The 121,780-nt window shown below is 33.4% G+C and overlaps 5 protein-coding genes and 1 long non-coding RNA gene across 7 annotated transcripts in view; 2 read left to right on the top strand and 4 right to left on the bottom strand.

The window, feature by feature from the left end:
- Positions 1 to 2,773: 2,773 nt before the first annotated feature.
- Positions 2,774 to 6,201, bottom strand: LOC133181507 (uncharacterized). The gene is made up of 2 exons (XM_061315997.1): positions 6,087 to 6,201; positions 2,774 to 5,390 (listed from the first exon to the last, which is right to left on the bottom strand). Exons 1-2 carry the CDS (start codon positions 6,149 to 6,151, stop codon positions 2,789 to 2,791), a joined length of 2,667 nt encoding a protein of 888 aa, XP_061171981.1. The 5' UTR covers positions 6,152 to 6,201; the 3' UTR covers positions 2,774 to 2,788.
- Positions 6,202 to 36,016: 29,815 nt separating this feature from the next.
- LOC133183982 (uncharacterized) lies at positions 36,017 to 39,456 on the bottom strand. The gene is made up of 2 exons (XM_061318854.1): positions 39,342 to 39,456; positions 36,017 to 38,657 (listed from the first exon to the last, which is right to left on the bottom strand). The coding sequence occupies exons 1-2, from the start codon at positions 39,404 to 39,406 to the stop codon at positions 36,038 to 36,040; spliced, it is 2,685 nt and encodes an 894-aa protein (XP_061174838.1). The 5' UTR covers positions 39,407 to 39,456; the 3' UTR covers positions 36,017 to 36,037.
- Positions 39,457 to 42,504: 3,048 nt separating this feature from the next.
- Positions 42,505 to 77,474, top strand: LOC133181681 (uncharacterized WD repeat-containing protein alr3466-like). Of its 2 annotated transcripts, XM_061316239.1 has the most exons (22): positions 42,505 to 42,768; positions 45,944 to 46,034; positions 47,063 to 47,150; positions 48,785 to 48,881; positions 48,976 to 49,084; positions 49,206 to 49,274; positions 49,717 to 49,785; positions 54,284 to 54,467; positions 55,774 to 55,867; positions 57,737 to 57,835; positions 59,622 to 59,712; positions 59,947 to 60,154; positions 61,174 to 61,270; positions 63,281 to 63,420; positions 63,758 to 63,805; positions 65,451 to 65,576; positions 72,586 to 72,638; positions 72,960 to 73,061; positions 73,516 to 73,702; positions 74,803 to 74,918; positions 76,555 to 76,648; positions 76,861 to 77,474. In XM_061316239.1, exons 1-22 carry the CDS (start codon positions 42,666 to 42,668, stop codon positions 77,092 to 77,094), a joined length of 2,499 nt encoding a protein of 832 aa, XP_061172223.1. In that variant the 5' UTR covers positions 42,505 to 42,665; the 3' UTR covers positions 77,095 to 77,474. The 2 variants fall into 2 exon arrangements, with proteins under 2 accessions (XP_061172223.1, XP_061172224.1); XM_061316240.1 differs by lacking the exon at positions 63,758 to 63,805 and having other exon boundaries at positions 76,861 to 77,473.
- Positions 77,475 to 85,555: 8,081 nt separating this feature from the next.
- Positions 85,556 to 114,096, top strand: LOC133181682 (solute carrier family 12 member 2-like). Its single transcript, XM_061316241.1, has 23 exons — positions 85,556 to 86,073; positions 89,770 to 89,892; positions 93,398 to 93,569; positions 93,817 to 93,956; positions 96,337 to 96,447; positions 96,873 to 96,984; positions 97,194 to 97,321; positions 98,593 to 98,925; positions 99,110 to 99,217; positions 99,812 to 99,935; positions 100,174 to 100,275; positions 100,554 to 100,709; positions 100,991 to 101,090; positions 101,975 to 102,086; positions 103,974 to 104,117; positions 104,331 to 104,443; positions 105,500 to 105,624; positions 109,559 to 109,777; positions 110,089 to 110,203; positions 112,222 to 112,308; positions 112,893 to 113,010; positions 113,088 to 113,155; positions 113,673 to 114,096. The coding sequence occupies exons 1-23, from the start codon at positions 85,582 to 85,584 to the stop codon at positions 113,806 to 113,808; spliced, it is 3,438 nt and encodes a 1,145-aa protein (XP_061172225.1). The 5' UTR covers positions 85,556 to 85,581; the 3' UTR covers positions 113,809 to 114,096.
- On the bottom strand, positions 88,985 to 91,286 carry LOC133181683 (uncharacterized). Its single transcript, XR_009720491.1, has 3 exons — positions 90,987 to 91,286; positions 90,354 to 90,434; positions 88,985 to 89,160 (listed from the first exon to the last, which is right to left on the bottom strand). It is a non-coding gene; the product is annotated as an uncharacterized LOC133181683 (long non-coding RNA).
- Positions 114,097 to 119,178: 5,082 nt separating the features above from the next.
- LOC133181680 (neuronal acetylcholine receptor subunit alpha-10-like) overlaps positions 119,179 to 121,780 on the bottom strand; it is an 18,298-nt gene continuing 15,696 nt past the window's right edge. The window contains exons 7-8 of the mRNA XM_061316238.1: positions 119,806 to 119,987; positions 119,179 to 119,506 (exon numbers count right to left, since the gene is read on the bottom strand). Of these exons, the coding sequence (XP_061172222.1) occupies positions 119,219 to 119,506; positions 119,806 to 119,987 (470 nt within the window). The 3' untranslated portion in view covers positions 119,179 to 119,218. The remainder of the gene's footprint in view (positions 119,507 to 119,805; positions 119,988 to 121,780) is intronic.

The following is a 121,780-nucleotide window of genomic DNA, read 5'->3' as shown; positions in this document are numbered from 1 at the left end:
TACAGTAGTGCTTTTCAGAATGTTTAAATGCTAGTGTACTGAAAATAGTATCAACTGATTTTATGTTGTGAATTTTAAAGGCTTTCATACTAAACCTTTCTCAAATTATCAATTTGCCCTGTAAAGCAGTACTGCAATTATCATGAAAGGGCTAATTAGATTTTTGTGAAGTCATGCAGACATCTTTTTTTTTATGTCAAGTAATACTCATGTCAGTCTCAGGGATGCAACTCCCATTTTTCTTAAAACATGTTCTTAGAGTACTTTACTGTGCTTAATATTTGAGAAATGATGGGGGAAAATCACTGGAGGGTCTTTTTTTCCCTCCACTTTATGCAGCAAACACAAAATTATGTAGGGAAATTGGGTAGTGTTATATTTTGAAAGATGTGCAAAAATACAATTTATTTTCTTTCTTTCTTTAGAAAGCATCTTCAATTTTTAATCATTAAAAAACAACATATTAATGAACAAAATTTTAAACTGGTTATTTTACTAAGTTGTATAGTTTTTCATTTGTTTTATATGTTTACAAAACATACCAATAGCACCAGAAAATTAAAAATTTTAGGAATATATGTATATTGCCATTTTTTCTTTAAATATATTTATATTAAAATTTAATAAATGGAATTTCAGTATCGGGAGGAACTTTAATATCAGTTACATTGCATTGGCCATCAGAAGTACAATTGAAAATTCAGATCCTTATGTACATTTTTTTTCAATTTTCTACGAAGTCCATTTCTTCTGTTAGTTCATAAATTGGCATTAATTTTCTATGATATACAGAAGCTCCATGTTCAAGCTTTCATGTATGTTCAATTGCACTCAATTTCATTGTTTGTATTTCATGTAAGACAGAGACAAGTCAAAATCACGTATACTGAGTTTTTGCAAGAATTGTTATAAGTCGCATAAAGAAGAAATATATTAAAAGATGGTTCATTCTAGATATGCATACGTAATATTGAATTCAATGGATATTGCCACTGTTTTTGTTGTCTTTTTTTTTTTTAGAAAAGATTTGATTTAACTGATAAATCAGAGGGGTTTTTTTTTTCGCTGAGTGTTAATCCGAGTGATTTGAATGATTTTAATTTTAAATAAAAGACAATTTCTTCCCTCTTCTGAACCTTTTCTTTTAGGTCACAGGAGCTGAAAGCTCAAGTGAGCTTTTCTGATCACCTGTTGTCTGGCGTCCTTCTGTAAACTTTTTACATTTTCTACTTCTTCTTGAGAACCAATATTAACCAAAGTTGGCAAAAAAAAACATCTATAAGTTAAGGATGGATTCTTCCCTTATTGTATTTAAAAATTCATGAAACACACAATCAAGAAGACAAGATCTCAAAGTATCATATCAGTTGAAATTGGCTGTCTTATTTTTGTAACAAGATCAGGTCAAAAATTCATGGTTCGCCAACTTGTATTTAAGGGGTAATGACCCTCTGCTCGAAATTTAACAAAAAAAATTAACTCTAAACATTAGTTTCCATCAACAACTATAGCAATAGTTTCAAAAGGAAAACGGTACGATGTATGAAGCGGTGCTTATTATTTCAGCATTGCATTTTATGTTTGACCATGATATGGAGAAAATTTGACACAGGGAATAGGAGATATTGGAAAAGTAAAAGGTTTGATGAAATAATTGTATTGAGAAGCTCTGAAGTTCATTTGAACTATACAAAGTGGGAGCAGAGCAAACACGTGAGGCCATGGAGGAGTAAGCATCCCCACTCGACCAGTCACACGGAAAAATCTCTAGACAATTCAGTGCAAAAATAAATGCATTACAATTTGTATGAAAAACGCCAGTCAGCATTCATCTTAGATTGTATTTGCTAACATTGTCATTGTATCGACCAGAGAATTTGTAAAATGTTGACTATAGGAGACTGTATATCCTTGTATCGTCAACTTATTTGTCAATAGTTTGCCTCCTTTTAGAAATAATTCGTATGTAGATTAATTTTGACCTTGGAGTTTGACCCAGTTTTAGAAAATATTAACCTTGATGTTAGCTTTTGAACGGTTGGTGCTTGGGCTTTTATATTTACCAGGTATATCCATTGACACAAATCCTTTCTTTGGGTAACAACATGTTTGATCTCGAGAACTTGGAGTTTGACTTGCATTTGAGAAACTTTAACCTTCGCCTTAAGCTGCCATACGGGGGCAAACACATCTTGAAAAAAAAAATGATGTGGATGCTTTTTCAAAAGTAGGTCAAACGCCAGGTAAAGGTCAAAATTGTTGGTATCCAAAGGAGGGTCATGTCACAAGGAATATACCTGTGAAGTATGAAAGCTCTAGTGATAACTGTTGAAAAGTTATGGGCAAGATTAAATTTTTTTTAAAGTGGGTCAAACTCTAAGGTCAAGGTAAAAAATATTTAAACCCATGAAAAGGTCTGTTCACGATGAATACACGTGTGAAGTTCTGATAATTTACAAGTGCCTCTCCTGGTGTTAGTTAATGATTAATATAAACTAAATTATAAAGTGTGTATATCATATAATTACTGTGTGAATAGTACATGCTACAATGTATAAAAACAACATTTTCAGAGGTAAATGTAGTTGAAATCAAAACCATTTAGACACGCTATTAATGCAAAATGGTTAGAACAAGATCTGTGATAATTCTTTTATTCTCTGATTATGATCATTATACATTTTCAATCCATTGTAAAAAAAAAATTACTACAAATGACGCCTTTCGAGTTGGGACTTACCTAAAACTGATGAGCAATATAAAACCCATTCAGAAGAATAGAAAACTGCTAATCAAGATTCTTATCTTTTATAAATTTGACTAGTTCTGACACGGTATGTAAACAGTGCTCCCTGATGATTAGCATTCGGTGTATCAGACTAGGAACATAATCATTGACGTCACTCTGAAATTCGGTGTAAATTTGTGACGCCAAATCATCCATGTTCTCAGTAAAGGAGTTCAAGAGTTTCTGTGACCGACCGTTCTCGTGAACTGCTGAGACGGCAGTATATTCGGCAAGATGGCGAATCTCAAGGTAGAGCTTAATCATATCTTGTAGAAAACCATGGACTTTGGACAAAAGGCTGTTCTCTTTTGACTTGTATCCTGCCAATAAGCCTGCAATTTTTAATGACGATTTCAGTCCAAGAGTTCGAATTTTGAGACACACAGAATGAGTTTTACTTCTCATAAGTAATGTTCTCGAGTGTGCTCTTCCTACACGTTGATTTACAGCAACTTGAATGAGTTTCGGTTCCTTTTTCATTTTCATTGGAAGGAGTAGATCTGCAGCAATGTATTTTTTAGTTGTACGATGAAGGTCTCCATGTTTCTCACGATGACAAAGGTCACTAACTTGGTGATTTACTCTAAAAATTCCACGACATCCCCAACAGAAGCAAATGCCACAAACACATACCACTGAGAAACACCCACCCTGTTTCTCAATAAATTGATTGCAATTCGGACAATTTTTTCCCCGCACCTGGAGCTCGGTGGATGAAATATCATCAATACTGAATTCTATATCAATTCCTTTTCCTCTCAAAAAATTCCAATATTCTTGGGATGTTTCACATGTAGCAGGCCAGTGAGGAAACTTGAAGCAACTGGAACAAAATTCGGTTCCACATTCGCATGTGGTATTGGTGTGATTAATATTAGTTAAAGATGCTGAGATGACACGACCACATTTTTCGTTTGGACAGTATTTGCACTGACTCCGTGCTAAATTTTCCTTCTGCCGTATCAAGTATTTCCGAACATCGGTAATGTTCAAAACTTGTAAAATAAGTGTGAAGTCCACTTCTTTTTCACAATCAAATTCGGGGCACAGAAGCTTGGAAAAATTTTGTTGCTTTAGATGTTCTCTCCAGCAACTTCTACAAAACCAATGGCCGCAGCACTCCATCGCGATTCCTGGTCTGTTCTCGTTCAAGCAGATGTAACATATTTCTGGTGGAAAAGACTTGCATCCCACATCCAAGTGTTTATTTACTTCATATCTTTCTATGGTACTCAATACAGCTTCAGTAAAAGCATCTTCTTCAGTTAAAGTGGACGCTCCTTGGAGCAAACACGAATTTAAAGCATTATATGCCGTCTCACTTTCTCCTTTTAGGTAGACTTTAGGCCTTGCAAATTGTTCTTCCGTATAAAACTTGATTTGAGATACAGCCTGGCTAATTACAGATTCCAATGACCCAGCATAGTAATCAAAAAGGGTTTCTAACTCTATAGTTTCTGAGTCAATATTAACATTCATGTATACATCGAATATCTCTTCTCCGTCCAAGGAAGCTTTGTAAACATCATGAGTGAAAATCAGGATTGTAGTTATGTCCATCAAGAATGCCTTGTACATCATTCGGATGTGCTGTTTCATCATAGATTTTACCTCATCTGTTATGTTTATGATGAAAGAACGAGGAAATGTCTTACATTCCATATACATTTTACCAGATCTGAATTTCAAGAATTCGGGTCTTGTCTCTGCGTTGGGCAAAACCACTTTCTTGGGAACCATTATTTGTTGCGGTTGTCTAGAATATAAAGAATCTATTCCGATTGTTTTATTACACGTCGGTTCTGATGTGGGATTAGGTTCGTCGACATACACAAGTTTGCCTTTTTTGTTTCTCTCATCTTCGCTGTGTTTATAGTCCATTTTCTTAGTCGACTTCTCAAAGATCTGTTTGGTTTTTTGTGCTGATTTGAGAACATCAGCTGCTGTAAAGAAACTCGGGGGTCGCTGATACTCGGCTTGAAAGAGGTCATCATCGTAACCATCAATCTCCTCGTCCTCTTCCCAAATATCATCTTCGTAGCTATCTACCACGTCAAACTTTAACTGCATACGATGTCTCCGTTTTCCTTTCTGTTTCTTTGTACTGAGTTGTACATCGGTATCGTGAAGCGGTCTGATGTATTTTTGGTTGTGAGTGAGAGAGCTTGTGATCGGAGTTGGTAGGAAAATTTCAACATTTATTTCGGGTTCCAAACATTCATTGACTGCCTTATCTTCTGTTACTTCCTCTTTTTCCTTACTAGGCAACTGGGGTTCTTTCTTCACACTTGAAACATTGAAATACCGCTTTTTAGATGGTACAGCTTTTCTGGTTGGTCCTTTAGAAGCATAAAATCCCAGGCAGTTGGCTGTTTTTCTTAGTTTGTGTTTTTCGGTGAGTTGAACTTTAGGCCCTTCCTCGCTGAATCCCCCGAGGAGTATGTGTTCCTTGAGGACTGTAGGCAGGACCCAGCGACCTTTTTTACTGAGGGAGTAGGCCACGTCGTCAGTGGCAATGCCAAAGTCCTGTAGAAGGCGAAGATTAGTGGAATTCTTAACTTTTCTTACAAGACAGGACTGTTTTCTATACGTCTTGGTATATCTGGAAGAAGACGGAAAAATAATTATAGTTACTATTCATTTGGATAATTTTATATATGTACATGTATCAAAACTTATCAATAAATAGTTTGAATTTCCCAATTCCCAGTCGCTCATTAACATTAAATCACAAGCCGTTTACTAATGGCCTGTACTTTGTAAATGAATGGTTCAAAAAAATGTAAAGGATATTGAAAATTTCCTCAACACCCACCCCCCCCCCCCAAAAAAAAGAACTATCAAAGTTTCCTTGCATTTGAATGCACATTCAGTTCTCTAGCTGCGAAGTGTTTTATTTGGACATACACCCTCCCCCCCCCCCCCTCCAGAAAAAGCCCACTTGCATTTCAAGTCTTATATAACTTGGTATGTATTAAGTAATTTAATACATTTTCTTGATATACAAAATACTTTCTGTGTGCTTACTCGAATCTTTAATGAAAACGTAAAGAATATCTAAAATGGAGATTCCACCATTTGCTGCAATAATTTAAGCAGTGCCAAGTCTTTTACAAAACTCTATATCTAAGCTTATGTAAATTTTGAAAATTTACACCTGTATGTTACTTTTTATAAACATTTATTCTCTCAATTTCTGTATTTTTTTAAAAATATTTTTTCATATTTTTTTTTTGTTTTACTTTATCTAGGCCCTACTTTATTTGATCTACCAGTCTACATCATTAACAAAACTTACTTGCTGTGTGACGCACGCAGGGTATTCCCTGAGTGAACTCCACACTTTGTTGTTTTATGCACCATTTTGAAAGAAGTCAGTTGTATATAGTGTTTTACTTCTTTGTTGATGTTGCTTATGTCGGTGATTCCGCCTGTGTTAGAAAAAAGAATTGTTGTTCTGTCCGTTTAAATAGTTTTCATTTACATTGCCGGTCTGTGGTGCAATCTTTGTGTTTAAACGTCACGGTTTAAAATTAGATTATTAGAGCGAGCCTGTGCGCTTTCGGGTAGCCTCTGTCATGTACATATAAGATGGTACGAAAATGCCCTATATATACATAAATACATACATACATACACACACACACACACCCTCTCTCACACACACCCTCACACACACACACACACCCTCACACACACACACACACACACACACACACATATATATATATATATATATATATATATATATATATATATATATATATATATATATATATATATATATATATATATATATATATATATATATAATAGTGATAGTTTTATGTTGTTTTAATTATCATGATATTCATATGTATAATTTATTAATTATACATTTATGAATATGCCACAACTGATTTTAAACTCTGAAGTGCATGTATTAATCTGTGTGACAATCATTATTGACAAAGACAAATAATTTAAAATCAAATATTAATAATATTCAATAAAATAATTTATCAAATAAAATAATTAAATAAATTAAATAAAACAAACTAATTGAAATAAAATAAACAATCAGCTAAAACTTTAGATCCACCCCTTGTTTTATCCCTACTCCTGTAATAAGCTACCTGAGTAGAATTCAACTTTCTTTAATCCTATTGGTCAAAACTTTTACCTCCAAATTCCTGACCTGAGACAAAGACACTTTTTCAGCTGACCGTTCATGGCTATACATGACTGTACTTTATGACCATTTTATAATTCAATGAAAATAGACTGACTGTTTGAAAGAAACTGTACATAGTCAACATTTATTTATTAATACTCTGACATCAAAAGAAGGAGTCAGCTCTATTCCACAAATAGGACTGCAATACTTTTATGATGATTGAATATGGAATAAATACATAATCGAACCCGCAGGTGTTTTTATTACATCATAAACCCCTGTCATATATATATATATATATATATATATATATATATATATATATATATATATATATATATATATATATATATATATATATATATATATATATATACATTAATAAATTTTGCAAATAAACTCCGAAACGGGTGCACCAGAGTTCTTACTTACTCCTCTAACAATACACTAGATGAAATATATGGAGATAACGAACAGTATTCAAGATCAAAAGTCCATTAAACAATACAAAATAGGAGCAGAGCAAACACGGACCTCTAAAAATCAGAGGTGGGATCAGGTGCCATGGAGGAGTGAGCATCCCCTGCCGACCGGTCACACCCGCCCTTTGCTCCTTGTCATGATCGGGAAATAACGGAAAATCCGTCGACAATTCAGTGTGTAAATAATGGCCTAACAATTAGTATGAAAAACGTCAGTCAGCATTTGACTCAATGATAAATTGTATTTGCTGACAAGGTCATTGTATCGACCATAGAACTTACGAAATGATGACTTTAAACGAGACAGCTGATATTCTTGTTTCATCAACTTGTTTGTCAATAATTTACCTCGTTTTAGAAATTGTTCATACGTAGAGCATGCTCTTGCGTATTGAATCAACTGTGAGATATATACCCCGTATGCAGGTGATGAAGGTATACAAGCTGATGTCCGTAAACTATATTTAGATTTTACTCGCATAGTAAGTATCGTACATTAAATTAAAAGTCTACTTTCATTTTCTATAAACAGCCATGAAATAGCTAAAACCTGAGTACGGTGGCGTTTCCACTTGGCGGATCTAAGTTACTGGCAATTTTTAATGAAACTGACAACAAGCAATCGTATATTTATTACAGAAAACGTCATCACTGAATTATTCAATCAAAACTCGATTTAAATTATATAAAAGAAATAAGTTGTGATAACCGATTAAAAAGGGAAATGTGCAAAATATTTTCGTCATTCACCGATCTTTATATTGACGGAAGCTTCTAGAACATCATATAGCATCGAGCCCGATTAAGAAAAAAACGAGGCGATTATAGCTACATGACCATAAAAAAAACTTTTGTGTAAATAGTCATAATTGAAATAATGGTAAATCACTGATAACACTATAAGTTGTGAATATGATTATATATCGAAAGACTATTACATATACATGTTTGTAGTAGGTTTTCCTAATAAATTAATCGGTAAAATTTGTATATATTCCTTACTGAGAGCATCGTGGCAACGATCCCGAAGTACAATTTGTACTTCGTAATAAACTTGCTTACATGAAAAGAGAAAATTAATGAATAAGGTATTTTTCAAATACAATTAAAGATGTAATATTTTGCGCTTTAATCAATGCACAGTTAATTTCTGAATACAATCTTTTAAAGGTGCAATAATGTAGCCCTCTCCTTTGGGGGGGGGGGGGGGGGGGAGGGCAGAGAGAGAGAGGGGCCAGAAAATATCAGATCAAAAAAAAAAATCGGAGAGGGCTGCATTATTGCAGCTTAGTCTTTTGTATCAAATACTCAGCCTATTCATAGGGCGTTAAAAGCTAATTTTTACACAGGTACTTGGTTCTTGGTTTATAAATATGTATGTACCTTATTGATAGGTAAAAAAATAAGTACATTTTTACATATCAATAAGGTACAAACATATCTATAAACCAAGACCCAAGTACCTGTGAATTTTTACATCCCCCCTCATATCAATTTATTATTAAAATGTGCATATTCGTTGCTTTTATCCTTGACGGAAATGAAATAAGACTATCTGAAGTACAATATCCATAACATAGTATAACAGGTTTCACAATAAACGTCAATTAATGAAATTGCTATTTTTCAAGTTTAAAAAAAAAAATAATAACAAACACAAAAAACGGGGGTTAGGGGTTGGGGGGGGGGGATAGGTAAATCTACTTCATGCGGGATTTGAACAAAGTATAGACCATTCGCGCTGAGACGTTTCGCCCCAAGACGACTCGCGCCGAAGATCAATTAATCAATTATGCGGTAATTATCACTTGTTAACAGCAATTATTAACTTCTTAATAACTTTTGTACTGTGTTATATTAATCCAATCCATTGCCTGTATGGGGGAAATATTAATAGATGATGCATACGAAAATACACTTGTAGAGAATAAAAACTGAGAATTTATCGCTATATCATGCTATACCCCCCCCCCCGGCCCGCCCATAACCACACTAAAATTTAAAAAAAAATTGTCAGACCTGATTTTTTTTTTTATGAATTCCTGCATCCTCCAAGCCAGGGGTCCTGAGTCAACACGTTGCCGTTGGACCAGCGGCAACATGTTGACTCGGGACCCCTGGTTTGCGAGGATGAAATTCCTGTTACTTAAAAAAAAAAGAAAAAAAAAGATATTTCTAAATGACCTGATATTTTTTTTTTATGATGTGAGAAAACAGCAACTCGTGATTATTTTAATGACACGATGATTTAAAAAAAATATCTATTTTGATGTATCAGGCATAGAAATGTCACTTATGAAATTAGTTATATGAAAAGATTTTTTTGAGAAGTATATTTTTGATAAGTACTTATCATGCTTATGTAGCATTACTCAAAATCGCAAAGAAAATTGGAGTCAGTGTGCATCCTAGCTATTGAGCAACGGTAAAATGGACTTGACACCCGTCTCATACTTTAATTCTCCTCTTTATCTTGACATGATGAAGAATCTCCAAATTATAGTTATTACACCTTAATTATGATTGCTGAATAAATATAATTATATCTGCACATGGATAATTATACATTTAATTATGATATAAGCCTATTTTCAACAACTTTTAAAACATAAAAAGTTTTTTAGTAACCTTAGAACGTTTTTTAACATAGTCAATATTAACCTTATATATAAATATTTATCTTAAAACATCGTAATATATCGTTGTAGACAGTGTAGATTAACTTGGGCGCGAAACGTCAATTGGGGCGAAACGTCCCGTTACCCAAGTTCACACGGAGTCCACGTGCTTGTCCTGTCAATCAAAATCATTCGACACTGTGCAGGTGTGAGAGTCTCGTCACACCGAAGACGAAGTGCTAGTTTTTCCAACAAGTTTTAACATTTTTTTTTAATCATTTCTAGATTTGATTCTTACATTTCTAAAATAAAAAATAAATAAATAAATAAAATACATTGGGCATTAACACTTGAATTTGAAACATACTCTCTGCCACCGCCGACACATGTATATTTTGAACAACTATTGTTTAATTACTTTTTTTAGATGCAAGTTTGTGTTGAGACTGATATTTTTGTGCTACAACACACACTAACTTCTTTTTAAATGTTAATTGAAATATACTGGAAATACTGACTAAGTAACCGATTTAGGAAAAAAAGAGGGGGTGTTCTTAATCATATCGAATGGCAAACATAAAGTTACGGTGAAGGAAGAATTTTTTTCTCTATAACTATAGACTTTATATATTATAGTAGAGAAAATTCTGTAGTGTATTACATATCAAATAAATATTTTTTTAACCACACTATCAATTTAAATGATTCCAAAGATATTTAATTAACAAGATATCTGCAGTACTATGCATAATTTTCAGAACTAGTTCTATCATGTATTTTTGTAGTAATTGAAAAAAAGTGTTAGAAATAAGTATTTTTGTAATTTTGCTGCAGTTTGTAAATTAATTGACTTTGATAATTTTCTCTCCATTAACGTTTTGTCGTCTTAAATATAACAAAATGTTGCAGTGCTTCAAGTATCTATATATTGCCCGTATTTATATTTAATTTTTTTAGCATCATTCTACGTAGGTACATACTTATAACAACATTTATTTTCCAGAGTAAAATAATAAATAACCTTACAGCTAAGTTAGAATAATAAAAAAATAATAAGTTAGAATATTGTGGATAATTTTCCCTATACCATAAAGATTCTTTAAACACGATATGGTAATTATTAAATTAAAAAACCTGTTAATCAATTCTTACTTACAAAAAGATAAGTGCTTTCACTTCGGAGTTCCGAATGACACTGAAGACTGAACGATAAGTGAACGGTGAACGCAAAGTGAACGAACGGAGAGCGAATGGCGAACGCAAAACTGTGAACGGAGAGCGAACAGTGAACGAACGGTGAGCGAACGGAAAAATGGGGAAGTAGAACGTTTCAGGGAATGTAGAAGTGATGGTTTGTATAATTTATCAGAAGAGCAATTCAAGGCTTTTGGGCGTCCTGTTGTATTATTTTTATATAGCATTTAACACTTCTCAGGACAGGATAATATAGTTCAAAATTTGCAATATGGGTCAGAAACTCATAAAACAGGCTTAGTGAATATATTATACTAGACTCTATTTTAATGTATAATATTTTTAAAATTTTCAAATAGTTCATTTATAAAATATTTTCCAACAAGTAAAAGTTATGTTCAGACAAGTAAATTTCACAGTCACTTGTTTGAGTGTTTGACTTCATAAATATGAATTTTCAAACTTCAGGGCATGTTTCCATGGTTATCATGACCCTAGCAAACCAAACAATTTTCAGAAAAACAGCCAAGTCAAATTTTTAACACTAAATTCTAAGAATATTTTTCAGTATCTTGTCAATCGTCAGATCACATCTGAGGAAGAATGCACCCTTCTGTGTTTGTTGACGGATTACCTGGCTGGAGAATGTGTTGACCTTGGACTTCTAAAACCCCAGCAACAAGTACAACACGCAGACACACGTCTTACTAGAAGAAGTAGCCAATGCATGGAATAATGTTCTACAACAACCTCGTGTTTTCAAAGGTTTGCAAGTTTAAAAAGAATTGCTTGTTGTTCCCTGCTTTCTCTGAAAGTGGGGGATATTAATTTAGGTCTGTCTGTCCATTTGTCTGTATTTCTATCTGATATCTCAGAAAGTTTTTGAGCTTTTGCAATGAAATATTATACCATAACTCCCTATGGCCCCGCCCGCCCCTCTCAAAGTGTCCCACCCTGTTTATCAAGTCAATTGGAAATTTGTTGGCATCGATCATGTTCAAAGTTTTAGAGTTACTCCCAGTTTGTATTAAAAGTCGTGTGACACTATTTTTAGCACAGGAGCATGTGGAGAGTTATTACATGTAATACAGGTTGTTGGCTGACTTTATTTTGTAATTACATCTATTAGAACTGTTTAGTAAAGGTTGTGTAAAATTTTGACAATATCGATCGTGTCAAGAACAAAATATACATTTGGATCTAAATTTGCTCTTGAGTACATCTTGACCTATGATTTTAACAAGAGGAATATAAAATAAATTATTTAAAAATTTGAAATAAGAAATGTTTTATATTCCAAATATATAAAAAAAGATAAAATAAGCTGATTTTTTCTAGGGCTGGGACGATACAACTTTTTCTATATCGATACGTATCACAATATTTGAGCCACGATACGATATGTATCACGATATATTGGATTGGTTATAAGATGTGTTTTTGTATTGAAATGAACGAAACATTTCTTCACAAATAAGAAAAATTTATTCAAAGAAGTTGAAAATCTGTTGCAAAACAAAGTCATTTTACCTAAGTGGTATTGATTATTATGTATTTTATATTCATATTTAGCATTTTTATTTTATTTTTTTAGGTCACCTGAGTCACTCAGGTGACCTATTGCTATCCGTTTTTGTCCGTCGTCGTGCGTTAACTTTTGAACATTTTCATCTTCTTCTCTAGAACCGCTCAACCAATTTCAACCAATTTTGGCATATAGCTTCTTTGGGTGAAGGGGAACATAAATTGTGAATTTCATGGTCCCTGCCCCCCTGGGACCCCAGGGGTGGGGCTAAAACCACCAAAATTGATGCAATCTTTAAAAATCTTCTTCTTTACTCCTGGACATCAAGCAGTCAAACTGTTGGCATGATTGTAATAAGCATTGGGCCCTCTACCTAAATTGTGAAATTCATGGCCCCAGGTCAGGGGTTCTGGTGCTAGGGCGGGGCTCTATTGATTATATAGTGAAAATGCATTAATTCTTTGAAAATCTTCTTCTCTGCTCCTGGGTATTATTTAAACAAACTAAGTGCATGGTTATGCCAAGCATTGATGCCTTTTCCAAAATTGTGAAATTCATGGCCCCTGGGTCAGGGGTTCTGGTGTTGGGGGGGGGGGGGGCTCTATTGATTATATAGTGAAAATGCATTAATTCTTTGAAAATCTTCTTCTCTGCTCCTGGATATTATTTAACAAACTAAGTGCATGGTTATGACAAGCAATGATGCCTTTTCCAAAACTGTGAAATTCATGGCCCCTGGGTCAGGGGTTCTGGTGTTAGGGCGAGGCTCTATTGATTATATAGTGAAAATGCATTAATTCTTTGAAAATCTTCTTCTCTGCTCCTGGATTTTATATAAACAAACTAAGTGCATGGTTATGACAAGCAATGATGCCTTTTCCAAAATCGTGAAATTCATGGCCTATGGGTCAGGGGGTTCTGGTGTGTGTGGGGGGGGGGAGGGGGGGGGGCTCTATTGATTATATAGTGAAAATGCATTAATTCTTTGAAAATCTTCTTTTCTGCTCCTGGTTATAAAGTAAACTGTGTAGTTATTATGAACAAGAGTGCCTCTTCATGAATCATGGCCTCTAAGTCAGGTGTTCTGGTGTAAGGGTAGGACTCTATTGATTATATAGTGAAAATGCATTAATTCTGTTAAATAATCCTCTCTGCTCCTTAGTGTTGAGCAGATAAATAAAGTGCATAGTTATGATGAACAATTGTGCTTCTTACAAAATTTTAAAACTTGTGGTCTTCAGGTTTTGGTGTTTCTCAGTTGGGGGGGGGGGGCTATATTTATTAATAAAATGAAAATCTGTTAATTCTTTGAAAATCTTCAACTAAATGCATAGTTATGGTGATGAGGGTACCTCTACCAAATTTATGAATTTCATGACCCTGGGACATGGGTTTTAGTGTTAGGGTAGGGGTGTGTTGAATCTGTAATGAAAATGCTATTTCTTTGAAAATCTTCTCTGCTCCTTGGTATATTAAAGGCAAATAGAATTAAAGTTTTAATAAGCAAGGATATTTTTACCAGATTTTTGAACATCAGGACCATTTTGTCAAATTTTCTGGTCCTAGTCAGGGCTCTATTAATTTGTATTCAGCTGAGAGAAGTTATTCCCTTGGCTATTTACTTTTGATAATTAATCACTGTAAATAATATATTTGAAAGTTAAAAGAATGAGAGAATTATGCAAAAAAAAAAAATATTGAATAATACAAAAAGTACTTTCATAGTTTTAATGATCAGATAGACTTGTAAATAATAAATAGATAAAAAATGAGACAGAAATAACTTATTAAATGTTCTTCAAAGACCAAGAGAGGCCAATGTGAGAGGTCACAATGTGGGGTTAAAAGTAGTACAGAGGAACTATTAGTTTGTTAATAGTCTGCATGGTGATAGTGCTAAATGGGGGATAAATTAGAATTTAATGTATGAGTTGTTACTGAATACTAGACTAATTATTTTGTTGATCCTGATCATCCTATTTTTCTTGCTTTTGGGCAACAAAGCTTCATCTGTCAGTTTATTTTATACTCTATGGATCTTCTGAATTGTTGTATTATACTCAGGTGACCGTTAAGGCCCTTGGGCCTTTTGTTAATCCAAAATGTTTAGTAAACAAAGAAAAACATAAGTAAGAAATTTTTTTTGCAATATTTCGATATTTCTTCCTACGTATCGATGTGCGTATCATCCTCACATTGAATCAATATTATCGATATTTCGATACATTGTTCCAGCCTTAATTTTTTCATCAACATACTTTTTTTTCTTGAAATGAATTTGATAATTCCACTAGAATTACGCATGTGTAGGGGGACATTTTCAACCATTTCAAAATAAAAGACAAATACACCGTGTCGCGATGATACCTTGTACACAGAATATCTTCATGCACTACTTTATTTCTTCTCATATTTTGAACGTAACGTCTGTCAGTCTCAATACACCGGGTACATTGTTATAAAATGGGCCATTGTTTATGCAAACTATTTTATCTTTCTTGTCTACTGATAGAAAATTTACATATTTATCAATTAAGTGATCCCAGATTCAACAGAAAAGCACGTGTGTTTAGAAATTAACAAATCTGTGGGATGCTTCCTGTGTCTGTCATGGTAAGTGGGCGTTACGTTCTATTTTAAGAATGGAGCTCGGAGATGTTTCTTCGTATACATTTGACTTAAAGGTTATGAATATTTAAATTTTCTACAGTGTTCTAAACAAATATGTTTACAATTCGATAAGAAAAGCTACCTAGAGAGCCCGAGAAGCCACGAACGTTTGTCTGTCAAGTGTTACGTTACACAAAGTATGGTATGTTCATAAAAATATAAGTTGTCTTCATCCTAGATTTTAAACATGTATCAAATATTGTCAACTAGTGGGTGTAATGTGGATTTTTTTTTATATTATGAACTTGCACTCTTCATCACGACATAAACACTTAAAATTTGACATATCTTACATAACGTACTGATTGACAGACATTGCCTGAATACTATCGTAAAGGTGACGGACAAAACGAATGTCTGTTCATGTTACGTGAATCAAACGGGTGCACTCAGATTTATATGTTCAGTGAATTAAACCAAAAAGTATTTTTTATTTAAGAACATTAATGTATCATAAGGCAGAATTTGTCTTTATAACTTAAACGATACAATTTTGTAGTTGTTTTCTTGCAGTTTTTAAAACGAGTCTGTTAGGGTTACGTGCATCGGTACATGTTACGATATAGGTTTCATCTATATGAAATAATTTATTTTTTTAAATTTCATTAGTGTTTTCATAAATAATGATATCTTGTATTTTATAATTTCCAAGAATAAAAGATAAGCTTTGAATGATAAATTTTATTGGCTTGTTTCAAGAGTGAATTTAGTGCCATTTACAATGTGAAAATTTTGTATAAGAAGATTGTTATGTAGATGTTTACAGTAAGTGAGTAATAGAAAATAAAAAAATAAAATCCTCCTGTCTGCCCCAATTTTAAGCAACATTAGAACTAAAATCTAACTTTAAATTTATGTGGCCTTAAGGCCAAAAGCTGAAAAATCAACCTTTTTTTCTTTCTCCATCTGCATTTGTTTCCACTAATCCATCTCTTCTAATAACAAATTCATCCATTCCTTTCTAATAAATGTTACTCCTGGAAGTCCGAACATTCAGAATAAGATGACTTACTTTCTGAAGTGTAACAATACATTGTACTTTCAGCATACTCATTGTTCGAATCATAGAGCCGACTTCATTTGTCACACATCTCAGGGGAAAAAAAGTTGAATAATTTGAAATTCAATGTTTAAAAAAAACAAAACAATCATTGAAATCATTTTACAAAATAACAACAGATTTTAAATATGTGAATGACCATTTGTTTAAGAAGTACAAACAATTGAAGAACATCCAGATTTGCTAAAAAGTATCTGTATTTTAACACTCAGTATTCCTGCCATTTCTCTAAAACAGGCAAATTCCTCGCCAGTTGTTTAAACCAGAGAGATTGGCGCATGCTGGCAAACCTCCAATGGTCAAGCAGCGCATTTGGCGTATGCTGGTTTGACAAATGAAGTCTTACCTTACAATTGTCACTAGCATAAATATGTTATGCCCCTAAAATGACTTGAGATTTATCGCTTTCTTGACTTTAGGTAGTAAGGTAGATAATCATGAGGTGATCACAATACTAAGTATTGTCTGTTTTCAAGAAATTTAAATTTAAAAAAATTGGAATGCATAATTCAGGGATCGACATTAACGGTTGTCCGATTGCCCGGGGCAAGTAAATTCTCTGTTCGGGCATGTGAAACTGCAAGTGTACTTGTCCGATCGGACGAGTGAATATTTTCGATAGAAATATTTTTTTAATCTTGCATTAGTTTATAAACAAAACAATAACACTTGATTTCCGCAAAGAACTTGACATTGTAATGTTTTTGCATTCGGAATTCCTCGGTAGATTTTATTCAGAAATCCATTATTCTGTTTTCTTTCGTGATACCGTTATTGAAAAGAAATAAATAATTTATTTACATTCTTTATGAAACTAGAATAGTTTATTTATTCACTCATGGAATATAAAGGATTCCAGTTATTCTCGGCACATAATGTATCCTGATCAGGACGTGTATGTTTCAAAACATGGCTGTTTTCAATTAGCGTGGCCTCAGTTTTCCGACGAAAAAAAGCAAAATTCACAAAAAATCCTAAGAAAATAATTTTAAAAAATATGAATTTTATTTTAAACAAAATAGATATTGCTGCATGACAGTGTGTGTTTACAGGATAAAAGACAGGAAAGTGGTATACATGTACATGTATTTACAAATGTAGGATCACCGAAACATCAACATTATTAAAAAGTACTTTGTCACTCTTTATTTACAATAATAAATTTAATCACCGGTATTTTCTTCTTTCTAAATTTTGGGCAACCAAGTTTGCAATCGGACAAGTCAAAATTTGAGTTCACTTGGCCGAAGGACAAGTGAATTTGAAAGTTAATGTCTATCCCTGTAATTGTGCTTTTAAGTTCTGTTAAGTAATAACAGGAAGTAGATCTAACATGAATGATTATATGGAGGATATGCAAAAATTGCTGTAAATTCTTTATTCTTCTTTTTTGTAGCATTAAGAGGGCCATGAATTCATGTCATCCAAGAAATGAAAAAAAACTTCCAAATTCAGTTTGATTTGTTTTCTTCAAACATGAAACCAAATCTCCTTGTTGAAAAAGCTATTTCTAAAACCACAAAAATTAGTGATTTTACAGTTGAACCTTGTGAAAATAAAATGCAATTGTCATGCAAACAAAGTAATATATATGAAGTATTAGTGATTAACATTAAAATATTTTCATGAAAACATAGTTAGCAGTTTGGACTTATTTAAATCTAGGTCAAGTGTTGAACCATTCTTTTCAGATAACAAGCTGCTGAAGTCTTTACTGTCCAACTTGAAGAAAAGCCTGTCCTCTTTCATTGTGTTTGGTTTTGACCACTACTTTTCAAAGACACTAGACATTGTCACTAAACATGAACTAAATCAATCAATTGTTCAATTCTTCACCTATCCTATGGTACCAAAGAACTTCTCCATCCCAGAATACAAGGTAAAAAGGATTCTGTCAGCTGGTAAGGTACCAAGACAGGACCTATATTGTTCATATCAGGACACTGCGGGTAAACTAGTATCACAGAGCCATAAGAAACCAAGATGGGACAGTTCAGACATAGAATGGGTGCCTTCAGATGATGACCTGGACACGTCCTCCTCTATCTCTGAATTTGATGGAAAGGATTTAGATCCTTTAAGTGATGTAGACTCTCCACTCAATTCTGATTCAGAGGAATTAATTTCTCATAATAAAGAACCATTTAAAGATGTATCCAATTTCAGCAGCTCAGTCAAACCTGATGAAAAAGGCAAGAAAACCCAGAGGGGTTGTTTGGAGAATTTGAAAGACCAAGGAGAAAAGTTTGCTGTTGAGCAGAAGGAGAATCTTATTGGCTGGAAAGATCACCACCATTATGAATTTGGATACCCGTCACCTCTCAAAGATATAAAAGCACTTCAAAATTGCCAAAACCTATCTAATAGCAAACAGTCAATTAACTCTACAGGAGATACCTATTCTGATTACTCAGATTATTCTCTCTCTCCCATAATCAGGAAAAGATGTAAAGACAGTCCTCCAAGAATCGGAACAGGTGAAGTACGAGAAAGTAAAAAGAAAGTGAAAACAGCACAGAGAGATCTGTATGCTGATGACTCAGATCAATCACTTTCTCCCATTGTCAAAAAAAGATATAAAGACAGCCTTCCAAGTTGTAGAAATGATGATTTTAGAGGAAAAGACAACAGGTTGAAAACAGCACAGAAAGATCTGTATTTCAGTGAATTAGGTTATTCACTTTCCCCCATTGCCAAGAAAAGGTATGAAGGCAGCCCTTCAAGGTGTAGAAAAGAGGATGTCAGAGATGAGAAAGAGAAAAGAAAACAAAGAGATGACAATGTTGGTGTAAAGGACAAGAAAGGGAAAACATTAAAAGAACCAAAAGAAAAGTTGAGTTTAAGTTATGACAGTGAGCTGAAAAGAAAGGAGGTTTGTCAGAGATGGACAGACACGTCTGGCAGAGAGGAAGAAAGCAAGAGTACAAAGAAAACTTGGGGATACCTTTATGATGATGAATACTTACTCTCTCAACCCACAAAACCCAATGAAAGAAAAAACGGGGTTCCTTTAAAGCTGAAGAAATTATCTGGTGGCTCACATTATAAGAACATAGATATGGAGAGACAACAGTCAAGAAAATGGATGATAAAGGCTTTTTCTGATGATTCAGATTCTTCTCTGCCAGATCAAGATGATGATCAGAATGTACCATGCAGCCTTAAGCAATGTTGGGAAGATTCTCTGAGTACTGATCAAGTCCTATTTCAACAGACTGAGGAAGATGATTATTATGCCAGACGAGTTGGATTTAGGTCTTTTTATGACACTGCAAGTGATGTAGAAAGTCTCTGCTCCTCAGAATACAGTGATGGTGAGGCATCTGTGAATCATTTTATTTCATGTAGTGAAGAAGGTGGAGTTTCTGAGAAAAGCAAAAAAGACAGGTTTGTTATGTGCAAAGAACAGAAACATGATGTAGGGAACAAACGAGAAGACAGATCTACTCCTGGGAAAATATTCAGAAAATGTCATGAAAGCAAAGAAAAACTTAGTGGTGGCTCTGAATTCCTGTATGATGATATGAGTTATGTCTCTCAAACAACCAAGCAGAAAAAACGTAAAGATTATAAAGATCATGTCTGTGGAAATCCAGCAAAGAGATTAAAGCACATTTCTTCTCCAAAAAGGATGGACCTAGAAAATGAATTGATTAAGAAAAGTATGTATGAAGAAAGCTTTCATCATGCTGCTCCGTACAGAACTCCAGAAATCACCAAGCTTAACAACAGAGATACAGGGAGAGAGATTCTTCCATCCAGCCCACAAAATCCTGGGAAGACACCATCAAAGTCTAGGAACCAAGACATTCGCAATTTTTTTAAAGGTTGTTGTTAATATTTAAGTCCATTATCTGAATATTGTGATTTTTGTCCTAGTCAGCAATGGATGTGCCAACTTTGTTGATTTTATTACATTTCAAATTTTCATTATCTTTTATCGCAGAAAATGCAGATTATACAGTTCTCTCAGTTTTAGAAATTGTGCCTCTAAAACACATATTGGTATGGAAATGTGTTAATTAGTTAATTAGTGGCAAGATTTACAGTTTTATGCTATTAATGCTGTTAAATGAAGTGTTGATCAATTTTGAAAAAGACCAGTGTACATGTTAAACATAATAATTTTGAATATGATAAAGGTACAGGATGCTTTTTTTCTTAATTACATGTAATAATTTTTGAAAAACTAAGCAATTTACAGTGAAATACAAAGATGTTGCATAAAAGCAAGTTGGTTAAATTGGGGTCACAATAGGGGTACAAAGGTTAAGGTACATGTAGATTTATATAAACATCCTTAAAATTAACAATCCTATTCTTAAATTAATAGGGGCATTAATATTTATGCTGTTTTAAATTTGTTGATGGCATTAACCTCTGGTCAAGGTTAGGGCCACAATAAGGGGCCTCATTGCATACTGAATCGCCCTTGAAGTCAAAGCATTGTGACTCGGATAACCATTGCTATCCATGGTCCATTTGGTTTTGTTTTTGTTTTTTGTATGTTTAATTTTACTCTAAACTCATTGATATTGAGAGATGCATGTTTCATGGAGTGTTGAGTTTTAGTTTTGATAAGTTTTATTAGTTGAGGCACATAAGAGGCTATTTTGTAGAAGTAGTTTTAGTAGTACTAAGTAGTGCATGCATCATAACAGTAGTAGTAGTGGTAATGCATCCATCAGTAGTGCTTTTGAGAATGTTTTAGTGCAAGTATTACTGTAGATTCCTTATTTTACGCGAGTACTTAATATCGCGAAATGGCCCAAGGGCGTCAATTCGCGAGAAAAATAATTCGCGAATGGGTGATTTATCTAGAGATTTAACCTACATTAAAGCACCATCAAAATAAAAGCGTGTAATTTTATTTCGCGAGTGGTGCTTCTAACGTAATTACGCGATTATTTATTCCTCGCGTATATTTAGGAATCTACAGTATTCTGAAGGGAAGAAAATCACCTTACATAAGAAATCCTTTATTTTGTTTCTATATTTAATTTTAGGGAAAAAATATTAAGGTCAAGATCTAGATTTTTTTTCTTTATAAAAAGTGCCTATAGATTTTTGATACACTAAATATGAATTATTTAAATAAACAGTATTAAAGAAGAAAGTTTTTGGTCATAAAAATTGTGCATGGGTATTTTTAGGGTGAAGAATGTCGTGTAAATAAGGGTGTTTTTTTTTATTTCCCCATAATCAAACATTCGGGAACATATAATTTTTGGTCTGTCTGTCAATATGTCTGCAAAAACTATAACCTTCCCCATAATTTTTTAAATGGTTGCTGCTAGGGCTTTCATATTTCACATGTGTATTCCTTATGACAAGACCGTTCTTTGGGTATCAACATTTTTTACCTTTTGACCTTGACATTTGAGTTTGACGTACTTTGAAAAACTTCAGACCTGTTCACTCTTACGATTTCGCCGTATTTTGTACGGATTTTCAGTCGAAAATACGTCTTACGTTTTGCTATAACGAAAATACGGAAATTCGTTCATATGAATTTTAGCAATTAGTTTTCGTTATCTGTCTCAGTTTGACGCTTTTTAATCGCTAAAGAAGAGAAAATTTTCAAACAAATGACAGAAATCACTCAAAAGAGAGCAGTGTATGATGTTTTGCTTTGTTATTAAACCATGTTTTGGTAATCAGAAATATAGTTGTTTTCTAGTAATATACGTACAGTCGATGAAAAGTGAAATCTTACGGGCAAATGCCAAATCTCACTGACAAATCTAATGAAAAATACTGAGAGACAACAATTTGGGTAAACAGGTCTGAAACTTTAACCTTGGCCCATATCTTTTGGCTGCTAGGACTTTCATATATCAGTGTATCAACATTTTTGAACGCTTGACCTTGCAGTTTGAACTACATCTGAAAAACTTTAACCTTGGCCTTGAACTGCCATACGGGGGCATCAGTGTTTCACAAACACATTTTGTTTTGTTCTGTTTTGTAGTTGGTAGTAGTAGCAGTAGTGCATGCACTGTTACAGTAGTGCTTTTCAGAATGTTTAAATGCTAGTGTACTGAAAATAGTATCAACTGATTTTATTATGTCAATTTTAAAGGCTTTCATACTAAACCTTTCTCAAACTATCAATTTGCCCTGTAAAGCAGTACTGCAATTATCATGAAAGGGCTAATTATACCCCCCGCAAACGAAGTTTAGGGGGGGTATATTGGAATCAGCTTGTCCGACTGTCTGTCTGTCCGTCTGTCTGTAGACGAGATTTTGTCCGGACCATTTCTTGGAAACGGTTGCAAGGATTTGTCTGAAAATTTGTTCACTTATTCTTCGCCATATGAAGGTGTGCACCTGGTATTTTCATCATGATTGGATAATTTTTTTGCATTTTACGGGTGTTTTTTTTTTCATTTTTATTATGTGGTTTTGTCCTGATCTGTTCCCAGAGACTATTGCATAGATTTGTATGAAAATATGTACATTTATTATTTACCATATGAAGATGTGCACCTGGTATTTTCAACATTATTTGATAATTTTTCTGCATTTTACAGGTGTTTTTTTTTTTTCATTTTTATTGACTTAGTCATTTTGGGTTCATGTCTAAGGTTTGAGACATAGAATCTAGAACATCTGTACAAAAATGTGAACTACAGCTTAAAACTACTCATTGGAACTAAAAAATAAAAATCACAAAGTATTAAAAAGAGTTTTTACATTACACAGCAGATAGTGTAAATCCATTTGTCCCTTGGGAGTAATGAGTGGACATGCATCCAGTTAAAGATTAACTAATGAGTTCAGTGTGGGAAGCTGTTAGGGCATCTCTGATCAAGCAGTTCTTATCTTTATCTCCTGGGAATTGGGCAGAAAGAAATAAAGATTTCTGTTGTCTAAGTCTCTAAATTGTAATTTATGTCTGTCAAAATACTTAGTTACTGGAACCAGCCTTTTATTTTTAAAATGAGTTTGATATAAAGGTATTAAGATCAATTTGATTTTGTATAATTAATTATGATATTTTTTTTTCAACAATCAATTTGCAGAGTGTCATTTCTCACAAAGATGACAGATAGTTGCAAACTATTTTTTCAGTGTAATTAAAAACACTGTAATTACTAGCACTGATGTTTTATTAGGCTGCACCTTAGTTTCATTCATTAAAAAAAATATAATAATGAGTAATTAAATTTTCACTCTAAATGTTTAAGCACATTGTGAACACCTTTCACATCTAGAAAACATTAGTGATTTGGTACCTTCTCTGAAAAACCCAGCGGGGGTATTTGTCCCTTTTGGACAGTTCTAGTTAGATTTTTGTGAAGTCATGCAGACATCTTTTTTTATGTCAAGTAATACTCATGTCGGTCTCAGGGATGCAACTCCCATTTTTCTTAAAAACATGTTCTTAGAGTACTTTACTGTGCTTAATATTTGAGAAATGATGGGGGAAAATCACTGGAGGGTCTTTTATTCCCTCCACTTTATGCAGCAAACACAAAATTATGTAGGGAAATTGGGTAGTGTTATATTTTGAAAGATTTACAAAAATACAATTTATTTTCTTTCTTTCTTTAGAAAGCATCTTCAATTTTTAATCATTAAAAAACAACATATTAATGAACAAAATTTTAAACTGGTTATTTTACTAAGTTGTATAGGTTTTCATTTGTTTTATATGTTTACAAAACATACCAATAGCACCAGAAAATTCAAAATTTAAAATTTTTGGAATATATGTATATTGCCATTTTTTCTTTAAATATATTTATATTAAAATTTAATAAATGGAATGTCAGTATCGGGAGGAACTTTAATATCAGTTACATTGCATTGGCCATCAGAAGTACAATTGAAAATTCAGATCCTTAAGTACATTTTTTTCCAATTTTCTACGAAGTCCATTTCTTCTGTTAGTTCATAAATTGGCATTAATTTTCTATGATATACAGAAGCTCCATGTTCAAGCTTTCATGTATGTTCAATTGCACTCAATTTCATTGTTTGTATTTCATGTAAGATAGAGATAAGTCAAAATCACGTATACTGAGTTTTTGCAAGAATTGTTATAAGTCGCATAAAGAAGAAATATATTAAAAGATGGTTCATTCTAGATTTACATACGTAATATTGAATTCAATGGATATTGCCAATGTTTTTGTTGTCTTTTTTTTTAAAGAAAAGATTTGATTTAACTGATAAATTAGAGGTTTTTTTTTTTCGCTGAGTGTTAATCCGAGTGATTTGAATGATTTTAATTTTAAATAAAAGACAATTTCTTCCCTCTTCTGAACCTTTTCTTTTAGGTCACAGGAGCTGAAAGCTCAAGTGAGCTTTTCTGATCACCTGTTGTATGGCGTCCTTCTGTAAACTTTTTACATTTTCTACTTCTTCTTGAGAACCAATATTAACCAAAGTTGGCAAAAAAACCATCTGTAAGTTAAGGATGGATTCTTCCCTTATCTAATTAATAGCCATTCTCTGTAAGCATTTAAACTCTTATATAGAGAGTGTTGCACGCTATGTCTTAGATTTTTATGAAACTTGGCACACATTTCTATATTGATGTATGAAACTAAAATTCATAATAAAATGGTTGCTATGGTCAATTGTTACCATGGCAACCAACATACATTTTTCATGGCCTAAAAAATGCTAAATTTTGATGAAAAATGACCATTTTTGACAAATTAAAAGTCTTTAATACAACAAGATATTTTCATGAGTTCATCTTTTTACCAAAATACACCATTTCTGTAGTTCTTTAGATAATTTCTAGTATTTGAGTAACTTTACCTAATAGAAAAAATTTCGCCCTTTTTAGGCAGGATTTTTCTGGGAAAATATTGTAGATTTTAGGCTCTTTTGAAAAGCCTGGTATAAAATTTTGCGGACATTTGGGAAAAAATAAATACATTGATTTGAAAGTCCATATATAGTTCTAATATAAACTGCAGAGAAACACTTGGTATTCATATTTTGTTTTCATGTTACCATGGTTACAAACTTAAGCTTTTTTTAAAGAATTCCAGACAAGGGCAATAGGTATCTACAATCAGTTTCCATATCAATACCTGAGTATTTTAAAATGGATTAAAAACAAATTTAGTTATGCCGTACACAATAGCAAAAACAAAGAGAAAAATCAATTTTTATGACCAAAGGTCAAGGTCAAAATAGCTCAATTTAGATGGAAATTTAAGGAAACTAAGCACATTTTTTTCTGTGTCCTAACTAATACTTTTGTTTTAAACAGCATGAATAAACAAAATTACAGTTCTGGTGGACAATAACTACATGTGGCATCACATGAATTGGTAAATACGGACAGAAGATCAAAGTTCAAGGTCACAATGGTATATAAAAATTGCCTTTTTGTCCCCCGCTTTCACTGAAAGTGGGGGATATTGATTTTGCATAAAAAATCCCTGTGGCCTAGGGAAGACTCCCATTGATTTTAAGGTCAAAGGTCAAGGTCATAAATACATAAATTCTGGTTAAACACTTTATTTCTGTGTGATATCTCGAGAAGCCTTCAAGCTTTTGCATCGAAATTTTAAAGCACAACTTCCTATGAACTAAAAGGACCCCTATTGATTTTTAGGTCCAAAGGTCAATGTCAAAAATTTATACATTCTGTTTGTGTGTAAAACTTTCATTTCCGAGTGATCTCTCAAAAAGATTTTCAGCTTTTGCAATGAAATTTTATATCATAACTCCCTATGGTCCCGCCCGCTCCTCTTAAAATGTCCCGTACCCCCACCCCTCTAGATCCATACATGCTCTTCTTTTTTCCTTAAGTAGGGGACACAGGTTCCCTGAATTAGCTTGTTAGTATAGCATTTATACTTGGATATTGTGAAAGCGTATCCTGTTTTATACACAATTTATTTTACTGAAACTGCATGGTAAATAAATTACATTCTCCACCTTTAGTTTGATGCATAATGTGAAAATGCTATGAGAATGTTTTTTTAAGGTCATTTATTGATAAAAATGTAGCCAAGTCAAAATATTGAAAGCCTATACACTTACCATATTGAGTGACTTGTACGTAGAGAATTGTGCTATGCATGTAAAAACACTCTTTTGTTGTTTTTGTAGACTAAGTCCTTGTTCTAAAATGCACATTTTTGACTCTATTCAACAGCTCGCACTTTTCCAGTGACAGTCAAATTATGTTTTCCTGTGACTTTATTCAGAGAAATTGACAGAAAAAGCCTAAATCCATTTTACTTTGAAATATTATTCTTAAAAACTTGAAAATTTAGAAACATTGATGATAAATATTTCAACCCAAATATGCATGGGTTTACACCTAATAGATCTGCTATTTCCCAAAATTTAATCAATAATTATCTGTTGTAAAAATCTGCTGGACCTGTTCGGATAATCAGTTTTTGTGCTTTCTTGAATTTATGTCGGTTGCTAAATTTGAGTTGGTTGGTAAGCCTGATGGAATCGTACACCTTATGGTGTGTAATGTAAACATAATTTCTAAAATTTAGTCCTTGAAAATGTTGAAAATAAATAATCTGTCCCTACCTTCTTCCTACGGTTTTCATTTTTTTAAAATGAATATAGTAAAGCAACCAATGACCAGGACTTATTCCGCCCCTTCCAGGAACCATGTAAAAGCACTTACCCACATCAACTGGTAAGAGGCATTTGTAAAAAAACAAAAAACAAAAAAAAAAAACCATGGATACCTTGTAAAACGTTAAGAAGCATTATTTATAAAAATTAAAGGAAGTGGTTCATTCATAAGTGATTTACCCCTTCCCGCCCCCATTCCGAGGTATAGATTTATTTTTTGTTTAATTTTAGATTTTTTCTTTTGGTAGAAAGGGGGGGGGGTTGTCAGAAATTTATGTTTTCATTGTTAATAAAATACAGCTAGACTGATTTAATATTAATTTTACTGCTACAAGGTTCAATCTAAATGTATCTCAGTCTAGAGATATGATAAACCGTTAACTTTAAATATGATTCAGACAATTTGTACATGTATTTCTATGCAACCCCCACCCCCACCCCCCACCCCCCCCCCCCAAAAAGTATAATTTTGACTGGTCGATAGTAATCAAACAAAACATTTTTATTATTGGCCTTAACAATTTTTTTTTTATTTCTTTTTTATTGGGTAAAGACCTTTCCCTTAAAGAAAATTCTTGCTACAGCAACATTATCAACTTACATCACATCATTCAATATAAACTTGACACACCTGTACTTTGTTGTTGCCAAGCCTTTTTTTTTATCTGACTTTCAACTTCCAGTTTTGCACGATCATGTAAATGTAGCTAGACTTTAATTACTTAGGTAAAATCAAAAGCCTACTTTTCTAACATTATAGTTCACTTTTGTTTTTTTCCACATTCGTTTTTAAAAAGAAACACTGGCTTTCCTGGCTGTTATTCATTGTAATATATCACGTACTCTGACCGAGACACTGTACCTCTTCTTACAACCAATTCAATATAATTTTGATATCTTAAGTTTATCTTTTTATCTCCATTTTGAAACTCCTAAGACCTTGAGGCTTAGGCTTCAAAATCATGAATGTGCACAGAGCTGATTTCTTGTACCATGTGGTCTTGTACATTTCCAAATTTTTCACACATAAAAATTACTCTTTTGCATCCAGGAAATAAACAAAGAGGTTAAAATTTGTATGCACATTAAATAAACAAAAAAACCCACTTGATTTTACTTGAAATCCAGGATTTATGTTGACAATGTAAACAATTTCCAGTTAGTTTTGTCCAATGATTTTTTTATCTCTCACACTAAAGAGCTCACAATTATCAAAGGGAGATAATTCAATTTTTAACTGAATGTCTGCTATTTTAATCATAGATTTCTCATATCTATAGACTGAATACCAACAATGTTTTTAAATGACTTTTAAAATCAGATGTCATACTTTTTATTTCTGTGAGTAACATGAATTGAAGTAGCCGCATTTCATTGAATAGCATTCCCAAAAATTGCATTTTTTTTTCAGAAAAAATCAACTTTAGACACCGTTTCCATGGTAACTACTCAACATTCACATGACCTAACAATATTTTTTGGAGTAGTTTATGAGGTGGTAAATTCTAGCCAAATTTGAAAAAAAATCTGTGACTATGCGTGCCACAAAAGTTTAAGTGGTTACAGAGAATGGCTATTAAAAATTCATGAAACACACAATCAAGAAGACAAGATCTCTAAGTATCATATCAGTTGAAATTGGCTGTCTTATTTTAGTAACAAGGTCAGGTCAAAAATTCATGGTTCGCTCACTTGTACTGAAGGGGTAATGACCCTCTGTTCGAAATTTAACAAAAAAATTTAACTCTAAACATTAGTTTCCATCAACAACTATAGCAATAGATTCAAAAGGAAACCAGTACGATGTATGAAGCGGTGCTTATTATTTCAGCATTGCATTTTATGTTTGACCATGATATGAAGAAAATTTGACACAGGGAATAGGAGATATTGGAAAAGTAAAAGGTTTGATGAAATAATTGTATTGAGAAGCTCTGAAGTTCATTTGAACTATACAAAGTGGGAGCAGAGCAAACACGTGAGGCCATGGAGGAGTAAACATCCCCACTCGACCAGTCACACGGAAAAATCTCTAGACAATTCAGTGCAAAAATAAATGCATTACAATTTGTATGAAAAACGCCAGTCAGCATTCACCTTAAATTGTATTTGCTAACATTGTCATTGTATCGACCAGAGAATTTGTAAAGCGTTGACTATAGGAGACTGTATATCCTTGTATCGTCAACTTATTTGTCAATAGCTTGCCTCCTTTTAGAAATAATTCGCATGTAGATTAATTTTGACCTTGGAGTTTGACCTAGTTTTAGAAAACATTAACCTTGATGTTAGCTTTTGAACGGTTGGTGCTTGGGCTTTTATATTTACCAGGTATATCCATTGACACATATCCTTTCTTTGGGTAACAACATGTTTGATCTCGAGACCTTGGAGTTTGACTTGCATTTGAGAAACTTTAACCTTCGCCTTAAGCTGCCATACGGGGGGCAAACACATCTTGTTGAAAAAAAATGATGTGGATGCTTTTTTTAAAGTAGGTCAAAAGGTCAAAATGGTATCCAAAGGAGGGTCATGTCACAAGGAATATACCTGTGAAGTATGAAAGCTCTAGTGATAACTGTTGAAAAGTTATGGGCAAGATTAATTTTTTTTTAAAGTGGGTCAAACTCTAAGGTCAAGGTAAAAAATATTTAAACCCATGAAAAGGTCTGTTCACGATGAATACACGTGTGAAGTTCTAATAATTTACAAGTGCCTCTCCTTATGTTAGTTAATGATTAATATAAACTAAATTATAAAGTGTGTATATCATATAATCACTGTGTGAATAGCACATGCTACAATGTATGTATAAAAACAACATTTTCAGAGGTAAATGTAGTTGAAATCAAAACCATTTAGACATGCTATTAATGCAAAATGGTTAGAACAAGATCTGTGATAATTCTTTTATTCTCTGATTATGATCATTATACATTTTCAATCCATTGTAAAAAAATTACTACAAATGACGCCTTTCGAGTTGGGACTTACCTAAAACTGATGAGCAATATAACACCCATTCAGAAGAATAGAAAACTGCTAATCAAGATTCTTATCTTTTATAAATTTGACTAGTTCTGACACGGTATGTAAACAGTGCTCCCTGATGATTAGCATTCGATCTATCAGACTAGGAACATAATCATTGACATCACTCTGAAATTTGGTGTAAATTTGTGACGCTAAATCATCCATGTGCTCAGTAAAGGAGTTCAAGAGTTTCTGTGACCGACCGTTCTGATGTACTGCTGAGACGGCAGTATATTCGGCAAGATGGCGAATCTCAAGGTAGAGCTTAATCATATCTTGTAGAAAACCACGGACTTTGGACAAAAGGCCGTTCTCTTTTGACTTGTATCCTGCCAATAAGCCTGCAATTTTTAATGACGATTTCAGTCCAAGAGTTCGAATTTTGAGACACACAGAATGACTTTTACTTTTCATAAGTAATGTTCTCGAGTGTGCTCTTCCTACACGTAAATTTACAGCAACTTGAATGAGTTTCGGTTCCTTTTTCATTTTCATTGGAAGGAGTAGATCTGCAGCAATGTATTTTTTAGTTGTACGATGAAGGTCTCCATGTTTCTCACGATGACAAAGATCACTAACTTGATGATTTACTCTAAAAATTCCACGACATCCCCAACAGAAGCAAATGCCACAAACACATACCACCGAGAAACACCCACCCTGTTTCTCAATAAATTGATTGTAATTCGGACAATTTTTTCCCCGCACCTGGAGCTCGGTGGATGAAATATCATCAATACTGAATTCTATATCAATTCCCTTTCCTCTCAAAAAATTCCAATATTCTTGGGATGTTTCACATGTTTCACATGTAGCAGGCCAATGAGGAAACTTGAAGCAATTGGAACAAAATTCGGTTCCACATTCGCATGTGGTATTGGTGTGATTAATATTAGTTAAAGATGCTGAGATGACACGACCACATTTTTCGTTTGGACAGTATTTGCACTGACTCCGTGCTAAATTTTCCTTCTGCCGAATCAAGTATTTCCGGACATCGATAATGTTCAAAACATCCCACATCCAAGTGTTTGTTTACTTCATATCTTTCTATGGTACTCAATACAGCTTCAGTAAAAGCATCTTCTTCAGTTAAAGTGGACGCTCCTTGGAACAAACACGAATTTAAAGCATTATATGCCGTCTCACTTTCTCCTTTTAGGTAGACTTTCGGCCTTGCGAATTGTTCTTCCGTATAAAACTTGATTTGAGATACAGCCTGGCTAATTACAGATTCCAATGACCCAGCATAGTAATCAAAAAGGGTTGCTAACTCTATAGTTTCAGAATCAATATTAACATTCATGTATACATCGAATATCTCTTCACCGTCCAAGGAAGCTTTGTAAACATCATGAGTGAAAATCAGGATTGTAGTTATGTCCATCAAGAATGCCTTGTACATCATTCGGATGTGCTGTTTCATCATAGATTTCACCTCATCCGTTATGTTTATGATGAAAGTACGTGGAAATGTCTTGCATTCCATATACATTTTACCATATATGAATTTCAGGAATTCGGGTCTTGTCTCTGCTTTGGGCAAAACCACTTTCTTGGGAACCATTATTTTTTGTTGTTATTAGTTGTCTAGAATATGAAGATTCTATTACGATTGTTTTATTACACGTCAGTTCTAATGAGGGTTTAGGTCCGTCGACATACACAAGTTTGCCTTCTTTGTTTCTCTCATCTTCGCTGTGTTTATGATCCATTTTCTTTGTCGACTTCTCAAAGTTCTGTTTGGTTATTTGTGCTGATTTGAGAACATCAGCTGCTGTAAAGAAACTCTGGGGTCGCTGATACTCGGCTTGAAAGAGATCATCGAAACCATCAATCTCCTCGTCCTCTTCCCAAATATCATCTTCGTAGCTATCTACCACGTCAAACTTTAATTGCATACGATGTCTCCGTTTTCCTTTCTGTTTCTTTGTACTGAGTTGTACATCGGTATTGTGAAGCGGTCTGATGTATTTTTGGTTGTGTGAGAGAGAGCTTGTGATCGGAGTTGGTAGGAAAATTTCAACATTTATTTCGGGTTCAGAATATTCATTGACTACCTTATCCTCTGTTAGTTCGTTTTTTTTCTTTACAGGCAAAGAGGGGTCCTCCACGCTGGAATCATTGAAGTATCTGTTTTTAGACGGTAGGGTCTTTCTGACTGGTCCCTTAGAAGCGTAAAATCCCAGGCAATTGGCTGTTTTTCGTAGTTTGTGTTTTTCAGTGAGTTGAACATTAGGCCCTTCCTCGCTGAATCCCCCGAGGAGTATGTGTTCCTTGAGGACTGTTGGTAGGACCCAGCGGCCTTATTTACTGAGGGAGTAGGCCACGTCGTCAGTGGCAATACCAAAGTCCTGCAGAAGTCGAAGGTTAGTGGAATTCTTAACTTTTCTTACAAGACATGAATGTTTTCTATACGTCTTTATGAATCTGGAAGAAGAAATTCGATTATGAATAATACATTTGTACATAAATGTGTCCAAACATAGTTTGTAATCAAATATTTTTTGAAATTCCTAAGTCAGTAAGTAAAGAGTAAAATTGCTCTTATCTAGATTAATTCCTACAAGTGTACAGTTTAAATGGATGCTAAGGAGCAAAGGAGGCACTAACATACGAGGAAAAATTTTTTAGACGTTCAAAGCAAGAATTAAACACTATATTATTTCAAATGCCAAATTGTGACAATATTTTGGATTTTTTGCTTCGTTGAAAAGAATTCAATTTCAGCAGATAGGTAGTTCTCGTTGAAAAAGACATACCCCCCCCCCCCCATAAAAAAATGACGTCGTAGAAAGTCTAGCGATACAATTTTGTGTAGCACTCGAGGAAAACTTCAGAATAAACTCTGAAAATGCAGGATGAAGCAGGAAATATGTAAAAAGTGAGGCCTGCAATAGTCATGATTTTATATTGATTTTAATCAAAAGTATTTTTCTTTCAGATGCCATTGAAAAGTATTAAATAACTCTCAATAATAAACTTGATTTAAAATATGAAACATTTAAATAAATTTACAAACAACTTCCTATAATTAAAGTCTAGAAATCTCTAGAGTTCTAAAATTACAACTTAACTTTTAACCTTGAATAAATCAAGAAGTAAACATTTTGTTTGTTTTATATTAAATGTAAAAAAAAAAAAAAAAAATACGATTTTGAAAGTGCGAGAATACATTTTTTTTTCTTTTTTGTTCTTGTTAATTCATGTGCTTGGAAAATGAGGATCAAAATGCATGCAGTGCTTTTGTTCTACTTGCCAGAAATCTGGGAACCCCGTCTGATATACTTCATGTAGTAATCCAATGCAAAATGCTTAAGAAAATAACTCAGTGTATCTATAGATCTAGTATTTGTCTGTTTTTGTGTTGTTGTTGTTTTTTTTTTTTAATTCAAACATTATATGTTACTTTTAGATACAGTGATATATGTAAACAAACTTACTTGCTGTGTGACGCACGCAAGGTATTCCCCGAGTAGACACCACATTTTCTTGTTTTGTGCACCATTCTGACAAGTTCGCTTTGTATTTTAACTTCTTGGTTTCTACTCTCTTGGTTTTGCGTGTGTCAATTGCTGTCCAGAGAGTAGCTTTTTGTATAGAAAGCTTTTTGTATAATTGCTATTTTGTTGTGCAATAACTAGGGAATTTCTAATTTTAACCTGTGACGTTTAATTTACACATGCTTTCGGATGGCCTCTGTCATGTTCATATATGTACATTTATATATAAGAGGTAAATCAAGAAGTTGTATATTCCTATATATGTTACCATTTAAAAAATATAAGCAATGCTTCTAAATAAGTATAAATTCTTAACAGTTGTTATTAATAGACTTACAATTATAAAAACTTTATTATTAATTAATTACATAAACTATTCTCCTGTAATGACTTGAACTTTTATATAAGCGTTGTGGAACGCATAGTCTCAGAATTTCTCCAAACTCTCTATGATAAAAGCCTTTGATACGGTTAACTCAAATCAGGCAGAAATTGGAAGCTCCTGCTTGTTACAAAACCCAAAAAGCAGAAAGGTATAACACTTCCATGGAATACTATACGTCACAAAAAGTCGTGAATGATAGTGGGATAATACTTTAATTATAATTCAGAAGAACAGTTACTGTACAACCAAATTCTGGGAAGTCAGAACTATTTGCCAAATATACCTGCTTAAATGAAATCGGAATTAATTTACTCTCAAGGAATTTGGGAATTTATACATTTGGTAAAGATAATTAACAAAAAGAAGCATAATACCATAATAATAAGTCTCTGAGCATTCTGGGGATAAAAAAATCAACTTTCTGAATCTAGTTATTCTTGTAGGTTTTTGTGTAAAATTTTCAGATAAATAATTAGGAAAATTTATTATGAAAACTATTTAAAACATGGTTGAGACGAAGTTGAGAAACTATTACAGACTAAAAGTGTCCGTGACATGTAAACTAGCTATATGTCCTAGTAGTTTAAAAAGCTGATCATGTTTTTTTTTTCTTAACATTATATTAGAACAAGTTTAAGTGATTGCATGCATGAATACATAATTTGCATGCATTTTTTTTTCCAGTGTACGTAAGTGATTTCTATTCGCTAATACTTCATTGTCTATAACATTTTTCCTGGGGAAATATAGCAGGTACCTATGTTGAACATTTACTTTATAAAATCAATATGTACACTTTACATGATACTTTTATAATTTTCTCTAATTCCAAAAAAATTGTCATTACTGTTCAGAGCTTCTTTAATTCTTTGTTTTCATAATATCAATTTAATTTTTAAAATTTAGATTCTACTATAATTATCTTTAATAATTAATTCAAGGATTTTCAGAGTCCTTTTAGCATCTGAAAATCTGCAAGCTCCAGATTTCGACATCGTCAAAGCTCGACAAACTAAAGGACCACTTTCCTCATATTTTGAATACAGCTCAAAAACATATGGATATCCGGATTACCCTTCAAATACATACAATATACCTAATTATGCCCCGTTTCTCTCCAAAATTTGTATCAGCATCAATTTTCTGTGTACATGTATACTGAAGTTTGAAAACATACGATTTCTGTCCGTAATTTAGAATGACCAATTGCAAGACTGCGTGATAAATGAAAACAAGCAAGATGTTTTTTTTTACGTAAGTTCTTCAATTACATGTATCAGTTCTTCAAATTGTATGAACACATATACATTTCAGAAGAGTTAAACATATGAAATACTCGTATACCTATTACTAAGGACATTTGGATGTAACCAGAGTTATGTATAAATAAAATTTAAAAAAAAAAAAAAAGCAACTTGTGCTATTTTAGTATATGCGAGTGGATGTGGTAAATTATTCATAGACACTGGACACACGGTCACTTGCACCAAATTTCCGCTTTCTTTTACTAACGACCTTCACTCCTGGCCTAGCCATTCAACTGGGTAGACGTTTAATACCAATATTTATAAATTTGCGTGTCCCAGTAAGAATTACAGTTATAAAATGAACATGTAACTATAAAGTCTAGTCTGTTTTAATACTGTCTGTCTAAGTGTGTCTATATCTATATATTGTCTTTGTTTGTGTTGTTACAATGTTTTGTGTAATTTTAATATTTCTTTAACATCTTAATTATAATATTCGAAACCTGAACCAGTCTTTGATATTTTTCTACCACTGGCTACATGCACAAAACAAATACAAAATCAAAATATGTTAGATGTACTGGCATTGAACCTGTCAAGGTGTTATTCGATTTCTGCAGGGAAAGGAGATGTGAAATAACAATTACAAAGCGATGGTTACAATTACTAAAATTTATTTTCTATTCAAAATCTGTTTTTAAATTCTCTTTTAAATATACATGTATATAATTGTTACTGATCAACTGTATAACTATTTTTATCTTTTCAATTGAATGGACCAATATTTCTTTCAATGAAAAATTAACTTAAATTCTTTTCATCAATAATTTTGACAAGTCCAGAGACAGTATGCATGCAATGCTTTTTGATATACAGCATTCGATCTATAAAACACGTCAGGTCTGCGCTGACATCCCTCTGGAATTCTACGTAAATTTGGGACGCTAATTCATCCATACGCTCAGTAACATAGTTTAAACTTTTCTGTGACCTTAAATTCTGTTGTTTTGCAAACACAGCGGTGTATTCGGCAAGATGTCGCATTTCCAGATAAAGCTTGATCATATCTCGCAGGAAATCTTTGAATTTAGATAAAATATTCGTCTCATTTGACTGGTATCTCTCCAGTAAGCCTGCAGCTTTAGCAAAGGATTTCCATCCCAGAGTCCGGATTCTTAAACACAAATAATGAGTCTTTCTTTTCATGAGTAAAGTCTTGGAGTTTGCTCTTTCTGCGCGTTGATTGACAGCAAATTGAATGAGTTCCGGTTCCGTTTTCATTTTCAGTGAAAGCAATGGATCTGTAGCGATGCGTTTTTTCGTAGTGCGGAAAAGGTCGCCGTGTTTCCACTGAGAACAGAGGTCACTTTCTTTGTGATTTACTCCGTAAATTCCACGACACCCCCAGCAGAAGTTAGTGCCACAGACACACGTCATACTGTAGCACCCGCCCTGTTTCTCTATAAATTGATGACATTTAGGACAATTCTTTCCGCGCACCTTGACCTCCGCGGATGAAAAGTCTTCAGTATTAAATTTTACATCAACTCCCTTTTCTTTCAATAAATTCCAATATTCCAGTGATATTTCACACGGGGCAGGCCAATGGGGAAATTTGAAGCAAGCAGGGCAAAACTTTGTCCCACACTCACAGATGGCGTTGTATTGTTTACTTGATGTTAAAGATGGTGAGAGGACACGACCACATTTTTCGTTCGGACAGTATTTGCACTGACTCTGTACTAAAGTTTCCTTCTGCCGAATCAGATATTTTCGAACATCGGTAATGTTCAAAACTTGTAAAATCAGTGTGAAGTCCACTTCTTTTTCACAATCAAATTCGGGGCACAGAAGCTTGGAGAAATTTTGTTGCTTTAGATGTTCTCTCCAGCAACTTCTACAAAACCAATGGCCGCAGCACTCCATCGCGATTCCTGGTCTGTTCTCGTTCATTGCCTCAAAGCAGATGTAACATATTTCTGGTGGAAGAGCTTCAAATCCCAGACCTAACTGTTCGCTGGATTCATTTCTATCTCTGTTATTCAGCACAGTTTCAGTGAAAACATCTTCTTCTGTTAGCGTGGATATGTTACTTCGGGCCGTGCCTGCATTTAAGGCATCAAATGCTATTTCGCTGTTTCCTTTGGGATAGTGCTTTAGCTTTGCAAATTGCTCTTCCGAGTAAGATTTTACTTGAGACACCGCCTGGCCAATTACAGACTCCATTGATCCAGTGTAGAAATCGAAAAGAGTTGCTAACTCTATTACTTCTGAGTCAATATTTAGATTTATGAAAACATCGAATACCTCTTCTCCGTCCGAGGAAGCTGTGTAAATATCGTAAGTAAAAATCAGGACAGTGGTCAAGTCCATGCAGAAAGCTTTATACATCATTCTTGCATTCTGTTTCATTACAGATTTCACCTCATCCGTTATGTCAATCATGAAAGTGCGAGGAAATGTTTTGCATTCCATATACCCTTTACCGTAAATAAATTTCAAAAACTCTGGCCTTGTCTCTTCCGTGGGCAAAATAACTTTTCTTGGAAGCATTACTCGCTGGGATCTAAGCTGACCAGGGTCTGGTATATTTGTTTTGTTTTCTATTGTTTCCTTGAGCTGTGATGTGGGATAAGGTTCGTCGACATACACAAGATTGCCTTTTTTGTTTCTCTCATCTTCGCTATGTTTATGGTTCATTTTCTTTGTCGACTTCTCAAAGATCTGTTTGGTTTTTTGTGCTGATTTGAGAACATCAGTTGCTGTAAAGAAACTCTGTGGTCGCTGATACTCGGGTTGAAAGAGTTCATCATCGTAACTATCAATCTCTTCTTCCTCTTTCCAAATATCATCTTCATAGCTATCTACCACGTCAAACTTTAATTGCATACGATGTCTCCGTTTTCTTTTCTGTTTCTTTGTATTGAGTTGTACATCGGTATCGTGAAGCGGTCTGATGTATTTTTGGTTGTGAGTGAGAGAGCTTGTGATCGGAGTTGGTAGGAAAATTTCAACATTTATTTCGGGTTCCAAACATTCATTGACTGCCTTATCTTCTGTTACTTCCTCTTTTTCCTTACTAGGCAACTGGGGTTCTTTCTTCACACTTGAAACATTGAAATACCGCTTTTTAGATGGTACAGCTTTTCTGGTTGGTCCTTTAGAAGCATAAAATCCCAGGCAGTTGGCTGTTTTTCGTAGTTTGTGTTTTTCGGTGAGTTGAACATTAGGCCCTTCCTCGCTGAATCCCCCGAGGAGTATGTGTTCTTTGAGGACTGTAGGCAGGACCCAGCGGCCTTTTTTACTGAGGGAATAGGCCACATCATCTGTAGCAATACCAAAGTCCTGCAGAAGTCGAAGGTTAGTGGAATTCTTAACTTTTCTTACAAGACAGGACTGCTTTCTATACGTCTTGGTGTATCTGGAAGAAGCCGGAAAAAATAATTATAGTTACTATTCATTTGGAATAATTTTATATATGTACATGTAACTATCAAAACTTTTTACCACCAAATAATTTTGAATTTCCCCTATCCCAGTCGCTAATTAACAGTATATCACAAATTAACTTCCAGTGGCCTGTACGTTGTAAATGAATGGTTAAAAAATGTAAAGGATATTGAAAATTCCCTCAATACCGGATGACCACCCCCCCCCCAAAAAAAAGAACTAGCAAAGTTACCTTGCAATTGAATGCACATTCAGTTCCCTAGCTGCGAGATGTTTTATTTGGACATATAAACCCCCCCCCTTTTCCTCAGAAAAAGCCCACTTGCATTTCAAGTCTTATATAACTTGGTATGTAATTTAATACATTTTCTTGATATACAAAGTACTTTCTATGTGTTTTCTTGAAGCTTTAATGAAAATGTAATATTTAAAATGGAGATTCCACCATTTGCTGCAATAAATCAAGCAGTGCCAAGTCTTTCACAAAACTCCTATTTCTAAGCATACATATGTATGTAAATTTTGAAAATTTACACCTGTATGTTACTTTATAAACATATTCTCTCAATTTCTGTATTTTTTTAAAAATATTTTTTCATATTGTTTTTTTTTTACTTTATCTATACTAATTTAATTGATCTACTAGTCTACTTACTTGCTGTGTGACGCACGCAGGGTATTCCCTGAGTGAACTCCACACTTTGTTGTTTTATGCACCATTTTGAAAGAAGTCAGTTGTATATAGTGTTTTACTTCTTTGTTGATGTTGCTTATGTCGATGATTCTGCCTGTGTTAGAAAAAAATTGGTGTTTTATCCGTTTAAATAGTTTTCAAATATTTACATTGCCGGTCTGTGGTGCAATCTTTGCATAAATTTAAACGTCACGGTTTAAAATTAGATTATTAGAGTGTGCGCTTTCGGGTAGCCTCTGTCATGTACATATTAAGATGGTACGGAAATGCCCTATATATGTACAGATATGTATAACAAGGATTGTGGTATATATATATATATATATATATATATATATATATATATATATATATATATATATATATATATATATATATTGAAAGAGGAAGATATGCAGGACTTCCCCCTGAATCTAGAAAGTGTTCTCAATGTAATATGCAGGAGGTTGAAGATGAACAGCATTTTTTGCTTATATGTCCAAAATATAAGAATGAAAGGTTGCTATTAATGGAAACAATTTCAAAAATCAACCCAAATTTCTCCTCTTTGACATGTACCTGCTGAAAAACTTGTATGGATTTTGAATAATGAAAATAAAGAAATTTTATGCTTATTTGGAAAATTTATTTCTGAAAATGGTAAAAGAACCAATGTATAAATACATCTGTCATCATGTACATGCATGCTTTTTCTCCAATTTCACTTTATTGTATTTTTTTCCTGAAATATATTACAATTTTAAAGGGAAAAAAAACCCATACAAATGTGTAGATACATGTATGAACATGTTGTAGCATAACATATTTGTATTGTCTTGGATCAATGACAATAATTTGGACACTTGACACTGGTATTGTCTTTGATTATGAACGCTGAATACAATGTTATATAACTGTTTATGTAACTGTTTATATAAATATTTATTTATATAAAAACAATGTATATTGTGAATTATGTTTAAATTGTGCATTTATATATGTGGAAATGCCTCTCGGGGCCCTTGATTGGTAAATAAAATATCTTTTATATATATATATATATATATATATATATATATATATATATATATATATATATATATATATATATATATATATATATATAATTTTGTGCAACCAACATTATGCACATATATTTGGGATCGAAACTTAACAGTCTTCTAGCGTCACAAAATTAATTGACACAAATCTAATTAATTTTGTCAGATTGTGTATTTTGCGCCATGGCAACAGACATTTGGTAAGGATTGTCAGAGCCAAAAGAAAATAAATAATTACCCCCCCCCCAAAGAAAAATTTATTGAAAATAAACTATATCCCGTTTTATGCGTTTGTAAATTATACATTTTGACGTTAATTTATGAATAAATTGAGAAGTTGTTAACTTTTATAAGTACGAGGACTAAGCAAAAATACCCTTGAGCTCAACTTCTGAAAAAAGATGAACTTGATCGAGCCCTTCATTTGCCCCTTTACCTACAGATCACTCAAGTTGTTTCTGTAAAATTTATTACCCATGGCCCGAGGAAGCAATTTCAGTTGGGGGTGGGGGAAGGGCACAACCAAATATTTTCAGCTGAGCTAGGAGGGGGGGGGGGGCACTACCAAAAAAAAAATTCCTTGACAAGCGAAAAAAAAAAAAACAGGGTCATTAGGCTATATTGTTCTGGAGACACAAGCATATAGTAGCTATGTTTTCTATAGCCTTATGTCTTATAAATATGTCTTATACTAAAAAATTTAAGTTTGCTTTACTAGCCAATGCCCTGAAATACTGAAAATAACACACTCATTTATTAAAAAATTCCATATATCTAGAAATGATTGTATTACATAATTATTGTGTAGCCAGTGGTAGATATCAGATAAAGACTGAGACTGGTTCAGGTTCAAATGTTTTAGTAAATATGGTAAACAAAAACCGGGACACACAAGCAAAGTAACAAATACAAATGATTGTATGATTTATGCATATCTTCACATTCTAGAGTATTGTTTAAATGTATGAACAATTGATGATTCTTATAAGTTGTGCATTGCAATTGTGTTTGCGCCAATAAACAGGCGCGGATCCAGGAATTTTTTCAAAGGGGGGGGGGGGTGGGGGTGGGGGGTCCACCCCAGTCAAAACAAATTTCCAACCCAAAAAATTTCTTGACCAAAAAAAAAAAGGAAGAAAAAAAAAATTAATTAATTCCTTTCCCTACCCAGAAAAAATCTTGATAAGCAAACAAAAAACAAAAAACAAAAAAAAAAGTAAAATCCATTTCCAAAACACCCATTTCGTGGTGGTGATGGTGGGGTCCACGTTTTCTAGGGGGGGAGTACAAGGTCGTTTTTTATTTTCTTCAGTATATACTTGTAGTAACTCTGCAAATTCCAGGTGGGTTTGGACCCCCCCCCCCTCTAGATCCGCGCATGAATAAATATTGTATTTTATTGTATAATAGCGAGCGCAGCGAGCGGCGCGAAGCGCCGCTCGCGAAGCAAGCTCAATAGACTAACGTGTAAGAACAGAGAAAATTCGGAATGAAATCTGTACATACGTCAGGCAAATTTTCTGGTGCAACATTCCCAGAATTCCTTCGCTACCAGGGTTCCATGCGAAATTCTTACAAAACATACAAAAGACCAAGGATAATTATTTATTACCGAGAGATACGTTTACTTTTCTTTCTTTGCAAAGAGCTTAAAAGAAATTAAAATAATTACATCTACTCCACAACGTTTTTCATTTATTATTGCAAAAGATCTTTAGTCTCGTTCAATCAGACGCTCGGCTGTCTCCGTAAATTCCGACGTCATGTGACGTCACAGTCTAGGCTGTGTCTCGTGCGGTTTGACGTTTGAAGAGGCGGATCAACAGTGTAAGCTGCTATAGATAGCTTTTTGATGATACAACTGCGCTCGCCCCAACGGTCACACCGTAAAACATATTAATAAAACAAGGTATCTAACTCCGAATTACATGGAGTACCTCCCTCTCCAGAATCACAGTCATTTACGCTTTCAGAGAAAATGCACTGGCAAACTGTGTGTGTTTGTTACCATTGCCTTCATGTTCTACCGAACAGAATATTGTATGGATCGAACTACTCAGGATGCACAGACCGGAAGTATTTGTTGTCAAGAAATACATTGATGGCGGCAAAACCGACATGGGATTAAGAAAAAAAATAGGCTGCGGTTCAGTGCTCCCGGAAATAACCTACGCTAATCTTAAAAATGTAGACTCTGTAATATTGTTTTGTGTTGAAATTAGTTTGTTTTAAATTAGTTTCCAAAATGGCCATGGAAAAGCATTACACGTTACGGGACACCCACACCCGTGCTATCACTGCAATCGGATACAACTCGGCAAGGAGAGAGATCTTAATAGGTTGTGAAGGTAAAGTTAAAATTCAAAGTCGCAATGTTTATAGGAAACATAACTTGTTTTATGAATGCTTATCTTGCATGTCAGGCTCCTTGTGAGATAAGCAGTAGGCCTAATTATAAAATGTATTTTCAGCAGTATTTTGAGATAAGGTTAGACTACTCTTCAAATCAAAACTGCGGCCTTATGGTTCCATAATGATTTAATAAATTCATACAGCATACATTGATTAATCATCTTTTCAGGCAGTATGTAAATTCATGTATAGTTAAACTTTGAATCTTGAATAATGATGTTATAGATCTCTGTCAAATTGAATAAACAATGAATTAGCATGTAAACTACTTGTGTAAACTACATTATTACATTTTCAACAGTGAAATACTGTAATTTACCCATTGAATAATAAGTTATATTTTCTTCTGTGAAAATATCAAAAGTGATATTTTTCACTGGGAAAATATCAAAAGCGCAGTAAAATCTCAATTTTTGTTGTATTTTCCCCTCAAGAAGAGCGTTATAAAGAAAATACCCCCTGTTAAAAGATAGCAAGAGTAAATAACCAACCTGGCACAGATTAAAATTGCCAAAGTTTCCTTATCCATTTTTACAATTTTCAATCTAACAATCATGCACCTAACTATTATATCTCACATCTGCTCAAGTATGACGTCATAACCTACATCACTGCATTAAGAAAAGACACTTTAGGCAAAAGGAAAATCAAAGAAAAAATGTGATACACTGAAAATTTAACATTTTGTATTTGAATATAAATTTATCTCACCTGCGGGACAGGGCTTTTTTTCTTCTTTTTTTTAATAAAAATTTTCATAAGTGCTTTGCACTCTTGAAAATATAAAAAAAAAATCCTGTCCACTCATGAAATAAATTCTATTTGAAAATATAAAAAAAAATCCTGTCCACTCATGAAATAAATTCTATTTGAAAATATAAAAAAAAATCCTGTCCACTCATGAAATAAATTCTATGTCTAATACAAAACATTGAATATCATCTGTCTATCTTTAACCTCTAGGTACCATGGTATTTCTGGGGGGGGGGGGTTACCATGGTATTTCTGGGGGGGGGGGGGGTTCTCTCATGTTTTTTATGTGTTTTGTTGATGCTTTTGGGGGGATTTTTCTTCTTTGTTAATTTGTTTTTTGTTTTTTGTTTTTTTTTTTTGTATTTTGTTTGTTTTCTTTGTTTTGTTTGATTGAATTGATTATTTCTAATATATGGAATGCATAACTAAATATTTGAAGCACTGATTTATTTCAATCAATATTTAGAAAACTTTTGTAAATTAACACAAAAGATTACATTTTAAAAGGAAGTCAGCATGATCTTATCAAATGTTTGTAGTAAAAGAATTTGTGCTTGAACAATACTCAAAAATGTCAAATGTTAGCTTGTCTTTTATAAGAAGTAGAATTTATCATATTTATTGTTACAAAGAAAGTGACAAGTTGTAAAGATATATGTTGAATAGTCATGTCATAAACTATTTTCTACACTAGTTAAATATAATTCAGTCATATTGATTAGGATGTTGGGAACTTGACTGGCTTTACTTTTTTTCAAAATGCTTATCAGTATACATTGTAGTATTCAGAAATGTGTATGTATACATGGAATTCTCTTTACTTTGTTAGGGTATAGTAATGTGATTGCCCTGTAAATCATCTTAATATTAAAATAACAAGTCTTTAATACAGAGATTTAAAAGTGTGCAAATAAATCTTGGACCTTTAATACGTCTTGTTCAGTTAGTGTCCAAGGTGAAACGTATTCATTGTATAGCCACAGCATCTAATGAAAGCCACCAAAGGTCACAATTCTTAAGAGGTAAACACTGGAATGAATTCAGAGTTTACTTATTCAAAATGATTCACAGAGTGCACTTACTTCATGTGTCAAGATGTCAATTACTCAATAATGAGAGAGAGCAAACAGTCCCGTGGCATTCTTTATAAAGCTCTTCACATTTTCTTTGTGCTGACATTACTGAATAACATTGACTTTTTGGATTTTTTTCTTTAGAAATTCTCTTTGCAATGATTCTAGAAAAATGACAAAATTCATATATGATATAGACCTGTATATTTTTAATGTCACTCCAACTCTTGATATGAAAGTTTTTCACCCTATAAATATTGGTAAACTTATGTCCATTGAAAAGTATTTTTTACAAAGTAAAGGTCAAGTGGACTGTAATGCTGGTATTTTTCATTATGTTTTATGACAGACAGTACACATGCTATAGAGCATAGTCTTACCTCTTGAATGTCAAAAAATTGCTGTATAATGGCACTATGAACTATTTTGAAAAGTAGGTCAAAGGTCAACTTCAAGGGTCATGAGGTCGGTAACCATGATGTTTTACAAAAGCCATAGATCTAAGCAATATATGTGCAAAATATCAAATCTATACCTTGTATAGTTCTGGAGATATAATGTGTGACAGATGGACAGATAGAAAGACCCTAGGTCAAGTGATCCCTAAGCGGCACTCTATTCTGCAGACAACACAAAAACTATGAAAATATACTGGGATTGGTATACCAAAATGGATCATGTCTCACATAAAGTTGTAGATTGACAATTGCAGTAAAGTAGACAAATCTGTTTTTAGTAACAAACCTTAGGGAATGTTGAATTAAAATACTTAAATAATTATTTCTAATGATTTTAAGTTCAAATTTACTTTAGCTTTGATGGTTGAGGAATCAAACTTCTATTTGATTGTCACACCTTATGATAAATGCCATTCTAATTCTGTTGCAGTCTTAATATCCATGGATATTTTGTTTTCTTTGCATATACTAGTATGCAAATAAATGACTGACCACTCTTAGATTTCTTTATATCTTTAATGATGCTGTGGCAGGTAACACACAGTGTTTTCCCTTAGAACTGGACACCCACCAAATTGACCACTTCAATGGATAAAAATGCCATTTTAAAATTAAAATGAATTTGTAAGGAGCACAGATATTTGTTATAAACCTTAACCCATAGCTTGTTACAATTGATCTCTAACCCTTTGAAATTCTTGTCTTTTCAGAATGTCATGCTGAATCTTGATCGTGTTTCTCGATCAAGCACTGAACACAACTCGTGTTCCTTAGAACATCACTTTAGTTTATATTTAGTATCATTTATTAATGTAACATTCTTTCAGATGGAGTGATAAAGTTTTGGGAGTCTGAGGGTGGGAAGCTAGTGATGACAGCTTATGAACACAAAGGATGGGTGACTGATTTCCTGTTCTGGTAAGACAATACAAGGAACTAGGTCCTATTAGTTATAAACCCCCTGCCCATATGCACCAGAATGCACGCAGCTACCAAATTTGTATAAATAAGATAAATTTGCACACCCTGTTAATGGGTGCATTTGAATGAGACTTCACTGTTTTCCTAGTACTCAACATCATTATATTCTATGATAAAATGTTAATTTTACTCTTTAAAAAATTGTAATACATGAAATATCATGAAACTATCCACAAGTATACCACCTGACCACATGATATATAAGCTCAAAAGTGCATTCTTTTGCTTCCCATCTGTTGAACCTGTAGTATTAGATTAATATTTAACTTTTACACAGAGTACAGAAAGATTAAAAGTAAAAGAAACTGATTTTAGTATTATGTCATTTTTAAGGATTAATGAATTTAAACCTGGATCAATACCTCAGAGTAAATTAATAGATCTAATGTGATCAAAGTTAGCATTCTAGTGTACAAGTTGGAATTTAAAATGGACTGGTCATAGTTTATTTGCTGACTTATCAGCTTATAATGAAAACATACACTAGCCTATTGTTAATTGGATTAATTTATTACTAATCTAAATGCTGTATGTTACTTTTATAGAACATGTATACATTGTTTAAACACATCTTTTAATCAGGCCCCAGGATCAGAACACAGTCTTATACTTAATTAAGTCAAATTTTCAATCACCTGTAAAATGTGTATTATTGAATAAATCTCTGAATTTACATATAACAACACTTTTATGAAGCAATATCGAAAATATTTTAGTTTTAGTCTGCTTTACTTGTACATTTTAGTTCAACGTAACGATTTTGACTTAAGCTTAAGATGTTTCATGAACCCAGGGCCTGTACTTCTGTGCATTTACACATACAACATCCTAAATTTTTTTTTTAATTTCTCATCAAAAAAAAAAAGAAAAAAAGATTTGATATAAATTCAAAGAACTTTGCAAAAATATGGAATTTTGTGAAAAATGTGAATTAGGATTGATATTACATTTTGTGAATATTTCAGGGCAAGTCCCAAATTGATGTTATCTGCTGCCAATGATGGCAACATTATAGCTTGGTCTACTGGAGGAACAGTTTATGACAGAATACCAGTATGTGTAATTATGTCATCAGTGTAATTTCTTCACCAATGTAATAACTTCATCAGTGTAATAACTTCATCAGTGTAATTGAATGGTTATTGTGTATGACAGAATGTCAGTATATGTAATTACTTCATCAGTGTAATTACTTCATTGGTTTACCAGGTAATTACTTCATCAGTATAATTACTTTATCAGTGTAATAGAATGGTTAATGTGTGTGCTAGAACACTAGTACATATAATTACTTCATCAGTGTTACTACTTCATTGGTGTAATTGCTTCATCAGTGTAATAGAACAGTTAATATATATTGTATTAGTTGTATATTAATTGAATGGAATTAGATTCTAACATATATGGTAAAAGTCCATTGTAATAAGATAGTTTAGCAAATGATGAAGAGTCAATTATGTTATTAACAGAGAATTTAGCTTATAGCAAATAGAAATTGAATCTGTTATGATGTTAGATACATGTAGCTTTGTAAAGGATAAAGAGTGAATTTTATCAACACAGGACCAGCTTTTGGCAAATAGAAATTGAAACAGTATTAGAATACTTAAAGAGGAAAAAGTGCAGAGTTGATCTAATCAATTTTATATATTTACATTTGCTGTGTTTTTCTACTAAGCCAACTGTGAAATTGTTTTGAAAGTCATTTTTGTGTATACTCACGCGTAGAAATACAGACATCGAAACTCGAGCTAAAGTGACGTCACAATGAGGCTACAGAGACGTTAATAAAAATTTGACGATATAGGGCAGCGAGAAATTCAAACACTGAGCATATTTTTGGTGCATTTAAGCATGTAAAATGTAAATATAAGGAATGTTTTTAAGTTTAGTGTGAATTATTGGTGTGTAAATCACATAGACTTGCACGTAGGCATATTTTTCATGAAGCGCTAGCGAGCTTCATGAAATATGCCTATGTGACAAGTCTGTGTGATTTACACTAGCGCGCTTCATGAAATATGCCTACGTGACAAGTCTGTGTGATTTACACACCAATAACTCATACAAAACTTAAAAACATTCCTTAATTAATTCAGAAAGGTCTTTTATTTATTACAAATTCCTGAGAGTATGACCTAGACTTTCACACAGACACATTTTATGAAGGTTATTAGCATCTCATGAAAAATGTGCCTGTTCGAGGTCCAAGTCCATACCCTCATGAACTTTACAAAAATGAAAGACATTTTTATGCATTTGAATTAATGTATACAGGCTTATTTTTCTTCATGTTATTTTCACCCTTTTACACGTGCAAGCAATTTTGCCCCGTTTTAAATTTGCCCAGTCACAGTCCTGTTAAAGAAATTATACTGTGTTCTTTGAATTTGCCCCGTTTTAAGTTTGCCCACCTGTTAATTACCGGTAGGCGAAAGGGGCCAAAATAAAACTTTGAATTTGCCCCGTTTTAAGTTTGCCCACCTGTTAATTACCGGTAGGCGAAAGGGGCCAAAATAAAACGGGGGCGAAAATTTCCCTGTATACAGTATCTTTTTTCATTCAAATACATAGAAATTGAAAGAAGGATTATTTCTCTAATTTTGATGTCTTTGTCTGTATAGAGAGGAGATTCTTTAGAATACAGTTGTCACAATGATAAGATGTTTTGTGTATTTTGTCTTTAGATTGGTATGCCTGTCTACTGTATGGCCATTAACCATAGACGGGAACAGTTAGTGTGTGGAGTGAATGGAAGTGTTCGCGTATATGACCTAGATGAAGGTTAGTCACAATCAACTTATTAACAAACCTTGTTAAAATTCATTGATGACTTGGCTCAGAAAATTGACGTATCCTTTGATTTTATGTTTTTCAGAGAAGGAATCTGGTCACGTGATTAATACAGAGGTTTTATATGTTGCTAGGGAGCATACTGATATCGTTAGATGTATTTTGTGTCATGAATCTAGAATTTATTCTGCAGGGTGAGAATTTGGAGTATTACCATGTAACTCAGTTTGTCTTTGCAATAATGTTGAGCATTCTGTATTTGATACTACACTTAATTTCTGAGATAAACGTGTGTAATTTTAAACTGTATTGTAGATATGACCAGAAGATTGTGATCTATGACTCATCATACACTCGAGACAACAGTTTGGCACCATTACATCAGTAAGTCACTTATAACAAAAGCTTTTGAAAGTAGTCTGCCATCAAGATTGGATTGCCCTATAGTATTCACCATGTTTGTCTGTACATGTATATCCATCAGAACTTTTATGTGAGACCTTAAATTGTGTTCAGTACATAGATGTTGAATGATTAGAGGAAGACACATATATATTTTGTAAGTTATTTGGTCAAAGTTCCAGGTCAAAACTCAAGATTATTTATTTGACCATAGTAATTAAAAAACTTAAATTTTTATAATGTATAGTGACTGTATTTTCTAGTTAGATAAAGAAAGACATCTGTTTAATATGACTGTCAGTTTTGTAGGATAGTGAGTTGTTGGTTATGGTTGCATAGCTTGAGATTTATCACAATCAATTCTACATTAATTCATTTAGCATACTCACCTTTATTAATAAATCTCGTAAACTATAAATTTCAGGCACCCCAAAGCTCATGATGCAGGGATTTGTTGTATGTTGCTAGAAAAAGACAACGAAAATAACCAGTGGTGAGTAAAATCAAGGCTACTCATTAAGTCACATGAACCAAAGGCTGATATAAGCTTTCCTGGCTGAAATTGTCAACGATCTGTCTGGCTTCCAACTGTTAATTTTTTTAACCTATTCAACCTGATTTGTCATAAAGAATCAATAAGTAGAAAAGATTCCAAATTGTTTAATTGGAAGGTTTGCATTCCTTCCATACAAGGGATTATTAAGAAATAGTGAAATAGGCTGGGGTCATTTTAAATCTTCTTAACTAGAAACACAGAGCCAACAATGATAAAACTAGTATGAAAACATCCCTTTATTGTGTAGATAAGTTGAACTCAATCGTCTGTGTGAGTAATCAACCCAATGTATTTCTGTAAACAGTCACTAAAAAATCTAATAAGTATTTTGTTTTGTCAAGGACCAATAAAAGTTGATGAACCTATGGATCAATTATAATTAAATGATTTTCATTTCTGCAAACCTCCTTCACTTGTCATCTTGTTTGCTGATTATGTCACTGAAAAGTGGGCTTCTCTAAATTTAATCACAGCATTGCCAAATAGGTAACAACATGAATATATATTGGCTTCTTTCAAAGGAAAATTCTTTAATCTGTCTTTTTCTGTATATATGGATGATGTAACATAGGGCTTAATATTCATTGCCTGCAGGTCTGGTAAAAGGATCCTATCCCAATTGAAAAAAGAATTTTTTTTTCCAAAATGAAAAAAATTCCCAAAGGAAAAGCAGATTAAAATTTTCAGTCCTTTTATGATAAATCTTGAATATTGAGGCTATAATAATATGTTGACGGTGTGATCATTGGGACAAGTGCAGATATTTAGTTTTAATTTACATCCGTCTCTTCTATCCACATGTGACATTTGGTACGTCTAGACTCTGACATCACATGACGTCCTATGTAAGTTGCAGTACCAAACCAAAGCCTGAACAGTGCTGATTTTAATGAAGAATTTTTAATCTATTGCTTTTCAGCAAAATTCATCAAATCAATTTGATTTTATTTTTTAGCTCTACTGGTCAAAGACCAGAAGAGCTTATGCGATAGTAAGGTGTCCGTCGTCCATCTGTCTGTCCGTCTTCTGTAAACAATTTTTCAAAACGCTACTCCTCCTACAGTTTTGGTCCAATTTCAATATGTCTTGGCACACAAGAAGATTACAGTAAGATAGCTAATTCACTTTTTGATTTCAATGAAAGGTGTTGCCATGGTCACAAAAAATAGAAATCTCTGTGAAATACTTTCAAAACACTACCACTCCTACAGTTTTGGTCTGATTTCAAAATAATTTGGCACACAAGTAGACTACACTAAGATACATAATTCTATTAATCAGTTATTGATTTTGTATAATGGTGTTGCCATGGTTACTAAAAATAGAAATTTCTGTGAAATAATTTCAAAGTGCTACAGTCCCTAAAACGTTCTACTTTCCCACTTGAACGGTGAGCGAACACTGAACGAACGCAGAGCGAATGGTGAGTGAACGATGTGTGAACGGTGAACGCAACTTGGTGAACGGTATGTGAACGCTGAACTGAGAGCGAACGCAGAACGCGAACGGAACGCGAGTGCAAAGTGAACGGTGAACGCAAGATGAATGATTTATTCGGAATGCCTCTGATCTTTTCCATGCATTGTATCTATTCTATTGTATTCTAATGTCAGGCGGAAAATAAATAAATATTCAAATATTGTCCTAAGAAAGATGAAACATGCACATTTAGTAAAACTATTGATTAAGTTTCTTACAATATTTTCTGCACATATGTATGATGTTTAAATTCAGCTGTTTAATCACACGATTTTGTAAAACATTGTCATTGTTACCAAACACTGTATTTTAAAAGATAAAATTATTCTAGTTGTAAAATAGATATGTGTATTCTTATTTGATATATAAAACCATTACAAATAATGATTTTTGAAGAGTACACTACTGACTTATAGAATGAATTACAACGGTTGTAACAACCGTACATGTATTTCCATGTCAAGGCAATTCCGTGTAAAATAATGAGAAAAAAATAAATATTTTGCTAGTCTGTGGACGTGTTGCATGTATACACTCGTATTTAAAAAAAAATATGCAATAATATATTTATGTGTCTTTTCATTTTTTTTTATGATGTTTTATTCAGCAGACTTCTACATGTATCTATATAGACAATTCCCAGTGATTATACTCGGACAAGGTGATACAAAGAAGCATTCATATTATTTGTTATAGATTAAAATTTCAGAACTTGGTATTTAAGTAATACGTGTCATAGTTTTGATTAAACGGACAAATGAGAGAGAGAGAGAGATTCCGTTTTAGCCCCCCCCTTTCCACAAATGCATGTACATGTACTTGTATAAACAAAAATTCTAAATTTTTATCTAAATATATCAGGCAGTGAAAGTAACCGTTTTTTTATTTACAAATTCACTTTGTTTGACAGTCATAATTGGTTTTTATTTTCCTGCTTCAAGTTCACACAAAGTCCACGTGATTTTCCTGTCAGTCAAAATCACTCAACACCGTGCAGGTGTGAAAGTTTTGTCATACCAAAGGCGAATTGCTACACTGTAGTATTTCCAAGAAGTTTTACATGTTTTTTTCATTTCTAGATCTGATTCCAATTTTCCAATAAATAAATAAATAAAATACATTGGCCATAAACACTTCGAATGAATTTGAAACATACTCCCTGACCAATTTAAAGTACCACCATCGGCGCGTGTATATTTTGAACTACTTTTGTTTAATGACCTTTTTAGATGCATGTTTGTTCTGAGACTGAAATTTTTGTGCTACAAAATGCTTTAACTCTTTTTTAAATATTAATTTAAAATATACTGGAAATACTGACTAAGTAACTGATCTACGTGGAAAAGGGGCGGGGGATCTTAATCATATTGAATGGCAAACATAAAGTTATTGTGTATTAAGAAAGGGATTTTTTCTCTCTAACAGTAGAATTTATATATGAATTGTAGTATATTACATTTAAATAAATATTTTTTAACCTTTAACCACACTATCAATTTAATTCGCTCTGAAGATATTTAATTAAGTGGATATCCGCAGTACTATTTATAATTTTCAGAACTAGTTCTAATAATAAATACTTTCTAATTTTCCTGCAGTTGCTAAATTAATTGATATGGATTTTTATCTCTCCATTAACGACTTGTCGTCTTTAACATAACAACAAAATGTTGCAGTGTTTGAAGTACCCCTATATTACCCGTATTTAAATTTAATTTTTCAACATCGTTCTACATATGTACATACTTATAACAGCATTTATTTTCCAGAGTAATTTAGTAATAACCTAACAGCTAAGTTAGAATAATAATAAAACATATTGTAGATAATTTATTCCAATAGAATAATGATCCTTTAAACACGATATGTGAATTATTAAATTTCAAATCCCGTAAATCCTTACTTACAAAAAAGGTAAGGCCTTTCACTTCGGAGTTCCGAATGACAGTGAAGATTGAAAGATAAGTGAATGAACGGAGAGCGAACGGTGAACGCAAAGTGAACGGTGATCGCGAGCTCATGGTGAACGCAGAACGCAAAAATGTGAACAGAGAGCGAACGGTGAACGCACAGTGAACGAACGGTGAATGCACGCTGAACGAACGGTGAACAAACGGTGAGCGAACGGAAAAATGGGAAAGTAGAACGTTTCAGGGACTATACTCCTCCTATAGTTTAGTCCGATTTTAATATAACGTGGCATGCAAGTAAACTACACTGAGATACATGATTGTCTTTATCGTTTTTTGATGACTTATGTTGCCATGGTAACTAAAATTGAAATTTCTGTTAAATTCTTTTTAAAGGCTACTCCTCCTACAGATTTAGTCTGATTGCAATCTTGCCACAAAAAGAGACCAATTCAAGGATCATTATTCTATTTATTGCTGTTGCAAAGTTTCAAGTCCAAGTTCAATTTTCTCTTCCTTTGTTATAAGTACAAACCATTAGAGCTACAATCTTGACAGAGACTTCTGGTCATTACACTTTTGTTGCTACCATGAGAACATAGTTTGCGGTGAGATACAATTTGCAAAGCATTATGGGACCACGGGTTACTGCAGAAAAAAAATCATTTGGATCAATGTGCAAAGTTTGAATTTTCTCTTCTCCCAGGCATTACTTTTAGAGCTCTCAGTGATGAGCGGTGCTTCGCGCTGCCAGCTGCACTTGCTATTACACAGGATAAGCCTTAACTTCAGTAAAACAGGACATAAGCAATATTTCTAAAATTCCCAATCGAAAGTATTCAGGATCCTGTATCAAAAAAGGTCAATTAAGCCCTGTAACATTGTTTTATCCACCATGTTGCTGTCTATATTATGTTACTCACCATCTACAGAAATATAGGTGGTAGGCATGTCACGTCCATTATCCAGTGACAGAGCATTATTCTAGTCTAAGGCAAAACAATAATTTGTTTCATGTTAGCTCAATCCAAATAATTTTTTTTAAGGTTGATGACTGGTTCTTTTGATAAGACTGTAAAGATCTGGTCCATAGATGGAAAGTTCACACACAAGCTTGACAATTTCCTTGCCACCATTTCTGGAATTTGCTATGTGCCTCGTAACAAGACTGTATGGGTAGCTGGTGGAACATCGTATGCCAGTCTCTTTGATCCCAAGTCCGGGGATAATGTAAGTAAAGAGACATACTGATAATTATAGGTATACAGGTAAACTTCGGTATCTCGACATCGGATATGTCGACAACCTGGGATATGTCGACGTCCGTCCGCGGTCCCGGCATTATTTACTGTAGAAATGATTTGCAAAAACTCTGATATGTCGACCTCGGTAATGTCGCCAACCCTGCTTATCTCGACGTATATTCACAGTCCCAAGAGCAAAATTTACCTTGTTTATGTCGACATCGGCAATTTTCTGCTCTACTAAACCTACCTGTTTGTAAGATAGGGTCGCTCGTCACGCACGGACGACTCTGGGTATCTCGACGTCAACAAAAATTCACACCTGTCACACCCATGTTTTGACTGCGCATTGCTTAATTAATTCTATGGATTGTGTTTGTAGGTGAATCCAAAGCCCCTTCAGCATCTATGAGACGTTAATTGCTTAATGTTCAGCTTGGGTAATATCATTGATAAATCTACACGATTCTGCACAGATATACAAGCGTTTATTTATATCAAAACCTAACATATTTTTAAATTTGAAAAAGGTAACTAAATTGAATACCAAGCATACTGAATAAATTCAAAGTGAGGAATTAAGATATTTTAATGATATTTTGTAGTTAAAATGCATTCAACAGAAAACATTCCAATTAACGACACGATAAACCGAATCAGCCGTAATTCATACATCTGTAACATCACTACGTTAGTTTACATACACAAATCTCTTTAAAAAATAAATTTAATAATCAATCAATCCTGAATGAAATAAGGAAAAAATAATAATTACGCATTTTATTTTTTTTCCGTCTCTCGGATGTCAACTTTACACGGTTCGAAGTTTATAGAGTGCATTTCGTATCCTGTTCTAACAAAAAAGCAAGTTACACGCGAATACTGAATGGAAAACTTTGTAAATTTAGAAATATTTAGATAAAGAGAAAGAACACGTTATATAAATAAGAAATTTAAAAAATAACTTCTTAGATTTTTAATGAAAAATAGAGGGATTGCTGAAATAAGTTGAGCCACAGTCTATATTGAAGTCATGTACATATAATAAGCTTGTCTGTTTTGCTATGCAGTGAAACCTTAGACCTCAAGTCTCAACTCTGATATCTCGACATTTTCCGATGGTACCGTCGATGTCGAGATAACGAAGTTTACCTGTATTTGATTAATTTTTACAATCATTATAATTTGGAAATAAGATATAGTACATATAAATGTATTTGTATGCCAATTTAATCATTATTTTAGAAATTTATCTCAAATATACTTTAATACATAGTATTTTTAATTCATAGGTATCAGATTTTATTGGAACCTTCCAACAGCAGGAGGAAGAAAAATATCAATTGCAGATTTTGAAGTACATTCCAGAGCTGAATGAGGTCATTGGTGAGTTTTGTAATAATTCTGATGAACATCTCCATCGTGAATGATTGTAGTTATCAGGGATGGGGTAATCGTAATCGAGTAATCGTAATCGATTGTAATGATTACTTTTTGTCAAGTAATCGACAGTAATCTGTAATTGAAGAGATTTTTGATTACGTGTAATCATAATTTAATCGATTACAGCTAAAATTTTCAATGTAATTATAATTACTTTTTCGATTACTTTCGATTATTTCATACATAAATTTAATGGATGTTACTTTGGAGAATTATTTCCAGTCAGTCACACATAAATATCAAATATAAACCACCTAGTGTAATGTTTGGATTTCCTAACTTTTATTACCATAAGTTTAAAAATATTCTCAATAAAATTTGCATTATAAACCTTCTGGTCTAGTAATAAATAATTCAGAAGTGTATTTCAACCATTTATTAATAAAATATACAGATTTTTTGAGTGCATTTTACATTTGACCCACTGTCCTCTTGCTGCATGTCCTTTTCATATTTCAGATGTTGAAAAATTTTGTTTTGTAATAGATAGAAAATTATAAATAGCAAAAACAGATTTCAGTGCTATATTAAATATAAATGACTTGGTAAATAAACTACATTGTACTCGAATAAAAAGATGGAAATACATGTACTTATTCATATCTGAAAATGTTTAAACAACTTCAAACTTGTGTTTTAGGAACTTTAAAATTTGCAAAATCATTCTCATGTTTTCATGCAAAATTGTAAGGTTGCTTTTATATCAGTGAGAGGTTATAAGTGTCTGTAAGAGAGGGAGTAAATGTCACTGTGTTTGCTTATCTTAATTGGCTAATTAATTGACTGAGACATCCCTGATTTGCAGATAATGAGGTGTAAACTGTGAACTACCTAATGTTTAACTTTCATTCCATTGAAGACAAACAATATTTATTAAAACAATTAATAGCTCTCAAAACACTTATTTCAGTACTGAATGAAATTGTGCTATTAGTTTAATTACTTAAAGACACATTTAATTACATGTTTATTACTAAGAGTTCTAATTTACTTATTTTTTTGAAAAAGACACGTACAGGAATGTTTAATGTGTACTGTCAACATACGGGCAGTCCAAATACTTCTAATGAAGTAATTCACAATAAAATATTGAATAATTTTTGCAACAAGTCAATAAATATGGAGGTTCAGATCCAAGCTTGCAAGGAATAATTAATTCCTTGGCATATTTTATTGTAGGAATCATGTCTCCACTTTCCATGGTAGAGAATCCCTCATTTGGACATTTAGTGAGAATGTTAGCATAATAATAAAATAATAGAATAAAACTTTAAAAGAATCTGCACTGAAACTGCAGAAACACATTCAAACTTCAGGAGATAACATCAACTTTTACCATTTAAATATTGCTTTGATATTTGAAGGGATAAAAACTTGGAAGTAATCGATTATTAATCGATTACATCTTCCAAAGTAATCGATTACAATCGATTACAGGACAAAAATGAGTGTAATCGATTAATAATCGATTACACAAAATTCCTCTTAGTAATCGATTATTAATCGATTACATTTTTCAGTAATCGTGCCCATCCCTGGTATTTATCAGGGAGTGTTGTAATATTTCTGAAGCTCATCTTCAAGGTGAATGATTGTAGTTATTGGTGAGAACTTTGATTGCTTATCATTAAATTCTCATCATCCAATGTGTTGATTTTTTTTTATTTAGATAAATTTAAATTTAACAAAAAAAAAATTCTCAAAAAACCCCCAGTTATTACAGGTTGATGTAATTAGATACATATGCAAGTTAACTAATTTGTGTACCTTACTTTGAATAGAAATACATACATTAGGATGTTTTTCTCACAGCCTCCACGAGTCGTCGACATCTGGTGGTGTGGAAGTATAATCCCTCTGGTTGTATCACAGCTCTCAAGTGTTCCAGCAATCTAGAGAGCCTCTGTTACAGTAGGTCCTACATTCATTTTTATCATTATAACAGCAAGTCGCACATTTAATTTCATTCATCCTTATAACAGTAAGTCCTACATTCATCCTTGTAACAGTTATAGAAGGTCCTATATTTATCCTTGTAACAGTTACAATAAGTCCTATATTCATCCTTGTAACAGTTACAATAAGTCCAATATTCATCCTTGTAAGAGTTACAGTAGGTCCTATATTAATCCTTATAACAGTTATAGTAAGTCCTACATTTACTTTGTAAGTTACAGAAAGTCCTATATTCATTATTGTAACAGTTACAATAAGTCCTACATTCACCCTTGTAACTGTTACAGTAATTATCACATTCACCTTTGTAACACTTACAGTAAAGCCTATTTTTCAGTTTAATCCTTGTAACTAATACATCAAGTTTTACCCACAGTTTCGCCCTTGACACTTTTTTAATAAGTTCTACATTCAGTTTCATCCTTGACACTGTTACAATTACAATAAGTCCTACATTCAGTTTCATCCTTGACACTGTTACCATTACATAAAGTTCTACATTCAGTTTCATCCTTGACACTGTTACAATTACAATAAGTCCTACATTCAGTTTCATTATTGACACTGTTACAATTACAGAAAGTCCTACATTCAGTTTCATCCTTGACTCTGTTACAATTACATAAAGTCCTACATTCAGTTTCATCCTTGACACTGTTACAATTACAGAAAGTCCTAAATTCAGTTTCATCCTTAACACTGTTACAATTACAGGAAGTCCTACATTCAGTTTCATCCTTGATACTGTAACAATTACAATAAGTTCTACATTCAGTTTCATCATTAACACTGTTACAATTACAATAAGTCCTACATTCACTTTCATTCTTGACACTGTTACAATAATAATACGTCTTGAATTCAGTTTCGCCCTTGACACTATTACAATTACATTAGGTCCTACATTCACTTTCATCCTTGAAACTGTTTCAATTACAACAAGTCCTACATTCAGTTTCATCCTTGACACTGTAACAATTACAATAAGTCCTACATTCAGTTTCATTATTGACACTGTTACAATTACAGAAAGTCCTACATTCAGTTTCATTATTGACACTGTTACAATTACAGAAAGTCCTAAATTCAGTTTCATCCTTAACACTGTTACAATTACAGGAAGTCCTACATTCACTTTCATCCTTAACACTGTTACAATTACAATAAGTCCTACATTCACTTTCATCCTTTTAAATGTTACGTATGATCAAGTTTTTCATCAATTTCATCCATGTAACTGCTGTAAAAATAAGTTCTTTGTTCAGGTTTAAAGTCTTAAGTTCAATCTTATCCTTGTAACTGCTGCAGTAAGGCCTACATCCAGTCTTATCCTTGTAACTGCTGCAGTAAGGCCTACATTCAATCTCATCCTTGTAACTGCTGCAGTAAGGCCTACATCCAGTCTTAGACTTTTAACTGCTGCACAGCTAACACACATTCACAGATTCGTAACATGTTTTATTATTCTTGCAGAGAGTATTTTGAAAAAAAAAGTTTCATTTGTATCAGAGCAGTACTGAAAGGGTTTTTTTTATGATAATAATACTTTTGAATATATTTCAGCACAAAAGATACCATTATTGGTATAGTTTTTGTAAGTTTTAACTAAGAAGTAACTACTCCAGCATGCTAGAGGTTCACGGTGAGATTGGAGGTATATAAGGAGCTTAGGGACGTTAACCAAGACTCTTACTTGTAGGAGTAAGAAGTTACCAGTATAAATGTTTTGTTTACATTTCAGCTAAGAAGGTACCTATATTAATATTTTCTGGTGATAATGAAGGAGTGATTATTAAGTGGGAAAGAATGCAGTCTAACCATTTCATGTACAGGTATGTTTTTAAAACATGAGTTATTTCCCTTAAAATCTTCAGAAGCTGCTCTTGATGCTAAATAAGAACATTTGTTGAACATGCAAATAATCAAAATAAGACATGAATTTTGAAAGTTTAGAGAAAAAGAGATGTTGCATGTATGTTTGAAGCAAATATGGTTTGGAAAAAAATTGTGGGTATTTCCTTTGAGATGTACAAAGAAGCAGTTTTGGATTATTTTCATTCTTTCAGTAAGGAACTTTATCAGCTGAGTGACAACAAACTAAAAAAGCAGAAAAAAGTGGGTAGTAAGGCGAGAGAGCTGTTATTAGAGCAGCAACTGAACCAATCCCCATCCAAACTGTTCAATGATACCCAGCCATCAAAAGTAGATGCATCCAAACAGAAAATCAACAATGTCAAAAGTCATTATGCTTACAATAAACCACTTATACCACCGGTGAGAAAAACTATTCCAAACTTCAGTGACCAAACTGTTTTTATACCCCAAGCAACAAGTTGCGGGGGGTATAATGTTTTTGACCCGTCAGTCAGTCTGTCAGTCCGTCAGTCCTTTTTTTTTTGTCAGCGCAACTCCTCATAAACCGCTGCACAGAATTTCGTCAAACTTTGCAGATATTTAGGACACAATGTGTAGATGTGCATATTACCAGGAAATTCCGATTACTTTATTTTTCTGGGAATTTCGGCACTTTTCAACTTAGATTTTTTGCCATATCTTGAATATAGAGATGAACAGTATGTCAGCACAACTCCTCATAAACCACTGCACAGAATTTGGACAAACTTTGCAGATATTTAGTACACAATGTGTAGATGTGCATATTACCAGGAAATTCCGATTCCTTTATTTTTTCTGGGAATTTCAGCACTTTTCAAGTTAGATTTTTGGCCATATCTTGAATATAGAGATGAACAGTTTGTCAGTGCAACTCCTCTTAAACCGCTGCACAGAATTTGGTCAAACTTTGCAGATATTTAGTACACAGTGTGTAGATGTGCATATTACCAGGAAATTCCAATTCCATTATTTTTGCCTTAAGAGTTTTGCCTATTATTGAAGAAACTTTCCAGCTAGGTAATAAGGAAATCCACTGGAATCAGCTGTTGTAATGAAATTTTATGTGAAATATTTTATGACCTTAAAAGACCCGTATTGATTTTGAGATCAAAATATTAATGATTTAACACACAACACACACACACACAAATCTTGGATAGTTCTCTTGGGGTGAGCGTGGGGTTTGTGAGCTTGCTCACTTTTTCTTTCATTGTTCATAAATCAAATTTTTGCTATGAATATGATTACATTGTAAGATGCATGGTGAAGATGTTTACTTATACATACATATAAACTAGAAAGAGGGGAAAATATGTGTAATTCTCTAATGTTCAATTATTGTCTACAGTGTCATCTCATTGTTATTTCATTTAAGGTGATTATGTTTCTTCTTACAGCCATCAGTACATAACCACCCCAATACAACCATACTAAAGATCGTGTTTGTGGAGAGATTTGACTACATCATAGCAGCCTCAGAGGACAGCAATATATGTCAGTATCAAGAACAAAATACTGTTATTATTGATTTAAAGATTCAATAAGTATAACCTACATTTAATACAGTACCTTTATGTGCAAGTCCTTGTCACTATTGTTTTTTTTATGCCCCACCATGAATAAGGTCAGGGCATACAGCGTTTGTTATGTCCATCTTCATCCTTCTGTCTCTCCATCTGTCCATCCAACATACTATGCATTTAGCTCAGTTTCAAAGACACTATTCAAGATATTCTTATAAAACCTTATATGCTGGTAACATCAACAGTTTCCTATGTTCTTGTATAAACTTTTCTTAGAGTTGTGTTTACCTGTTTCACAGAAACTATTCAAGATATTTTTATTAAACTCAATATAGTGATACATATTAGTAAGAGCTTATCAACTACATCAAAATGTGTTACATTGACCTTCCTTATGACCTTGACCTCACTTTTCTTAAATTTGGATTTAGCTCAGTTTCAAAGAAACAAATCAAAGTATATTTATCAAACTTCATTTGCTGATACATATTGGTGAGAGCCTTTCAACTGCATCAAAAGTTTTTGACCTTGACCTTCTCTATGACAATGACCTCACTATTCTAAAATTTGTTAAGCTCAATTTTAAAGACATTTTTTTCTAAATATATGTATACTTATACTTATTGGTGAGAACTTATCAGCAGTCCATTTTTAGCTTTACTTGTCAGAGAACAGAGGAGCTTATGTGATAGTAAGGTGTCCATCATCCATCCGTCCATCTAGTCTGTCCGTCTGTCTGTAAACAATTTTTCGAAACGCTACTCCTCCTACAGTTTTTGGCTGATTTCAATATAACTTAGTACACAAGTAGACTATACTAAGATACATAATTCAGTACATTGGTTTTTGAATTTTATGAACAGTGTTGCCATGGTAACTAAAAAATAGAAATTTCTGTGAAATACTCTTAGAAGGCTACTCCTCCTACAGTCTGATTTCAGTATAACTTGGCACACAAGTTGACTACACTAATATACATTATTTTATTTACTGGTTTTTGATTTCGATAAGTGATGTTGCCCTGGTTATTAAAAATAGAAATTTATGTGAAATTCCTTTAAAACACTACTCCTCCTACAGTTTTGGCCTGATTTTCATATAATTTAGCACAAAGTAGTCTACACTTAGATACATAATTCTCTTTATTGGTTTTTGATCTCTGTGAGTGGTGTTGCCATGGTTACTAAAAATAGAAATTTCTTTGAAATTCTTTTAAAATGCTACTCCTCCTGCAGTTTTGGTTTGATTTCAAAATAATTTGGCACACAAGTAGTCTACACTAAGATACATAATTCTATTAATAAGTTTTTAATTCTGATGAACAGCCTTGTCATGGTTACTAAAAATAGAAATTTCTGTGAAATTCTTTTAAAATGCTACTCCTCCTACAGTTTGGTCTGATTTCAATATAACTTAGCACACAAGTAGACTACACTTTTATACATAATTTTTTTTTTTTTATGGTTTTTGATTTCAAGACTAAACCAAGGATCATTCAATTCTAATTTTTTGCTTTTGCATAGTTTCAAGTTCCTTTGTTAAAATACAAACCAGTAGAGCTACAGTCTTGTCAGAGACTTCTGTTTTTTTTCTCAATACATTACATCCAAAATGTCTGACATCTTTCTTAATGTATGTCATACTAAATCATGATCCCTAATTTTTTTAATTTCATATCAATCAGTTGTAAAATTAAGCGCCAAATAGACTCAGAATTACCTAACTACCTGCCAAGAAGCTAGAAATCTAAAATACATGCAGGTTTTCCAGTAAAAGTTGTTGAGAATCAAACATCGTTAATACATTCATTTTGTTTTCCAGAAATTTTTTTGTGGTCTGTTTGGACTAATTAGCCACAGATTTTGTTAGTCCGAATGAAAATGCATTAGTCTGAGACTAACAGGCTAATGTTAGTGTTGAACCCTAATTCTGAATGTGTAGAACACAGTTGTGATACTCTAGACTATATTTTAACTTACAGATGTTTGGGCATTTGACTCGGATGCAGTGAAAGCATTGAAGGACATGAAACCAATGGATATGGAAAAGCTGGTGGCTAAATATAGTATCCTACTGGACCCTGACTCTGAGCTGCTACCCCAAAATAAACCCAACACACTGGTATGTGGTTGTCTCATCAAAAACACACACATAAAAGTGATGTCCTTCCTTCATATATGGCTTATTCTTTCCCAATCAGTGTTGTCTAATGCAATCTTTTTTAATTGTCAATTTCATCATTAGAAATCAGTGCATGCAGTTAAAAAAAATGTTGTTATATATGTTCTTTGACATTACACTATTTAAGAAGCTTTATTCAGTAAGATTTCAATGTTTAAATCTTGAACCATAGATGTTTATAAAAAAAAATTGACCATGCTCTGAGTATAGACTTGCACAAATGACTAGAGCATTGCACTACTGAAAATGTACGATGACAATTTTATTTATTGATAAGGAAGAGGACGAGTCATCCGAGGAAGAAGAAATAAGCAGTGTTAAATCGGTACACTACATAACCGAGTGCAGTCTCCTTTTTTTGTGCCATTATTTTCTAACTTTTGTCTAAAGCTTTCAATTTCTCATCAGTGGGATTTCTCATCTGACCCACTAAAAATGCCATCTGACGCTACCATCTTTAAATGCTTTTTTAGTCTTGTTTATTATTTAGTAGGATAGTTTATATACACTTCACAATTAAAATCTTAAAGATTACCTGGATTCATCATGTCTGTCTGTCAGTCAATTTGTGTCTGTCAGTCAGTTTGTCTGTCTGTTTATCAGTTTGTCTCTCACACATTGTCCAGACCATAGTTCTGATATGAATAGGAACAACTGATACTTTACACTATGGCCAGAGAGTATATTAGAGCCCTTTTCCAAGGTCCTCTAAGCAAGGTCACATAAAGTTCAGTATAAAATTCTTGTTTTGAATTATTTTTGCAATGATTTTTATCTAGGTATAAAAATATAAGTTTTAAAAAAGCAGTGTATTTATTTTGGACATGCTTTGTTTTGATCTGATCTGCGGGAATTATTAAACCTGTTAGGAAAGTTTCTGTTCACTTTATTTTTCAATTGCATAAGCAGATTTATTGTTTATCAAGTTTAACAAAATTATTTCAGGTCTCGTGCTATGATTATTTCATATTTACATATTAATTAATTTTACACAGCTTTAAAATGTGCAAGTAGATTTTAAAAAAAAATCACTTACAGAGCTTTCTTCACAGTGTATTGTATTAGTAGAGAGAATTTTTTTTTCACACAGAGTATTGCTTTATAATAAATGTATGACTGTGTACAGTATTTGAGATATATATACAGGACTTTGATTGTCATTTTATGTAGTACCTGTATATTTGAAGGTGGAGATTGCTTCCTGATGTCCATAGTAACTGATTATTATAAGGTTAAGATGTTTATTTCTGAATACAATTTACTGACACAAGCTGGTAATACTGTGGCACACTATGTACTAAAATAAAGTCAGCTGGGAAGAGGCATGTATCAAATAGATGAGGAAAACATTAGCATATGGCACAATCAAGCATTATTCAAGGATCAATTAATGATAAATGTATGCAATCCTGGAAAACATACTTTTCTCCATAAGCAGTAAAACAGTAGAGTTTATAGCCTTGATGGTTTTACAGAGAGGTGTATTTAAACAATGTAGCGTGCTGGGAAGAGACTTAACTCTTGTTGTCTTCTTGGGTGTTTGTGACAAATCTCTGGTGATTTGATTGATGTCTCTTTAGAATTGTTCTTCTTAAAACTGGCTGCTTTTTTTAAAAAAATGAAAGTTTAAACTTTTTGCTCTCACTGATGGCTTAATTAACTTTATTAATTAATAGTAGTTTTTATTTCAGATTTTCCAGTTCAATAAGAGTAAAATAGTGTTAAATAATATAAAATGCATGAAGTATTCCTCAAATTACAACAAATTTAATCATCCTTTATCTTAGAATATTTTAAAATACAAGTAAAGAATGATTTTTCTTTATTGTAATAGACATTGATTTAGAATATAAATCTAACCAGAAAATTCTCATTGATTCACTTCTCAAAAAATTGTATATACAAATCATTTAGCTATTGTCTTTAAAAGTATATGCCAGTTAATTGATTTTTTTAATTCTTGCACTTAGGAGAGTGACTCTGTGACAAATCGAGTGGCAGGATTTGTGTGTAAGTTTGTGTTTGCGGAGCACATGAGTTGCGTTACCAGTATGGTAGTGATTGGGAAGGAGCATGGTATGGACACAACATATCTGGTCAGTATAGGCTGCCGTACAAGTCCACTTCACAATAATCCTAAACACAAAATTACCTGATGACATATAATGCACAAACAAGATAGACCAAGATTTTTAAGATACAATCAAGTTGACAAATGTCATTTTTAAAGGTGAAGGTCAAAATACCTCATTTATTGTTAATTTTCAAAATTCAGGCACTGCTAAAAACAAAACTTGCAATATCTGATGACTATTTAGATAGATTTCAACTTAATTCACACCTACATTTTGTAAAAAGTGTTCCTTTATGTATATTACTCGAGATACAGTATGGTATTTTGGTGACTTATCAGAATATTTTCTGATAATAAAATCCAGATAAATTCACTTGTTCAAGACAAGGAAAGCTAAGTAAACAATGACAAATGTCATTCCAATATATCAAATTATTTTTTTATTCTTCATGTTGACAAAATAGATCTAATTAAATTTCACTTTGCATAAAAAAATTGGTAGGAGTATTGGAATGTAGAAGTAGGTTATATGACATAATGTGAAGACGATGTTTGAAATGGTTAACTCCCAGTTCTGGACTATTTTTAGAAAACCCTGAGGACGTAGAATTCAGTGAATCATGCATGCATCATATAAAGTTTGAATGTAAACGGTCAATTTATATTGGAATTACGCAGTTGACAGTCAATATGATTATTAAATATCAAACGACATGTCATGAAAACTGTTTGTTTTTGTCACGTATTTGTCCGTATTCTGGCACAATGTCCCATTTACATAGCCAGGTAAATATCTATCTGCACAGAAACTTCAGTTAGGTAAAAGTACTTATTCATACATACTAATTAGATTGGCCATTAATTATTGACCAAACCTACAAGATCTCTGTTTGTCATTTAGATTATCGAGTTGTTATGTTAATGCTTATGGAATTCTCCATTTAATGCTGATCTCATTAATTTTGGAGATCATCATGATTCATATTTAAATGTCAACCAGAAAATCATAAATGTCTACATTAAGTACAATATTTTGTTTTCATATTCCTAAAGTGTTCAAACTTTGGAGTTCAAAGCAGTAAAATTCCTCTCTCCTTCATAATCACTCCCCTTAATTCATTTGAAGATACCAGATCAGTTTTTAGTTTACACATTGATATACCATATAAGCAAAATTTTAAGTGAGGATTAAATTTTGGCATTACATGTATTAGCAAGGGTTTTGAGATCACTAAAATTTTACATTGTCAACAATTTATTCCATATTGTTTTTTATAGTTATCTGAATTGACTTTATAAAATGGCTGAAATTACTTCTTGATAAAAATCTTTACCAATATTTGGAAATAAATGGATTTATTAATCACCAAAATTCCACTTATACAGTATATCTGGACTCTAATTTATACATTGATATATCTAGTAACAACTAAGTTAACACTTTGATATATATTGGACCACTAATTAGATTACACTGATATATTGGACCACTATGTAGTTACATTTTTAGCTCTTCTGAGCCAAAGGCTCAAAGAGCTAATGCTATGGCCATTTGTGCGGTGTGCGGCGTGCGGTGTGCGTAAACTTTTTAGAATATTGGCCATAACTCAAGAACCCCTTGGCCAATTATTGTCAAATTTGTCACAGGGTATCCTTGGCCCAAGGGCTCCCTTTTATACTAAAACTAGGGTTGTGACCCTTTAACAAGGGGAGATAATTAGGAAAATAGGAACAAAAGTACTGGTTGCTAAAAAATCTTCTTCTCAAGAACCACTGGGCAGATTATCACCAAACTTACACAAAAGGATGAGGATATGTTGTAGATTAAAATTTGCACGGGGATTTACCCTGGGGCAAAGGGCGTGGTCTCAAGGTCACTTCAAAGTTGACCAAAAATTACATTTTATTAAAATGTTGATATTTTGCTTACTATAAGGACTAGGATCATCAAATCTTGTCAGTTGATGCATCTAAGGACCTCATATCATGTTGACTCAAAAGTAGGTCACGGTGACCTACTTTTTAAATTTTGGGGCCATTCTTTTTCAAAATGATTTAGAGGCATATTTTGAACAATTTAAGGCCTATGATCATCAAACTTTGTCAGTTGATGTATCTTGGGTCCTTGAAGTACGTCAACTAAAAAATAGGTCACCTTGACCTACTTTTTGAATTTTATGGCTAATCTTTATCAAAACAATTAAGGCCATTAATTCCAATACCAAAAGGTTTAGAATCATTAAAACTTGTAAGATGATGCATCTTGGGGACATAAAACGTATTTATTAAAAAGTAGGTCACAGTGACCTACTTTTTGAACTTTGCAGGCATTCGATTTCAAAGCATTTTAGAGGCATAATTTGGACATTTTGAGGCTATGATCATAAAACTTTGTAAGTTGATGCATCTTGGGTCCTCAAAAAACATCAACTGAAAAGTAGGTCACTGTGACCTACTTTTCAATTTATATGACTATAATTAAATATTTCAGGTACTATTTGACTTAGAATCATCAAACTTTGTCAGTTGATGCATCTTGGGTGTTCGGAGTAGGTCGACTGAAAAGTAGGTCACCATGACCTACTTTTGAAAATTTATGGCTTTAATTAAATATTTCAGGTACTTATTGGCTTAGAATCATCAAACTTTGTCATTTGATGCATCTTGGGTCCTCTGAGTATGACAACTGAAAAGTAGGTCACAGTGACCTACTTTTGAAAAATTATGGCTTTAATTAAATATTTCAGATACTTATTGGCTTAGAATCATCAAACTTTGTCAGTTGATGCATCTTGGGTCCTTGGAGTACGACAACTGAAAAGTAGGTCACGGTGACCTAGTTTTGAAATTTTATGGCTGTATTTAATATTTTTCGGGTACTATTTGGCTTAGAATCATCAAAATTTGTCAGTTGATGCATCTTGGGTCCTCGGAGTAGGTTGACTGAAAAGTAGGTCACCGTGACCTACTTTTGAAAATTTATGACTTCAATCAAATATTTTGGGTACTAATTGGCTTAGAATCATCAAACTTTGTCAGTCAATGTATCTTGGGTCTTCAGAGTGCAACAACTGAAAAGTAGGTCACTGTGACCTACTTTTGAAAATTTATGGCTTTAATTAAATATTTCAAGTTCTAATTGGCTTAGAATCATCAAACTTTGTCAGTTGATGCATCTTGGGTCCTTGGAGTACAACAACTGAAAAGTAGGTCACTTTGACCTACTTATAAAATTTTATGGTTATAATTTAAAAAAAACATTTTAGGTATTAATTGGCTTAGAATCATTAAACTTAGTTAATGGGTCCTCAGAGAATGCCAAGTGATAAGCAGGTCACCATGACCAACTCCCAGGTACTAATTGGCTTAGAATCATCTTGGGTTCTCAGAATGTGAACTGGAATTTCAAGGGTTTATCTAAATATAAAGGATACTTAGAGGCTTCAAATAGAAGTGATAGGTTGTACAGTTTATCAGAAGAGCGATTCAAGGTCCTTGGGCCTCTTGTTATATATCTGACCACTATGTAGTTTACACATTGATATATCTGACCACTATGTAGTTTACACATTGATATATCCAACCACTACACAGTTTACACATTGATATATCTGACCACTATGTAGTTTACACATTGATATATCTGACCACTATGTAGTTTACACATTGATATATCTGACCACTATGTAGTTTACACATTGATATATCCAACCACTACACAGTTTACACATTGATATATCTGACCACTATGTAGTTTACACATTGATATATCTGACCACTACATAGTTTACATATTGATATATCTGACCACTATGTAGTTTACAAATTGATATACCCCCCCCCCCCCCCCACTATGTAGATCACACATTGATATATCCCCTACACTGTAGTTTACACATTGATATATCTAACCACTACATAGTTTACATATTGATGTATCTGACCACTATGTAGTTTACACATTGATATATCCCCCCCATTATGTAGTTTACACATTGATATATCCCCTACACTGTAGTTTACACATTGATATATCTGACCACTACATAGTTTACATATTGATATATTTGACCACTATGTAGTTTACACATTGATATATCCAACCACTATGTAGTTTATATATTGATATATCTGACCACTACATAGTTTACATATTGATATATCTGACCACTATATAGTTTACACATTGATATATCTGACCACTATGTAGTTTACATATTGATATATCTGACCACTGTGTAGTTTACACATTGATATATCTGACCACTATATAGTTTACATATTGATATATCTGACCACTATGTAGTTTACATATTGATATATCTGACCACTATGTAGTTTACATATTGATATATCTGACCACTGTGTAGTTTATATATTGATATATCTGACCACTATGTAGTTTACACATTGATATATCTGACCACTGTGTAGTTTACACATTGATATATCTGACCACTACATAGTTTACATATTGATATATCTGACCACTATGTAGTTTACACATTGATATATCTGTCCACTATGTAGTTTACACATTGATATATCTGACCACTATGTAGTTTACACATTGATATATCTGACCACTGTAGTTTACACATTGATATATCTGAACACTACATAGTTTACATATTGATATATCTGACCACTGTGTAGTTTATATATTGATATATCTGACCACTCTGTAGTTTACATATTGATATATCTAACCACTACATAGTTTACACATTGATATATCTGACCACTGTGTAGTTTACACATTGATATATCTGACCACTACATAGTTTACACATTGATATATCTGACCACTGTGTAGTTTATATATTGATATATCTGACCACTCTGTAGTTTACGTATTGATATATCTGACCACTATGTAGTTTACACATTGATATATCTGACCACTGTGTAGTTTACATATTGATATATCTGACCACTGTGTAGTTTACATATTGATATATCTAACCACTATGTAGTTTACATTTTAATATATATCTGACAACTACGTAGTTTACACCTTGATATATCTGACCACTCTGTATTTTACACATTGTAGTAACAATAGATGAATATTGGGGGGGGGAGTGTCATGTAAGGGCTCTGACTTTTCTTTATAAAATAAAAAAATATTCAGCGTATGCTTCGTAGTGTTCCAGTTTTTATTGATAACAAGAAGGGTTCCATGTTATTTATACATTTACATATCATATGTTCTTAAATAGCGGTGCACCATTAAAAGGTTCAGACAAGCCAAATTACCATATACTTAGGTGTATGTCATTGTAAATTAAAGCAATAAACTTTCTTTCTAACTCCAATTAAGTCCCATAGACTTGTCATTTTTCTTAGCTGTCTAAAACTCAGCAGTTTCCTATTTCTACTTTAAAAAAAATGAGGTTGTTGACCCTCACCTTATAATTGTTGACAAGATCCACTTATACATACTTGAAGTTGCAATTTTAGTGGAAATTATCATTAATCTTTTGGCCTTTAAACATATAGATTCTAAATGTAACAGAATCAGGTTTATGATAGCAATTAAAATTACAATACTAATTTTGGCACCTGTTTTAGTGCATTAGACTAATTTATTCTGCTAGAATATAAATCTAAATAAGGTTGCTATTCTATGAACACAAATATTCATATTAGAAAAGTCAGTACGTGTATATATATATATTTTTAAAATGTTCATTTTATGAATTACTAAACTAAGACTGCTTTGTGATCCTGGGACCTGTTCTTTAATACATTGACTCTCTTTAAGATACTTTTTTCACATAAAGTCTGTACTTTTACATTATTGATTGATTGTTAACAAGCTGAAGTAATGATAGGCCATTTTGTGCTTGATGTGAACCCAGCATTAGGGGAAAGTAAAAAGTAACCATGTAGTTACTATAGTACTAGTATTCTATTTCCATGTTTGCCATAATCATGTTTTACATTAGTAGATTATTGAACTACACTAGCAGTATATTCCTTGTAATTTGCCTTATTTTTAGCTAACCTCAATGAAGTTGGGGGAGCTTATGTAATACCCTCGGCGTCAGCGTCCCAGGTTAAAGTTTTTGGAGCAGTTTTCTTTTCAAGTACTTCTATGCCCTATATCAATCAGAGATGCATGGAGGATGCTTCTAGTATGTTTCATTGTACCAGTCAAGGTTTCAGATGCTGCAATTTCAGCTAAAGAATGACCAGGTTAATGTTTTTGGAGCAGGTTAGGGTTATTGGTGCAGGTTAAAGTTTCATTTCATTTAAAGGTCTCATTTCCAAGTAACTATAGGCCTTATATTGACCAAACTTGCATAGATGATACGTCTAAGAATGCACACTACTGAACTTGCTTCGGATGCTGGATCTGACCTACATTTTCCGGATGAGTGACCAGGTTAAAGTTTTTGGAGCAGATCTCATTTCCAAGTAACTATAAGCCCTATATTGACCAAACTTGCATGGATGATAAACCTAAGGATGCACACCACTGGACTTGCTTCGGATGCTGGATCTGACCTACATTTTCCGGATGAGTGATCAGGTTGAAGTTTTTGGGCAGATCTCATTTCCAAGTAACTATAAGCCCTATATTGACCAAACTTGCATGGATGATACATCTAAGGATGCACACCACTGGACTTGCTTCAGATGCTGGATTTGACCTACATTTTCTGGATGAGTGATCAGGTTGAAGTTTTTGGAGCAGATCTCATTTTCAAGTAACTATAAGGCCTAACTGAACCAAACTTGCATGCATGATGCATCAAGGGATGAACACTCTCAAACTTGCTTCAGATGCTGGATTTGACTTGCATTTTCTGGATGAATGACTAGTTTTAAGTTTTTAGATAAGTCCATTCCCAAGCAGCAGCCATATCAGACCAAAATTGCATAAATGTTGCATCTAGGGATGCACACTACTAGATTATTAGTTTAGTGTGGGACTTTGCCTTACTTAAAGACAACATTCATTGAGGTGAGCTCTGTAATCTCTGATAACCTATGTTTTAATGATGTAATTTTCTGATTGGCAGTTGAGTGGTGGTTGGGATAAGAGAATCTGTATTTGGGATCTAGAAAAGGGAACGTAAGTATCAGGAGAATTCACAGACCTATAGTGTAAAAGTATTAAACATATTCTTTTTTCTGTTTTGTTTGTTAATTTTATGGTAAAAATTTTATATTTCTGTGTAGTTTTATAAGAGTATTTTTCGGGATCTCTAAATCCCCCTGTATCGGAAGAGGAAAAAAAGGGGATAGAGGGGGATATGAATATCAAACACATTCAAATCTTATTTATTCTGGTTAGACTGGAGAATATGTTTAATAAAAAAAGCCATGCAGTATATAAATCTAATTATTACTTTAGCAATAAATGTTGTGTGTCTGATGTATGTATATATTTTAGCTTGGAGGGTACTTTCCGTAACACTGCCCCGGGTGCTGCCTATGAGAGTCTAGAATTTGCTTGTGATGGGGTTATCATGGATATGGACTACTCACCAAAACAGTAAGTTTTTTTATTAATTATGCTTATATATTTTGGTTCAAACAGCTTATTAAAGTTGACACACAGGCATCGATGTTGTAACTCTCTTTCCTGTTGGAGTATACATAGCACCTTGCTGCAATCACACAAGATGTCTATGTAGATGTTGTGTATTCCAAAACCTTCCTATTATAATGAATGTGTTGTGTACTCCCAGCCCTTGTCTATTAAGATGAAAACTTTTAGTCCCTTTCAGTAAATTCAATTGTTTTATATATATGTTGTCTAATCTGAAATGTTGTCTAATCTGGCAATTTTTTTTTGAAGGGGGGGGGGGGGGGGGAGGGGGGACCCGAGGTGTACCTCGTACAATGAGTTTTCCATACGGATCTTACTTTACAATAATAGGAACTTCTTGTTTTAGGAGGTACATGTATAGATCTTAATTCACTTATCTATTTATCTTCCTATGTAGCAAAGAATTTGCCTATGCCTCCAGTGACAAAATGGTATATATAAGAAAATTTTCCACAAATGGTGCTAAAATGACTTTGGTAAACACATTACAAGGTCATGAAGGTGAAGTTACTTGTGTACGCTGGAATATACATGGTAAAGGATCATGGGTGACTGGGTCAGAAGATGGAACTATCCGAATCTGGGTGAGCACTTTGGGTTTTTTTTAGCACTACTGGTCAGAGACCAGAAGAGCTTATGTGATAGTAAGAATGTCCTTTGTCAGTCCATCTGTCTTTCTCTAAACAATTTTTCAAAATTTTACTCCTCCTACAGTTTTGGTCTGATTTCAGTATAACTTGGCACACAAGAAAACTACACTAAGATACATGATTCTGTGTATAGGTTTTTGATTTTAATGACCAGTGTTGCCATGGTTACTAAAATAGAAATTTCTGTGAAATACTTTCTAAACACTCCTCCTCCTACAGTTTTGGTCTGATTTCAATATACCATGTGTGTACTTAAAAAAGCAGGCTTCATATTTTAGCCGCTTTGGCACAGTAAGCATTGCACTTATTCATGAATACCATTGATTAATCATTTAATTAATATATGGCAGGGGACATGTGTAGCGCTAATTCATAATTACACCAACAACTCTGTATCCAATGATTGCACTAAATTTTGAATACTTCAATTTTTGTACAGTTACTTGGCACACAAGTAAACTACACTAAGATACATAATTCTGTGCATCAGTGTATGGTTTTAATGAACGATATTGCCATGGTTACTATAGATAGAAATTTCTGTAAATTTTTTTCAAAAGGCTTCTCCTACAGTTTTAGTCTGATTGCAATAAATCTTGTCACAAAAGGAGATTAAACCAAGAATCATTATTCTATTTATTGCTGTTGCAAAGTTTCAAGTCCAAGTGCTACTTTTTTCTTCCTTTCTTATAAGTACAGAACAGTAGAGCCACAGTCTCCTCAGAGACTTTTGGGTTTTTTTTTTAAATTGTATTCCATCATTGAAATAGATTGTATTATAGTACTGTCAAACTTCATTATCTCAAATTTGATGGGACTGAGATAAGACTTCAAGATATCTGAGGATTCAAGATATTGAGGGTAAAATACTTAAAGAATAGGTGTATGGGACTTCCAAAATCACTTCTACATATCCATGGTATTCAAGATATCTGTGTTCAAGATGCCAAAGTTCAACTGTATATTCCTTTATGTGAATCAAATTCCTTTAAATTATGTTCTACTTTTCGTAAAGGGTGTTATGATTTTTGTAGGCTGGACATGGTTTAAATGAGTGTGAACAAATTCTGGCTGCTCAAGGAGGAGTGTGTTGTATGTGTATAGATAAACTGAATGGAAGTATTGTAGCTGGTATACAAAACACCATCAGGTAAGTTAACTGATCAGATAATACAGAGTATAATAGAGTCGTGTAATTAGTAGGATTAAATCACCTATACATGGCCCTGAGAATGACAGCCAAAACTTGATGACCAGTTCAGAACATTTCTTACTTAAGGAAATGTGTCATAAAGTCCCTAGGAACATACGGCAAATCTAGAAAATATATAAAAAAAAATTTGGAGATATTTATGGAACCATTTAATTGGCCATCTTGTATACATAAACAAATTCTTTTGACATGAACAATGTGGCAGGTTCCTCTCTATACTGTAAACATTTGTTTTTGCTTGCATGTTTTTTCGCATCAGTGCTTGAATGGACTACATTTACTTCTCCAAGAATTCTTGTAAGCTATAACTGGACTGAAAAGTCAATCTATGTGACATTTTTAAGAGACAAAACTATAACCACAAGTCATGAATTGTCAGGCCTGACCTGAGACTGTCATGAGAACTAGGATCTCAGCAGGAAATAGAACCAAATAAAATCCTTGTGTTTTTATAGAATTATAAATGCTTTTGACTGAAAATATAGTAAAATAAATTTTCCATAAAATGGTAAAATATTGTACATCATTGTGTAGCAGTGTTCATTTAATTTCAGGGTATATCACAGTGAACATTATTGATCTGTAGCAGTGTTCATTTAATTTCAGGGTATATCAGGCCAAAAATAAAATTAGCTTTGTTTGGCGTTGCTGACCGACTCGCATAAATTGGTGCGGTCTGAAGAATTTTTTCAACAGATACTGATCATAATTTTTATTTTGTAATATTCATCCGGATTTAAGTGTTTGTACGTTTGCATAATATATACAGAATGGGAAAGAATCATGTAAACGCTTGATTGATCAAACAGTTTTCATTTATATGCATCTATGTGATGTTGAATAAATGTGTATCACGAATCCAAGCATGGCTATCGAAAGTGGTAAGATGTAAACTTGGTATAACAGAAGTTGATGGCATGACTCTCTGTGGTAATGTGGTTTTAAAAGTAAACTGATGAATAAGATATACCAGTTCGAAATAGAAATTTCACGGTACAATGTCCTATCCAATTTGCTAGTCTAGCTGCCATGCTTGGATTTGTGCACATGAATCAAATTTACACTAATTTAATGTCAGTGATTTTTAATGCTATGTATATTAAAGGGTTAAAGCTAATAGGGTTTGAAAATCAATGACAAAACTGAGAATCAATTCGGACTGTGGTTGTTGTTAAACTATCGGAAACCCATGACGTTCGGATACTAACAACATGTACCATTTCTGAAATTTAAAAAAATATATATTTTCCCTACCTACCGACCCAAACGTATAAAGACTAAGTCGGCAACGCCAAACCAACAATATTTTAATTGTGGCCTCACGGTGAACATTGTCCATCTATAGCAGTGTTTATCTAATTTCAGGGTATATGACAGTGAACATTATCCATCTGTAGCAGTGTTCATTTAATTTCAGGGTATATCACAGTGAACATTATCCATCTGTAGCAGTGTTTATTTAATTTCAGGATATATGACAGTGAACATTATCCATCTGTAGCAGTGTTCATTTAATTTCAGGGTATATGACAGTGAACATTATCCATCTGTAGCAGTGTTCATTTAATTTCAGGGTATATGACAGTGAACATTACCGCCTGGTTCAGACAAATCTGGGTCATACTGATGCTGTTCGGAGTATCATCCACATCCCAGAGAGAAATCAGGTCAGATTCCTTGAATTTGAAAGAATTTTTTTGGGATCCATCTTTTATCTTTTTTTTATAAAAAAATTTTGGCTTGATCTGTAAAACAGAATGGACTTATTGTGAAAAAAATCCTATACAAACAATGTACATAAGTTTTTCATACATTTTAAGTTGATACCTTTAATGTCTTTTGGAGTATGTTTTTTTCTAATTGTGTCCTGTATTTACAGTATGTCTCATGTTCCTGGGATCAAACGATCCGTGTCTGGAATTCCTGGAAAAAACCAAAGAGAAGAGTGATTCCAAAGAATGAAAACAAACACATGACCTTGAACTCTGGAGATGGTGATAAACCCTTGTCTGCGGAGAAAAAAGTGGCATTTTCTGACATCGACGCAGAGGAAGAGATGGCAAAGATCCCTGAAGAAGATGAAGAAGAATTACAAGTTGAGGAGGAGCCCTAAGTGGAGGAGGAGCCGTAAGTGGTAAAAACAAGACCATTCTGTGCCATAATAGCAAGTGTGATATAAAACAAAATCCATTCCATGTGATAGCTTATCATCAAATATCAGCCATAGGGTGTGATATAGGGCTGTATTTGTTAGTGCAAATTTTGGGATTTAATAAATCAATAATTAAGTGTTTTGATTTTTGTGATCAGACATGAATTGATTTGTTTGAGTTGACCTGTATGGGCTATTTTACATTACATGTATAATCTATGTCTTTTGTATTTTTTATTGATGAAATATTATTTGTATGGACAAATCTTCCATATATATGTACATGGATGTATGAAGATTACTTACTTTATGGTTATATATATTTACAAGAGTCTATATTTAAATATATTTTATTAAACATTTTTATATATTGTACAGTTCATATTTATAAACACTTGTAATTCATATATTTTTGTATACTAAACTGTATTTTCTCTACATATTTTTAATGTTTGTTATGCTCTGCGTTCTATCTGTAAAGAAGCGGGTTAGATTTTGTGTTTACTTGTACCTAGTCAATTTCTGACACTGTCCAGTGATTAATCATTAACATTTAAGATTTGCATGTTTTCATTTAACTTGTGCAAATCTGTGTGCATGCATTGCTTAAAATTTATTTTATTTTCAGATCAAGGTTAGTGAAAATGATAAATCTAAATTGTTTTAATTATCGCTGTCCCTGAACTTTTAATTCTTACTTTGACTTCCTCTGATTTGAAACAGATGTTTATTTTTTTCTTAAATTGGGGGTAATATATTTTTCATTTATCATTTTTTAATATACTGGTACAATGTATATGTGTACAAAAAAGTAGCAAAAAAAAAAAGAATTACATAATGCTTTGTAACAATTAAAGCTATGAAATTTTAATATCAATGCAGACATTTCTGTTTAAATTATTCAGCCTTTTTTGTGACAGATGTATGTGTGCATTAGTTTGACGTAATTATAAATGCAGATAACACTGGCTCATACATGTATATCTACTTCTAACTAGTTTTGTCTCAAGTCTCCTCGTGTATTTATGAATTATCTTCATATTGTTTGGAATTTTTCATAGTTCTTTTGTACTGAACATCCCTGCCCCCTTTCTTTGTAGATTTTACTGAAGTTTTATGCTTGTTTGTTTGTTTTTTAAATGTTTTCAGTCTGTTGAAATTTCCAAAATTTCTGTTTATGCATATTCCGCTGCTTACTCTGTATTGTACAATTAAATGAGTGTCAATTGAAAATGATGATCAGTGTGCCAAACTTTGACCATGACCTTTAACTTAAGGTAACCAGGGTTGTGAAATGTGTATTCCAGAATAGTTTGGTGCTTTTAGGTCAGTATTATGCACCAATGTTTGATGTTAGTATAAATAGCTAATATTATTAAAGAGATGTATTAGAGCACATGCATTCTCTTTCTTGTTAAACTACTTCAATGTATGTAAGTGGTGAAAAACCCAGAAGAGATGTTTCTTAAGTGTCCTGTGCAATTTTTTATGGACTTTGTTTGGAAGTAATATTTGGAAATATGTCATTCATAACAAAATAAAAAATAATGATTTTATAAAAGTTTTTTTTTTTTTTGAGTACTTTGGTTATTTTGTGAATGATGGTAATTAGTGAACAAGTCCCACTGATAAAATTTTCTGTAAACTTTTAGAGTTTAGGGACCATTATCTTTTCTTTTTTTCCAGGGTATCAGAACTGTGCTTTTCTTATTCTCTCAGCACATACACACCATTCCCATTTCATCTACAAGTTTTTGTCTGAACATTCTAATTGATTTTATTTTGTTTCTTTGAAAACAAGTTTGCTATATATTCTGTATACATGTAAAAAAAAAATATGAATGAATAGCAACTTTGCTACATACATTAAGTAAAAAACAGATTGGAGATTACTAGTATTGGAGCAAAGACTTAGTTAACTTGTGTTGGAAATAGGCAGACTTTAACCTTGCAGATTACTAGTATAGAAACATAGGCTAACTTTAATCTAGAAGACAGCTAGTATTGGAGCATACCAGTAGACAGATTTTTATCCTGGCAGATTACTAGTACATGTTTTGGAGCATAGACTGGCTTTCACCTAGCAGAGTACTAGTATTGGAAATAGGCAGACTTAATCTTTGCAGTTTACTTGTATCGGAGCATAGGCTAATTTAAACCTATAGCTGATTACTAGCATTGGAGCAAAGACTGACTTTTATTCTGACAGATTAACAGTATAGGTAAATAGGCAAACTCATACCTTGCAGACTACTAATTTTGAAACGAAGCACACTTAAACCTTTCAGATTACTAGAAATGAAGCATATACTGACTTTAAATCAGCAGGTTGAAGCATAGGCTGTCTATAACTATGCAGATAACTGGTATTGAAGCATTGGCAGACTTTAACCTGGCAGATTGTTGGCTCTAAATCATAGAATGACTTGAAAATTAGCAGATTGCTAATATTAACTTTAACCTAGCAAAGCACTTGTATTAGAGCAGACTGACTATTGGGGTATAAATTGTCTTTTATTTTGGCAGATTATTTGTATTGGAGTATTATGACTTTAATCTAGCAGATTGCTAGTATAAAGAGTATAGACTGACTTAAATCTAGCAGATTACTAGGCATTGGAGCATAGGCTGACTTTGTTCTAGCAGATTACCAGTATTGGAGCATAGACTGACTGTAATAAGCAGATAACGAGCAATGAAGCAATGGCTGACTTTAATCTAGCAGCTTATTAGTATTAGAGCATAGGCTGACTTTAATCTAGCAGATTACTAGCATTGGGGCATAGGCTGACTTTAATCTAGCAGATAACGAACAATTGAGCATTGGCTGTCTTTAATCTAGCAGATTATTAGTATTAGAGCATAGGCTGACTTTATTTTAGTAGATTACTAGTATAAGAGCATAGGCTGACTTAAATCTAGCAGATTTTACTTGCATTGGAGCATAGGCTGACTTTAATCTAGCAGATTATTTGTATTGGAGCATAGGCTGGCTTTAATCTAGCAGAGCACTTCCACTGGAGCATATGCTGACCTTAATCTAGCAGAGCACTTGCATTGGAGCATAGGCTGACTTTAGTCTAGCAGATTACCAGTATTGGAGCATAGACTGACTGTAATAAGCAGATAACAAGCAATGAAGCAATGGCTGACTTTAATCTAGCAGCTTATTAGTATTAGAACATAGGCTGACTTTAGTCTAGCAGATTACTAGTATTAGAACATAGGCTGACTTCAATCTAGCAGATTACTAGCATTGGGGCATAGGCTGACTTTAATCTAGCAGATAACGAACAATTGAGCATTGGCTGTCTTTAATCTAGTGGATTATCAGCATTAGAACATAGGCTGACTTTGCTCCATCATATTACTAGTATATGAGCATAGGCTGCCTTTAGTCTAGCAGATTATTTCTACTGGAGCATAGGCTGATTTTAATCTATCAGAGCACTTGCATTGGAGTGTAGGCTGACTTTAGACTAGCAGATTACTAAAATAAGGGCATAAACTGATTTAATCTAGCAGATTATTTGTATTGGAGCATAGGCTGACTTTAATCTAGCAGATTACCAGTATTGGGGCATAGGCTGACTTTAATTTAGCTGGCAGATTACTATAGCATTGCAGCAAAGCTTTACTTTCATACTGGCAGATTACAGTATTTGAGCATATACTGACTTTTACCTAACCAGATTAACATTTTTGGAGCATAGGATGAACCTAGCAGATCACTAGTATTGGAGCATAGACCAGGCCCGTAGCAACGTTTCAAAAAGGGGGAAGGAGCAAAAATCTTGGAATTTGCCAGTGCTCGACCTTACAGCAACAAAAAAGTGGGATCCAAACACCATCTAAAGGTAAATTTACTATAACAAAGTACTATACACAGGAAAAAAAGTGCGGGGGGGGGGGGGGGCTGCCTGACTGACAACCTAGCAGATTATTTGGAGCAGTGGCAGACTTTATCCTCATAAGAGATTCAGAGTAAGAATCAATCAAGTATTGGACATGTAATATGTCTTCTTCATGTTTCCATACTATAAAATAAAGAAAGGGGCAATGAATCTTCATATACATGTACATTGTTCATCACTGTTAACTGTCATTCTATTATACGTGTATAAATTTCGTATTCAATATGATTTAATTCTATATCAGTGTCCATTCATTTCACTTAAGAATCAATTGGTTTTATCTTATGAAGTCACCACGGGGGTTTTGTTCGTCTACAGTATCTGGTCTCGATGGATTCTATAAATTAAAGTGAGGCTTGATGGTCTTTTCCAAGTGTAAGCGCTAACTGCGTCAATCCACAGGCATCAGTGTCAGTCAATCTGTGTGATGGGCAATATCGCTTCCTTAGAAATCAATACCAGATATTGTCAACAGTACTTCTACAATTATTCCTTGAATCCCATCTCAAAATGATTTGAATTTTTAAAAGAAAGAGAACGAAATGGGATTTGCTGACTGTTGTAATTACGATAGATCGATATAGGGTACTACTGGATGGGACAAGGAGACAGAAACAATTCTGACAAAATCCTGGAAGGACGTAATGCATTCAATGCACAGTCTGCATTCAGTGATTTTATATTTGGAAGGTTTTAATTGTTTGCTAAGTTTTTTTGGAAGCAATTTCAACTGATAACTGCAGCAACATAATCTTATAAAAAGGGGCCGTAGATTCTGGGATGAAAAACCCTTCAAGATTGCGCCTGGTAAGTTGGTTGGTTCTCAGTTGAGGGTATTACAAACCTTAAATAAAGGCGATATATAAGACCTAGGATACATGTACGTGTATGTATCTACTCTTGCACAAATTGGTGACATTTTTAAATGCATGTTTTTCTGTTACTGAAGAAACTGATAATCTAGGTTGTTTTTTAATCCCCTTGACTATATATAGCGAAGATGAAATGACCAATATTATAACCTGTATTAATTTTTTAACTTGACATTTTCAAACAGGAGAGAAAACAACAAATTAAAAAACCTGAATAATAAGAAAATGGAGGTCCTAAAGAATAAAAAGATTTTTTAGTAGCGTTGCTTGCCGCTTTAATGAAAGTAAGAGAATATTTACGAAGAGGTGGGTTTGAGCACCCTGAACAGGTGGGAGATTGAGGTTAGTGCTGGCGAAGCACTGCACACAGAGCATTTTTTTTCCAAAAAATTTTGACAAGCAAAAAAAAAAAAAATTTCCATGCAAGCTCGAAATCCTATTTCGTAGGGGATGGGGAGTTGGGGGTGTAGGTTCCAACTTCCTTTCACAACCAATTTTTTTTTTCTTAACCAAAATTACCATTATTTAACAACGTTACAACAAAAGGGGGCAACCAGCTTTTCAATGAATATTTTCAATTGTAAAAGGTTATGTTTAAAAAGGGGGGCAGCCCCCTGGCCCCACCTTGATAATACGTGCCTGAAAAGACAGAAAGGCATTACACGAACATGTGAATTTATCCCTGTAACACATGCAGAGTTAGCCAGGACAAAAACATGCAATACATACATGTAAATCAGGCTAGACTAACATGAATTTCTTAGACCTTGATATCACATCTTAATTCGGTGATAGAATGGGCGATTTCATCTCAAGATTTATTCCCTTTTTTAGTAGTAAATAAAAAAAAATCTACTGAATGCATTTTCTGTGACGTTCCATTACTCAATTTTTCTGGCTTTTTAGCTCACCTGAACCGAAGACTCAAGTAAGTGAGCTTTTTCTGTTCACATTTTGTCCGGCGTCCGTCTTTCTGCCTATATATCCACCTGTAAACTTTTCATGATCACATCTTCGATTTCTTTTCAAGAACAACTGGGCCATTTTCAACCAAACTTGCCACAAAGTATCCTTGGTAAGTGGGATTCAAGTTTGTATAAATGAAGGGCCTCGCCTTCTTCTAAGGGGAGATAATTACGAATTAATGACAAACTAACGGCATCTTTTAACATCAGTGCCACTCATTCATGCATTTTTGCTTATATGTTATTTTGTTGTACATGTATTAATTTGTATTTATATACCCCAGCTGGAGTCTTTGTCTTAAATAAAAACTTGAAACTTTTAAAAAAAAATCTTCTTCTCAAGAACCACTGAGCCAGAAAATATGAAATTTATGTGGAAGCATTCTCGTGTAGTGTAAATTCAAGTTTGCTCAAACCATCATCCGTGGGGTAGAGTGGGGTCACAATGGGTGATCAAAGTTTTAATAAATAAAGAAGTGCCCTGAGGTAATGTAGATTCAAATTTGTTCAAATCCCCCCTCCCTCCCCCCCCCCCCCCCGTAGAGATGGGTCACAACAGGGGATCAAAGTTATACAAAGGAATATATAGGAAAAATCGTTAAAAAATCTTCTCAAGAACAGCAAATAGCCATGATAAGTCATATTAATTCAGAAGCATCCTCACATAGAGTAGATTCAAGTTTGTTCAAATCATGTCCCCCGGTGGTAGGAGGGACCACAGTAGAAGATCAAACGTGTAGAAATAAATCTTGAAAGATCTTCTAAAGCCTTGATAAGTCAAAGAAATATGGAAGCATTCTCATTCAGTGTACATTGTAGATTCAAGATCGTACATGTACAAATCATGCCCGCCCCCGGGGGAGTTATTTGGTACCACTTCTTTGTTTCATTTTTTTCCAATACTGAACTGATTTCTGCTTTTTTCCTAGCCAATGTGCTCAGGTGAGCGATGTGGTCCATGGGCCTCTTGTTTAACAACACATTGGATATAGTTAAAGTTATAAATTAACCAAAAAAAAAAAGTAATCGGAAGAATGTATAATATGAATATGAACATAAAATAATTTTCATAGAAAAAAAGACAAGTCTAAAAATACTATTTCTATATAATTTTCTTTCGTTTATGGTTTGAATGTATTTTATTGTAATTTCTAATTAAAAAGGGATTGGGCACAAGTTCTAAAAACTTATTACACCCTCTCCCTACATGTCGTTTATATTACTAGTACTTTTAATGAAATAAGATATGAAGGACTAGAGTTGTATTATCACAGGTTGGCATCGCAAGGGAATAAAAAGCTTGCATATGGACAGTATTTATTTCTCTAGCGAGGGAGCATCGTCGCAAACCACGGCCAAAATGTACGATCCTCTCCCATTCTGGTGAGAGCTGTATGCGGATTCCGGACCGTGGCTTGAGACGATGGCGAGGGAGTCGCTTCACTTTCTTGGTGGAAGTCACGCCTCTGAGTATAAACTATTTGAAATAAAAATTTAAAACATTTGCAGAAATTGTCACTGCAAGAGCCAACGCCCATATTACACGCGCTCTTGATTAATGAGACATGCACGGTGTCATGCTTAGGAAAACATTATTACCAACAGCTCTGCATGGCTAGTTCCCTCCATATTTCGAAATATGCAAGATATTCTCTCTCTCATTAAATTAGTTCAAATCCCTCTCCAGCTGAAAAAACTCAATGCTGGCCGGTTCGATACAGTTCACTTCGATACAGTTCACGCTACACATAGATATTCTCGTCTCCCTATCCATGGCTATTCAAACATGGTCCTAGGATGGGACAATAGATTATTATCTTCATGGAATAGGAAACATTTAAGCATCACAGTGCGAATAAAATATATTTTGTTACAAAGTTAGGACAGTAAATACAAATGTTCATCAATGTGTAAAAGGAGAGGAGAAAATGCGACGGACTAGACCAGGATTCGAACCCGGCCCAGTTCGATCGCCGGTGGCCAGATAGCTCAGTTGATAGAGCAACTGACTGGTGATTTTCCTGGTCTGGTCGGACTGATCCAAAGCATTTTAATTTCCCCTCTCCTGTTACAACTGGAACATGGTTGTTCAGGTTGACAGAGCAACAATTTACAAAACCTTCTTACTGGAAGTCATTTCATTATTATTATTCTGAAAGAGACATTTAAAACAACAATTACTTTGATAATTTAAGAACATTAATCTAGTTGTTATTTATTAATTGATTGATTTAGTTATTTGTTGATTTATTTATTTTTAATCTAAAATGAAATAGTCAGTTGATCTGGGTTTAAAAAATCAATTTCATTTGTGAAATAATGTTTTAATTGTGTATTTTTGTGTTAAAATGCCCCCAGGAGGCCTTGATTACTCAATACCTATATTGTGGATCTTGTACACATTGGCGAGTTAAAGCACATGGCATTGTTTACTAAATTTTATAGTCTGTTTCGGGGCCTCTATTATTTGCATATGTATCACTCCTGTAATTTATCCCCTAGATGTACACTATTTGGACGCACTAGAAATAATTATATTGTTCAGACATGAAAAAATATGCTTGATTTTTTTATCTTATTAATTTTTATTCAAGAATTAATCTATGTTTCATCTTATTTAATGAATCTGGGCGTGCTTACATTTGCATATTTATCGACCGTGACACTTTCCTACCTCGTGACGTCACTTTTAAAAAAATGGCGGACCTACATGAGGCACGTATGTTGGAAGGAAAAGATATAAACGGAGTCACTTCCAAAGAGACAGGTAACGGGATTTTACAAGAGTTGGAATTAAATAACCTTGCTAGAGGAATGAGTACTGCTCCTTCAACATCACGATTTCTAGTGGCCAGGGTTAACGATGAAAAAGTTGACGAGACGGATCAGCCGCCAGTTTCTGAATCTGAATCCGAACCAGCGATCGGGAAACCGGCAAAACAACTTGACTTTCAATTCCCGGATTCCCCAAAATCTCCCAAATCTCCATATGATTCGGTTCATTTTTTCGGAGGAACTGTGAGTCCAAATGACACATATGGATATAATAATTCATGCGAAACTCACATGAAAACATTTGGAAAAAATACAGTTGAAGCTATTCCTCATGTGGATCATTACAGAAACTTGCTTTCAGCAACAGCAGCATTGAAGTCAAGACCAACTCTTGCCGAACTCCACGAAGAAAAGGTATCATATTTTATGTTGTACCTGTCATAGATTTCAGTTTATTGATTTGTTTATTTGTGACAAATCGTCAGCAGCAGCAGTAGTCACGTGTATGGATTTAGAGTCTGTTGAGGTTGTATAATCCGGCATTGCTTTCTAGACTACTAGTATCTATCAGAGACTATATTAGTATATATATGTCCCCGTATCTAGAAAGTTTACGCCTTGAGTAGGATATAAACATTTGGGTTCAGTCCATTATATTCATACACCATGCATGATTGATTTATTGTTCCTTCAAAAATTCTTTAAAGTGTCGTAAGCTTGTACTACATGATATGGTTGATGAATTTTCTTTGCCTTTGCTTTCTCTGCCCTCATTAAAATTGACATGTTCATTGAGATGTCATGTCGTACAGGAGCTTGTAAGTAAACAAAGATTAATCAGAGAGTACATGATTTACAACACATGGCAAACATTTCATGGACTTTGTGAAAATATGTTGATTGATCAACTGTTGGAAACTATTTTTGATTCTTTTATTTCCTAAAATTTCTTTTGCTGGAGCTCTACCCATGTTTTTATTTTTTTAATCGCATGTACTGTAGAAGCACAAATTTTCTTGGAGATAAAATTTCGTTGATTTGTCATCTAAAAAGGTTTCGTGAGGATTTAATTTCGTTATTTCAAAAGTAATCCTATTCAATATATAGTTATATGAAATTTCGTGTTGGTTTTAATTACGTTTATAATTATAAACAATGAAATTAATGAAATTCAATCCCCAACGAATATTTCTGCTTTTACAGTGCATTCAACATTACTAACAAGAATGAAAAAAAACAATATGTCAACAAAGGTACAGGTCAACATCAGTTTTGACAGCAGACACTGTATCTGTCAGAAAAGATGATGATACTTAAGTAGTCTAAGCTTCACTATATAGACTAGTGTAGACTCAATTTTTCTCAAATCATGACCCCCGGTGTAGAGCGGGGCCACAAAAGGAGATCAAAGTTTTACATAGGAAAATATAGGGAAAATCCTTGAAATCTTCTCAAGAACAACAAAGTCATGATTTGTCTTAATTACAGGGAAGCATCCTCAGGTAGTGTATAAATTCAAGTTTGTTCAAATCATGACCCCCAGGTATAGAGTGGAGCCACAGAGTTTACATAGTAATATAGGGGGAAATCTGGTGATGATGAACAGCAGGGCCAAAATGACTCAGACGAGTGTTATGGCCCATGGCCCCTCTTGTTTCTATAAACATATTAAGATTAATTTCTGTAAATCAAGGAGTGAGTTCTGTTTTAAACTAGCTGCAGATCTGTAGCTCGCTGGTCTGGAAAAAAATTTGGATGGACGACCAGAGAGCTACAGTGCTACAGAGCTGCAGCTAGTTTTAAAGAAGACTGAAATCCAATAAATTGATCTGTCTATGAAGAAGAGGTGTAATCTTATTAAGGCCCGTGCAGGTTCATATTTTGAAAAGGAAGTTACAGAGCAGGTGTAAGATGTGGGATTTTTTTTATTAATTATGAAAATAATAATAATTAAAAAAAAAACCCAACTATATATTTCCTATTTTCAAGTTATATAAAGAATGCTACTCCTATTCTTTAAAGGAGTCACTCTGGCATTAGTTGTTGTCAAATTGAAAAATTGTTCAATGGTTAAAATATGTAATTACATATTAATGTCAAGGTTAACAGGAGCAATTAAATCTAGTTTAAGATGTACCTTTAAAACATTTCTTTTAATGAAATGCTAACCAAATGACTTGCTTTGAAGCTTAATCTTTGTCAGCTCACATATATTCAAGAAAATTTCCAAGGTAAGGTGACTGCATGAATGCAAAACCAGTGTAGCTTTTCTGATCCACATGTTAAGTACACAAAATGTTTTTCAGACTGAAAATTAGGGCTGGGAACCAGCTGTTTCCGGTCAATTTTCTCAATATTTTGAAGATTTTTCCCACATCAAAATGAATATTTTTTTTCCAGTTGACAAATTACCATCAAGGTTGACAAACTTAACTTTAATTCCATTACCAAATTTATTCTAGATTTTAAACCAATTAATTTTTTTTTTAGAACAAATGTTCATGGCCTAGAAAAAAATGTACTGTGTACTTTGTTTTTGTTTTGAACATATTTTATTGACAATGTGTCAAAGGGATTGGACACAAGTTCTAAAAACTTAGATAGTCCTCTCCCATACATAAAATCTTAATAGCCATACAACATTTACAAAGATTTACAATTTTACAATATTATACATGAACGTAGAAGTCAGCAGCAGCAGTAGTCACGTGTATGGATTTAGAGTCTGTTGTGTACTTTGATTCTAGAATAGTAAAAATTCAGAGAAGTCTGACACATATGCATGGAGGAAAATGCAAGATAGCATTTAAGTGCTTGTTTTGAATCTGTAAGTGATAATTAATTATTATAACATCACAATTTTATTTCATTTCATTCAAATGTCATATCATAACTAATGATGAGGTATTGAAACAAGAGTTAAATTATTTTTAATATGGAAATGAATATTACTGAAAATATCTGTGTACATTGTTGTTCAACAGTAATATAAAGCATTACCTTTGTCCTTGAATGGAAAATTTACAAGCAACAAAATAAAAATTGAAGACATTCCCCCTTTTTTTTAAAGTCTGAATTAAAAAGAAAGCAATGAATTTATATTTCAACAAACTGCATTTGTTTTCTTGTAAACCAATTATGACATCCCGTTAGGTAATGCTTAAATCATTAATCAGTAGAAAATCAATACTAATGACTCGGCAGTATTTTATGGGTAACGTGAGATTTTCAAGTAATCAACACTGCCATTGCCCAAAAACATGGATAATGATTGAACTTTCAAATAATTTAATCCCAACCAGCAAACATTTTGAGTTACCTTGAAATATTAATGCATAGTTTCTGTAACCAATCTGAGGAGTAGACAATGGTAATTCCAAATTTTACTGCATTTTAAAGTGACATTTATCATGTTTTTGGAAGTTACAGAAGGGTTCTCAGTTCAGCCAGTGATTAGTCAATTTTGATGTCTTCATTTTACACCATGTCCCATCATTTCATCTGTAAAGAAATTCTAGAGTGACACTCCACCTCAACCATATACTTTGTAATTACAAAACAAATTAATCCTAGAATTCCATAGGGTGTCATGATATTTAATAAGCTAGGCTGTTACATGTCTGCTTCCCCAGACTTCTCTGATACTGCCAAAAAATGTTCTAAAACAGTAAGGGCAATGACATGCAAAAGATAGAAAACAATTTTCTTGTAGAAACAAAACATGTTCCAAAAAAGTGGGATTTCTACCAGCTGATACTGGTGTGTAAGTCATTCACAGTGACAATGTACAAGGCTGCACTTGTACCCAGTATTCTAAGTCATTCACAGTGACAATGTACAAGGCTACACTTGTACCCAGTATTCTAGGGATCTTTATCTTTTATATGTGTTTATAGAAATAATTTCTAACAGTAATTGAACATCAAATATTTTGGTGAAGAATGAAAGATGCTAAAGAGAACTATGAATCTGATTTTCAACATTATTACCAAAACTAATTTTGTCAATCTTCTTTGAGAAGTATAATCTCTTTTTTAGATTATTTGAACTTGTTCATCAAAGTTCCACATGTGAGCTTCAAGTATGATATTTTTAATGATTCTGTTTTAGGAAGAGGAAGTCATTCGAGCCAAACAGAGGGAACCACTTTTAGCATCAGAAGAAAACTTGGTGGAGGAGTCCACTGCAAACAAAGCAACAGCAGTCAAGTTTGGATGGATCAAGGGAGTATTGGTGGGTTATCTGTTTGTGGGGAGGGGTGGGGGAAAGGGGGAAGCTAGTGTGTGTCATTGTAAGTCCAGTTCAAAGTTTTTTGTCATTTGAAAGCAGTCCAGGAGTAAGACTCCTGTTCAAATATGTTAATTGTTAATACTTGTTTCAAAAAAAAGAAGAGGTCATAAAAGTTGTTCTCACATCGGCATAACACTTTATACCCTAATTACCATAGCTTATTGTGTTAGTACAGAATGGTACATGTATGCTTTTCCTGGGATGCCCCAACTCCAGGAAAATTCCACTTTTTTTAAGGCAAAAGTGAAGGGATTTGAAAGTTCATCAATATGTATAATACTCAAAAATGAATGGGGAAAAATGACTGTGAGCATGAAAATGATTTTTTTTCTTACATGATCTTGGTTTATTTTAATTGAATCTAGTTATTATGGGCTGTACAGGAAACAAGGAGCAGATTTTACCTGATCATATAATTGTCAAGCATTAGCTTTGACTGGTTTAACCTTGCATTAACCAGTGCCTGAATTGTCTGGTATTAAAGTCTGCAAAATAGAATAAATAAATAAAGATAGGTAAAAGTCAGTTACAAAAACACCGAGGCTACGAATAACTGGAATATTATTAATTTGCAAAAACTAACAATCTGAATATTATAAATTCATATGTCTTGATTGTCTCTCAGAAAACATGATCTGTATACAGAGTTAATCTGATCTGTGGTTTCTGTCTGAAAAGAAGTACATCTGGCAGACAGAATGTGAATTACTGCTTATTAACAATAAGACCCTCATTATGTATCAGGCTGATAAGATTATTTCCCTCCCAGAGTTTGTGAACTGATAATTGATACTGTGAATATGTGAATTTCTATATCAATCCTAGAAGTAACTATGGTGAACCCCAGTGCAAAGACAATAAACTACTGTAAAAAATAAGTTTTTTGGTATGAGTTTTTCCAAGATTATCCTATGACTATGATCCTATATATATATGAATTTTCATTACACAAAATAGAAGGTTACACCTACTGTTCTGTAGAATTAGAATAGAACAAGCACAGCTGGAACAATTAACATTCTTTTACTAATACTCACTTGTTAAAGATTTAAGTGCTCTGGAAACTGCACTTAATACTCTGTCTCCTAAGGTCAAGGTCATTTGTAATAAAACCCACTTCCTGTGATAATGAGCTATAATGATGACCTTGTCCCTTTGTAGCAGCTTATTGTTTGACTTCCTGTATGCTAATGAAAGGAGAAAACTGGCAATTTATTATCTGGTTAGGATGAAACAATTCCTGGCATCCCAATTTTTCGAGTTGGATTACCCAGCTAATGAGAACATCAACTTATTGATAATAGACAAGAAATCAAAGACTTGTAAAACTATGTAACATTCTCTGTGTTAAGCCAAGCCAGGATTCCTTGTCTTCTTCATCAGGGGTCTTTGGATCAGAACCTTCTGGCCAGAAATTTGATGAATAGGCATAGAAATTAATAGAATTCTGATTGTTATTGGAGAAAGGTCCCAGTTAAATTTGTCAGATGGTAACCTTGAGGTCTAGGAAATAGATTAATTGATCAGCGATCAATTATGCCGAATTACTGCAAAATGTGAAATAATAAATTGATGAAATTGATTTCTGTGCTAGCTCAGTGGCAGTATAAAGAAAGGGATGCCTAAAATGGAATGGATATTTACTTAAAGTATTTTTTATCAGTTTGCAGGGCTTGTCCTGTTTGTATTTCATAAGTTCAGTAAACTAAGCTATATTTATATTATTTGCTCAGCTTGCTAGATTATTCACAAACAAATAACTTCCTTTGTGTTGTCCGTAGTAGAGTTACATGTCAAGACAGGAAGCACATAACTATTACATGTGTTTGTATAGGAGGTTCTATTAGTATAACACATGTATTGTTGGGGATGTCTTAGCACTTTAAACATTGAACTATTTATACATCTACAAAATATACATGTTAGTTCCAACATATAGAAATGTACTTGACCACACAATTTAGGTAGAAGTTTAAAGGTCAAAACAGTTTTTGAGATGAAACAATCTTCACAATATACAGATTGTTCATCAATGTTGTTGACATTTGATGACAGTACCAAGTACTTTAAAATGGTTTAAGCAAAGGGACATGTCTGTCAATTTGATTAACATCTTACTTCTTGGTACTAAATTGTACTTATTGGAAAGAAAATGTTAGCATCAAAATTAAAGAAAAATATTATAATGTAAGATTAAATGTTGCTTGTTAGTAAGTTTCATGAGATCAAATTTGAATACAGTTGAACTTTGGTATCTCGAATACTGATATCTTGAACACCATGGATATGTGAAGTGATTTGGAAGTCCCAACCTCTTATTCTTTAAGTACTGGTATTTTATCCCCAATATCAGCAACTTGGAATTCAGTTATTGGACAACTAAAGCATGTACTGTCTCTCAAAGAGACAAAAGTTCCTTGAGAAGATTAAGTCAAAGAAATGATTTTTGAATCAATCATTCATAAATTCACAAAATTAAGTAGATAAATTATATTATTCATTGCATTTTTTTAAATAAGTTTCAATGAAATATATTATTCATTGCACTTTTCTCTAAGTTTACCTGGTAAATGAAAATTGTCAGATTTTAATTTTTAAAGTTTAAAAATCGTAACTATTTAAAAACAGGTCTGCTAAAGAGGATTTAGCTTTGGAAAATTTTAATGAGGTCGTCCAACATCTCTTTCATGTTTCTCATGCACATAGAGTGTGAACTTGGTAGGTTACTGAGAATGAAGAATGAAGATAGATAGAGTACGTTCTCTACTTCAGGAGGGAAACATTTGCACTTGATCAGTGAAGAATATAATTCCCTGTGCAATGTTTTGTTTTGTGACTATTCACTGCTTCTTTTTATGTGGTTACTTAACCATCAAATTAACACAGACTGAGGTCCTAAGTACACTGGGGTCAGTGTTCTGGGGGTTTTAATTGGGGGGAAATGGTTGACCACAGACGGAAAGCAGAGTTCAGAAGGATTTTTTTACTGACATTACACATGTTAATTTACATATATTTACCTACCTGAAATAATGCATTGTTACCTAAATGTGGTAGGGATGATGTCAAGAAAAAGTTATTTTTCAGACTTAAAATATTAGTCCCTATTTATCCCTACTGGCTAAGTTTATGTTTCAAAGTCCCAGTCTCCGTAGTAAGAGTAAAAGATGGTTATGAATACATAACAGTTGTACAGCTGGTAGAACTAATACCACCCATATATTTATGAATTATAATTCATATTAGTTTGGTATGTTGTACACTTTCTTATATCCCTTATAAATCAGATACCTGTACAATAAAAAAAAAAGAGACTGATAAAATGTGATTGTAGGAATATTTAACTGTCTTTAATTGTCTCTGTAAAATTTTTGTAATTTTTTTTGTGATAGGCAGAAAGTGTAATATCAATGTTGTAAAAAGTCAAACTTTTACTCAATTTTTGTAGGTACGATGTTTGCTGAACATCTGGGGTGTGATGCTGTTTATGCGCCTGTCGTGGGTGGTGGGGCAGGCGGGGATAGGTCTCTCCACCGTCATTATTCTCCTTGCTACTGTTGTTACTCTCCTTACATTGATATCTATGTCTGCAATCTGTACAAACGGGGAGGTCAAGGGAGGTAAGTCAGTACATATAAATAATTTGTTAGTGTTAGCACACTCATGGGTATCAAATATATGTCAAATAGATGAAAATAAATATAAAGGCAAGTGCATAGCAAAGGGATTCAACTTATCTGCTGTAATTTACTGATTCATACTGGTGTAATTATGTGTAGTCCTATGTTAAAGGAATTAATGGGGAAAAATGGGTAAACTTTGTATGTACTGCACAGTGTATATATTAATTGAAGGACTATTTTTTAGGAGGAGCATATTACATGATTTCTCGAAGTCTTGGTCCAGAGTTTGGTGGTGCTATCGGCCTCATATTCTCTGTTGCCAATGCTGTAGCAGTGTCCATGTATGTTGTTGGCTTTGCAGAAACAGTCAGAGATATACTCAAGGTAATTTAATACAAACATGGTGGAACAGAGTCATAAAATCCCTATAAATCATATTCTGGTTTTATATGTATATAATGTATACATTTAAATGTAACATTCTAGACTCATGATGATTTATTTCTCTGCAGAGAGAAGTAATGGTGTCTCTTCCCTCTTTATGACGTGACAAAAATATTTTATATAAGGAAGAAAAAAATCCTGTGATAAGGTTTCAAAAATATAAGATAGAGAGTATTAGATCAATAATAGCTTATGTTGTTGTTAAAATGTGTCAAAACACCTACGCTGTGTCAAGTTCTGTCAACTGATATATAAAAATAAGATACTATTATGCCACACATATAGTCACATAAAAGGAAAGGAAAGTTCTTCCACCTAATATATAAGAATTGTTTAATACTGTTACGCCACACATACAAGAACACAAATGTTGAAAAGTTTTGGTTTTTTTATTAGCATAGGTATTTTAAAATTACTAGACAGTTAACAAAAGGAACTTTAACCTTGCTCCAGGTTATTCTATTTCATGTGATTTGGACAGAGTCCTAATTGCAAGAGCCTGGAATAAACACGTATTAGAAGGGAAGGCATAAAGAGAAATTAATGGAATGAAAATGAAATTGCATTAGAGAACGTGTTTAATCTTGTTTTATTATGTGGTGGTACAAATGCAGACTAGGATGTATTGCAGTATAAGCATGTGATCTCATGTGTTAGTCTGAAACCAAAACATGTCAACTTTAGAAGTCTGTCTATAGAAAGACACATTGTAACTTTAACAAAGATCATAGGATGTGTTTGTCAGTATTACAGATCAGGGTTGTGTTATGTTTTAGCATGTCTGTATAGTTCTATTTCAGCAGTCTGATCTTATAGTCAAGTATTGGCAGGGAATATTAATCAATAGGTACTTCAGACCTACCACAGCACTAAATGGAGCAGAAATTAAATACACTGGGGGAAAATCCTCAAAATCTCCCTGCAACATGCAGGAATGATAGAGGGTTACTAGGTTTAATGGAATTTCTGGCAGCTTTTGTGTGGTAGAATGTCCAGAATTTCCCATCATATTGACTGATTATTCCTTTTTAGGCCGTAATTCAAAAAAAAATGTTGAAAGAATAGGTTTTAAAGAAAAAGAGGCTTGAATCAATGAGGTTCTGCAAGTTAAATACCACAGAATTAAGTAGAGGTTTATAATCATTGTTTATATGAGGCAAACCATCAGTTGATGTGAATGCATGTAAATTAACGTTCATATAGTTCAGATACAAAGAAAATACTGTCTAAGGTAGGGCCCTGAAATCAATTTCCTTAAAGATAAAAAAAAAAAAAGATTATTATTTATTTCTGATATTTTACCTAACCTGTGTTGTTTTGGACTGCCATTGACGACTATAAATTCACAATCATATCTTTAGGTCCATTGTTGATAATTTGGTGATTCTAGGAATGAACCTCTCTGCTGGTTCCACTTGAGAGTGAGATGTAAACACTAGTATCTGTTGTAAGTCAGAGGGAAGTCAATCCTCCTGGTTCGTTTCAATTCAGTTTATATGATTAAGAACTCCTCAGGACTAAGTAAACCTCACACAGTGCTTAAAAAAATTGGAAGATGAAATGAAAAATCTTTCATCACTAAGTAAAAATTATGTTAAACTTTCCCTGCACTTATCACTAGATGTTATAAACAGTTTATTTTTTGAAAACTTTTATTCATGTTCTGGTAAAAAGGCACTTTCAAGCTCAAGTTTATTTACGGCTAAAAACACACATGATGTCTTTTGCACTGTGCTCAATATAAGCATATTCATAAGATTTGTACAAGCTTGTTCCTCAGATTAATTATATGGCTAGTGTAAACACAGCAGGCTTATTGAAGTTTATTCATGTCTTGAACACACATCAGATTTATTGCATGGCACTAAAGCTTAAAAGATGCATTGCATGGCACTAGATGCAAACATACACTTAAGATATATTGCATGACTGTCAATACAAGCACTTTCTTCAGATTGCATGATGCTTTGTTCAAATACACTTATCAGATTCATTGTCACAAACATGAAACTAATGTATAATTTTTAGTACAAGCACACTTGATGGAATTACTGCATAGCTGTCACTTGATCATCAAATCTATTGCATGGCTGTCAGTACAAGCACACTCATTAAGCACATTATTTGCTCTTCCTACAAATAAATGCACATTTTAAAGATTTTTTGCTTTACTCTTCATTTTTACCCAGTTATTCTCATTTTCATTAGTTCTAATTTTGTGGTTAATGTTTACTCTTCCTTGCTTAAAAGATCCCCATAAGTTGCAGGAGAATAGGCTCATTAGACTGAGGATTTTGTGATTTATGCATTTATTTTTCAGGCTAATGATGCTTTAATGGTGGATGAAACCAATGACATTCGTATCATTGGTGTACTGACGGCCACACTGCTATTAGGCATTGCCATCGTGGGAATGGAGTGGGAGGCAAGGGTAAGTAACTCTTATGTGGCAAATATTGTAAAGATGATAGAGAAAATTTTCTTAAGCCAAGACCATTGTGTAGGGTATAGGATATTGAGTATATTACTAATTACTTAAGGTTCACTGACCCTCTGATAAGGGAGATAACTCTGACTTGGATTAAATTTAATGATAATTATTCCTTTATAAAATTGTCAAGTTAATAGACCATTTCTGTCAGATTTTATCTCCGAAGGTATGCTAAAATTATGTGCACTTTAATTTAAAAAAAAAATTATTAGTAAACAAGGGCGCAATGAACTTTAAATTTCTCTGATGTAAAAAAATGTTGTTTGTTTTTGTTTTTGCAACTTTAGATCTTTCCTACTGAACATCATTTTCAAGCTTATTGTGTCACAAAGTTCCAAATCATTAATTTTGTTTTATCTTTACAGGCTCAAATTGTTTTACTGGGTGCTTTGTTAATAGCCATATTTAACTTTTTAATTGGAACCTTTATTCCTCCAAGTATGGAGAAAGTGTCAAAAGGAATCGCTGGTTATCAAGGTAAGACAAAGGGGGAAAGAATCAATGGTCAAGATGAATAAATAGACAAACATGTGTCTGATGCTTCAGAAAAAGATTACTCCACATTTTCAATGTTTCTAAGTTTGGTTGAGATATTTTCTATCACCTGGCTTCAGAGAAAGCTATACCACAGTTTATTGTTTATGAGTAATAACATGAAGAGATTAACCTCCATTTCTTTATTTCAGGGACCATCTTTATAGAGAACCTTGGTCCCAAGTTCACAGAAGGAGAAAACTTTTTCTCTACATTTGCAATATTTTTCCCTGCAGCCACTGGAATATTAGCTGGTGCAAACATCTCTGGGGATCTCAAAGTATAGACTTTGTCTCTAAGATTCATTGACAGTAGATATTTATAGAAGCCTTTTATTTATTTTGAGCCCTACATGATTAGCTAGAGAATTATTTGATGCCATTAATAACTGAAGGTATTGTTTTGTTGTCTGTTACTTGTCTCAAAGGTACCTGCTATTCTTGTTTTTTTTGATGAGCGGGGAATGGTTAATTAGCTCTAATCACACTTAGCTCATCTGAGTCAAAGCATTCAATGAAGACTGTTGTGTTACTACTGTAAACCTTTCACATAATCAACTTTTTCTCAAAAACCAGTTGGCCAATTTCAACCAAGCTTGTCACAAAGTATTAATGGTTAAAGGAGATTAAGGTGGTGTTTTTTTTCCCCAAATGAGCCATAACCTCTTTCAAAGGGAGATAATAAAGAAATAATGAAAATTTGGTGGCATTTTTAAATATATCTTTTTCTCAAGAACCACTGGGCTAAAAAAGTTGAAACTTATAGAAAAACCTTCTTTACATAGTGTAGATTCAAGTTTGTTCAAATAAATACCCTTGGGGGTAGGATGGGCCACAATGGGGGATCAAAGTTTTACATAGGAATATATAGGAAAAAAACTTCTCAAGAATAGCAAAGCCATTTTAGACATATTGATATGGAAGCATCCTCAAGCAGTGTAGATTAAAGTTTGTTTAAATCATGACCCCTGAAGGTAGGGTGGGACCACAATGGGGGATCAAAGTTTTACTTAAGAATATATAGTAACAAATCATCTTCTCAAGAACAGCTATGTTAAGTCATATTGATATAGAGTCATCCTCATGTAGTGTAGATTCAAATTTGTTCAATCATGACCCCGGGGGTGGGGAGGGGCCACAATGGAGGATCAAATTTTTACAAAGGAATATATAGGAAAGAATCTTCTAAAGAACAGCAAAGCCATTTGTTATATTGATATGGAGGCATCCTCAGGTAGTGTAATGTAAAATTTTCAATACTGAACTAATTTGTGCTTTTCTCTAGCCAATGTGTTCAGGTGAGCGATGTGGCCTATGTACCTCTTGCTTGATTTTCCTTCTGCTTACATTACATTACCATTATTATGGCAAAATGAATGTTTTAAAATTATGGCATGCTGATTTGTAATTGACATTTTTTATGAAAAATCAATGTACTGTACATTCAAAATAGTGCATGAACAGATTTTGTATTAAAAAAATATGAAATAATTATGGGAAATCAAATCTGTTTTATGTTATATCATTCGAGTGATTTATCCACCATCTACAGAATGCCCAAAGAGACATTCCACGAGGGACGTTCTTGGCTGTTGTTATATCCTCCCTCACCTACATTGCCTGTGCCTGGCTGATGGGGTCCTGCATACTGCGTGAGGCATCTGGATTCGAACCAAGAGACCTGATGTCCAACAATACTCAGAATATGACAACAGGCCTGGTGTTCAATTATTCTCAGAATATAACAACATACATTGAGAATGTAACGCTTGATGTTGTGAACTCGACTGGTGTTGCTAGGGTCGATGATGTGTATGCTCTGGCCAGGAATTGCAGTCTTGGGAAGGGTGGGGTTTGTACCTATGGACTGCTGCATGACTTCCAAGTAAGAGCTCAGACTGCGATAACTTATAAAATGAAAAACTCATGATCTGTTGAATTTTAGTTCTATTGAGTCAGTTCTTGATAAAAACAAATATAAAAAGTCAGACAGTAGATAAAGTAAAATAAACTTTAAAAAAACAATGTTCATCTATCTAGGCAATGCTCTTGACATATTCTATTTTCAGGCTATGGAGCTGGTATCTGCTTGGGGTCCTCTACTCACCCTGGGAATTTTCTCAGCAACTCTTTCCTCTGCCCTTGCTAGTCTGGTTTCTGCCCCCAAAGTCTTCCAAGTAAGAAACTTTTTTAGTAGAAGCTTCATAATTCCCCCTTCCTTGTGCATTGAAAACACATAACATTTTTACCACAGGTACTTGTAGGCAGATTTGCACATGTCCTGGGAAATTTTTCATAAATTATTTTATAGGACAAATTTACAATGTATTTGAGCTGAAAGGTGTAGAAAAATTTAAAATGATCATTCTATAGAAGTATGTATAAGCTGTGAAGTTATGGTACGGCTTAATTTCATGTCACTGATTTGTGCCTTAGCTGAGTGGATGCTCCTGTATCCAGAATATTATTCTTAACCTCTCAACAATACTACTTCTAATTATAAACACACACACAGATGTACCATCATAAAATCAAACCAAAAAGTAATGAATATGAATAATGCTCATGCATAACAATCCTAAATACACATAATGCACAATGCTTAGCTTATACATACATGTAGATTGTAAGTGTTCGTGTTTTCAAACAGGTAGGTCTTAGGACTTTACTTTTGTGTTATCTTTTTAGAAGCAAAACCAAAACAGAAATGTATTTAATAAAATTGTGATTAGAATTGCTTTTAGTTTTACCTGTCTTATCTTTGTTTACAGGCTGTATGTAAAGATAGAATTTTCCCTAAGATACATATCTTTGCCAAAGGTTACGGTGCTAGTGAAAATCCTAGGAGAGCCTACTTCCTAGCCTATTTTATTGGAGTGGCATTTATATGTATAGGTTATTATTATTTTTTTTTATATATATAAACACCCAGTTTACAAACTCATTAGAAGACGATTCTTTGTATTTTTAATTGAAAAAAAGAAAGATATTTTTGAGATTCCATGCTTTCTTAAGAAGTCTGCTTGTTATACTATTCAGATAATACATGTATGTTTAATAGGTTTTTAAAAGAATTTATTTTATTCAATAAATTTATGAATGATAATTTACAAGTATTTTTGGATGTGTACAGGTGATCTGAATGCCATAGCTCCTATTATTTCCAACTTCTTCTTGATGTCTTATGCTCTAATCAACTACTCGTGTTTTGATGCTTCGCTTGCCAATTCACCTGGTAAGTCTTACATATATACGTATACCTGCTGGTCAATTCACCTGGTAAGTCTTATATATATACATATACCTGCTGGAAGTTGAATGAGTACAGGAGTAAAAGCTTTAGAAATGAAAAGTACGTTTTATGATTGATTTAACAAGAAAGTAGTGTACACTATGCTGATAAGAAAAATGTCAATATACATGTAGGTAAAACAATTGAGAACATTTCAATCATCAGATTTTTCTTTGTTGCATTTCTATAATTCTCTGAATGGATTATTTCTTTTTGTTTAGGTTGGCGTCCGGCTTTCCGTTATTATTCTATGTGGTTGAGTTTAGTTGGTGCCTTACTCTGTATAGCTGTGATGTTTATTATGAACTGGTGGACCGCCCTCATTACATTCGTTATTGTTTGTGCTCTCTTTGTTTATGTCCATTATTCAAAACCAGGTGAGAAATGCACCACAATATTTGTACCTAGTCTTGCTTAATCTGTGAATATTGGGCTTTTTTAATTTATTATGAGTAACAAAATAAATTGTTTTGCAAAAATTACATATGAAATTGCATTAGATGTATGCTAAATACCCCAAGTAGACCAGTAATTAAGTATTGACCATCTTTAAATGAGTTAGGTGTTGATCGATAAATGAAGGATTGTTACTGTTCACTAGCCTTAATACTGTAGATGTGATTGAGGGGATAAGTGATGTCTTTTGTTTCTTTTTTAGATGTAAATTGGGGTTCCTCCACCCAGGCCCATGTTTATAAGAATGCTCTCAACACCACACTCAAGCTTGTCTCTGTGGAGGACCATATCAAAAACTTCAGGTAAAATCAGATGTCCAGGTCATCTTCATGTTCTTCATCTCAAGTAATACAGTCAACAATGAATATTTTGAGCATGATTTAATTGTAAAATGCTGAGAGATATCTGAGAATACAAAATGTTAAAGTGGTCCATAAATTTGCATATACGGTGTATTATGATGGAGGGAAATATTTTACATACAAATGTTTTTTCAATTGGACCCAAAATTACTGCAATTCTGAAATTGTAAAAATTTTTTAAAATGTTAGTCATGCACCATGTTTAATACTGACATGCACATCACAAATATGTAAAATTATGGGCTGTATGTCTTTGAACTTTCATGTTCAGAATGGGGTAAGATAAGGACTGCTTACCTCCTCTGACATTTCCCTGTCTTTCACATGTTTTAGGAACCAACATTAAACTTTGATATGTTTTTAAGGACATACGCAACGTACCTTACCTACTGATAATTTTTGAAGATATTCTTAATTTAAGATTATAGCGCCATCAGATGGTCGTTGACAAAAAATCAGCATGCATTACCAGGGGTTTTGAAAAGATATCAATTGATGAAAATTCTTGTATAATTCAAAGAAATGTATACAAAAATTACTAAACACATATTCTAGATGTTTTGTTTATCCAAACTTGATTTAGAGGAAGTGTACAGCCACATATATATACATTAAAATGTTGCACACAGTTCCTCAAAGTTTTGGAACTCTTCAACTCCAGGGAAAAAGACACTAAAGTTCAAACTACGTTGCGTATGTCCTTAAGTAACAATTCAATAAAGTACAAGATTTAAGTACAGAATGTTTAATGGTCTTGAAACTTAATTATGCATCAATTTAAATGATTGGATTGTTTAAGATCACATCTGCTTTCTCTTATACAGACCTCAAGTGCTGGTGTTAACAGGTGCCCCGTGGACCAGGCCGGAGTTAGTGGACTTTGTTTATTCACTGACACACAAGATAAGTCTGATGGTCTGTGGCAATATTATCGTGGTATGTACAAATTTGATAATTTCTCCAAATGCTAAGGCTTTAATTGTTCATTTGGGATCACTTTGTCTACTTTCTGTCTTTGAGGAGATGAGCTTTCACAAAAAGCATATATTAACTCTCTTATTTTATTATTATTTTCTCCTATTTTAAATGGGTTTTGGAGATCTAAAACTGATCCTCTTGGTTTTATTATAGTGTCAATTATAATTTAAAATGATTGTTTGAAGTACCAGCAGGCAACACATGATCCCTTACTCTCTACTTTCAATATCTCATCAAAACTGTGTTCCAAATTAGGCAGTGAGTTAGGTATTTGAAAATTTTTCAATTGTATTACAATGTAATTCATCAAGTCAGATTTTGTTTTCTTAAACTTGAATTGTAAGACTGGAAAGCTTCATTCTACAGGGAGATAACTCCAATATTTTAAAACCATATAGCACAGTAGGAAAGTTAATGTGTTTTTATGCATTACTGATATAGCTTGAATCTGGGGATGCTTATACAGTACATTTACTGTTACAATACACTAATTCATATAAAGTCTGCACTTTGGTTTATTGTATAATTATACCCCACGCAACAAATTGCGTGAGGTATAATGTTTTTGACTCGTTCGTCAGTCAGTCAGTCAGTCTGTCAGTCCTGTTTTTTTGTCAGTACAACTCCTCATAAAGCGCTGCACAGAATTCCATCAAACTTTGCAGATATTTAGGACACAATGTGTAGATGTGCATATTACCAGGAAATTCCGATTCCCTTATTTTTCTGGGAATTTCGGCACTTTTCAACTTAGATTTTTGGTCATATCTTGAATATAGAGATGAACAGTTTGTCAGCGCAACTCCTCTTAAACCGCTGCACAGAATTTGGTCAAACTTTGCAGATATTTAGTACACAGTATGTAGATGTGCATATTACCAGGTAATTCCGATTCCCTTATTTTTCTGGGAATTTCGGCACTTTTCAACTTAGATTTTTGGCCATATCTTGAATATAGGGATGAACAGTTTGTCAGCGCAACTCCTCTTAAACCACTGCACAGAATTTGGTCAAACTTTGCAGATATTTAGTACACAGTGTGTAGATGTGCATATTACCAGGAAGAGTTTTTCCTATTATAAGAAACTTTCCAGCTAGGTAATAAGGAAATCCACTGGAATTAGCTTTTGTAATGAAATTTTATGTGAAATATTTCATGACCTTAAAAGACCCCTATTGATTTTGAGGAAGAGTTTTTCCTATTATTGAAGAAACTTTCCAGCTAGGTAATAAGGAAATCCATTGGAATCAGCTTTTGTAATGAAATTTTATGTGAAATATTTCATGACCTTAAAAGACCCCTATTGATTTTGAGATCAAAATATTAATGATTTAACACACACACACGCAAAGTCTTGGATAGTTCTCATCCTCCCCCCCCCCCCCCCCCCCCAAAAAAAAAAAAAATTGGTGCTTTGCCTTAAATAATTCTATCAATTATTTAAATGTGTGTATTGTCATATGTTTGACAAGGACTTACACTCAATCGAAATCACTGAGGAATTTAAATAACAGTTTTTCAGCATAACTCCTGCACTGAATTTCTTGAAACTTTGTAGGTATTTCAGACATGATGTATAGATTTGTATATTACCAAGGAATTTTGATTCCATTATTTATTTAGAAACTTCAACCAAATTAAATTTGTAACATACAAAGATTTGAATGTTCTTATATGCAAGAAGTTTTGATGTGATGATTTTTTGCAAGTAATGCCCTTTTTTGAATTATACTGTGTATTTAAAATGCACTGTGCCATTCATTACATGTTGCATTGTCGAGTTTTGGGGGAGCGTGGGGTATGTGAGCTTGCTCACTTTTTCTTTCATATTACTTCTCTGATAGGGCACCCAGACAGATAACCTTAAACATCTCCATGGAAGCCGTCCTAAGGAGGCCTATCATTGGTTACACCACAGAAGGGTCAAGGCCTTCTACACTGTTTCAACATCAGGAAACTTCAGAATGGGGGCTCAGAGCATTATGCAGGTCAGGCAGACTAAATGTTTATCCTATGTCTACTGTACTTCTACCAAAAAAGTTTAGCAAGCTTCAGATATAAACATGAAGAATACAGCATTTAATGCTTGGATCATATCCCATAACAGTAAGATATGATACCTATAAGCAAGCAAAGAAGAAAGGTACAGTGTAGTTGTAAAAAAAGAAAATAATATCCACTGTATTCATTTATCCTTTCAGAATGTTGGTATTGGTAAACTAAGACCTAACATTCTCATGATGGGGTTCATGTCTCGCTGGAATGACCCTGATGTTGACCAGTATCTAGTGGAGGAGTATGTCAATGTAGTTCAGTGAGTATTACTCCATATATAGCTGTATACTAATTATTCCCTCACAAGGGGGGGGGGGGGAGTGAGTGGGTGGGTGGGTGTTTAACAAAAGTTAAGCAAGTAATAATTCATATCAGGATTGATATGCTCTTTTGCAAGTGGATGCTCCACTTTGCAGTGCCCTCGTTATACTGTATTCACTGTTCTGTGTAATTTAAATCAATATATTTTTATAGGATGTAATCACAAAATTGTGATTCACCATGTAAAGTATAATTTGTATAATCTGGATTCTGAGTACTCTGGAATTTTTTTAGAACTTAGATTAAATTGTAGATCCATGCATTTCTTTAAAAAATATAGTATAAAAAATTCTGTGTACTCCAGCTACTATCTATTCTTAATATGTACTGCTGTAACAGTCCCAGCTGTTTATCATTAATTGACAGTAGGTCATGTGTATACTCGAGATTTATTTCTGGATTCCAATGATATGAAATAATTAATCAATTAATAATATTTTGCCAACATATGCGTCATACTTGTGAATAAAACAAAGGGGAAAGGGAAATAAATTTAAAATATTTTCCTGCATTTTTCCTGCACTCCAGATTCTATCTAATCTTGGCAATTTTTATGAAATCAGTGGTATACTGTTCGGACAAATTGTACTGTATTTAGATATTTATGAATTTATATATTTTATAGGTCTTCAGTTGTTAAAAAGTGTATTAACTTTCTTTAAAGCTTATGCCATTCCCCATATCTCTATATCTACATGATCTTAGGTTAAAGTTTTTGGAACAGGTGAATTTCTCATATACCTATTGTCTTAAGTCCAATCTGGACCAAACTTGCATGGATCAGCAGTTAGGGATGATTTTACCAGACTTATTTGGATGCAGCATCAAGATATATTACATGTATAACTAACTTGCTTAAAATGCTGCAAATGAACTTGCATATAACCACTGGATTGAAGTGAACATTCCTTTGATACAAGACTTTGCTTTACCTATAAATAAGAGTTGTGTGGATGAGATGAGCTATGTAAAGTATGATTCCCTATGCTTGTAGTGATGCCTTTGACTTGGAGTATGGAGTTGGTATACTGCGACTAAAGGAGAGATTATCGTGTGAGACAGACACTAATGAGAGCCTCCCCGTTAACGACTCAGTACATCATGAAGGAGACCCAGATGGTATGTGACTGATGATAGCATTACACACTTTAATCAACAGCTGTTAATATAGATTTAATAAGAATGACATTGAATGATTAATCTGTAAGAATTTTTTTTTAGATTTATTTATTTCATGAACATTAACAATTTTTTATAAAAAATTAGAATAAAATTGTTCAAGAAGGATAGGAAAATATAAATATACCTGTCAAATAGACATCTGCTTGAAGCACAGAGATATACTATGGAATACATTCATACTTTGTTTAAGAGAAATAAGAATTAAAATAATGTATGAAGGCCAGAACAGTGATTCTATATATGAATTTCTTAATCAGATCAACATCCAAAAGTTAGGTTCAAATTTTCACGAAAGCGTAAGTAGCCTCACTTTCAACATAGCAACCATCTTTGAAATGTATAGTGTTTCCGCACCACTTACAGCACCTGTTGGGTCTTTATAGAAAGTTGATTTTTTTGTTGTCAGTGGTTTAGGAGTTGCTGATAAAACAGATAGTTTGATTTACAAACCCTCTGATGTCGAAGTAGACATGTAATGACGGAGTTAGAATGTTTGATTGCAGTTTTTGTTCTTCCTTTTAAAAACGCAAAATTTCGTAGTTGGAATTCTATAGTTTTTTGGTGGGTGGGGTGCGTAGTTAGCTCTCCTGAGCCAAAGGCTCAAGTAAGATTTTCTGATCCAAGTTTGTCCATGATTCATCTGTCTGTCTATCTACCAGTGCACCAAACTCGACTCAGAAAGTGTTTGGGTGAAGTGAATCAAAGTTTGTTCAAATATAGTCATGCTCCCCGCCTTTCCATATGGAAGATAAGCAAAAAAAATTCAAACATGATAGGGGTCATTCAAAAGTCTTCTTTTCAAGAATCACTTGGTTAGAAAAAAAAACAAAACTTCCACAATAGGTGAAGATTTAATTTTGTAAAAATCATAGCCCATGGAATGAATGGGGCCATAATAGAGGATCAATAGGGTATTATATTAGGGAAAAAACTTTAAAAATTCTTCTCTTCAAGAACAGCATATTATTTATATCCTTAGATCAGACCTGGGGTAATGGTAATGTGTAATGGTAATGCATTGAAATCATTACATTTATTCAAAGTAATGGGATGTAATGTGTAATGGATCCATCTTTCAATTACAAGTAATTGTAATGTAATGTATTACTTTAAAAGATATATAAGTAATGACAATTACTTTTCAATTACATTTCAATTACATTTTGTATTTTAATCTCTTTTTATTACTGAATCTGAAACAAGTCAAGATCACAGAGAGGTTATTTTTTATTTATGTTACAGTCTTAAAATTAAAATCTTATATCTTACCATTTAAAAAAAAAAATGTTTATTCAATGGTGATTGATAGACATACTAAATAGTAAAATTGTTTTAATAGAAAGATTCTTGACAAGACAGTCATAAAATCAATTGAAGAGAGCCAGAAAAAATATTAAAAGAAATCATTAGGTTTCGAAAAAAGCCACAAAACAAGTGACATCAATACATGTATACCGTGACTGCCAATTAAGATACAAACCATATTTTTCAACTTAATTTTTTTTTCTTTTTACAAAGTTCATTCTGGTGAAATGGACTTAATAAGCAAGACACAAGATCAGTCTGATCTACTGGAAGAAACAAAGGGAAACAAAGGCCAAATGTAAATATTGATATTGCCCATCATTCATTTTTGGTAGCTTGAGAGTCACCTCTAACTTCAAACCCTTTATCTAGAGACTGGTAATTATCACCTTTGATTGTGTTAGATTTACATCTTGATTAATTATGCCTGCCCAGCTAATTACAAGTGCTAATTCATTAAATTATTAATACATACTCGTTTTACATTTATAGCATTGTCAGTTAATTAAATATTGCTTTATATAAAACATATAACATGAAATGTTTATCATTTATTTAAAAAAAAAGGGAAAAAAAGAGGAACTAACATCAGAGACTGAACAAAATTACAACATTGAAAGTGTTCTGATCCACTTTCTTTGTCAAATGTAGATTGGTAAGCCCCATGAACATGATAAATGAATCCAAAATCCAAATACCACTCTGACTTATAGATCTGAGGGAAAGCATATTGATTGATTGATTAGGGTTTAATGCCAAGTCAGCAATATTTCAGCCATATTTTGGCGGGGGGAAAGCATATTGACCAAGCACAAAGTGTGAGAAAGTTAATTTATAGATAAATTGTGTGGTCATAAAATTTGTGTTTTTCTCTTATTAAATGTAATTTGTAATGTAATTAATTACTTTAACAAAGTAATTGTAATTTAATTAATTACTTTTCTGAATATGAGTATTGGTAATTGTAATGGTAAAAATACCGAAGTAATTGTAATTTAATGCATTACATTTCAATGTAATTGACCCCAGGTCTGCCTCAGATAGTGAAGTTTCCAGATTTGTTTGAATCATGGCCTACAGGGTTAGAGTGGGATCACAATAGGGCATCGAAGTTACAGGAATAAATAAAAAAAATATTGATAAAAACCTTACTGTTATGAACAGCAGGGCCACCATTTATATTTGATTATGAAAGAATAGCCAGATTGTGCAGATTCTCTTTATTCAAGCCCTGATGATAGGGTGGGGCTACAATAGGAATCAAATACATGTATTAGCATAGAATATATAGGAAAACAATTTAATATTTGAAAATCCTCTCTTCAAGAACAACAGACCATAATTTGTCATAATATATGTCCCAGTGTAGTGCAGATTCATGGTTGTTGAAATCATAGCTCCTGATACTAATATGGGACTAAACTAGGGATTCAAAGTTTGCATGGGTATATAATGGAAATATACTAAGTCATATTGATAAGCAAACATTTCCAAGTCATGATGATTTTACTGTGCTCAAATTATGGATGATGAGGTTAAGTTGGGTTTGAGAGCAGTAGGGGAAAATTTTCTCCAGATCAGTAAAGCCACACTAGTTATATTCCCATTTAATGTGAATTTGAAGCAAACATTCATGAGCTCTCCAGAACATTCTGTTGAAGGGATAAAGGAGTTTCGGTGATTGCTCGCTAGGGTTGGCTCTTTTGAACAGGCCTCAGGTTTTGTTAAGTTGTGAGCCTAAGGGCTAGGATTTGGCCACATACCCTTGTGAGAATATACAGGAAAAAAATCGTATGAAGAATAATGTTGCTAGCAAGACCCAAAGGACAGTTTTGGCCTAAGGGCCTCATATAGCTTTTTTTTTTAACAAATAGATTAACCCTTCAAAAAGCTGCAGTTAAAATAAATTTATTCTTAGCTTTCTAAGATATATCTTTGCCATATAAACCAAATTCTATCAATGCTGTTTTAAACTCTGAAGTCTGCAGTTTTCCAAAATGAAACATTTATGTATGTTAACATTTTTCAAGGAATGATAAAGTATATAAGCTTAAGCATGTGATTCTGATAATAGTTTTATAAAATACAATCCTTCTGTGAACAGCATGTTTCTTGATTCCAGATCATGACATTTAAATTGTTTACACATGTCAACAATAAAGGAGAAATCACTACCTCTCTGATTAAGCTGTAGATAATTATTAATATATGTAATATTCTTCACATAATAAATTCACTAGCCACTATTTATGATAACAACTGTAAATTAAAAAAGTGGGTGTTTAATATTTATGATATTCTTTATTCTTATCTACTCAATAAAGCACAGTTTTGATGTTGATTGTGGTAAAGCATTTGATTTCAACAAGGAAGCACTAGTAAACAGAATTGTTCACATTACATGTACTTTCTAAAGCTTAAATAATCATAAATTGACTATTTTTTATATTATTTATATTATTGAAAGGTACTTATTTAATAAATGCAGTTATGAAATGTCATAATATTAGATTATTATTAGATAATTGCAGTGAGATGATTTTCGATGTGACTGTAATTCTTCCAGATGAGGATGAGGATAAGCGACCTAGTTCCCCGAGCAGTCCCACCATGCTTCGTCGTGGAAGCTCGAGCTCGGGTGATAGCGAGGCAGAAGAGAAAGGTGTGGTCATAGATATGCCAGCAGAGGTCAAACCGAGTAACTTCAAACAGAACATCAGGAACCGCTTTGCCAAAAAACAGAAAAAAGGAACCATTGATGTCTGGTGGCTCTTTGATGATGGAGGTGTGTTACTTGTTTTTGTTAAAAATTTTATATTATTATTCATGCAGAGTGAAAAACAGTCCATCGTAAAAATGGGTAAACCATGATGAAAGATCCAGATGTGAAAGAAAATATATGTTTAGTTTTACCAGAGACATATAAAAACCATGGATTTTATATGTCTCTGGTTTTACTGTATGTAATGAATGTACTTGTCATATATATATATGTAAACGTATATTAGCTAATCAGAATAATGGCAAAAAAGACACAGAGCAAAAGAAAAAGAAACATCTAAATATAAACTTATTACAGAGAGCTGTTTTTTGTAGGGTTGACCCTTTTACTACCCTATATCCTGTCCACAAAGCAATACTGGAGGAGCTGTCCACTGAGAGTGTTTGCTGCGGGAACAAAGAGAGGAGAAATTGACAGGGAACAAAGACAGTAGGGTTATATATAAGAGACCATAGGGCTTACACTAAGTAATACACAGGGCAAGGGTCCAGATAGGAAACAAAGACAGTAGGGCTTACACTTAGTAATACATAGGGCAAGGGGCCAGATAGGAAACAGAGACAGTAGGGCTTACACTAAGTAATACACTGGGCAAGGGGCTAGATAGGAAACAGAGACAGAAGGTCTTACACTAAGTAATACACAGGGCAAGGGGCCAGATAGGAAACAGAGACAGTAGGGTTATATATAAGAGACCATAGGGCTTACACTAAGTAATACACAGGGCAAGGGGCCAGATAGGAAACAGAGACAGTAGGGTTATATATAAGAGACCATAGGGCTTACACTAAGTTAAACACAGGACGAAGGGCCAGATAGGAAACAGAGACAGTAGGGTTATATATAAGAGACCATGGGGCTTAAACTAAGTAAAACACAGGGCAAGGGTCCAGATAGGAAACAGAGACAGTAGGGCTTACACTAAGTAATAAACAGGGCAAGGGGCCAGGTAGAAACCAGAGACTGTAGGGCTTACACTAAGTAATACATAGGGCAAGGGTCCAGATAGGAAACAAAGACAGTAGGGCTTACACTAAGTAATACATAGGGCAAGGGTCCGGATAGAAAACAGAGACAGTACGGCTTACACTAAGTAATACACAGGGCAAGGGGCTAGATAGGAAACAGAGACAGAAGGTCTTACACTAAGTAATACACAGGGCAAGGGACCAATTAGAAAACAGAGGCAGTAGGGTTTACACTAAGTAATACATGGGGCATGGGTCCAGATAGGAAACAAAGACAGTAGGGCTTACACTAAGTAATACACAGGGCAAGGGACCAGATAGAAAACAGAGACAGTAGGGCTTACACTTAGTAATACACCAGGCAAGGGGCTAGATAGGAAACAGAGACAGTAGGGCTTACACTTAGTAATACACCAGGCAAGGGTCCAGATAGAAAACAAAGACAGTAGGGCTTACACTTAGTAATACACCAGGCAAGGGTCCAGATAGGAAACAGAGACAGTAGGGCTTACACTAAATAATACACAGGGCAAGGGTCCAGATAGGAAACAAAGACAGTAGGGCTTACACTAAGTAATACACAGGGCAAGGGACCAGATAGAAAACAGAGACAGTAGGGCTTACACTTAGTAATACACCAGGCAAGGGGCTAGATAGGAAACAGAGACAGTAGGGCTTACACTTAGTAATACACCAGGCAAGGGACCAGATAGAAAACAAAGACAGTAGGGCTTACACTTAGTAATACACCAGGCAAGGGTCCAGATAGGAAACAGAGACAGTAGGGCTTACACTAAGTAATACACAGGGCAAGGGGCAAGTAGGAAACAGAGACAGTAGGGCTTACATTAAATATACACAGGGCAAGGAGCTAGATAGTAAACAGAGACAGTAGGGCTTATACTAAGTAATACACAAGGCAAGGGGCCAGATAGAAACCAGAGACAGAAGGGTTTATACTAAGTATTACTCAGATAGGCTTACATATATTAAATGTTATCAAGGGGTAGGACCCAATAGGAAATATAATTGTAGTAGGGCTTACAATAAAAAGTTAAGAAAGGGTTATGGCAGTTGGATGGGAAATGAAGAAATAGGGTTTACTAGGGTGTTTACAAAGAAGGAAAGGCAAACTGGAAACTGAAACAATAGGGCTTACCTTAAATTCCGTAAAGTGGAAGAAAATAGAGACAGTAGAAGTAATTTGATTAAGATAAGAAAACTAGACAGTTAATAGAAGCAGTATGGCATACAGTAAATAGTTAAGGAATTGGGTGAAGACATGGGAACAAAGACAGTAGAGCTTTCATTAAATTATAAAGGGGGGATTAAATGAAGCAGAGAAAGTAATTTTTTCATATATTTTCACTGTAACATGTAAATCAGTGATTCTGATTTTTTTCACAATCTGTAATTGAAAACTCATCTCAGTCTTTATCATCTAATAGAGCTATAAAAATTGTTTCTCTGTGTTTTCAGAATGGCAACCTTGTTGAGTCGATTCAGAATCCAATGTGAGAAGATGACAATTTTGTCAGATATTGGAAAGTCTCCATCAGAAGACAGGTGAGTGAACAAGTCAATATTATACAAGTTAATATGCCCATCTCCTTACAAATTGATATGCACATCTCCTTAAAAGTTAATGTGCCCATCTCTTTACAAGTTAATATGCCCATCTCCTTACAGGTTAATGTGCCCATCTCCTTACAAGTTAATATGCCCATCTCCTTACAGGTTAATGTGCCCATCTCCTTACAAGTTAATGTTCCCATCTCCTTACAATATTATTCAAATATAAAATGCTTCATTTTTGTATTCTGTTGATTGAATAATAATTATCTAATCTGATGAGTCATTTGGCTTAAAGAATGAATAAAACTGAAACCTTATAAGTTCATGTGCTTGTCTCCTTCTGATGGGACATACAGATGATTAGATATTGGTATGGACATATAAATATGTTAAATGTCTTTGATTAGAATTAACTGAATCAATTAGCAGGCTAACTGATTTTGTGGACTTCACATCATGAGCAATTAAAAACATCTACATGTATATGTAGTTTTTAGTTCATTTCTTACAAAAATGATTCTGAGATGTTATTAGGGATGCTGGGATCAGCTACAAAATATGCATCATTTTTACAGCATGAAGAACTTTGAGAAGTTACTGGAAGGCTGGATGTTGGATGAGGATAATGGTGAAACACAGGAAAAATACCCCTGGAAAATCACAGAGGAGCAGAAACTATTCTTAAAGGATAAGGTTAGTACTGATTGTTTTGTTTTACGTGTAAGAATCGGATTATTTGAAATGTTCTCACTTTTTTGGTTTGATTTTAGACTAAGAGAAATGTCCGTTTGAAAGAGTTGTTGTTGGAACATTCTAAAGATGCAGCACTAATTGTAATGTAAGTTCTTGATTTACTTATTCAGAACAACTGCTTTCATTGTTGTTAATATTCAGTTCAATGACATTGAAATTAAAGAATAAAATAAAAAGTTAATTCAGTGCTTGTTTAAATGCTTTCTTTGTTTCTTTATACATGGAAGAATGGATGCTACATTGCAGGGAAAAGATATAAAATGGGCATAAGTTATGCAATGATTGCAAGTGTTCATTCTGGTATAAACAAGCAAATGAAGAATACATTTTAGTGTTTATATCTGTCTGTAAATTATTCATGAAGAGTGTGTGAAAGTATGTATAGTATTGTACTATTGATCCATATGTAACATTGATGGAAGAGCCATGAAACAGTTGACCTTTGACACTTCTTAAAAAAATTTCAACGGATGCCTTAAGAAATCAGGATGTAACTAGTTTATTTATGGCCTAAGATAACAGCGATTGATTGTCTTCAGGCGTAAAGGAGAAAATATTTAGTGGAATTACATGAATATAAAAAATTACATATTGACTTTCAGGACATTACCCATGCCGAGGAAGGGCACCTGTCCAGCTGGTTTGTACATGGCCTGGATAGAAACTCTTACAAAAGACCTACCCCCCATCTTACTCCTGCGAGGGAACCAGTCAAGTGTACTCACATTCTACTCCTAACCTCGGACACCAATACCTGGCCTGACCTAAAAGTCACAGAGTAGATAATTGTATTGTCTTATTTGTGCATAATAGTTTAAGCTGCTATATTCCTTTTAATAATGATGCTCAGGTGGAATTTTTGTTACTTTGTTATCTTGAAGGAATAGTTGTATTCTAAGGTCACCTGAGTCGCACAAACCTATTTCTATGCCTGTTTGCCTGGTGTTGTCCATCATGTAAACTTCTGTTTAATCTTGAACCTGAATCACTTCTTAACCAAATTTGGTATTTGTATGAGTACTCTATATTTTTGGGTTTTGGGGGAAAACATCCTCATTTTCATTTGCTTAAAATTAAATTTAGTTTGAAATTCATTATGAGAAATAAGCTCTCTGCTGAAAATTCAATTTATATTAGAAATGAGAAAAGGGTTCAGGTCTTCTTGATATTGCTTATTAAAGTTGATCATCTATTTCTTAATATTTCTAAGTCAATTTTTCTTTACTCCTGGACAGCTAGGGTAACTGTGATAACAATGAGCAATAAGGTGTCTGTGGGTTTTGTGAACTTCAAGACCCCTGGTTCACGAGTTCATAACATTGATGCATTTGCATATCATATTTGAAAAACCATTACAGCTCTTTAAGATTTTTTCTTCAGGCTAGCAGACAAACGGTAGATAATAGTAAGTTTCTTTTAAAAAATGATCTTGGGAGTTATAAATTTTAAATAACAGATAATTGTTATTTGGGCCCTAAACTTTTAGCAGAGGAACTTGTACAAGGCATACAGTTGGCTATTGTCAATAAAGGTAGAAATACTTTGATACTCAGGTGACCATTTAGACCCCTCTAAAGCTTCTTGTTGAATAATATTCTTATGTGAGCTATTTTGCTTCTTATCTGGATAATGTATAGTGTACAGTGATTATAAATATGCTAATTGATGGAGTTCCCATTGCCAGCAAAAGGTTGTGATACAATTTTCATCTGCCATGCATTATATTCATCAGCTCATCTTTCTAGACATTAAACAATTTTAAGTAATAAACAGGTAGAATAAGAGTTGGTTCATCACAGCACGAGAACACAATGGTGAACATGTTACATAGATCTGTGATTTTTACATGCAAATGCATGTATTTGCCCTCCACTATAAATGCATTACAATTTATGCCCAAAAATTTTGTTTACAATTTTATTTGTTCATAATTTGGACAAGAATCATGTCTAATTATATTATTCAAGATATTATGAAGTCTCAGATTTCAAATTGTGGATGCTTTAATGAACCACTTCTGTATAGTAGCTGTATTGTGATGAAACCCCTTCTTAAATGTATTTTTGACATACCAAAGACAAAATGATAATGGTATATTTTATTTTTCAATTTAGTTGCAACTATTTTTTTGGTGAAAAATTTGTCTCATTTGTTTGAAATTTGAGTTTGTTGACAGATTTGTCTCATTCTTGGGAAATTTCAGTAGTTGAAAGCTGCATTTGTTTAAAGAATTTCATTTACACTTTTCATGTTTGTACATAAAAGCATTTTGATCTACCTTTGGATTGTTATTGTTTATTGTTAAAGGTTTAGTTTTTATGAACTGTCTCACAGATGTTCAGAATGACTTGCCATTGAACAGTGACCTACATTTGTTTCTGTTGTTAAAACTGGTGATGGGGAATTGCGAATTCTTTTAAATCTTATATTTGATTGTCAGGGAATATCTTCTGTTTGCCAAAAACACTCCGTATTGATTCAAAAAGAAGTTCATTTATTCAGCAATACTGAATTTATGACACAAAATCAAGTTAACAAATTTAAATAATATTGAAATCAATTTAAAATTGATAAATTGAGTGCAATAGTACAAAGTGTTCACATGGTTGTCATAAAGGAAGTTTGGTATAAAAAGTTGAAGGACCAAAAATCCTGGCTTGGGGGCCATTAAACTTAGACAAGCTCACTTTGATCTCAGTCTCACTTTTACAAAAGGAATTTAAAGTGGAAAAGTGAGACTGAGATTAAAAGTGAGCTCATATAATTCTACTGCCCCAGACCTGGTGGATTAGTGGCATTGAAGAAAGGCATTAAAGGTGCATTTTTATTTATTGTATTTTTTTAAGAGTACTTTCAGACATGTAGAATTATAAATTTTAAAAATTCTAAAATACTTTTCCATTCGCGGTTTATAAAGCGTAAACTGCCCCAAGTTATGTTATATCGTATAACATAGGTTAAAATAAGCTTCATTCTTTAAATAATGCATTTTAGTATACTCTAGGATGTTATCGAGTTTATATAGTTACATGTATATACAAAAATGTATTATTTTTTGTTTTATATTTTTTTTGTATTTTTATTAATACAATGTCAAATATGTAAGTTCTTAAAATGGACAAAATTTCCAAAATTTTGCTTTACTTTTCAATTTAAAATACATTTACTCTACATGTACAAAGGTTATTTAGTAATCATAAAAAAGAAGGATGGAGTACCTGATAAGTCCTTTTTTAATCTGCAAAACAGGTTGCAGTGCATTGTCATTGATTTATCAAAAGTATATGAGAGAACAAAAATTGTTATTAAAAGAAAAAAACTGTCAAGGTACTTACAGTGTATATGTATGATATCGAGCTCCTTACATTGATCACATGGTAATTATGGCGAGATAAATTACATGTGTATGTATAATTATCTATTAATGGCTTATGTATTTGTTTGCATCCTGTCTCATAAATTAATGAGACAATTACAGTGTACAAATAATTTCAGATTGGTGCCAAAAGGGGATTTTTTTTTCTTAATGCAATAAGTTTTTAGCTCACTTGAGCTGAAAGCTCAAGTGAGCTTTTCTGATCACCCATTGTCCGTCGTCCATCTGTTGGTCCGTCTGTAAACTTTTCACATTTTCAACTTCTCAAGAACCACTGGGCCAATTTTATCCAAAGTTGATACATGTACAAAGCATCCTTAGGTGAAGGGGAATTTAAATTGTTAAAATGAAGGACCATGCCCACTTCCAAGGGGAAATAATCAAGAAAAGAAAAATATAGGGTGGGGTCATTAAAAAATTTTCTTCTTGAGAACCACTGGGCCAGAAAAGCTGAAACTTATGTGGAAGCTTCCTCAGGTAGTGTAGTTAATTAATTGTTCTGTAATCAAATTATGGCCCTCTTGGATAGGATGGGGCCACAATAGGGAATCAAAGATTAACATTGAAATATATAGGAAAATCTTTAAAAAAAATCTTCTTCTCATTGCTGGACCAGAAAAGCTGAAACTTGGGTGGAAGCTTTCTGGGGTAGTGTACATTCTAAATTATCTAAATCATGCCCCCCAGGGGTAGGATGGGGCCACAATAGGGAATCAAAATTTTACATTGAATACAAAAAAAGTATATAGGATAAACCTTTAATAATCTTCTTTTCATGAGTTGCTGGGCCAGAAAAGCTGAAACCTAGTTAGAAGCTTTCTGGGGTAGTGAAGATTCTAAATTGTTCAAATCATGGCCCCCAGGGCTAGGGTGGGGCCACAATAGGAAATCAAAGTTTAACATTCAAATATATAGGAAAAATCTTTATAAATCTTCTTTCCAGTCACCGCTGAAAAGGTGTAATTTATATTGAAGCTTTCTGAGGTAGTGTAGATTCTAAATCGTTCAAATTATGACCCAGGGGGTAGGGTGGGGCCAAAATAAGTATTACAAAGGGGAACTGATAAAAACAGTGGGGCCAAAGTTATTCAGGTGAGCATTGTGGCCATTGGCCTCTTGTTGTCTGATCTTAGAAAAATGTTACATTTGTAATAATTTATTTGTAAGCATGTATACAGAAACTCTGCACTTAAAAAGCCAAATATTAATCTTGCTTTAGGGTCACATGACATCTCTAATGTTACCTACCGCTACATTTAAAAAAATTACCATTAACAGTGTTAAGTTGGTATGATCTTAAAAATTTTTTGATGATTATAAAATACAAGCATAAAAAATACCTGTCATTTCGATTTAGTAAATTTGACACAGCTTTAAAATACAATACAGATGGTGTCTAAAATTGAAAATTTGTTCCCTTCCCCAAGAAAAGGATTGTCCAGTATAATTTTTATTGCAGCTGTTTCTCTGAACACAATAACTTTTTGTTCATCTACTAAACTTTAGATCAAATCTTTAATATACTGTCATTTTGATAAGCAAAAAATTCTAAACCCACCCAAGCTCTAAATAGCCAAGGGGAACAAACAAAAATTCTATACCCACCCTTAGCTCTAAATAGTTTTGCAAGGGGGAACAAATAAGATTTTGACTTATGTCTTAAATATTTAATTTGATCGATACAGATCTTAAAGATATATAAACCAGATTTTTTCAACCTTTATAAATGATCTGCTACAGCAAGTGTGAGATTTTTAAGTTCATGGAGAATTGATTATGCAATGATTTATATTGCTTGAGATTGTTATCTGATTCAAGTTTCATACATTCCATAATTTTGTAAAGAATGACATTTATTTTTTAAGGAATTTCAAACATATTATTGTTCAAATGCATAATAATGGTTTATATTTGATACATGTGTACCATGTGCTATTATTCTCAGACACGTTCACCTCTTTGGTAAAGTTCTAGATCATGTTAAATATATATTTTTTTTTTAGATATTTTTTTTTTTCAATGTAAAGATTTCACTGTTAAAATACATCTGTATCATTGTATGTGTTCTTTTATTTTGCAATATTTAAAATCTGCAATTATTGTGTATTTTTAAGCACTTTTGAAGAAAGCATGTGTTCATTTATTAAATGAATCTCACAATTAATTGTTATGAATCTCAACAAGCTTACAATTTATAAATTTGGTAAATAAAATTCATAAAAACTTTGTTGGGATGAGTACTGTTATGATATATTCACAACAGGGATTGCCATTGTGTGCTGTGATGAAACTCATGGCTGTGGATGTACAAAAAAATGTATTATGTGTAGCTCTTAAGCTTTCTCTATAAAGGTCATGCACTGCTATTAGAGCTCATTGACTGTCAGTGTATCTCAGCCTTCTCTTGGGATTTGTTGCTTTTTCTCGTTGGGACAGATTAACATTAGGTTAAACTAGGCTAACTCGTTCAAAATTGTATCTCTACGTAGACGCTACCTATCTGATACAATCTTGAACGCATCCCAGATTTTGAATTTTTTTTTGGTGTTGTGAAAACCTGGATCAACAGACAGACTGGTACCTCAACCGCGTTATGGTAACAGGTGACAGTTCATGAATCACTCAATGCTGTTGAGATGCATCCGTCATTAATCTATGTTTTACATGTATGCAAGTAAACTGCTGAAATGTGTACATCTCCTCAGACATTGAAAATATAATTTTCAGTTGGAAGCTTTTATTTAAGGTGTATCTAAACAAACATAACAAAAATCACATTCCAAACTTAGAGAATACGATTCCAGTGCCTATGGCCCCTATGATTACAAACATGTAGAAGGACAGTCTGTCCACAACACACGCGAACTTCTTCCAGTCCTCCTGGTGCACTCTTTTTGGTGCCGTGTCCTCCGGATCTTTTTCTGATACAGGTTCCTTTTCTTCAACCACCACAGGCTGATCATATTCCATTAAATGTAGGGATCCTTTAGTTTTCTTTTGCTCTGGGCGAACTTTGTGTACTGAACCCTTGACCATAATGGTTTTAACTGTATTCTGTTTCTACGGTGAAAAAGGAACAATAAATATTACCGATATTCTAAAGTTATGTATTTACATGAAGGTAATCGATTTAACAGAACACCCCATATATCTACCAAAAAAGATGGAATTATATGTAGTTAATATCTTTAAAGAGAAAAATTTTCTTCACAGGCGAAATATCCCTCAAGAATTATTTGAAATAAACATTTTTTTTTCTTAAAGTGTCCACTCTTTATCCCCACATGTAACTGACCGTATTAAGTATTCTTTGACTCCAAAACTTGAAGCAAAGCTACTAATTTCTTAATCTGACTTACCTCCTCCTTGACTGGTGCGTTGCGTTCTACATGAACAAAGGTGATGCAAGATAATTTAATCAAACCATACTTGTATAACCAGTCTGGCATTCGTCTGTTTCCTTGGTAATGGATTGCCAAGACAACCACTGCCATGAGACAAGCAAGGCCCACCAAGAATAAGGAAAAGTTGAAGTAAGTTGCTGTAATAGAAAATGGAAGATTTTTATTTTCAGACAGTCTTTACCAGTTAAACTTTACCTGAGGGTGAGACAGAGCACGGACATCTGCGATGTACTGATTTCAATAATCTTAAACTTTTGACCTCACTTTCCTGCTGCTGGCCGCAGAAATTAAAGGCCTTTTAATTGAGTACTCAATAAGAACACTATATGTTGAAATATACTCCATTTATGTGTGTTAGTGTGTGAAAATAAGTTATTCTGACGTTGACTCTTGATTGCTTTTTCTATGTAGTGAGAATTCTCTGTTTAGTTTCAAAAATACAAGAGTCAATGAACTGAAAAAGGTGGAACAACCATCTGAACATGTATATGTGGCACTAAATATTATTTTCACATACACCTTTTATTTTTTATTTTATGTGATAAAAAATTCTTGCTCTTTCTATTCGCTGTCTTTTCTTCCTATTATGGTTAGACATTAAAATCATTTCTGAAAAAGTCAGCACAGTTTCATATTTCATACTAGTCTCCATATGAATAAAATGCTATTGTTGTTGATGAAAATCAATGTGGGGGGGGGGGGTTGAAATTTAGAGCGGAGGGCATTTCATCTTATATAAATTTTTAAAAGCCATATTAATAGCGTTGACTATTTGACCTTCACCTTTATTCCATTTCTAAACATTCTTATATCTATTCAGTAAATATCCACGTTATTTATGCCCATAGGTCATTTAAATTATCGACCTCGATCTTTGAACTCGTGATTCTAAAATCTAGGGGTGTCTTTTCAAATGCTTTCGTTGGCTTATATAAATATGAAGTCTGTAAGTCACAAAATGACCTTGACCTTTGGCCCCAAATCCATGGTATCTTTCTAAGCCCCATTTACACAAAGGAGATTTCTGAGCGCTGCAAAATTGGCCAGATCTCTCAACGATCTTCCCACGCTCTTCCACTTAGTGCCATGTTCTCTCAGATCGATCTCCTCCTATAGGTTTCCACAGTCTCCATGGTTTTTTCAAAGTCTCTTTCTCTATCTAAAACAGTCTCTCACTGATCGCAAAGGTAATCATTCTCTCAAAGAACATTCAACGATCTCCTGTAACTCTCAATGATCTCTCAAAGGTCTTTCAAAGAACGCAAAATGTTTTGAAAACTTGAGGTTCTCTCGGTGGTGTCTTTAAGTCTTACAGAGATCTCTCTTAGTAGCACCTGGCTCCAAGACCATAAACTGAGAACAGACTTAAGTCAGAATTTCAAACCAATATAACTTAATGAATAATTTTGACAATGTGACAAAATTTTCATCATATGTTGGAATTTAAAATGTTATATAAAATTGCGAATTTTTAAGCAATTCCATTGAAAATTAAATTTTTGACTTAAGTCTGTTCTCAGTTTATGGTCTTGGGGCCTGATCTCTTTGTAAGATCCGTAGATCTCTCAATGATGTCAACTGGTCACCAAGCAACCACTCAGCAAAGTCCCAGAGGTCGTCACAGAGAGTAACAATCCTTCTGTGAGACATCTTTCTGTGTGCACATTGAGCATAGATCACTCTGTGATCTCAACAGATTGTCATGATCGAAATGTGGCAATATCTCCAATATTTCATCGCACAACAAGAGCTTTATGATTTCCCTGTAACATATATAGAGACGGACTTTTCGGGGCTTTCAGAGATCGCAAAAGGAATGGAAAAGTTTCAAATCGCCCAGAAGTTTATCAACGATCTCCATTTTTTAAATGGAACCCCTTCTTCGCCTATGTTGTTAGTTTTGAAGTCTGTATGAAATTAAATCAATAAG

The sequence above is a fragment of the Saccostrea echinata genome, unplaced genomic scaffold (assembly GCF_033153115.1).
Source record: "Saccostrea echinata isolate AGI-Se365-2 ecotype Australia unplaced genomic scaffold, CSIRO_AGI_Sech_v1 ptg000009l, whole genome shotgun sequence".
In the NCBI taxonomy this organism is placed as follows: Eukaryota; Metazoa; Mollusca; class Bivalvia; order Ostreida; family Ostreidae; genus Saccostrea; species Saccostrea echinata.
This window is presented reverse-complemented; position numbering and strand designations above follow the sequence as displayed.

Excerpts from the sequence above, each read along its gene's own strand:
- LOC133183982 (XM_061318854.1), bottom strand. The coding sequence starts at position 39,406 with ATGGTGCATAAAACAACAAAGTGTGGAGTTCACTCAGGGAATACCCTG. Across the intron at positions 38,658-39,341 it reads CTGCGTGCGTCACACAGCAA|ATACACCAAGACGTATAGAA; the intron begins GTAAGTAGACTA and ends GGCTTCTTCCAG.
- LOC133181682 (XM_061316241.1), top strand. The coding sequence starts at position 85,582 with ATGGCGGACCTACATGAGGCACGTATGTTGGAAGGAAAAGATATAAAC. Across the intron at positions 98,926-99,109 it reads GACTGCTGCATGACTTCCAA|GCTATGGAGCTGGTATCTGC; the intron begins GTAAGAGCTCAG and ends TTCTATTTTCAG. Across the intron at positions 113,156-113,672 it reads GATGCAGCACTAATTGTAAT|GACATTACCCATGCCGAGGA; the intron begins GTAAGTTCTTGA and ends ATTGACTTTCAG.
- LOC133181507 (XM_061315997.1), bottom strand. The coding sequence starts at position 6,151 with ATGGTGCATAAAACAACAAAGTGTGGAGTTCACTCAGGGAATACCCTG. Across the intron at positions 5,391-6,086 it reads CTGCGTGCGTCACACAGCAA|ATATACCAAGACGTATAGAA; the intron begins GTAAGTTTTGTT and ends GTCTTCTTCCAG.
- LOC133181681 (XM_061316239.1), top strand. The coding sequence starts at position 42,666 with ATGGCCATGGAAAAGCATTACACGTTACGGGACACCCACACCCGTGCT. Across the intron at positions 63,421-63,757 it reads AAAATAAACCCAACACACTG|GAAGAGGACGAGTCATCCGA; the intron begins GTATGTGGTTGT and ends TTTATTGATAAG. Across the intron at positions 73,062-73,515 it reads ATGGACTACTCACCAAAACA|CAAAGAATTTGCCTATGCCT; the intron begins GTAAGTTTTTTT and ends CTTCCTATGTAG.